This window comes from Arachis ipaensis, chromosome B8, assembly GCF_059453495.1.
Source record: "Arachis ipaensis isolate K30076 ecotype BB chromosome B8, ASM5945349v1, whole genome shotgun sequence".
Taxonomy (NCBI): Eukaryota; Viridiplantae; Streptophyta; class Magnoliopsida; order Fabales; family Fabaceae; genus Arachis; species Arachis ipaensis.
The window spans coordinates 43,016,718-43,160,896 of NC_142443.1; the positions used below are offsets into that span (position 1 = coordinate 43,016,718).

At 36.7% G+C, this 144,179-nt stretch overlaps 3 protein-coding genes, 2 non-coding genes and 1 pseudogene across 6 annotated transcripts; 1 reads left to right on the forward strand and 5 right to left on the reverse strand.

Annotated features, from left to right (window-relative positions):
* The first annotated feature begins 9,433 nt into the window (after positions 1-9,433).
* On the forward strand, positions 9,434-12,212 carry LOC148547838 (uncharacterized). The gene is made up of 3 exons (XM_088495553.1): positions 9,434-10,022; positions 10,310-11,302; positions 11,389-12,212. The coding sequence occupies exons 1-3, from the start codon at positions 9,434-9,436 to the stop codon at positions 12,210-12,212; spliced, it is 2,406 nt and encodes an 801-aa protein (XP_088351679.1).
* Positions 12,213-12,599: 387 nt separating this feature from the next.
* Positions 12,600-13,674, reverse strand: LOC148547839 (uncharacterized). Its single transcript, XM_088496180.1, has 2 exons — positions 12,885-13,674; positions 12,600-12,751 (listed from the first exon to the last, which is right to left on the reverse strand). Exons 1-2 carry the CDS (start codon positions 13,672-13,674, stop codon positions 12,600-12,602), a joined length of 942 nt encoding a protein of 313 aa, XP_088352306.1.
* Positions 13,675-24,190: 10,516 nt separating this feature from the next.
* On the reverse strand, positions 24,191-27,829 carry LOC107614231 (F-box/FBD/LRR-repeat protein At3g14710). Of its 2 annotated transcripts, none has more exons than XM_016316458.3 (4): positions 27,639-27,829; positions 25,589-26,558; positions 24,818-24,961; positions 24,191-24,553 (listed from the first exon to the last, which is right to left on the reverse strand). In XM_016316458.3, exons 2-4 carry the CDS (start codon positions 26,537-26,539, stop codon positions 24,224-24,226), a joined length of 1,425 nt encoding a protein of 474 aa, XP_016171944.1. In that variant the 5' UTR covers positions 26,540-26,558; positions 27,639-27,829; the 3' UTR covers positions 24,191-24,223. The 2 variants fall into 2 exon arrangements, with proteins under 2 accessions (XP_016171944.1, XP_016171945.1); XM_016316459.3 differs by having other exon boundaries at positions 25,589-26,561; positions 27,639-27,742.
* Positions 27,830-38,613: 10,784 nt separating this feature from the next.
* On the reverse strand, positions 38,614-98,147 carry LOC110265882 (protein SIEVE ELEMENT OCCLUSION B-like; annotated as a pseudogene).
* LOC148547840 (small nucleolar RNA R71) lies at positions 50,580-50,683 on the reverse strand. Its single transcript, XR_015898324.1, has one exon. It is a non-coding gene; the product is annotated as a small nucleolar RNA R71 (small nucleolar RNA).
* On the reverse strand, positions 67,293-67,400 carry LOC148547841 (small nucleolar RNA R71). Its single transcript, XR_015897111.1, has one exon. It is a non-coding gene; the product is annotated as a small nucleolar RNA R71 (small nucleolar RNA).
* Positions 98,148-144,179: the final 46,032 nt, after the last annotated feature.

Here is a 144,179-nt window from a genome sequence, read left to right on the forward strand (position 1 = left end):
ATTACTTTTAATTTAAAATTAGATGAGAATAAAATTGGATATTATCTTTTGTTCCTTAGATAATTATCTTTTGGATTTTAAATATATATCTTTTGGATTTTAGATACTATTTTATTTGGACTTTAGGGTTTGATGGGTGCCAATGCTCAAATATAAATAGTGCTTTTAGGATTTCGATCCCCAATATACCAAAGCCACCTTTGTTGCTCTTTTCCCATCAGAAGAGTCACAATTCAGCTGCCTAGGAATACAGAAAGCTTTGGTTGAGGAAGATCGAAAGAACCATAAGATTGAGACAATTCTTCCATCTAATTTCTAATTTCTACTAGTAAAGGTACGCTTTTGCATGATAATATATTTTTTGGTAATTCAATATAAATGATCTGGACTATTAAAATTAATTTATTCTAACAAATAATATCAGAATCATCCATAATTTAATCATCAAAATATTCGGTTTATTATTCCTTTTGAATTAATATATCTATGTATATACGTACGTCGTATATATTTGGAATTGTTGCACAGTAAAACTATATACATATACGATTCGATTTATTGCCACTGTACACCTGTGTAATTTTGCTATGTGCGTGCATCATATTTCATGTATGTATGCCATCGTGGTTTCTTATATGTATGCATATACACGTATTGTTATGCTTAGGAAATTCGTAAACACCATCATATTACTTTGGCTATACACATGGTTGTACTGTTTGTGCACTTATGATGGAAATATAGTGTTTCAGACTTTCAGTTATTCCTTTTTCTTTTTCTCTTTTGAGATGATGTTCATACAATTATTTTAAAAAAATAAATATTGATGACTTATTTTGAAACATTGATCGAATATTATTGAATTATAATTGTCTCAGATTTAATTGCGTGTGTCATTAATTTGGTATAAAATTAATTGATTATTTTTTTAAGATATAAGGATTAATATGTATATATCACTTATGTAGATATTAATTGATCCAAAAGGAGATTTATATTTGTCCAAGTTATGTGTACATATTAATAATAATAAAAAAAATTGAGTAATAGAAAATATTATTTAATTGTTACATAAAGAAACTAGTAACAATTTGGATTATTATACCCACCCACTTTATAAAGTTTTCGTTTTGAAATAAATTGATTGAACATTATGCTGCCAAAGTAGCCTCTTTTGTAAAAATTGATTTATTTAAAACATTAGGGATATGGTGATATGTAATTCATGCGAATATTAGTCAACCCAAAGGAAGGTCTATATTTGGCCGAATTACATACACATATTGAAGGTAAATATGTATGTGGGTAATTAATTAAGAATAAAGTAATGCTTATTATTTATGCGGACAATAATCAACCCAAAGAAAATTTATTATTTGGCCAAATAATAAGCATTGCACACTTTTGTTTATTTTCTATCAATTATGCGCTCAATAATCGGCCCAAAGGAATGTTATTGTTTGGCCAATTAATAGAAAATATGCATTAATAAATAGGTTGCGAAGTTTAAGTTTCCATGTGCGCATTAAGTCGGTCCAAAGAAAGGCTTAATGTGTGATAGTAATTTTGACAATATTTGATTACTACAATGAGAGTATCAGTTATAGTTAATTTTCTATCCAAAGATTGAAAATTAATGTTGTTCTAGATATCTCAATATAGATTTTTTTTCCATTATTTAACTAATGTTTACTGCATATTTTTTTTTTTGTTCTAATCCAGAAACTATGGCTTTAATTAGCTACCAATTTTTCTGCACAAATTAGCAGTATTCCTATGCTAAATGGTTCAAACTTTAAAGTTTGGAAAGATACTGTGGAGATTGTCCTCAGTTGTATGGATCTAGATATAGCTCTTCGAGAGGAGAAACCCACTTCCACTCCGGAAAACCTCAATGAGGTTAAAATAGAGAAGTGGGAGAGATCCAATCACATGAGCATTATGATCATGAAATGCTCAATTCCTGAGGCGTTTCGGGGCTCAATTACTGAGGATAAAGAGGACAAACAGTTCCTAAAGGATGTTGAAAAATTCTTTACTAAGAATGAAAAGGCGGAGGCAAGTAGTCTTTTGAGCAAACTTGTCTCCATGAGGTATAAAGGCAAAGGGAACATAAGGGAATACATTATGGAAATGTCTCATCTTACTTCAAAATTGAAAGCACTAAAGTTAGAGTTGTCTGAAAATTTACTCGTGCATTTCATTTTGATTTCCCTTCCTACACACTTTAGGCAATTCAAAGTGAGTTATAACACTCTGAAGGACACTTGGTCCTTAAATGAGCTTATATCTCACTGTGTGCAAGAAGAAGAGAGGCTACAGCAAGATAAGACTGAAGGTGCTCACATGGCTTCATCTTCTCAGTCTAAAAGAAAGCGTAATACCACTACGGATGTGCCTTCTCAGCAGAAAAAGGCTAAGAAACAGGATCAAGTTTCAACCTGTTTCTTCTGTAAGAAGGTGGGACATATGAAGAAGGATTGTACCAAATATTCCACCTAGCGTGTAAAGAAGAGTATAATTTTTACTTTCGTTTGTTCTGAGACTAGTTTAAGTTATGCACCTGTTGATACTTTGTGCGTAGATTCTGCTGCTACTACTAATGTAAGTGTTACTATGCAGGGTTGCCTGTGGAGCCGACCGCCAAGTGATGCTGAAAGATACATCTATGTGGCAGACGGCAATATAGTTGCAGTCGAAGTTATAGGAACCTTTAGATTATGTTCCACGAGTGGATTTTACTTGGATTTATTAGAGACATTTTATGTACCGTCATTTAGACGGAATTTGGTTTCTGTTTCTTGTTTGGACAAATTAGGTTATTTTTGTTCGTTCGGAGACAATAAAGTCAGTCTCTTCTATAATTTGAATAATATTTGCTCTGGTAATTTGGTGGATAATCTATATAGGCTTGAATTAAATTCCTATAATAATGAAATACTGCAAACAGGTACAAAACGAAAACTAAATGAGAATTTGGCATCATTATGGCACAAACGCTTAGGTCACATCTCTAAACAGAGAATTCAGAGGCTCGTGTCAGATAGAATTCTTAGACCCCTAAATTTGGCAGACTTTGAAGTCTGTATTGAGTGCATAAAGGAGAAAAGGACAAACGAAAGAAAATTAGGTGCCGATAGAGCTAAAGATGTCTTAGAACTGATACATACCGATATATGTGGGCCATTCCCTACTGTCTCTTGGAATGGACAACGGTACTTTATTACGTTCATAGATTATTACTCTCGTTACGGGTATCTATATTTAATTCATGAAAAGTCCCAAGCCTTGGATGTTTTCAAGTCTTTCAAAGCTGAAGTTGAACTTCAACTTGGAAAGAAAATTAAAGCTGTCAAATCTGATCGTGGTGGTGAATACTACGGAAGATATGACGGGTTAGGTGAGCAATGTCCCAGACTTTTTGCACTTTTCCTAGATGAGTGTGGTATTGTTTCGTAATACACCATGCCAGGCAAACCTAGCATGAATGGTGTTGCAGAGCGAAGGAACCGAACTCTTAAGGACATGATGAGAAGTTTGATTAGTCATTCTTTCTTACCTGAATCACTCTGGAGAGAAGCCTTAAAGACCGCAGTGTACAACCTTAATAAATAATAAGGTGCCAAGCAAAGCAGTTAACAAAACTCATATGAAATTTGGATTGGAAAAAGGCCTAATATAAAGAATTTGCATATTTGGGGATGTCCAGCTGAGGCGCGACCTTATAGGCCGCATGAAAGAAAATTGGACACAAGGACAATTAGTTGCTACTTTGTTGGTTACACTGAGCATTCACGGGGGTACAAGTTTTACAATCCTACATCAAGGTCTATTTTTTGAAACGGGAAATGCGAGATTTCTTGAGGGTGTTGAGTTTGGGGGGAAGAAAATATTAGAAATGTTACTTTTGATAAAGATTCTGTAACTGACAATGATCAGATCCTTGTGCCTATTATTGTTCAAGATACAGTTATAGTACAAGAGCACAATGAAAATCCTGCTGTAGATCCAGTTACAGTACAAAAGAACAATGAGAATATTGTTGTTGCTCAAGATACCGCTACAATACCAAAAAAAATGAGAATCCTCCTCAACTCCAACCCATACAGCAAGCTCAACAACCTCAAGAAGTGTCATTAAGGAGATCCAACAGAAAAAAAAAGGAAAAAATTCATATATGATCTCAAAAAAGCTTTCCGTCAATGGTATCACAAGTTTAAGGCATTACCTCATATGGTTTTGAGGTCAATATCATAGATGAGTGTGTATACCGCAAATTTGGTGGGAGTAAATACATCTTTTTAGTCTTATATGTTGATGACATTCTACTTGCCAATAACGATATAGGCTTGTTGCATGAGACTAAGAAATTTCTATCAAACAAATTCGAAATGAAAGATCTTGGTGATGCCTCTTTTGTATTAGGAATCGAGATACTAAGAGATCGTTCTCAAGGTATTCTTGGATGATCACAAAAGAACTATATCGAAAAGATTTTAAGTAGATATGGCATGAGAAGATGTAGACCAATAGACACACTCGTAACTAAAGAAGACAAGTTCAGTCTCAAGCAATGCCCTAAAAATGATCTTGAGAGGACAGCAATGCATGATAAACCTTATGCATCAGTACTAGGGAGCTTAATGTATGCTCAAGTCTGCACACGTCCCGATATATCATTTATAGTGGGAGTGTTGGATAGATACTTGAGCAATCCGGGCATGGATCATTCGATAGTTGTTAAACTTGTAATGCGTTATCTAAAGAGAACAAAGGATTACATGCTTACTTATCAGAGATCAGAAAAGTTGGATATCATTGGGTACTCTGATTCTAATTTCATGGCATATGGTTACGAAATTTTGTCATTGAGCTTCGTATAGTAGATGACATTGAAAGGCCATTAAAGATATTTTGTGACAATAAGTCAACAGTACTATACTCCAATAACAATAAGAGCTTGACAAAATCAAAGCATATAGACATCAAGCTCTTAGTTGTCAAGGAGAAAGGTTAAGAAAAACAGATTTCTATAGAACATATTGGAACAGAGTATATGCTAGTAGACTCATTAACTAAGGAATTGATCCCTAAAGTCTTTCATGAGCACACTGCTCGGATGGGTGTCAATATTTGTGATGCCTTGGTTTAGTGGGAGTTTATTTTATGCTATATGTCCTATGACAGATATTGAATTATTTTTCTACAGAATTAAGTTGATGGTTTATTTCATGTTATGTGAAATGTTCATTTTGCAATATTTGTATTGTGTTTGATCTCAATAAAGTTTGGACCAGCTGGAAATAGACATGCATGAGATCACTTGACATGTAATTTCCATATTACTCATCCAAATTTGATCTATGTCGTTAAGTATATTAGGATGGTGATTGTCGTGGTTTAGTCACGACATTAATGTGATAAAAGCTGCGGTAGTTGCATATCTAATGTATGAGACAGACCAGATTGTTAAAGTAATGAGAGAAATAGCATTCAGATGCGCGCATAAAGTTTATAAGATGTGATTATATCACGAAAGAATATATGTATAGCCCAAGTGGGAGATTGTTAGGAAATTATTTTAATTTCCTAATTTGTTTGTGGGCAATACATATATTAATTATAATCACAAATTATGCTATTTCAAATTAAATGACTTATATAATGGTGATGTCATTTATTGTTATAAATGCTAAATTGAATAAGTCATTATTACTTTTGATTTGGAATTAAATGAGAATAAAACCGGATATTATCTTTTGTTCCTTAGATAATTATCTTTTGGATTTTAGATATATATTATCTTTTGGACTTTAGATACTATTTTATTTGGGCTCTAGGGTTTAATGGGTGTCAATGCTCAAATATAAATAGTGCTTTCAGGGTTTCGGTCCCTAATATACCAAAGCTGTCTTTGTTGCTCTTTCTCCATCAGAAGAGTCACAATTCAGCCGCCTAGAATACAGAAGACTTTGGTTGAGGAAGATCGAAAGAACCACAAGATTGAGATAATTCTTCTGCCTAATTTCTAATTTCTACTAGTAAAAGTATACTTTTATATGATGATATATTTTTTGGTGATTCAATATGGATAATCTGAGTTATTGAAATTAATTTATTCCAACATTAGTTTTATGACATGGTATCAAGACCTAATTCTTGAAACTTTTAACATTTTTTTTATCCTTCTTTCATTTACTTTCTTTTTTTTCTATCTCGTTCATGCCTTGATTATCTTTCTGCCAAAGCACGCATACATTCTGAAACACCTTTTGCTACTAAGCATGTTTTTGTTCCAATAGCAAAAAAATTAGATAGAGATAATTTCAATACATGAATGATTATCATTCAAACTCTGGAAATGAAATATTATTTGAATGGATTTAGGCTATCAATTAAATTTGAATCAGCTCCCAATTTCACTTCTAATGCAGCAGCCAAAGCAAATGCTACACAATTAACAAAAGAAGATCTTGTCGAAAGTGACATATTAGAGATATAATAATTTTTGTGCTTCGTGTTATTAAGTTAATTTTTTGAGAGAAATAATTTTATAATATTATAATAAAAGCTAATTTTTAAAACCTTTGAAAGTTTTTTGATTCTTTCTTTTCTTTTTCTTTTCCTGTCCTATTCACTTCTTCCTTTTACATATGCTTATTTCGGAGTTTACTGTGTGAGTAATAAGCAATAAATAAATAAAAATATATTTGTTTGTTTTGTATATAAAATAAAAATTATCTGATTAAGTGTAGTGTGAAAATGATAAACACATGTAACAGTTGCATATAATAAAGCGTAGGTTATTTTTGAGAGAAACATAAAAAAAATTATTGATATTGTGTCAAAGTTTTGTAATTTTCTAATAGTAATACATGTGCACTACCATTTGGCATGATGTATCATTCTTTCTTTGTTTTAAACTCTCTTTTATTTTATTTTTTCTTCTTATCCAATTTATAAAAAAATCAATTAAATAATATTTACTGTTTGTTTAGTTTTATTATAATAAAAAAAAATAAATAATGAATCTCGCATCTAATATATGTAAGCATCGTGCATAAACGCTACATTGCTCCATTATTATTCTTATTATATTATTTTTTTTTAATAAAAAATCAGAGTCGAAACACAATTAAAATGATCTATTCTTTACAACTTTTGGTTACTTTTTTTTTTCTTTTTTGGCAAAACTTATTGTTTTGTGTTTAAATCTTTCACTGTTCTGGGATACTAGCTTAATGTGCATTTTTTATTCTTTCTTAATTTATTCTAAAACAAAAATAAAAAATTAAGTTTCATAGATTTTTTTTTCACTTATTATCATGTAAATTATATTATTTCATTATGATTAATTTTTTAAAAATAAAAATACAAATATTATTTAAATTATAATAATTTGTACAATAGACTAAAATTAAATATTTTAAACGGATGTGTTAAATTTCTAATACTTCAAGTTAAAATTAATTCAAAGCGTGGATTCGCTGTAACTTTTATAATAAATAAAACAAAATATCATCATAATTAAACTATATAATTATATGTTATCAGTCAATAATGAAAATTAGAAGAAGATCAAAGCATGAATTAAACTATTTTTTTTAATTTTTTAAGATTTTATTTCAAATTTAATCATGATCGTTGGTTGAACTTAATTTTTATAAAAAATATATATATAATGCCTAACAAATAATTTTTTTTAAATCTTGAAAATGTGATATTAATTTTCGTCAATTGCGATGCCCAGATCTATGTCAAAATAATAGGGATAAATAAATATATTTTTTAAAAGGGCCGATAAAATTAAATCGACAAATAATAATAGAATAAAAAGTAACCATTTTTCCTTTTGACATCCATTGAGCCACTCTAGAATTAAAGAAAAAAAATTATTTGATGGCAACTCTGAATTTCATAGTACAATACTCTTAAAAACAATAAATATTCTCTTTATCTCTCAGTCGCCTTTAAGTCACAGCACCCAAGTTCGATATTGCGATAATATTTTAAAGATATAATCATTTATATACCTTTTTTTATTAACTTAAATTTTTGAGATATATTAAATTTTTAAGATACATAATTTCATGACATGTTATTAAGAACTAATTCTTGAAACCTTTAACATATTTCGTTATCCTTTTTTTTTTTTTCGTTTTTTCTTTTCTTTTCTTTTCTTATGTGTCCTGGTCACACCTTAGTTTAAGGGCAAAGCTTCATAGGATGGATGGGAGGCAGTGGGCAGTGGCCCCTCCCAAAAAGGAAATTTAGGGCCTCCCCCTTAATAGGCTTGCCAACTTGGGCCATGGATAGTTATTCTACGTTAAAAAAAAGGTTATAAGTCATGTAATCCCTTATTTTTGTTTTCAAAATTGAATCAAAGAATTATTCTTCTCTTTCTTTCAAAATTCATAGAGAGTGAAAACAAAATGCTTTCTTCTCTTCTCGTACTATTCTCGCGTTTCTTTTCAGTTTGCATAGAATAGCAAATAATCTTCTATTATCATCTCTCATTCTTTTTTTTTCTTTTGTGAGTTATTTTTTTATTAATTTTTTTATTACTTTATGTACTTATTTACCTACTTTATAATCTTATAATGGTAATTTAAATTTTTGACAGAAATTGAAAATGATAATTATAATGTTAATCTAGCATATATTATTTTCAATTTTTTTATTATTAATTGTTTGTGATATTAATATTATTGATTTGTAAAAAATAAAATTAATTGAGTTTAGTTAAGTTACATAATATTTATTTATGTAAATTTCTAATTGTATGAATTTAATTGAATCATAGATAAGATAAAAATAATAGACATATTTTATAAAAAGACGGACCAAAAGAGTAAAGATGTTTCTAATATTGTTACATTAACATCAACCTCTTCAATACTCGATGTATCAAACATCGGCTGATTTTTTTGGATATGATTTGGGGGTGTGAGTTATGCTGGGATATGATCATTATGGGTGATTTACACTGTTATGACGGCGTTATTTTTTGGAATTTTGGGGGAAGAAATCGGACCCACCGATTTCAAGCAGAGAGGAAGTAACACAAATCAGTCCCACCGATTTGTGTGAGGGAGAGGTTGAGGGGCATGAAATCGGTGCCACCGATTTCTGGGTGGAAAAAGACGTTAGGTGAAGAGTGCAGTAATCGGTGGGACCGATTACTGGAGGCAGAAAATTTTATAATCCGGGGTGCACCAATCGGACCCACCGATTTGAGGGTGCAGCGGTCGGTCCGTCCGATTTGCGCGTTAGTGCATACAAAAAGCGGATGGTGAGTTCACAGAAGCCCCATTTCTTCCTCACCGGTCTCAGCTAATGTTCATCCTCTTCTCTTCTCTTCTCTGATTCTTCTCCTTCATTTTTGTAAAAGAAATTTCTGTGAGGTTGAGAATAGTCAAGTACGTGTAGTGTTATGGATGATAGAGTTGTATTGAAGATTTATTATTACGAACAGATCTTATTGCAAACATATGAGGGAGTTCAATTTTTGTGTGAAAATCCATTAGATGTTGTTATTCCGTTCACATTGTCATTTGAGGAGTTGAAAGGTGTGATTTGTGAGAATATAGATTCTCAAAGATGTAGGAGAGTATCGTGTATTTTGTACAGGTATCATTTACCTGTGTTTGGTGGGTTTGTTCAATTTCAGACCAAGTACGTGACGGACGAAGCGAGTATGCATGAAATGTTTTCAATGTACATGGAAAATCGCCACCGAATGTCGTGCATCGAGTTATATATTGAGTTTGAGCAATCTGAAGCGGACCGTAACATTGAATTGGAAGATTATAATAGTGAAAGCGAAGATGAATTTGAAAGTAACTATGAGATCGTCGGTCTAGGTGAAGATGAAGATGAAGCTGGCGGCGCCATGAACGCAGATGTGGCGGAAGTTGCAAATGCACTAGCAAATCCGCATCCGATTCAGGAGCCTTCTTTCATGCGGTCGTTGGATTTGGAGGCTATGCACGCACCGGAGTTTCCGCAATATATGAATGCAGGTGCGTAAAACCTAGGTAGCTATGTGAAACTCTGAAGTAGCAGATCAATAAGTCGGATGAGTAATGTATGTGATATGTGACTAGGCATTTGTGACTAGCATTTGATTTTTTTATTAATTAATAGTTCTTTCTTGTGAATGATATTTAGTTGTTCTTTACGTAGATGGAATAGCAAAAAATAAGACTATAATGATCTTACATAGTAAAGTGTGTTTATTAATTGAGTTGTAATAAAAGAATTCTTACTGAGTACATAATGAAGCATTTATTACTTTTGATGTATGCAGCGCCTCCTGTTGTGGCGGATGGTGAGTTCACAGTGGGGATGGAATTCAGTTCAAGGGAGGCAGTAATCAAGGCAATGAAAGATTATACCATCCTGAGAGGTGTGGACTATCGGGTATATGAGTCGGAACCGACGACATTCTATGCCAAATGTACAGAATATGAGAATGGTTGTGACTGGTTGATCAGGGTAACCAAAATGCAGAAGAAGTACTGTTGGGAGATAAAGAGGTACAATGGAAGTCACACTTGTACCAGGTCTACTATTTCTCAAGACCATTCGAAGCTGGATTCCAAGACAGTTGCAGAAGCAATAAAGCCGTTGGTAGAGTTTGACCCGTCTATAAAGGTGAAATCAGTAATTGCTGATGTCCAGTCAAAGTTTAACTACACCATCAGTTATCGCAAGGCTTGGTTAGCAAAGCAGCAGGCTGTCGAATCAATTTTCGGAAGTTGGGAAGCATCGTATGAAGCTTTGCTCATATGGTTTGAGGCCATGTGCCACAAAGAGCCATCAGCAGTGGTTCACTTTGAAACAATGCCTGCTTACCAGGGGGATGATTTGGTTCCTGATGTACGTGTTCTACATAGAGTCTTCTGGAGTTATTACCCCTGTATAAGGGCCTTCAGACACTGCAAGCCAGTGGTGCAAGTGGACGGGACTCATTTGTATGGAAAATACAAGGGTTGTTTATTGGTTGCAGTCTCACAAGATGGTAATAATAACATCGTGCCTATTGCATTTGCCATAGTGGAGGGAGAGACTTCTGATGCATGGTACTTTTTTTTGAGCAACCTGCGTCAACATGTGGTGACACGTGATGGTGTGGAACTTATCTCTGATCGACACGATTCAATTAGGTCAGCTATTGAACGAAGTAATGGGGCGTGGCCTCCTCCTAGAGCTTTCCATATGTTTTGTATTCGACATATTGAGTCTAACTTCTTAAGGAAGTTCAAGGCACCTTACTTGCAGAAGCTTATCGTCAACATTGGTAAGTTTGAATAGAATGAACTTTGAATTTATTGTAAGTACGATCAAATATAATGGTATTCATAGTTGACTGAATGTTTTTCATAGGATACTCGAGGACGACCAGGGAGTACCAGATGCGCTATGAACGATTAAAGGAACGGGGTGAGGCTTACACCAACTGGCTTGATCGGATCCCTCATGAGCAGTATGCTTTGGCATTTGATGGTGGTTACCGATGGGGTCATATGACCACCAATCTTGTGGAATGTATCAACTCCGTCTTAAAGGGTGCACGCAATCTCCCAGTCACTCCACTTGTTAAGGCTACATTTTACAGACTGAATGAGTTGTTCACTAGGAAAAGAGATGAGGCTGAAGCCCGAATCAATGCTGGACTTGTGTTCTCTGAGATGGTGACAACCAAGCTGCATGCAAATCAACGAGCATCACGTAACATACAGGTTAGCTGTTTTGATAGAGAAAATGAAGTCTTCGAAGTACGCGAGATGCCTAGTGGGGTTGAGTATGCAGTTGACCTACGCCACCATCGGTGCGACTGTGGTGAATTCCAGGTTGACCGAATTCCGTGTCGACACGTTTTTGCGTGTTGTGCAAATCAGAGGTTGGATTGGCAAGTGTACGTTAATGATGTTTACAAGATGGACCAAGTTCGAAGAGTATACAGGGCTAGGTTTAGACCACTGGGAAATCCGGCAACGTGGCCTGCTTATCATGGACCTAGATTCGTTGGAAACCCGTTCCTCAGACGGGTAGCCAAAGGTCGGCCGAAGATGATCCGCTTCTTGAATGAGATGGACACTCGTATGTTGCGTCGCCCGAGGCGATGCAAGCAATGCGGTACCGAGGGCCATAGTCGCAGTAGATGTCGTCAAAGTGGTGGGCCGAGTGCAGGTCCAGCCGAAGAGTAGTAGTTACCTTTTTTTACATTTCGTTTGAATTTATATTTATGTACGACGTTGACATTTGAATTGACCAACTGGTGCTTGTATTCATTTGAAACCTGATTAACATACTCGATAGAAAAATAGTCATAACAACGTAATTAACATATTCGATAGGCAAAAAGTAATAACAACCTAGTTAACATACTCAATAAGTAAATACTAATAACCAAATGAACATAGTCAACAATAACAACCTAGTTAACATTCTCAATAAGTAAATACTAATAACCAAATTAACATAGTCAACAATAACTACCTAGTTAAGATACTCAATAAGTAAATAGTACAAATTATTTCTTCAATAGTAGTAAGAACCTAATTAACATTCTCAATAATTAAATAGTTACAACTTCACTTCCTCGGTGCCCACTTCATATCTTTGTATAGCTTTCTGCACTTCTTTGCAATCCTGTTAAAAGCAGATGGTGTATACCGATTTGCACTCCGACGTGGAGGATCAGCTCTAAAGTTGTAACCTTTACCTTTTTCACTTGTGGCCGTACCTATGAAAACACAACAAATAGAAATACAAGTTCATTGTGTAATACAAATACAAATACAAATACAAGTTCACCATGAAGATACTAATAGAAATTCATAATCAAGCCCTAAATCATTACTAGCAGTTTATTTTACCTGCACTAGGCGCTGGATCCTCGTCAGCAGCATCGTCATCCTCATCATCACCCTCATTCTCATGCTCATCCTCATCCTCATCCTCATCCTCATCCTCATCCTCATCCGCATCCTCTGGATGGTCTACTAGGTAGTTATCAGTCTCATCATGAACTGCTCTATTACTCTCATCAATCAGAGTCATCAGAATACGTCTAGGGTTTCCACTTTGTATGATCCCTCCCGCCGCTTCAGCACTTCTGCTCGAGTCAACAGACATTTTGGCACCAGAATTATCAGATGAAGTGCGAACTCGAGATCTCAAATCCAATGACCTTCTAGCTGGAGTAATACCACCCAAATGTGCTTGATGGTCGGTGGGAATATCAACATAATTACCTGAATGTGAGTGGTGCGACCCCGATGCCATGAAACCAAGCAGCTGACTGAATGAAGGTTTCTCTCCATACTCAAACTGTGGACCACCCCAATACTGTTGATGTGCTAGGACTGACGCTGAGTAATAATCAGACGGATGCGTGTCAGGAACATATGGTGCAAAATACTCAACCCCCTGTTGGGGCGGTTCTGGTGGCGGTGGTGGTGGAGGTACTGGTGCCGGTTCCGGCTCCGGTGCCGGTGGTGGTGGTGGTGGTGGAGGACCTTTTGGATTCTCTTCAAATACAAGGTTCGACAATTGCAAGTGGTCACCAAATGCTTCTCGGTACCAATGCATGTAAATTTTCAATGGATAATGTAAATGCTCCAAGTCATCAGAGAGAGTGTGACTATACCGATTGGTCCACTGCATCACCCAAAGAGAGTGGGTATCGGCCCAATCTTGATTCTTAGGCCCAGTTAGAACTTCGCCGTGTGATGCACCTAGATCCCGCTCTTGATTAGGAACACCCTGTGTCAATCCAAATTGCCTCCTGACTCTATCAGTTGCATGCCACTCGATGCATTCAAAAGATATAAGTGGCACTGTGGCACTCCAGATAATCGAATTATGACGGATGGCTAAAGGAATTACGTCTGGGTCGATGTATCCAATGCCATAAGCCTGCCAAATAAACTGGACACATCTAACCAGTCAGATGATTACACAACAATTAATTCACTTAACAAGTTACATAAGGTACTTGTATTTTACAAAATACATGTCCTTCTTGTAGATCATCCAACAACCTCCTGTAGTGCGCAAGCGTTTTATATCGGTAGGCATAGTTTTGACGGTCCCAGTTATGCCATCTGCCGACGGACAATCCATTAGTTAACTTATCTTACCCTAAACAAAATACAATTTCTATCAATTCTTTCAATGCATACTTTAATCAAAATTACCTGTTTGCAATTGGAAACACTCGGGGATTGCCAGGAATCGGCGCTAGAAATGGTAGTCGGATCCAAGCCCAAGTGACCAACAGTGTCAGTGGACCGTCCATCTCCTTGCAGTCGACACGAGTTGCCCTACACAATGATCTATACAAGTGTGTCAGGCATGCCGAACCCCAACTAAACTGTATGATCCCACCGAAGTTCCAGAGCAAAGGTAAAAATTTCCAGTGCACCGCTGCACCCGACTTATCTGCAAACAGAATTGTCCCAAATAACAACATTATGTGACACTTTACATACATCTGCATGTGCACATCATCATTCAACACTATACGATCTTTCAAACCCCTAAACCACTTTAATTTTATAAATCTCCCTCTACAGTCCGTCTTCCTCGGTGCAATTCCAAATTGGTGCAAGCACTCGGCTTCCAATGCCTCAAAGCTACTCATGGTCGGACCTGTAACCGGAAGACCATTTGTCGGCAGACCGAGAATTACCGCCACATCCTCCAAGGTCACGGCACACTCACCAACCGAAAAATAAAAAGTGAGTCTCGGGCCGCCATCTCTCAATCAGAGCATTAATCATTGCTGACTGACCTTTAATAACTCCAATTTGGGATACATAATAAAATCTAGTCTCGCGTAACTGTGACTCAACAATTTGGTTGTATGGATCCGGCGGGTGTAAATGATCGCACATCAACATCCTTGAAGCCTACAATATCACATTTCCGTTATAAGAACAAGTATAATATAACTATATTATTCAAAAACACAATTATCCTTAACATGTCCATTATAACTAATTCCCAACATAATTGCATTTCAAACATACACATTAAATCTGTTATACAAAAATCCTTCAATCATATTCATTACCTTATAACAGAAATTAATTAACCTTACAAAGTAAATCAGCCTCTATTATTATTATTATTATTATTATTATTATTATTATTATTATTATTATTATTATTATTATTATTATTATTATTATTCAAACAGCATACATACTAATTTTATTATTATTATTATTATTATTATTATTATTATTATTATTATTATTATTATTATTATTCAAACAGCATACATACTAATTTTATTATTATTATTATTATTGTTATTATTATTATTATTATTATTATTCATATAAAACAGCATACTAATTTATTATTATTATTATTATTATTATTATTATTATTATTATTATTATTATTCAAACAGCATACATATTATTATTATTTGTTATAATCATTATTATTCATATAAAACAGACAGCATACTAATTATTATTATTATTATTATTATTATTATTATTATTATTATTATTATTATTATTCAACTTATTATTATTATTATTATTATTATTATTATTATTATTATTATTATTATTTAACACAGCATAAAATCTAAGTTTAGTTATTACTAATTTATTGTGTAAATTTTACTGAATTAAAATTCAATTGTTAATGATCATAAATAAAATAATTAATTAAATTTTTATTATTAATCATACTAATTAATTAAACTCAATTTACTAACTAACCATATCATTCATACATACATACATATAAGGTTTATTCCTATTTTAATTTCTATTTCTAACCACCTAATAATAAAATCATACATACATACATGCTTAATCTCTACTTAGTACCATTATAATATATATTGCTAATAAAATCTAAAATTATCACTATTATTATCATTAAATCAGATTATTAAAAAATAAAAACTTACATAATTTGGATCTCCAAGATAATTAACAATATGAAACTCTGGTTGATTTACTTCCTTAATTTTTTGTCTTCTTGGTATTTTTATTCAAATTTTTCACCATGATTGTTGTGGTCCAACAATGGTGAAATGGTGGGGTTGAGAGTAAGCAGAAAGGGATAGTTTGTGTGAGAGTGAAAGAGATAGTGTTGGGAGGGTGAAAGAGATAGTGAAAGAGGGGTTTTGAGTGGTGAAACACGGATAGAGTCACGGGCCACCTAGAAGCCAGGTGCATGCGTGACGCGTGGCAAGGGGTCACCAATCGGTGCCACCGATTTGTGCACCATCCGCTCCCTGAAATCGGTCCCACCAATTTCCGCCCCCCATCGGTGCCACCGATTTCTTCGACAACGCCGTCACATCTCGGTGAAATACCCTAAAGCCCCATAACGCTACGAAACTCCTTCAACGGCTCCATATCAAAATTAAAAAACTCTCAAACATCAATACTTTAACTTCTCAACCAGATAGTTCAAAGTCAAAGCACCCATGACTTAATCCTGAACAAATGGAAGTATATCATTTGATAAGAGATCCGAAAATTTGACCAATGATTTAGAAGTTTCATCGTAAAAGAGATGAAATTCGTCGAACTTATCTTAAAACTGGATCGAATCAATCAATACTTCATAATTATCTGTTCTCAAGTGATAAAGTCATCGTCGTTTTCAAGTTTCTTGGTTTAAATTATACCCTTCATAGTTAGAGTATTCTATTAAAGATGATGTTATATATTGTTTACTTACCTATTTGCTAAGAAATCTTCAACTAACATAGGTTCAAATGCCTTCAATAAAAATGACTTCAGAAATCGGAAGAAGGTAAATAGTGGGAAGAATTGTCTTCTTTTAAATCACATTGGTAAAGGTCCCAATTGGTTCCATCACAAGACAACAAAATCGTGTGATGATTTGATGAAACAATCACAACATATTAATACACTTATGAAATGACAAGCATAAGAGAAAATTGAGAATAATTAACGTGTAGACTTTGAGCATCTATTAATTGTATTAGATGGTTGAGTTTTTAAGGTTGTGCTTATAGCGGCCATAATGAAAGCTCGAGTTCACATAATCGAGATAACTTTATTGAATTGTTTAAAGTCTTTGGGATCTTACAATAGTAGTGTTCAAAAACTTGTTTTAAAAAATGCTCCTAGATTTGCTAAATATACTTAAGCAATGTTCAGAAGAAATTTCTACATGTTCTTGCTACAATAGTGAAAAACTCAAATAGAAAAGATATGAGAGATGCCAAATTTTGTATCATTATTGATGAAGCTCGTGATGAATCTAAAAATGAACAAATGGCTATTGTTTTGTTGATATAAAATATTTAATTTATTCGTGAAGGCTTCTTTGATCTTGTACATGTTAGTGATACTAGTACCTTGACTTTGAAAAAAGAATTGGTGTTTGTGCTTTCTATTTATAATCTCCAAATTGAAAATATTTGAGGTCAAGAGTATGATGGTGCTAGCAATATGAGAAGAGAATGGAATAGTTTACAAGCTTTATTTCTCAATGATTGCCGACAAGCATATTATGTCCATTATTTTTCTCATAGATTATACTTAGCACTAGTAGCTGCTTCAAGAAAAGTACTTCAAATTTATGAATTTTTTACACAATTGATTGGTATTGTTAATTTTATTGGTGCATCTTATAAATGATGTAATCAACTACAAGAAACTCAAAAAATTCAAAATGCAAAATTGATTACCAATTATGAGCTAAAAACAAGTTAAGGTGCAAATTAAACAAAGTGGGCATTTTACAAAGAGCTCGAGATATAAGATGGAGTTTTCACTTTCATTCAATTTGTAGTTTAATCAGAATGTTTATACCTATTCATATCGTTCTTAATAATATTATTGATTATAGTACAACTTCTTCTCAAAGAAGTGAGGCTTATGGTGTCAATAAAATATTTGAATTTATTTTTGCATTACATTTGATGAAGGAAATTATAAGGATTACTAATATTTTGTACCAAGTATTATAACAAAAATCCTAAAATATTTTGAATGCAATGCATGTTGTTTTCATATTAAAACTACTTTAAAATTTGAGGGCTAATAATCGGTGCAATTTACTTGAGACTGTTAATAAATTTTGTGATAAGTATGAAATTGACATCCTTAATAGGAGTATACAGTATATAGCTGGAAGAGGTTGATCTCATCAATAAAGATAATAATTAAGCATCATTATCGAGTAGATGTGTTTTTGGCAGCAAGTGATTCTCAAATACAAGAGTTAAATAATAGATTTAAAAAAAAAATTATGGAGCTTTTGACTTTAAGTACTGCTGTGAATTCTAAAGACAATTTTAAGTTGTTTAATATTCAGAATATATGCAAGTTAGCTTAAAAGTTTTATCCTTATGATTTTTCTACTCATGAAAGGATTCTTTTGAATGCTCAATTATTGCAACATTATGAATTTGATATACCAAATTATTTAAAAAATGTTTAACACTTTCTGAGTTATGTCAAAGATTGAAAGAAACAGTAGAAAAATCAAGAACTAATCATTTGGTTGATAGATTGATTCACAATGTCTTGACTCTTCTGGTATCCACAACAACAACAGAAAAAACTTTCTCAACAATGAAAATTATTAAAACAAGACTTTGGAGTAAAATGGCAGATGAATTTTTTACAGATAATTTAGTTATTTACATTAAGAAAAAAATTGTAGCTACTTTATTTTAATAAAGATTTAATAATAGATGACTTTAAATTAAGGACAAAACGTCGAGCCCAATTATTTATGTAAGTTATAAATTTTAATTCATTTCAACTCTAATAATATTGTTATTAATTTTTTCATTGCATAAATTATAGTTGTGATTTAAATTATTTACATGAAGCATAAATACATTTTGTTAATAATTTTTTTTATAATTTTACAGGAAACGTCTAACAAAGAATTGAATGGTATTTATAGACTGTAAATACAATAACCTATCCTTATAATATTTAAGTTTAATTTTGAGATATTTGTATTTAATTATTTTGATATATGATATATTCAATTATTTTGTAAGAAATAAGTTTTAAGTTTTAATTATTATTTTCAATTAAAATATTATATATATAACTATTTTTAATTTTTTTGTTAAAATAGAAAACTAAAAAAATACACTCCCTCTCTCCGCTCTAAATAGGATTTTTTATTTAATAAATAAATAAATTATAATAATTACTAAAATAATAATTTAAAAAATATTTATCAAAATATTTCTCTCTTATCTCGTTTACATTATAAACGAGATAATTTTGCATGTATCTCGTTTACAGTATAAACGAAACAAGATAGGTGGATGCAACACGTGTATATCTCGTTTACACTAAACAAGATACATGTATTTTAAAAAAAAATTGAAAATAATAAAAAATATTAATATTATCAATAATCTAAATTTTTAGCATGCAATTCATATATAAAAAGGTTGGTAAAAGAGATTAAAATGGATATGTTTGATCAACTAGTACTCAAAAAGAGTACATAAAAAGTTATAATTTAAATTATAATCTAATTGGATTGATTTAAATTCGAAAAATAAAAATAACAGTAGGGGTAGTGGAAAGAGAATTGAAACGGTTATTTCTTAATTTTTTGAATACTAATTAATCAAATATATACATTTTAATCTCTTATACCAATCTTTTTATGTACTAATTGCATTCTAAAAGTTTGGATTATTAATAATATTAATATTTTTTATTATTCTCAAATTTTTTTTAAACGAGATATATGCAAAAGAGGAATGCTAGGGGGCCAGCAATTTTTATGATTTGTAGCCATCAAATAGTCATCAAGATGGTTTTAATGGTGTGGGATTGATGTAAGATTTCATCCAATGGCTCACTTTTTTTTGCTGGTTACATGCTGGTCAAAATTTAACAAAATTGCTGATCCCCTAGACTTTTTCTTTGTGAAATTATCTCATTTACCGTATAAACGAGATAAGAGAGAAGTATTTATTTTTATAAATATTTTTTAAATTATTTATTTTAATAATTATTATAATTAATTTATTTATTAAAATAAAAAATCCGCCCTAAATATTGCCTAGCTGTTTCGCGGTTGCCTTAGTTCATTTATTTCAACCCTGACACTCATATTCTCTGAGACACCTTTAAGAGCATAATTTTAATGGATAAAAACACCTTGTTTAACTTACCATTCAAACTCTGAAAATAGAACATCATTTAGATGCAGGGATAAACTTATCCACAAACATGTGGGGGCATTTTTTCCATTGAATTTTTGGAGAAAAAAAAATACTTAAAAGTCTTAGAAAAAAATAACATTAAATATATATATATATATATATATATATATATATATATAACGACCTATTAAATAATGTATTTATTCTCACATTTAAAGAAATTTTATTTTGTGTAAAATAAAATTATATTAGTAAATATTAACAATGATAAAAGATTATGTACTATATAAACTTAATCTACTAAGATTGAAAAAAATTGTATATACTCAAGTAAAAACACAAACAAATAATAATAATAATAATAATAATAATAATAATAATAATAATAATAATAATAATAATAATAATAATAATAATAATAACGATGATAATGATGATAATGATAATAATGATGCGACATTAGTCCATTAAGTAATTATCCAAAAATGAAACTATTAGTATTTAGTAATTTTTTTTTAAAGTTGATATATATATATATATATATTGTAAAAAAAATAAAGTCCAACCCAAAAAATATAAGGAAAGAATATTATGTACGAAAAAAAGTTGAAGCTAACAGGGCCTATCACTAATTAATGGACTCTGTAGCTTATGAAAGATTGAAAGGATATTTGTCTGCCGGGTCAGTTATTTGGCCCAAGACTTTATCCAAAAAAAAAAGATTGAAAGTATGACCCTAAAGTTAAAACAATTTAAATTGAAATTACAAATTTAAAAGTAGTCAAAACGGTCAACATCTTTCTTCTCTTTCAACTTCCAAACCCTCTTTCTCTCTTATGTGAAGTAATATACGCAAGAAGACAAAAGATGAACTATTTTAGAAGAAGAAAAGAGAAAAAAGATAATAAAGTTTCTTTTTTATCAATTTTATTTTTGCCACCTATGTTATGTTTAAAAAATTGAAACTAACTGAAGAACCAAAGATGGGTGGCATCGCAACACATATATTCGTTAAAACTATTCAAACTAGCAAGTAAGAAGAAATCAAGAGAAAAAACAAAATTAGAGAGATATATTGTTTAGTTTTATATTTTATTTAACATTAATTTTATTAAATTTATTTTTAAGAACAGAGTATTTAACAAGTAAAAAAAGAAATTAAGAAAACAAGAAAAGAAAAAATATTCACAAAAACAAAAAGTCTGTTGTTAGAACCAATGTTGTTCGCTATCAGGATCTTTTCTCCAAGCTGAAAAATTTGATCTTCGTGAGACCAACCTTTGATACCAATTGATGATTATCAGCGGCTAAGAGAAGGGGGGTTGAATTTTAACCTCCTTTTAAATTTGCTTGTAACTATGCTTTTTGTAGAGAGAACACATGAGATACTTTGATTTTGTCTCCTTACATGATAAGAGCCAGAACAGAGTTGCTTATAAGATTTGTTATAGTGAAACGTTGCTTAGTGGATAACTCAGGAGATACTTTATTTTTGTTTTCTATGTTGCAGAACCAGTAACAGAGAAGAGAGTAGAGAATGACACACAGATGTATCCTAGTTCGGCTATCTAGTGCAATGTAGCCTACATCCAGTCTCCATCATAACAATGATGGAATTTTACTATCTTTTCAACAGATTACAATTACCAATTCTCCCTAAGATCTACCCAATCCTATCTGGGACAAGCCCAGATTCTAACCCAACTTGAACTTGACTAGGACTCAACCTTGCTTTCAATTGCAAAGTGTTAACCCAACTTGTAAGGGAATCCCCTTAGGATCATGATCCTAAAACAAAATACATTCAAAGGATTTCTAAAATAACTTAGACTTTTTCTCCAAGCTTAGCTCTCTGCCTTTTTTCACTCATTGACTTTTTCTTACAAATCTCACCATGTTTGTCTTTTACCAATGAAACTGAGACAGACTAAACTGAGAAAAAGAATTACAAAATAAAAACCATGAAGGAGAAGAACAAGAACAGCTCAGGGAGCTATGAGGACCGAAACTAGTGCTCTTTCTCTCTTGCTTCAATCATTGGCCGTTCACCCTTATTATAGAAGAGTAAAGCTTCCTAGGCTTGAAACCTTGCTTCAACACATGTTGGTTTTTCTTCTCCCAAGATCAGAATCAGCAGTGGCGTTCACAGAGGCAAGAGAGAGCAGAAGCAGTGACATGCAACCATACTTTTCTCTCTCAACCTTTTTCTTCAAGCTTCTTGAATCTGAGCCGTTCATCTTTACTTTGGTCCCAAGTTTGTTTCTTGACCGTTGATTCATTGCAGAGCACCATTGACTTTAACTTCTTCATTTTTCTTAAATAGTGCTTGTGACAGAGTTGATTTTTTCACGGTTCCTTGTTGTAGCACAAATGGGAAAATCACCTTTTGTGATCCTCTGTTTGGATGAGATTTGTAGCCGCTTTCTTTCTCTTCTTGCTTGAGAATGGAACTTAACTTTTTGTTCTTCTTTTTGTCCAATCTCCAAAACTTTTCTTTTTCTTTCTTCATGTTTCAGAGGTTGATGTGATATGAAAGAAAAGGAAGAGAGAGAAGAGAGAATTTGCTTTTCGGTAGATGTGAAGAATGAATGAATTGAGGCTCAAGCTTGGAAGTGTGAGTTTTAGTTATGAATCACCGAATTGGGCTTGGTTTAGGCTATTATGTTTTCTTTCCTTATGATTTCTTTTCTGATGGAAAACATTGGTGAAAGCTTTTGTTTATAGTGAACCAATGTTTGGGCTTTATGAGTGTGTTTGTATGTGGGCCAGGCTCAGTTTGGGCTTAACTTCTTGCCTCTTGGGTCAGTTTCAACTTGATTTAATTTCTGCATATTAAACTAAATATATCACACAAACAATTTAACATTAATCCAATAATATTTAGTCATTATCTTAATCATAGTTTAGTTCATTAAACTCAACATGTTTGAATTAGTTTCCAAATCCACTTCTAACACAATAGCCAAAGCAATTGTTACACAATCAACAAAAGAGGCTCTTGCATGAGAAGACATGGTAGAGAAATAACCATTCATGTGACTCTTCTTAAATTTATGTTTTTAGGAGAATTGATTTCATAACATATATTAATGCAAAAAAAAAATGGCTTTAGAAGGGAGGTGGTGGTAGTGGTCTAGTAAAAATTGGACAACACCTACCATTCGATCGATGGACAAACTAGCTATTGCCAACTGACTGATTAATAGATTAATTTTCCTCCAACTAGCCAACTGACCAACCCTAACCAACTGCTAATCGAATGACCCCAAACGACACTGGTCGACATACGCCATGCTACCGCCAACCGACAGAACCCAGCAATCATCGACCAATCCTTGCCGAACTTCGACTAACCACTGATCATCCATTTGACTGTTTGTCCTTGGTTCTCGCTAGCATACACCAAACTCAACCGCTACCGACCAATAGAGCAACCAAGCAGCGACTGATAGACCACAACAAATGCCAGTGAAACAATTTCAACCAACTTTCAAAAGACGACGTTGGCAAACAGATCATTGACTAAAAGATATCTAACTAACCTCGACAGGCCCAAACTTTCGCTAGCCGATCTTGGAGTCTTGGATGATCCCTTTAGCCGTGGCCCAAGTCAAAGTGGTGCAAAGCCACAAATAATATTTTATTTTAAAAATAAACAATAAAAAATAAATTATTTTGTAATATTATTACATTTTTTTATGATTATATAATAATATCAACGACATAGATAGTAGTTTTATCTAAATTTCTTTCAGATCAAATAGTTCCATTTTATTTTTTTCCTGACAATTTATAATTCGACATTATTCCTACTTAACATCCAAATAAAAGGATAAATGTTAGTAAAACTCAACTTTTGATGTTATTTATGTACCACTAAAATCAGCCATCATATATTTATGTACAAATAAATGTGTAATCTAATTCATTTTTAATGTGTATTTTATATTCCAGTATGTATTCTATTCTGGTGGTTAATTTTGATGACTGATTTTAATGCACACCTATCATAGTTGATATATATATTACCAAATCAACCACTCATAACATATATACCTATACTACTTTTACATGGGGTCCTGAACATGTTGAGGAACCATTAACATCAGAAAATTCTATTATGGCACGGATGCAACACTTTGGAAATGAAAAAATGTTATCCTTGACTTTCTCCATATCAATATCTGAATAGCGTAGCCAAAATGCTGCTGATATAATCATCCTCTCCAACACTGCTGCATTACCCATCACAAACTTAACAAGAGAAATTTCGTGTTCATGCACATTAAATCCATTAAACTGAAAAACTCTGAGGCTTGAAAGAAAGCAATGAGGCACTGATGATGCATAAGACATTGCATCTTTGTTTGAGTCATGAGATACTCCCTGTAAATGTGTAGGTACAATTTAGCCACAAATTCATCATTTACATTATATGCAACAAAAGCATAAAAAAGAAACAATAGAATTTGAATTTTTTGTGTTGATTTTCTTTTGACCAGCATCACCCTTAAGATTCAACGAGCTTAACATCCTTGTTAGCACTTATAATGAATGAAGCCACTTATATTAATTGTGGTTCAAGAGAATAAAGTAATCACTTAATCCAACACTTTTCAATATTAAGCTAGCAAGAGTATATAGACTTACATTGAGTAAAACAAGAGTGTTAAGAATTGGGGAGTTGTGGAGTAATTTCGACAGGGCTTCATCGGTAACCTCGTTTAGTTGAAGATAAGTCAGCCTTCCAAAGGTAGGAAGATGGGTAAATATGTCATTGGAATGCATAAGAACCTGTATGGCAAGGCGAAATTTGATCAAACACACAGCTAAAACAAATTCCGAAGGGCAAAGCTGTTATTCATAGACACAGTAGTAGACAAAAAGCTTCACTTGCAATACATAATTACATATAGCTTTGTTGCCAGAAAACATTTTTCATGTCATTACCAAAAGTAGATCCTCTAAATTAGAAAAATCTATTTAGTGTGAATTTTCACCATCAATTGTTATGGTGAAAATCTACACTTCATATGTTAAAGTAGATTTTCCAACTAAGAGAATTCTCGGCAATTGCAAACAAATATCTATAAAAATGTTTGCTTTCAATTTAAAAATCTACTTGATCATTGTGGGATCTGTAGTAAGACCCACATTGTCAATTAACGGTAGAATTTACACTTGACAGTTGGCATAATCAAGTGAATTTTTCAACTGAGATAATCAGCTTCTATTATATTCACATAAAAAATGTTATGTATATACAAAAAATTAATCACTATGTATTTGTATATAAATATATGTATATAAATTTTATCATGTATTCTATATGAGTGGCTAATTTAGTGCTAATTTAGTAACTGATTTTTAGTATACATGCAGGCATGATTGATATTTATATATCTTTAAAACCAAGTATACCTTATAAAACAATAACTTCAGTTGTTCCACTTGATGGATTTGACTGAGAAGCTTATGTGCTTGAAACTGTAAACTTTCCATCATGACCTTTTTGTCTTCATCAACAACAATCACGATAGAAGCATCACAAACCGAGGATGAATCCAATAGAATGATATCTAGTTCGAGATCACCCTCATAAGAGAACTCTTTTAGACAAGGAGCAAAGATCTTGATGGAGGATTTACATGATTCATTAGAAATAGAAGAATAACAAAGTTCTAAGGAAAACTTTTCAAGCAGAGGTGCTTGAATACTAATACCCTGCATAGTTAACCACTCACATGCTCTAGCTTCAAACACTTTCAGAACTGGGAAATTAAGTACTATATCTTCTGAGAAAATGGATGATTCGCTCTCTAATCTGACCCCGGAGATGTTAAGGTTTCGAAGATTTGGAAAACAAGCATAGATTGGAACATTTAGAGTGCATCTAACTTTAAGGACTAATTGTACTAGAGTGTCACATTTAAAGAAGGAATGTGACGAAAATTGAACTTTACCAGCATACTGAATATGAAGCTTCTGGATTCTTCTATCTAAGACAGTGGAGATCCATTCACTAACTTGTTTTGAATCATATCTATATCTTGTTAAACAAAGAGAGAAGTTTGTGATGCTTGAATTTGCTAGATGGTGAAGAAGTACTTTGTTCACAAAATTCACAAATTGTTCTTTCTTCAGAATCTTTCCATAACAAGGCAAACTGTCACTGAAACATAGAGAGGTGATGGATTTCCAAACATGAATCCACCTTTGAGATAACACACAAGTTTGAATTGCTTCTATGGTTGGAAGGAAAGAGAGGATTTGACCAAGTGTGCTTTCATGTAATGTGCTGATTATGTCTTTGGAATCAGTTTCTTCTGTTTCTTTTATAACAATGTTCTGAGTTTGATTGCTTGAATCCATGATTATGAAGTACTACTACCTGCTACATGATATGTCAAGTTTCAACAATGGTCTAAAAAAAGTGAAAAAAAACAGTAATCAAGCTGCATTTGTTTACGGAATATAGGAACACGGAAATACAAAATCATATTTGACAGAAAAAACATGGACATAGATATTCTGTCTTGAAACAATAAATTAATGTATTTTGTATCCTTCTAAACTGAAAAGACACATAAACTCCAATAAGAAATATAACTTTTTTCCTTTTATTATTCTTATCAATTTATTTTAATTATATTTTTCTTCTTGAATTTTTTGTGTAAAAGAAAATGAGAGTAAATTAGATTTTTATAATTTTTTTATATAGTTTTTTTTTAATCGAAGATAGGGAAATTCAAATCCGCGACTTCTTGGTAGAGTATGGAGAGACTATAACATTTGAGCTATAGCTCATTGGCTTTTTATATATATAGTTTATTATCAAATAAAATATAATTTTTATATTTCTGTTTTTTATTTTCAGTATCTTATTTTATTTTGTTTCCCAACCAAATACAGTCTAAAAAGAACTTTACATTGTCTATAACCCATTATCATAAACTCCCAATATGATTCCAAGTCTTTCAAATTGAATGGTATTCTTGGTTTTAGTTTTTTAATTTTTTAAATCTTTTTTATTTTCTACAATGAGCCTGGAACAGAATGGGTGTAGTAAGAATGTAAGATATAATCAAGAGATTGCTGAATATAAAAAAAATTTAAAACCGCAACTTGCATTCATAATAAAACAGAGGCTTAGCAAATAGAACTTTCTTTTTGGTGACTGAAAAAACAAAGGAACAGAAAAAACAAGAAAAACAGAACACAGGGAAAGTCCCTATCTGACTAGCAGCATGAGAATCCTTGTGACTAAGCAATTAGAACTTTAGAAGTATGAAATCCCACTCTATTTTTTAAATAAAAGGAAAAATACATTTTAGTTTCGAACGTTTGGACAAAAATAAAATATTTTAAATCTTAAGAATAAAAAGCAGTACTTTAAAGGTGGTATAGAAAGAAAAAACTACCATATGTATAGAAATTGAAGCAGATGAATAAGATGGTAATGATGACTAACCGAATTGCACGGAAGGTTAGAGCATTGATAACCACCGGCCGGAGGAGTTCTTTTACGCTTGTTGAACTTCTGATAAAGAAACAAAATAAAAAGTTTAATTTAGGTCATCAATTTATCATTTTCAGCTTAAATAACTAGCAAGTTGCAAATAAAAAAAAAGGTAGCAAGTTGGAATGGAGGTTATTGGTGTTAGCTGTTACCTACTTAATTAGTTAATTGTACAATAAGGTGCAAATGGAGCCACGTCCATGACGGCGTGACATTAATGAAGATGACAATCACTGGTAGCTATGGAGTTAGTTGACACGTGAATAGACGACCGTTACGTATACATACTCAGATAAGCCTCTAAGGTAAGTTTGGATCGGATACGAACATAGCAGGTTATACACTTAACACTATTCAGAGAAAAAAAAGACTATCGAAACCGTCTCTAATTTTTAAAGATGCTCACAAAAATAACTTTAAATTTTGTATTTAGTAAGGCACTTATATATATATATATATATATATATATATATATATTTCAAAATTTTGTAAAAATATTTAAATAACCATTTAAAAAGTACAAAAAAATCAGGTCAAATTAAAATTCAATTTTTATAATCTTTTCATTCTTTTAAAGTATTTTTGGCTATTGACTAAAACTTACAAAAAAAAATTATTTTGCATAAAATTATCAAATTTTAAAAATTAAAATATCTCATTTTTATACCCAACTTGCAAAAAATTAAATAAAAATTTAATCATTAAAATACTTTTTAAAAATATATATTTAACGTCATAAAAAATGAGATGTATTTTTCTTAATATTTTGAAAAAAAGGGGATAATTTTGATAATTTATCCAAAAAAATAATGATGAAACAAAAAAGGTACAAATTCATATTTCACATTTGAAAGTTGTTTATTTAATTACCTTTTGGTACTGACTTGATTTATGTTTTTATTTTTATTTTTTATCATTTTCGTTTACAAAAGAATGGCATTTACTTAGTTAATTTATATTATTTTTAGTATTTTCTATGATTTGAAAAAACAAAAGAAATTGTTACGAAATGTAAATTTTGAAAGAAAAAATTATAATATAAAAAAAATCTGAAATTGAGTACTAGGTTAGTAATTTATTTCTTTTTTTTTCTTCCCTGAATCTCTTTATTAGTAGTTTAATTTAAAAGTTTAAAATCAGGCCACACATATATTCGTGCATATGAAAAATATACTTATGAATCACTTACCAACAAGACTACAAGAGAAATTTTTAGTTTGTGCTTTTTTATTTTTATTATTTTTTATTTTCACGAATTTATCAAAAAATAAAAAATAAAGTCCCAACAACCATTAATAAATAACGAACAAATTCAACAAACTAAAACCATATTACGGTATTAGAGAACGAACCACCAAGGGATCAGCTTAAGAGCTTAAGCTATACACACATGGACCACAAATTAAATGCCACCCACCATTGACTTTAAGTTATGCCTTCAATAATTCAACTTAGCTACCTCGAAAAGATTGGATGAAATGTAATTTCTCTTAATTGATATGATAAAATGTAATTTCTCTTCATCATATATTTTTTAATCAAAATTGAAAGAATCCAATTTAGAAATGGCAATACCACTCGAATTTGCGGTATTCATTCTGCCCTACTCGCTCGGGGTGAGTAATTATTTGTCTCGCATTGGAATGGGTTTTTAGCGGAACGAATTTTTTGAAGGAGCGGAGCGGGGTCGGATTTAAATAATACTCGCTTTGCATATATATAATATATAATTTTAATATATAATATGTATAATATATATAAAATAATTAGTAAATGATTAACAATATTATATCATATTTAAATTTTTACTTTAATTTATGTTATGTATTTGATGATAGTTATATAAATTTTGAAATTTAATTTTATTTATTGAATTTTAATAATTATAGGGACAAGTATGAGTGGAACGGATACCCACAAGAATGGATTAGGATTAGATAAAGACGCCTAAAACATCTTTTTTTAAAGATGTTTTCATGTTGTGTTTTAATCGGTTTCTGTATAATTTATTCGGTGTTCCTCATCACATATTATTAAATCCCTCAAAAGATTTTCTTTTCAAAAACAATAAAAAATATTTAATTTGGACTAAAACAAAAAAAATAATAGATTAACTATTAGATTTTTTTAAAAAAATTATTTACATAAAAAAATATATCACATTCATCAAAATATATATATATATATATATATATATATATATATATATATATATATATATATATAACAAGCTCAAGCCTCTTAAAATTTTGGGAAAATTATTGTAAAGGACCGTTAAGAAGATTTAATTATTAAAAAGGACCTTTAATATTAAAATTATTAAGAAGGACTAAATTTTTTTATAATATTTAAGAAGAAGAACCAAATCTTTCTATAAAGGGACAAATATATCTTTAATTATTTTTTATTTATTTTTTATAATTTTTATATTAACAATTTTTTTCTAAAATTTTAATAATTTTTATTATTTATTTATTTTTTTTACTTTTCTGATCTTTTAGCTTTATTTTTCTCGTTGGATAAAGATTACAAAAATAAAAAAATTAATAAAAATAATTAATAAAAATTATTAAAATTTTAAGAGAAATAAAATTTATCAACATAAAGATTATAATGTTTAAAGATCCTATATTTTATATTTTCTTTGGGGTATAGCATTCATGTTAATTTAGCCATTGAATTATAATAATAAAACATGATATAAATTCAAAAGTAATTTACGTTAATAAATAGAGATTAAAATTATACAGATGTCCTACATAAAATTATTTGATTACACATCTGTTTTAAATATATCTATATAAATTAAATTAGATAAATTTAATTTATTAATAAGATAAAATATCTAAATAAATCGAATTAGGCCATTCTAATTTATTAAAATAAGTGAAAAATTATATCTGCACTAAATTCTTTAATAAATCTAATCAATCTAATTCAATTTATTATTATTATAGAAAATACATGATAAATTGAATCAGTTCATAAACTCAATTTACTATAATACATATATAACACGAAACAAGTATTATTGTATAAGTATCTGAAGAATAATTATTAATTTAAAATTTTAGATGACCAATTTTAGAAAATAATATTTAGTAAAACTGTTATTAAAATTTTATTTTTATTATTATTTTAGTAATTTTTATTATTTAAGGAAAATTATAAAAAATAAATAAAAAATAATTAAAGATATATTTATCTCTTTATAGAAAGATTTGGTTCTTCTTCTTAAATATTATAAAAAGATTTGGTCCTTCTTAATAATTTTAATATTAAAGGTCCTTTTTAATAATTAAATCTTCTTAACGGTCCTTTACAATAATTTTCCCTAAAATTTTTATAAATAAAAAATAATTAATTTATATTTGTACAATATATAAAATAATTACTATATTATTATTATATTATAGATTAAGATTCACTAATTAAATTTTTTTTTATTTTTAATATAAGCATTAGAAATAAATAAAATTTTTATAACTAAATGTAGTGTAACAAAATATATATAATATTAATTAGTTCTTAAAAAATTCTAAAAAAATAGTTTCATTCATTTTAGTAAAATAATTATTTATTAAAGTAGACAAATTAATTATTTTCTTCTCATATACAATTTTTTTAAGACATAAAAGTAATTAATTAGGACATTAGTTAAGATAATTAAAGTCACTATTCATTAAATTTTTAATTTAAAGAAAAATCCTAGTTAATTCTGGTATGAAAATTTTAAATTTGAAAACATTGATAAAAATTATGTTGAATTTTAATTTATTTGATTCTCATATAAATTAATCACTACATAAGTTAAAGTTCTGTTTTGAAGTTATATTCGAGCTTTAATCTGATTTTTAAAGTTTCAATTTACTTAGTTTGATTTTTTAACTTAAGTATCCGTGACTCATATTAGGGTTTTAAGTGTTTAGTTGAAAAAAAAACAAGGTAAAAAAAATTTCAATTGTCACGTCAAATAGTCGCTAGAATGTATAATGTAGCCGTCATTAGTCCATCTCAGCATGCCGTTAGCGATTTTGTGAGACAGTGACAAAAATAAGATTAGGAACCAATGTGAGTCATAACTATTAAGTTGGGAGACTAAATTGAGTAAATCAAAATTTTTGAAATTAGATTGAAACATAGTTATTAGAATCGAACCAGTGATTGAACCGGTCAAGCTACTGGTTCACTAGTTTATTGGTTCAACCGATAAATCACTGGTTGAACCGATAAAATCGGTCTCACGTAAATATAAAATATAAAATAGTTAAAAACTTAAAATTAAAATTTGAAATACATATCTTCACTAACATTTTATGAAGAATCAAGTCTCAACTTCTAAAAATAACTAATATAAAAAAGCATAAAATTTTAATACTACAATAGTATCTTATTTTGACACAATAAAAAAAATAATTAATTCACAAAACCTATCATCTAACTATAATATCAGTAGATTTTAACACTAACATCAAAACAAATAACCTTAATCACAATACTAGCAATAAAATAGATAAAGTAAATTAATAAATTTTTAGTGAAATTTATATTTATATTAATAATGGTATATAATTAAAATATAATTAATTTTAAAAATAGAAAAAATAAAAATTAAATTAAATTAAATATTTATGTATACTATATAATTAGTATTTGTCAAATATAGTACTTAGAAGTGTAATGGCTAAGTGACAAGTAGAGGTTGCTTTTGCTCCAAGGTTTTCGGTTCGAGACTTTGTGGAGACATTTTAAAAAATTTTGCAAGCAGACCAGTTTGGTTAGACCGATTTGCACCGGTTCTTACCAGTTCACACCGATTTTATTCTTTAAACGGTCCAAGGAGTAAACCGAACCGGACTAGTGTCATGTTCTAGTCTAGTTCACTAGTTTTTTGGTCGAACCAGCCGATCCAGTTCGGTTTTTACAACTATGGATTGAAATACGAACATAATTTCAGAGACCAATAAGTATTATCTCTTTGTTGACAATTAAGTTGTTTTAATGGTAATTAAGATCTAATAATGGTTTATAATAAAAGAAGCATTCTTTTGCAACAATGAACCTATAACAGTAGTTAAGGGTGTTCATAGATTAGATCATATCCATATAAATCCACAGTATTTATTCGTATCTGATCTGTAATTTGAGGATATGATCTGATCTGTAAGATGATCGGATTGGATCGAATGGATCCACACTCTAATCAGATAGAAGTAAATATGTTTAAAAAAGTAAACAAAAAAAATTATTGACTTTTTTTATAAAAATAAAATTTTTAATATTTTTTATTTTATGGATATATTTGATATCTGATCCAAACATAAAAAGTGCGAATATCGAATTTGATCTAATGAGTTTAGTGCGGATTGGATCGAAATTTCAGCCATTTCCCATCTGTAAACACCCCTAGCAATAATAACTAAAAAATTATAATGATTATATTTTAAACTAAGAGGAAGTGCCAAAAAAAAGGTACTAAATACAAGAACATTTAATCAAATATTAAAAGAAAATTTTATTTTAAAACAGTTGGACTTTTTTTGCTCATATATATATATATATATATATATATATATATATATATATAATGTAATAATAATAATAATATGATAATTGTTTTATATATCACACAAATATAAAAGTTTTTTTTCTATGATCTTAAGAAAGGTTTTGTAAGTCCCTAACCTTGTTATCGATTTTTTTAGTGTTAGCCCTCATATTATCAATTTGATTCATATATAATTCGGATGATAAATTATTTGGTGACGTGCTTCCTTTTTTACTGTGTTATACTTGTTTATTATTATTATTATTATTATTATTATTATTATTATTATTATTATTATTATTATTATTATTATTATTATTATTATGTACATTAAAAAATAACAGGCCAAATTATTGCCATAACATAATAGAAGTATAGAAGTTTATCATTCTTCTCTAATGGAGGAAACAAAATTCTTTTCAATAGTTTATTTAACGTTTAGTAGAATAAAAATAAATTTTATTAGAATAAATTTTAGTACGAGTTTAATATTTTTATTCATCATAAAATATTTATAGAATTACTCGTAGATAAATTTTGAAAAAAAGAAAAAAAACCATAATTTTTAATTTTATTTTTAAATAAATTTATTTTTAATTTTAAAATAAATTTTAATTTTATTTTTTAATAATATTAATTTTTTAGCGTATATAATTATTCAATTATTTTTTAATCATATATAAATAAATTACTCTTAATAAGACTTTTTTGTGTTATTCAATTATCTTTTTTAAAAAATAATTAATTATTAAAATAATTAAATTTTTCACAACAAAAATAATAAAAAAATTATGAACGAAAAAAATTAACCATTCTGATAATTTTTTGTATTTTTATTCATATTTTAATTATAAACATAAATATAATTTAATTATATTATTTATGAAATGTGACTACAGATGTAGATAAAATTTAGTTATATTACTTATATATAGTTTCATTGTATTGTATTGCTTATAAAGTTAGATTATAATTATGACAATAGAATTGTTCTTGTATTTTTATATGTGTGACTAATTGGTGGTGTTAAAACATTACTCTTAATTATAAATAAGGTTTATAATTTAAAAAATCAAAGACTCAATTAAAAAGATATGAAAAAAATGATGTTAAAATATTCTAACTCTTTAAAATAAAAATATTCGAAATTCAATTAAAAATTATTTAAAATTTAAACTCAATAAAAATTTATATTCAATGTGTTTTGTATTAAATATATTTAATAACCTATTATATCATATTGGTTGAAATTAGTTTTTATAATGTTAATTTTTTAATAATACTTTATTAAAAAAAATCATCTTTTCAAAATTTTTTAAAAACTAATTAATATTATATATATTTTGTTATATTACCTTTTGTTATAAAAAATTTATTTATTTCTAATGCTTACATTAAAAATAAAAACAAAATTTAAATTAATAAATTTTGATCTATAATATAATAATAATATAGTAATTGTTTTATATATTATACGAATAAAAATTAATTATTCTTTTATTTATAAAAATTTTAAGAGCTTGTTATATATATATATATATATATATATATATATATATATATATATATATATATATTTTTTTTTATGTAAATAATCTTTTAAAAAAAATCTAATAATTAATCTATTACCTTTTTTGTTTTAGTCTAAATTAAATGTTTTTTATTGCTTTTGAAAATTTTTTTTTTTGAGAAATTTAATAATATGTGATGAAAAACACCGAATAAATTATACAGAAACCAATTAAAATACAACATGAAAACATCTTTAAAAAAAGACGTTTTAGGCGTCTTTATCTGAGTGACTTCTTTAACATTTTACTACACACACGAATAAAAGTAAGATGAATTTTATATAAATTATTGTACGATGGAACGAGTTCAGGTAGAACATAAACCCCTCTAACCATCCGTTACCACCCCTAGAATCCATAAGACATGTAAGTTGGATATTAAGAATGTTAAATAGAAAGTGAATAGCAAATAAAAAATGCTATTCAGATTTGTTACCGTTTTTCCCATTTCCTCAACCCACACCTTCTTTATATGATACATATTTTTTGAATACTTTTTAATAAAAATCTTTTAAACATTTCTCTTACTCACACTTTTTTTATTATTTTCATCCAACTTTTCAATTAAAATATCTAATTTCGCTACTCTCTCTGCATAACATTTTCACTTTTCCTCTTTTTGATTTTTTTTGGCGAAAATTATTATTTGTACACTGTTATTTCTTCCAACAAAAATAAAATTTTATTCAATAAAAATAAATATAGAGAACTAGCTTTAATTAGCTAACATAAGTAATTTTTTATTTATTATAAAGTTTATTTTTTAATTCTCTTAATAGTTTAAGGTTTAAAATTAAGATTTATAATTTAAATTTAATTTCATGCAATAATTTTATACCATCGTTCAATTAGATTCATGCATTTAGATAACTTTTTAAATAGTTAGTTTTAAAATTCGTTATTTTTATTAATATGTGACAAAATTTTTTTACATTGAATCAGCATATGAAAAATAAATTTTAGAATTTAGAGTTTAAAATTTAGAATTTAAAATTTATGATTTAGAATTTAAGATAAAAAATAATTTTAAAAAAATTTGAATGATATTTTTTGAGTTTAGAAAACAATAATCGTATTTTTGGTAAAGACAAACACATTATATAAGGCTTAGTTTAGTAGAGCTTTTACTTTTTAAAAGTAGCTTATAAAAGTTAGCTTTTAAAAAATAGCTTTTTAAAAGTGTAGCATTTATCTTTGGTAAATCAAATTAAAAATGACTTTTAATAAACATAAGTAACAATTATATTTGGTAAAATAGTTTTTAAAATTTAAAAATACTATAAAAGACATAAATTTAAGCGTTAAATTTGAAAATTAGTTGATATATGGGGTTATATTAAACTTTTAAATTTTAAAAAGTACAAGCTAACTTTGAAAAGCTCCACCTTAGTTGCTTTCAAAAGTACCCAAATCTTTTAAGAGCTATAAGCACAAGTACATGGTCTTTTTGATTTATCAAACACAAAATGAGGAGCTTGTGCTTTTAAAAAGTACAAGCACCTCTTTGAAAAGTTTTACCAAACCAAGCCTTTTTAAAAAGACCATAATATGTTAAAAATTCAAAGTTGTTTGAAGTGAGTTGTATTATATAAGCCCATAATAAAGATTAATATGTTAAACATTGGGCTGAACTTGGCCTAAAAAAGACTTTTAAGAAAGGCCCAATGCTGTTGGTTTTTGGGCTGAACTTCACAAGCAAATAAGTAAGTTCAATTCAAGTTAAAATGAAGAAGTGCTTAATTTTTTGATGAAAAATCAAAGAGGAAAAAGAGAGAAAAGCAAAAGATTAGAGGCTAAGTCAAATCAACAAAGCCAAAATCAAATCCTTAAGTCAAGGATGTTCAAAAGAAAAAAGTAATATCTAACCAACCCTCATTGTTTTGCAAAAATTTTTTGGGATAACCAATCTAAACGGTCCAAATTTATCATTTGAGTTTTTTTTTTAGTTTTTTTTTTTTTTTTTTCGAAATCCTCTAGATAGAGTATGTTAAGGATTAATATGTGGCAGATCAAATTTTTATTTAAAATTTTGTTGCTGGCTAATGAATTATTACATATCAAAGATTGGATTCAAAATTTTCAATACTTATTTAAGAGTTTAAGATTTAGAGCTTATAATTATAATAGAATGACATTTTTGCAAATAATTTTATTGGTTAGTTAACATAACCGATTTTTCTATACGAAAAAACTAACCAAACTTCACTCATATTTGTGATGATCTAAAGTGAGAACACAAAGAAATATTGCTAATTGTAGAGAAAAATGCACATAGCATGGGTGCGCGGAATTTAACTTCGCACAACTGAACCAGCAAGTACATTGGGTTGTCCAAGTAATACCTGAGGTGAGTCAGAGTCGATCCCACGAGGATTATCAGCTTGGATCAAACAATGGTTATCTTGTAAATCTTAGTCAGGCAGATAGAAAAGTTATTTAGTTGTTTCAGTGCATAAAAGTAAAATAAAGATAACGTTACTCAGTAATTGTGAATTTAGTGATAAGAAGATGATTAAGGCTTCGGAGATGCTTTGTTTTTCTGGATCAATATTTTCTTACTGTCTACTCCAACTATGAATGATTTCTCCTATATCAGGCTATATGTGATCAACGCCGGTTGAGAGGCCGCCAATCTTCCTCTAGGCTAAACACCAGGTTTAGTGCACATCCAGTCTGAATTAGGGTGAAGCTCCTGCAGTCCATTTCCTTGGTGATCCTACACAAAATACCACAGACAAGGTCAAATCTTCTGGATTAGAAAATGCTGCACTTTGATTCTAGCCTTTACCACAAAGACCCTAATCTCCCCATACCTCGGCTAAACTAATGTCTCGAGAAGTCCCCAACGAAGTCGTGGATTAGCTGTCTAAGAGATGTATCCTCAAGCTAGTGGTTCATTGATATCCGATGAAAGATGCTCACTGAACCCATGTAGAATAGAGATAACTTGTGATGGTTCAACTCATTCATAAGGTTAAAGAACGAAGATACATCTTAGGAAAGAATCAAACACGAATTGAAATAGAACAGTAGTGCTTTTATTAATCCATAAAACTCAGCAGAGCTCCTAATCTTAACCTAGGAGGTTTAGTGGCTCATACTGTACAATGAAACTAAAAAATATGAAATAATAATCTATGGTGGTCGAAGATCCTAAAACAAGGGTGATCTTCTCCTATATATACTAATCTAATAACTAAGGATTACAGATATATGATAGGCTTAGGCTTGTAGTGCAAAAATCTACTTCTGGGGCCCACTTGGTGAGTGTTTGGGCCAAGCTAGGGTGTCTCCACGTGCTAGTAAGGCTCTTGGGCATTGAATGCCCCCTTTGGACTCCTCTTTGGGCGTTGGACACCAGCTTCTCCCTTTTGGGCGTTCAACGCCAGTTTTGGGCCTTCATCTCCAAACACATGTATAAACTATTATATATTGCTGGAAATCCCTGGATGTTAGCTTTCCATAGCCGTTGAGAACGCTCCATTTGGATATCTGTAGCTCCAAAAATTATTGCTTGAATGCACGAAGGTCAGATTCTGACAACATCTGCTACGCTTTCCTTGCCTCTGAATCAGACTTTGTCAAAACTCTCAGATTTCAACCAGAAAATACCTAAAATCACCATAAAACACAACAACTCATAGTAGAATCCAAAAATGTAAATTTTACACTAAAACCTATGAAAACATAATAAAACTTAAACAAAACATGCTAAAAACTATATGAAAATGATGTCAAAAAGTGTATAAAATATTGGCTCATCAAGCATCGTTAAAGTAATGAGGATGATGATAGATGCATGTTAATTTTAAATGGTAGGAGGGGCTAAGGCATTGAGAAGAAACGGCTCATTCATAATTTCCTAATGGTAGCATCTGGAACGTGGTCAGTGTGTGCATGTTGCGACGGCACCCAGGGCACTCTAGCTTCTCCGAGATCCTCCACATTGCATGCGAGAACTCAAATATACTACAAGGGTAATCCACTACATGGAGCTTCCCATAGTGGTCGCGAAAACCTTACTCGAGCCCCTCCCTCAGAGCATGCATCCTCCAACTGTCCTTATATTCCATAAGAGTCTGCAACCCTGTTGCGGCATGTCCATCGATGTGAGATCTTCTTGACAGAATATGCAACCCTCCAATTATTACTGGTGAATTTATCATCGGAAACATAAATCCGCCAGTAATAATTTAATCTGAGGAATTCGACGCCTTTAGTGCCGATGACAAGTCATCTTATGCTAGTTCTATAAGCATTTTTGCATTAGTTTCATTAGGTTTTATGCACTTTCTTGCACAATAAGTAAGTAATTGGAGTGGATTTTCATGATTATGTTTAACCAATCAACCATCATTTATTTTACACAAAAATAATAGGTTTTATGCTAGAATTAATTGACTTCATGAAAAATGCAAAGACCTTGTGAATTTGGTGATACTTTGATTAGTTATTTGGTTGCTTGTAGGTGAAGAAATGAGAAACAAAAGGCAGCGTTCAATGAATGAACGTAGCGTTCAAAGAGTGAACGCCCATGAAGGAAACCAGCACACCAAGGCTCAACAAGAGCCAGCGTTCAAACAAGTGAACGCCACGTTCACTTTAGTGAATGTTTTTGGGCGCTCAACCAAGGGAAGCTGGGTGCGCATCAAAGCAACAAGGGTAGCGCTCAAAAATTCAAACACAGCGTTCACTTTAGTGAACTTTCTCGTGACTCAAGGCTTGGAAACAAGGGAGCAAAGCCCAGCACTCAAGGAAGGCAACGTAGCACTCGAAGAGGGAGCACCAAAGGAAAGGAAGCACGCACCAAGGAAGGGTAGCGTTCAAAATTTATAGCGTAGCGTTCTCTCTTGGCAACGTTTTCATGCTTCTCTTGGGGAGGAAGACTCAGGAAGGGTGAGCGTAGGAGAAGTGAACATGCCGTTCACAAAGGAAACGCTATAGGCAAGAAGCAATTTGCACACGTGAGGAGCCACAAGAGTGAACGCCAAGTTCACTAACCCAACGGAGCACTCCACTGGAGCATGCCTCCAACCCAATTTCAATCAATTGCCATCTTGGATCCATTTCTTCACAAATAAAAAGGCCCACTCCAAGCTTTGAAGACCAAAATAGAAAGTGTATAAATAGGAGTAGATTTGATTTAGAGAGGACCTTTAGCTCATTTTTAGTTTTTCACTTTAGTTTTCATTTTGAATTTGGGGAATTGGGATTAGATCTAATTTTCTTTCTATTTTGTTCTTGCTTCTGCAACTTCTACTTTCTGTTTTGGGTTTTTGAATTGAGATTGAAGAATTCCATTGAATTTCATAATCTTAGAATCATCTTTTACTTTTCCTTTTTGCATTTCTAAGAATTGAGAGTTAGATATGGATTTCCTTTGCTATTTTCATTTTCATTTCTTCTGCAATTTCTTTTCTGTTTGATCAAGGGAGTAATTGAGATCTAGATCTACTTTCTGAGCTCGTTGCTCTTCTTCGATCTTCAATTTCTCTTTTAGAATTTCATAATTGAGTCTTGCTGTTTGTATCTTCAAGCAATTTTTCATTTCTATTTTGCTATCGAGCTGAATGTCTTCATCTCACAGCTCTTTGATTTACTTTAATTTATATTTTCTAGTTTAATTCTAAATCCCAGTACCCAAATCCCTTTTATTCGTCAAGCAATTTACATTTCCCAGCAATTTAGATTCAGCTATTTAAGTTTCTTGCACTTTAAGTTTCAGTCATTTACTTTTCTTGCAATTTAAGTTTAAGCTCTTTTACTTTCTTGCACTTTAAGTTTCTGCAATTTACTTCTTCTGCACTTTAAGATTCAGTCAATTTACCCTCTCCTTTTTATTTACTTGCAATTTAGCTTCTGTTAATCAAGTTTCACTCAAATTATCAACTATTCGCTTAACTAAATTCATCACCTAACTAAAATTGCTCAATCCATCAATCCCTGTGGGATCGACCTCACTCTTGTGAGTTATTACTACTTGATGTGACCCGGTACACTTGCCGGTGAGTTTGTGTGAAAATCTAATTTTCACCCATCCAGTTTTTGGCGCCGTTGCCAGGGATTGATTTAGATTGACAATGATTAAGTAAGGTGATAATCTAGATTAAGCATTTTCTTTTTATTTCTACTAAGCACACTAACTGTTTGAATTTTTATTTAAGCTAACCTTAAATAACTCTAGAAATAGAGTGGATTGTTTGTGGTTTTTGGTTTTGTGTGTATGACAGAAGCAAAGAGAGAGTCTCCACCTCTTGTAACCTTGATGAGAGAACCCTCCGAAGACTAAGAAGAGAAGCAAGAGGAAAGGGGATTATTGGTGAAGAGGAATCAGAATGAGAGGATCAAGTGATGGAGGATAACATCCCAAATCACACTGATGGCGTGGCTGATGAGCTGATAATTTATACGCTTTTTGGCATTATTTTTAGTATATTTTTAGTATATTTTAGTTAGTTTTTATTATATTTTTATTAGTTTTTATTTAAAATTCACTTTTCTGGACTTTACTATGAGTTTGGGTGTTTTTCTGTGATTTCAGATATTTTCTGGCTGAAATTGAGGGATCTGAGCAAAAATCTGATTCAGAGGCTGAAAAAGGACTGCAGATGCTGTTGGATTCTGACCTCTCTGCACTCGAAGTGGATTTTCTGGAGCTACAGAATCCCAATTGGTGGGCTCTGAATTGCGTTGAAAAGTAGACATACTGGGCTTTCCAGCAATATATAATAGTTCATACTTTGCCCGATATTTGATGGCCCAAATAGGCGTTCCAAGTCAGCTCAAGAATTCTAGCGTTTAACTCCAGAACTGGCACAAAAGCTGGAGTTAAACGCCCAAACTGGTACAAAAGCTGGCGTTTAACTCCAAGAAAAGTCTCTACACATGAAAGCTTCAATGCTCAGCCCAAGCACACACCAAGTGGGCTCCGGAAGTAGATTTTTACACTAAACACCCTAGCTTACTCATTTTCTGTAACCCTAGGTCACCAGTTTACTATAAAAACTACTTTTAGTGATTCATCTTGTACCTCATGACACTTTACATGTTTCATATTGTATCTTCTACGGCATGAGTCTCTAAACTCCATTGTTGGGGGTGAGGAGCTCTGCTGTTCTTCATGAATTAATGCAATTACTACTATTTTCTATTCTATCACGCTTGCTTCTATTCTAAGATATTCATTCGTACTTCAACCTGATGAATGTGATGATCCGTGACAATCATCATCATTCTCACCTATGAACGCGTGCCTGACAACCACCTACGTTCTACATGCAATCAAGCTTGAATGTGTATCTCTTGGGTTTCTAATCTAAGATTGGAACCTTCGTGGTATAGGCTAGAATTATTGGCGGCCATTCCTAAGATCCGGAACGTCTAAACCTTATCTGTGGTATTCCGAGTAGGATCTGGGAAGGGATGACTGTGACGAGCTTCAAACTCGCGAGTGTTGGGCGTAGTGACAGACGCAAAAGGATCAATGGATCCTATTCCGACATGATCGAGAACCGACAGATGATTAGCCGTGCGGTGACAGCGCATTTGGAACATTTTCACTGAGAGGACGGGAAGTAGCCATTGACAACGGTGATGCCCAACATAAAGCTTGCCATGGAAGGAGCCTTGCGTGCATGAAGAAGAAGATAGTAGGAAAGCAGAGATTCAGAAGATAAAGCATCTCCAAAGCCTCAACCTGTTCTTCATTACTGCATAACAAGTATTTATTTCATGTTCTTTTACTTTTTGCAATTAAAACTGAGAATTATTGATATCCTGACTAAGAGTTACAAGATAACCATAGCTTGCTTCAAGCCGACAATCTCCGTGGGATCGACCCTTACTCACGTAAGGTATTACTTGGATGACCCAGTGCACTTGCTGGTTAGTTGTGCGGAGTTACAAAAGTGTGATTGTAATTTCGTGCACCAGGTTTTTGGCGCCGTTGCCGGGGATTGTTCGAGTTTGGACAACTGACGATTTATCTTGTTGCTTAGATTAGGAATAATTTTTTTTGTTGGTTTAGAGTCTTTTATTTGAGTTTAGTTTCATATTTTAAGTTTGGTATCAATTGCATGCTTTTATTTTCTTTCAATTTTTCGAATTTGCATGTTCTTAGTTCTTCCTTGATTTTTAAAAATTCTAAGTTTGGTGTCTTCTTTGTGTTTTCCTTTAAATTTTTGAAAATTTGTGTTTGATTTTCTAAAAATTTTAAGTTTGGTGTTTTTGTGCTTTTAATTACTTAAAAAATTTTTCAAAAATTTGTTCTTGGTGTTCGTCTTGATCTTCAAAGTGTTCTTGGTGTTCATCTTGACATTCAAAGTTTTCTTGTTTGTTCTCTTTGTTTTGATCTAAAATTTCTAAGTTTAGTGTCATTTTGTTATTTTTCTCTTTCCTCATTAAAATTCAAAAATAAAAAAAATATCTTTTCCTTATTTTACTCATAAATTTTGAAATTTTGCATTAAATTAGTCGAAGATATTCAAAATCATATCTTTTTTTAGTCAAGTCAAAATTCTAATTTCAAAAATTGATCTTTTCAAATCTTTTTCAAAAATCAAATCTTTTTAACTTCTTCAATCATATCTTTTCAATCATATTTTTTTTAATTTGCAATCATATCTTCTCAATCATATCTTTTTCAAAATAATTTTCAATCATATCTTTTTTTTTATAAATTGCAATCATATCTTCTTAATCATATCTTTTTCAAAATAATTTTCAATCATATATTTTTGATTGCTAAATTCAAAATCTTTTTAATTAATTAATTAATTAATTAATTTAGTCTTCAATTTGCTTTTATTTTCTTTTTTTCGAAATTTTATTTTATTTTATTTTCCATTTATTTTATTTTATTCTATTTTAATTTTGGTCACTTTTAATTAAATAAATAAAAAAATAAAAATATAATTTATTCGCAATCCATATCAATTCCCTTTTCTCCATGATGGACATAAGTGAAAATGAACAGTCCAGAAGGACTCTGGGGTCATATGCTAACCCCATTACAGCTGCATATGGGAGTAGCATCTGTATACCTCCCATCAAAGCAAGCAGTTTTGAGCTAAATCCTCAGCTCATTATCATGGTGCAGCAAAATTACCAGTATTCCGGTCTTCCACAGGAAGAACCTACTGAGTGTCTGGCACAGTTCTTACAAATTGCTGACACAGTACGTGATAAAGAAGTGGATCAGGATGTCTACAGATTACTACTATTTCCATTTGCTATAAAAGATCAAGCTAAGAGGTGGTTAAATAACCAACCCACAGCAAGCATAAAAACATGGAGACAGTTAACAGACAAATTCCTGAATCAATTCTACCCTCCAAAAAGGATGACATAGCTAAGGCTAGACATCCAAGGCTTTAAACAAGGGGATCAAGAATCCCTTTATAATGCCTGGGAGAGGTACAGAGGGATGCTAAGGAAATATCCCTCTGAAATGTTTTCAGAGTGGGTACAGTTAGACATCTTCTACTATGGGCTTACAGAAAAAGCTCAGATGTCTCTAGACCACTCAGCTGGTGGATCTATACACATGAGGAAGACGATTGAAGAGGCTCAAGAACTCATAGATACGGTTGCCAGAAATTAACATCTATACTCAAGCAGTGAGTCCTCTATAAAAGAAGAAGCTATGGCAGTAACTACTGATCCTAATCCTCAAGAACAGATTATTGAACTTAATCAGCAATTACTTCGGATGACAAAACAATTAGAAGAATTTAAAGAGATGCTCCAAGACACTAAAATTGTTAACAACAATATAGAATCACAATTGAATCAAACAAGACAGCAGCTATCTAAATAGATAACAGACGAATGCCAAGCTGTTCAACTAAGGAGTGGGAAGACATTGAATAATTCCGCTCAAGGTAGCAGAAAACAAAAAAGGGAACAACTGACAGAGGATGACCAGACCACTGCCCAAAATCTCTCTGAGGACAGTAAAAGCCCAGAGAGAAATAATTCTGGCGTTCAAACGCCAGAAAAGGGTGAAAAACTGGCGTTAAACGCCCAATGAATGCCCAAATCTGGCATTCAAACACCAGAAAAGGGTGGGAATCTGGCGTTAAACGCCCATTCAGCCCCCATTCCTAGCGTTTAAACACCAATGAGGGATCAGACACCTGCAAGTGCTGATAGTAACCCCTCTAAGAAGGCTTCTCCAACCACCTCTGTAAGGAATTAACCTGTAGCAACTAAGGTTGAAGAATATAAAGCCAATATGCCTTATCCTCAGAAAATCCGCCAAGCGGAACAGGATAAACAATTTTCCTGCTGTGCAGACTATCTCAGGACTCTTGAGATAAAGATCCCATTTGCAGAGGCACTTGAGCAAATACCCTCTTATGCTAAGTTCATGAAAGAGATCTTAAGTCATAAGAAGGATTGGAGAGAAGCTGAAAAAGTGTTTCTCACTGAAGAATGCAGTGCAGTCATTCTGAAAAGCTTACCAGAGTAGCTTCAAGATCCAGGGAGCTTTATGATACCATGCACAATAGAGGGTGCTTGTACTAAGACAGCTCTATGTGACCTTGGAGCAAGTATCAATCTAATACCTGCATCTACCATCAGAAAGCTTGGCTTGACCGAAGAGGTCAAACCAACCCGGATATGTCTTCAACTTGCTGATGGCTCCATTAAATACCCGTCAGGCATAATTGAGGACATGATTGTCAAGGTTGGGCCATTTACCTTTCCCACTGACTTTGTAGTGCTGGAAATGGAGGAGCACAAGAGTGCAACTCTGATTCTAGGAAGACCTTTCCTAGCAACTGGATGAACTCTCATTGATGTCCAAAAAGAGGAAGTGACCCTGAGAGTCAATGAGGATGAGTTTAAGTTAAATGTTGTCAAAGCTATGCAGCATCCAGACATGTCAAATGACTGCATGAGCGTTGATATTATTGACTCCCTGGTGAAAGAGGTCAATATGACTGAAAGTCTTGAATTAGAGCTAGAGGACATCTTTAAAGATGTTCAGCCTGATCTGGAGGAATCAGAGAAAATAAAAGAACCTCTAAAAATCCCTCAGGAAGAGGAGAAACCTCTTAAACCTGAGCTCAAACCACTACCACCATCCCTGAAATATGCATTTTTGGGAGAGGGTGACACTTTTCCAGTGATCATAAGCTCTGCTTTAAATCCACAGGAAGAGAAAGCACTAATTCAAGTGCTAAGGACACACAAGACAGCTCTTGGGTGGTCCATAAGTGACCTTAAGGGCATTAGCCCAGCAAGATGCATGCACAAGATCCTATTGGAGGATGATGCTAAGCCAGTGGTTCAACCACAGAGGCGGCTAAATCCAGCCTTGAAGGAAGTGGTGTAGAAAGAGGTCACTAAGTTACTAGAGATTGGAATTATTTATCCTATTTCTGATAGTCCCTGGGTGAGCCCTGTCCATGTTGTCCCTAAGAAGGGAGGAATGACAGTGGTTCATAATGAAAAGAATGAACTGGTTCCTACAAGAACAGTTACAGGGTGGCGTATGTGTATTGACTATAGAAGGCTCAATACAGCCACCAGAAAGGATCATTTTCCTTTACCATTCATAGACCAGATGCTAGAGAGACTAGCAGGTCATGAATACTACTGCTTTTTGGATGGCTATTCAGGTTACAACTGATGAGCGGATAATTTATACGCTTTTTGGCATTGTTTTTAGTATGTTTTTAGTAGAATCTAGTTATTTTTGGGATGTTTTCATTAGTTTTTATGTTAAATTTACATTTCTGGACTTTACTATGAGTTTGTATGTTTTTCTGTGATTTCAGGTATTTTCTGGCTGAAATTGAGGGACTTGAGCAAAAATCAGATTCAGAGGTTGAAGAAGGACTGCTGATGCTGTTGGATTCTGACCTCCCTGCACTCAAAATGGATTTTCTGGAGCTACAGAACTCAAAATGGTACACTTCTAATTGCGTTGGAAAGTAGACATCCAGGGCTTTCCAGAAATATATAATAGTCCATACTTTGCGCAAGTTTAGATGATACAAACTGGCGTTCAACACTAGCTCTCTGCCCAATTCTGGCGTCCAGCGCCAGAAACAAGTTGCAAAGTGGAGTTCAACGCCCAAACTGGCACAAAAGCTGGCGTTCAACTCCAAGAATGACCTCTCCACGTGTAGACTTCAAGCTCAGCCCAAGCACACATCAAGTGGGCCCCGGAAGTGGATTTATGCATCAATTACTTACTTCTGTAAACCCTAGTAGCTAGTTTATTATAAATAGGACCTTTTACTATTGTATTAGATATCTTTGGATTATCTTTTGATCTATTGATCACGTTTGGGGGCTGGCCATTCGGCCATGCTTGGACCTTCATTACTTATGTATTTTCAACGGTAGAGTTTCTGCACTCCATAGATTAAGGTGTGGAGCTCTGCTGTTCCTCAAAGATTAATGCAAAGTACTACTGTTTTCTATTCAATTCATCTTATTTCGCTTCTAAGATATTCATTCGCACTTCAACCTGAATGTGATGAACGTGACAATCATCATCATTCCCTATGAACGCGTGCCTAACAACCACTTCCGTTCTACATTAGATTGAATGAGTATCTCTTAGATCTCTTAATCAGAATCTTCGTGGTATAAGCTAGATTGATGGTGGCATTCATGAGAGTCCGGAAAGTCTAAACCTTGTCCGTGGTATTCCGAGTAGGACTCTGGGATTGAATGACTGTGACGAACTCCAAACTCGCGAGTGCTGGGCGTAGTGACAGATGCAAAATGATAGTAAATTCTATTCCAGTATGATCGAGAACCTCCAAGATGATTAGCCATGCAGTGACAGCGCATCGGACCATTTTCACAGAGAGGAATAGGATGCAACCAACGACAAGGGTGATGCCTCCAGACGATTAGCCGTGCTGTGACAGAGCATTTGGACCATTTTCCCGAGAGGATTGAAAGTAGCCATTGGCACCGGTGACATCCTTACACAAAGCCAGCCATAGAAAGGAGTAAGACGGATTGGATGAAGACAGCAAGAAAGCAGAGGTTCAGAGGAATGAATGCATCTCCATACGCTTATCTGAAATTCTCACCAATGATTTACATAAGTATTTCTATCCTTATTTTAGTATTAATTTCGAAAACTCCATAACTATTTTATATCCGCCTGATTGAGATTTACAAGGTGACCATAGCTTGCTTCATACCAACAATCTCCGTGGGATCGACCCTTACTCACGTAAGGTTTATTACTTGGACGACCCAGTGCACTTGCTGGTTAGTTATGCGAAGTTGTGAAGATATGTTTAGACCATGGTTCTGTGCATCCGTTTTTGGTGCCATCGCCAGGGAATCAATTTCGAACAATAATTCACAACCTGAGTAACAATTTCGCATACCAAGTTTTTGGCGCCGTTGCCGGGGATTGTTCGAGTTTGGACAACTGACGGTTCATCTTGTTGCTCAGATTAGGTAATTTTCTTTTTGTTTTCTTTTCAAAAATTTTCAAAAATCCTTCAAAAATTTCTCCTTTGTTTTCGAAAAACTTTTTAAAATAAAAATGTTTTCAAAAATATATTTTTCTTCAGAATTTTTAAGAATGAATTCTAGAGTTTCATGAAGCATGTTGAAGCATGCTGGCTATAAAACCATGTCTAAATTCTTTTGGACAGAGGTTTTGGCTTAAAATTGAATGAATTACACTCATATTTTTACTAAAGCTTGGCTGGCTACTAAGCCATGCCTGACCCTTTGATTGGAGCTTTAGACTAAAGAGCATAAGATTCCTGGAATTCATATTAAAAATTTTGGAATCCTTATTTTTCTTTTTCAAAATAATTTTCGAAAAAAATTAAAAGAAAATACAAAAAAATCATAAAATCATAAAAATAAAAAAAAATATTTTGTGTTTCTTGTTTGAGTCTTGAGTCATGTTATAAGTTTGGTGTCAATTGCATGTTCATCTTGCATTTTTCAAAAAAATTCATGCATTCATAGTGTTCTTCATGATATTCAAGTTGTTCTTGGTAAGTCTTCTTGTTTGATCTTTGCATTTGCATGTTTTGTGTCTTTTCTTGTTTTTCATATGCATTCCTGAATTCTTTATGTCTAAGCATTAAAGAATTCTAAGTTTGGTGTCTTGCATGTTTTCTTTGCATTAAAAATTTTTCAAAAATGTGTTCTTGATGTTCATCATGATCTTCATAGTGTTCTTGGTGTTCATCTTGACATTCATAACATTCTTGCATGCATTCATTGTTTTGATCCATAACTTTCATGCATTGCATCATTTTTCTTGCTTTTCTCTCTCATCATAAAAATTCAAAAATAAAAAAAATATCTTTCCCTTTTTCTCTCTTAAAATTTCGAAAATTAGATTTGACTTTTTCAAAAAATTTTAAAATCTAGTTGTTTTTATGAGTCAAATCATATTTTCAATTTAAAAAAAATCTTATCTTTTTCAAAATCTTTTTCAAAAATCAAATCTTTTTTCAATTTTTTTTAGTTATTTTCAAAAATTTCAAAAATATTTTTCAAAAATTTTTTTCTTAATTTTACATCATATTTTCGAAAATAACATCATCAATTAATGTTTTGATTCAAAAATTTCAAGTTTGTTACTTACTTGTTAAGAAAGATTCAAACTTTAAGTTCTAGAATCATATCTTGTGATTTCTTGTGAATCAAGTCATTAATTGAGATTTTAAAAAATCAAATCTTTTTCAAAAACTAATTTCTATCATATCTTTTCAAAAATATCTTCTTATCTTACCTTTTTCAAAAAAATGATTGCAAAATATCTTTTCTAACTTCCTAACTTCTTATCTTTTCAAAATTTGTTTCAACTAACTAACTAACTTTTTGTTTATTTCTTACCTTTTTCAAAACTACCTAACTAACTCTCTCTCTCTAATTTTCGAAAAAATCTTCCCTCTTTTTCAAAATTTCTTTTTAATTAGACTAATTATTTTATTTTTTATTTGAATTTTCGAAAAACTACTAACCTTTTTCAAAAACTATTTTCGAAAATCACTAACTCTTTTTCAAAAATTATTTTCGAAAATTCTCTCCTCCTCTCATCCTCTTCTATTTATTTATTCATCTACTAACACTTCTCTTCATCTCACATCTCTGCTCCTATCATCACCTTTGTGTTTGGATTCTTCATTCTTCTTCACCCCTATTCCTTTTCTTCTTCTACTAACAATAAGGAACCTCTTTACTGTGACATAGAGGATTCCTCTTCTTTTCTTTTTCTCTTCTCTTTCTTAAGAGCAGGGACAAAGAAAAAGGCATTCTTGTTGAAGCTGATCCAGAACCTGAAAGGACTCTGAAGAGAAAACTAAGAGAAGCTAAATTACAACAATCCAGAGACAACCTTATTGAAAATTTCGAAAAGTAAAGGAAATGGTAGCCGAACCCAACAACAATAATGCAAGGAGAATGCTTGGTGACTTTACTGCACCTAATTCCAATTTACATGGAAGAAGCATCTCCATTCCTACCATTGGAGCAAACAATTTTGAGATGAAACCTCAGCTAGTTTCTCTGATGCAGCAGAACTGCAAGTTTCATGGACTTCCATCTGAAGATCCTTTTCAGTTCTTAACTGAATTCTTGCAGATATGTGATACTGTTAAGACTAATGGAGTAGATCCTGAAGTCTACAGGCTCATGCTTTTCCCTTTTGCTGTAAGAGACAAAGCTAGAGTGTGGTTGGATTCTCAACCCAGAGATAGCCTGAACTCTTGGGACAAGCTAGTCACGGCTTTCTTAGCCAAGTTCTTTCCTCCTCAAAAGCTGAGCAAGCTTAGAGCTGATGTTCAAACCTTCAGACAGAAAAAAGGTGAATCCCTCTATGAAGCTTGGGAAAGATACAAGCAGCTGACCAAAAAGTGTCCTTCTGACATACTTTCAGAATGGACCATCCTGGATATATTCCATGATGGTTTATCTGAGCTATCAAAGATGTCATTGGATACTTCTGCAGGTGGATCCATTCACCTAAAGAAAATGCCTGCAGAAGCTCAAGAACTCATTGGAGCAAACACTTCTGAGAGGAATCCTGTGAGTAATGGGATGCCTATAAAGAAGGGAGTTATTGAAATTGATACTCTGAATGCCATATTGGCTCAGAATAAAATATTGACTCAGCAAGTCAATATGATTTCTCAGAGTCTGAATGGAATGCAAGCTGCATCCAACAGTACTCAAGAAGCATCTTCTGAGGAAGAAGCTTATAATCCTGAGAACCCTGCAATAGCAGAGTTAAAATACATGGGTGAACCATATGGAAACACCTACAATCCATCATGGAGAAATCACCCAAATCTCTCATGGAAGGATCAAAAGCCTCAACAAGGCTTTAATAATGGTGGAAGAAACAGGTTTAGCAATAGCAAGCCTTTTCCATCATCCACTCAGCAACAGACAGAGAATTCTGAGCAGAATCTATCTAGCTTAGCAAATTTAGTCTCTGATCTATCTAAGGCCACTGTGAGTTTCATGAATGAAACAAGGTCTTCCATTAGAAATTTGGAAGCACAAGTGGGCCAGCTGAGTAAAAGGATCACTGAAATCCCTCCTAGTACTCTCCCAAGCAATACAGAAGAGAATCCAAAAGGAGAGTGCAAGGCCATTGAATTAATTACCATGGCCGAACCCACAAGAGAGGAGAAGGACGTGAATCCCAAAAAGGAAGACCTCCTGGGACGTCCAGTGATCAATAAGGAGCTTCCCTCTGAGGAACCTAAGGAATCTGAGATTCATCTAGAGACCATAGAGATTCCATTGAACCTCCTTATGCCATTCATGAGCTCTGATGAGTATTCCTCTTCTAAAGAGAATGAGAATGTTACTGAAGAGCAAGCTGCCAAGTTCCTTGGTGCAATCATGAAGCTAAATGCCAAATTATTTGGTATTAAAACTTGGGAAGATGAACCTCCGTTGTTCACCAATGAACTAAGTGATCTGGATCAACTGACATTGCCTCAGAAGAGATAGGATCCTGGAAAGTTCATAATACCTTGTACCATAGGCACCATGATCTTTAAGGCTCTGTGTGACCTTGGTTCAGGAATAAACCTCATGCCCCTCTCTGTAATAGAGAAACTGGGAATTTATGGGGTGCAAGCTGCTAAAATCTCATTAGAGATGGCAAACAATTCAAGAAAACAGGCTTATGGACAAGTAGAGGACGTGTTAGTAAAGGTTGAAGGCCTTTACATCCCTGCTGATTTCATAGTCCTGGATACTGGAAAGGAAGAGGATGAATCCATCATCCTAGGAAGACCTTTCCTAGCCACAGCAAGAGCTGTAATTGATGTGGACAGAGGAGAATTGATCCTTCAATTAAATAAGGACAACCTTGTGTTTACAACTCAAGGATCTTTCTCTGCATCCATGGAGAGGAAGCAGAAAAAGCTTCTCTCAAAGCAGAGTCAACCAAAGCCCCCACAGTCAAACTCTAAGTTTGGTGTTGGGAGGCCACAACCAAACTCTAAGTTTGGTGTCAAACCCCCATATCCAAACTCTAAGTTTGGTGTTGGGAGGTCTTAACAAAGCTCTGCACATCTGTGAGGCTCCATGAGAGCCAACTGTCAAGCTATTGACATTAAAGAAGCGCTTGTTGGGAGGCAACCCAATGTTTATTTATCTAATTTTATTTTTGTTTTTCATGTTTTCTTAGGTTCATGATCATGTGGAGTCACAAAATAAATGAAAAATTTAGAAACAGAATCAAAAACAGCGGAAGAAAAATCACATCCTGGAGGAAGCACCTGCCTGGCGTTCAACGCCAGAACAGAGCATGGTTCTGGCGCTGAACGCCCAAAATGGGAAGTATCTGGGCACTGAACGCCCAAAATGGGCAGTATCTGGGCGCTGAACGCCCAAAATGGGCATCATCTGGGCGCTGAACGCCAGAATTGCACCCTGGAGAGGAGCTGGCGCTGAACGCCCAGAACAAGCATGGTTCTGGCGTTCAACGCCAGAAATGGGCAACAAATGGGCGTTGAACGCCCAAAATGGGCACCAACATGGCGCTGAACGCCCAGAGTTGTGTGCAAGGGCATTTTACATGCCTAATTTGGTGTAAGGTTGTAAATCCTTGAACACCTCAGGATCTGTGGACCCCACAGGATCCCCACCTACCTCCACTCACTCTCTTCTCTCTTCTCAATCATCCTCTATTCCCAACAAACACTCTTCCTCAAAACCCTTCACCTATCACCTCCATCTCTCTTCCCTATTAACCCTTCACCACTCACTTCCACCCACTCTTCCCCATAAACCTACCCAATAAACTCCACCTACCTTCAAAATTCAAATCAATTTCCCACCCAAACCCACCCATATGGCCGAACCTTAACCCCCTCCCTTCCCTATATAAAGCCTTCCATTCTTCCTCATTTTCACACAACACAACCCTCTCTTCTCTTCTTGGCTGAAACACACCTCCCCCCTCTTCTCCATCTTTTCTTCTTCTTCTTCATCTAATTCTTTATTTTCTTGCTCGAGGGCGAGCAATATTCTAAGTTTGGTGTGGTAAAAGCATAAGCTTTTTGTTTTTCCATTACCATTGATGGCACCTAAGACCGGAGAATCCTCTAGAAAAGGAAAAGGGAAGACAAAAACTTCCACCTCTGAGTCATGGGAGATGGAAAGATTCATCTCCAAAGCTCATCAAGACCACTTCTATGATGTTGTGGCCAAGAAGAAGGTGATCCCCGAGGTCCCTTTCAAACTCAAAAGAAATGAGTATCCGGAGATCCGACATGAAATTCAAAGAAGAGGTTGGGAAGTTCTAACAAATCCCATCCAACAAGTCGGCATCCTAATGGTTCAAGAGTTCTATGCCAATGCATGGATCACCAAGAACCATGATCAAAGTAAGAACCCGGATCCAAAGAACTATGTTACAATGGTTCGGGGGAAATACTTGGATTTTAGTCCGGAAAATGTGAGGTTGGCGTTTAACTTGCCTATGATGCAAGGAGATGAACGCCCCTACACTAGAAGGGTCAACTTTAATCAAAGGTTGGACCAAGTCCTCATGGACATATGTGTGGAAGGAGCTCAATGGAAGATTGACTCCAAAGGCAAGCCGGTTCAACTAAGAAGATTGGACCTCAAGCCTGTGGCTAGAGGATGGTTGGAGTTCATCCAACGCTCCATCATCCCCACTAGCAACCGATCTGAAGTTACTATGGATCGGGCCATCATGATCCATAGCATCATGATTGGAGAAGAAGTAGAGGTTCATGAAGTCATCTCCCTTGAACTCTACAAAATAGCCGAAAAGCCCTCTCCTGGGGCAAGGCTAGCTTTTCCTCATCTTATCTGCCATCTATGTTACTCAGCTGGAGCTTCCATAGAAGGAGACATTCACATTGAGGAAGAGAAGCCCATCACTAAGAAAAAGATGGAGCAAGTAAGAGAGCCCATTCATGGAGCTCAAGAGGCGCAGGAAGTTCATCACCATGAGATCCCGGAGATGCCTCATATGCATTTTCCTCCACAAAACTATTGGGAGCAAATTAACACCTCCCTAGGAGAATTAAGTTCCAACATGGGACAACTAAGGGTGGAACATCAAGAGCACTTCATCATCCTTCATGAAATAAGAGAAGATCAAAAAGCAATGAGGGAGGAGCAACAAAGACAAGGAAGAGACATAGAAGAGCTCAAGGACATCATTGGTTCCTCAAGAAGGAAACGCCACCATCACTAAGGTGGACTCATTCCTTGTTCTTACTTTCTCTGTTTTTTGTTTTCTCTATGTTAAGTGCTTATCTATGTTTGTGTCTTCATTACATGATCATTAGTAGTTAGTAACTTTGTCTTAAAGTTATGAATGTCCTATGAATCCGTCACCTCTCTTAAATGAAAAATGTTTTAATTCAAAAGAACAAGAAGTACATGAGTTTTGAATTTATCCTTGAACTTAGTTTAATTATATTGATGTGGTGACAATGCTTCTTGTTTTCTAAATGTATGCTTGAACAGTGCATATGTCTTTTGAAGTTGTTGTTTAAGAATGTTAAATATGTTGGCTCTTGAAAGAAAGATGACTAGGAGAAATGTTATTTGATAATCTGAAAAATCATAAAAATGATTCTTGAAGCAAGAAAAAGCAGCAAAGAACAAAGCTTGCAGAAAAAAAATTTAAAATAGGCGAAAAAAATAAAAAAAAAAGCAAGCAGAAAAAGCCAAAAGCTCTTAAAACCAAAAGGCAAGGGCAAATAAAAAGGATCCCAAGGCTTTGAGCATCAGTGGATAGGAGGGCCTAAAGGAAAAAAATCCTGGTCTAAGCAGCTAAACCGAGCTGTCCCTAACCATGTGCTTGTGGCGTGTAGGTGTCAAGTGAAAACTTGAGACTGAGCGGTTAAAGTCAAGGTCCAAAGTAAAAAAAGAGTGTGCTTAAGAATCCTGGACACCTCTAATTGGGGACTTTAGCAAAGCTGAGTCACAATCTGAAAAGGTTCACCCAATTATATGTCTGTGGCATTTATGTATCCGGTGGTAATACTGGAAAACAAAGTGCTTAGGGCCACGGCTAAGACTCATAAAATAGCTGTGTTCAAGAATCATCATACTGAACTAGGAGAGTCAATAACACTATCTAAACTCTGAGTTCCTATAGAAGCCAATCATTCTGAACTTTAATGGATAAAGTGAGATGCCAAAACTATTCAAGAGGCAAAAAGCTACAAGTCCCGCTCATCTGATTGGAGCTATGTTTCATTGATAGTTTGGAATTTATAGTATATTCTCTTCTTTTTATCCTATTTGATTTTCAGTTGCTTGGGGACAAGCAATAATTTAAGTTTGGTGTTGTGATGAGCGGATAATTTATACGCTTTTTGGCATTGTTTTTAGTATATTTTTAGTAGAATCTAGTTACTTTTAGGGATGTTTTCATTAGTTTTTATGTTAAATTCACATTTCTGGACTTTACTATGAGTTTGTGTGTTTTTCTGTGATTTCAGGTATTTTCTGGCTGAAATTGAGGGACTTGAGCAAAAATCAGATTCAGAGGTTGAAGAAGGATTGCTGATGCTGTTGGATTCTGACCTCCCTACACTCAAAATGGATTTTCTGGAGTTACAGAACTCAAAATGGCCCGCTTCCAATTGCGTTGGAAAGTAGACATCCAGGGCTTTCCAGAAATATATAATAGTCTATACTTTTCCCAAGTTTAGATGACGCAAACTGGCGTTCAACGCCAGCTCTCTGCCCAATTCTGGCGTCCAGCGCCAGAAACAAGTTGCAAAGTGGAGTTCAACACCCAAACTGGCACAAAAGCTGGCGTTCAACTCCAAGAATGACCTCTCCACGTGTAGACTTCAAGCTCAGCCCAAGCACACACCAAGTGGGCCTCGAAAGTGGATTTATGCATCAATTACTTACTTCTGTAAACCCTAGTAGCTAGTTTATTATAAATAGGACCTTTTACTATTGTATTAGACATCTTTGGATTATCTTTTGATCTATTGATCATGTTTGGGGGCTGGCCATTCGGCCATGTCTGGACCTTCATTACTTATGTATTTTCAACGGTAGAGTTTCTGCACTCCATAGATTAAGGTGTGGAGCTCTGCTGTTCCTCAAAGATTAATGCAAAGTACTACTGTTTTCTATTCAATTCATCTTATTTCGCTTCTAAGATATTCATTTGCACTTCAACCTGAATGTGATGAACGTGACAATCATCATCATTCCCTATGAACGCGTGCTTGACAACCACTTCCGTTCTACATTAGATTGAATGAGTATCTCTTAGATCTCTTAATCAGAATCTTCGTGGTATAAGCTAGATTGATGGCGGCATTCATGAGAGTTCGGAAAGTCTAAACCTTGTCCGTGGTATTCCGAGTAGGACTCTGGGATTGAATGACTGTGACGAACTCCAAACTCGCGAGTGCTGGGCGTAGTGACAGACGCAAAAGGATAGTAAATTCTATTCCAGTATGATCGAGAACCTCCAAGATGATTAGCCATGCAGTGACAGCGCATCGGACCATTTTCATAGAGAGGAATAGGATGCAACCAACGACAAGGGTGATGCCTCTAGACGATTAGCCGTGCTGTGACAGAGCATTTGGACCATTTTCTCGAGAGGATTGAAAGTAGCCATTGGCACCGGTGACATCCTTACACAAAGCCAGCCATAGAAAGGAGTAAGACGGATTGGATGAAGACAGCAGGAAAGCAGAGGTTCAGAGGAATGAATGCATCTCCATACGTGACAAATAGATTTTTTGCCGGTATAGAAATTATCAATTGATCAGTCGTAGTATAGTCTAAACCGACGCAAATCCTTCATCAAACAAATCTACAATCTATATCCGAGAGTACTAGTCTCCCGAGTCGTTCTCCCTTGGAATTGCCAAAGTGTGCTTCTTATTGATTTAGTAAACTTTGTTGGAATTCTTTGAAGGTTTTAGCAAAGCAATGAGAAACAAACAATCAATTATCAAAAGACTTGGCTTAGGGTTGGCGTTGGAAATCCTATCCTTATAGTCCATTCAATGTTGACAACAATTAGGCCTTGCTCCATTTAGTTATCCCCTAGGTATAGAGGAAGGTCAAATGAAAGTAATTAACTTGAGTCACAAGTCCTAGCTTCACCTTATGGGAATCTAGCTTTAGTGCACTCCAAGCCAACTAGCAATCCCTAATTCCAAATCAACTATTGATACACTATTCAACTTCTTCCAAAGACCAAACCATATGCCAAGTGTGAGAATTCTACTCCATAGCTAGTGTTGTCATTTTATCAAACATGTGATGAGCAAGAAGGAAAGGCATAGTAAAATGAGAAGAAAAGTCAAATTGAAAGTATTGCAACACAAAGATCTAACAACAAGTCTCAAAGAGTAGCAATGAAAATCCAAAATAGAGATGAAATCCAAAATTACAAAGTTGAATTCTAGATCTATGAGAATTGATCAATTGTATCTACTACTTGAAATTGGAGAAGAAAATCTATGACATGAACAAAGTGGAATGAGAATTGTAGTGGATCTCACCAAAAAGTCATTGAAAATTCAGAAATTAGAAGAGGATGAACCCTAGTGAAGCTTGGAATCTCCCTCTTCTTCTCCCAAAAAATGTAACTAACTCTCTCCTCTCTCCAAAAAAAAGGGAAAATATCTAGATCTAGAAGAAATGAACTAAAAGTGTCCTTAACCCTTGTTCCTTTGGTCTTCTTAAGCTTTTCCCGCCAAGGTGCTTCTCTAAGAGTGGAATCCTTAACTGCCTCCACGCCTAAGTCACGTGACTTCTTAAAAAATCATATTCGTAAATCGGCGCGCACGCGCAAGGCACGCGCACGCGCCGTTGAGACGTCTTGCAATGTGCGCGGAGGCGTGATGTACGCGTGCGCGCCCATGAAGATCCTGGCTTAGCCGCTTCTCAAGCCGGCTCTTGGCTTCGGCTCCACGTAGCCGTATCCGCGCGGGCGCGCCAGGTGCGCGCACGCGCCTATGCGGAAATTCCCAAGGCTTAATCCTCATGCTTCCTTTCTTCGTACCCATCTTCCTTCTCTCTTTCGGTCCATTCCTATTCTATATCCTGAAACCACTTAACACACAAGTCACGACATCGAATGGCATCAAGAGAAGATTAGAGATGTATCTATTTTAGTGCAAAACAGGCATGTTTTCATTCATGAGGCAAAACTAGGGAAGGAATGCAAAATCTTGTATTTTCATATGGAAAGTGTGTGGAATCATTGATAAAACCCCTGAAATCATCACAAGATAAATCCTCAAATTGGGGTTTGTCAACCTCCCCACACTTAGATTCTAGCATGTCCTCATGCTTAGAGAAATACAAAGAAACACAGAAGACTGAGGGATCGCAAAAGTATAAGACTCATGAAGTGTAACCTACTTATATGCATGCAACTATGACTAGTGCTACTATCCTCTTGGTTGGGAACAAATTAGCCTTCTTAGGACATGTGCGAGCACATGGGACATGATGGTGGTCAAAGCATAGGACTTGCCACTTTCTAAGCATCAAATGCAATATGTGCAACCTTGCATGAGGAATGCTCGCGAGAGCCGGGAATCAAAGGATTGAGCATCGAACCCTCGGCGGAAGTGTTTGCACTCTAATCACTCGGTGTTTGGGGTTTATTCTCTCAATTCTCCCCTAATCATGCTTTCCAAGAACTGTTTTTCATCTAACAATCAACAATTATTCAATGCACGCATACAATTATCATGAGGTCTTTTCCTTAGGTTGTAATGGGGTTAGGGTCAAGGTAGGGTCATATATGGCCAGTGGACTTTAGGATTTGAATCTTTGATTAACTTAAACTTTCCCACCTAACCCTACAATTAAATACTAGCCTAACTACCCATTCCTCACTTTTCTACATACTCATGCATTTTCTTTCCGTTTCACAATACTTATGCATTGATTCCTCTTGAGCTTCACTTTGGGGCATTTTGTCCCTTATGCATTATATATATATTTTTTCTCTTTGTTTTTTTTTCTTTTTCTATTTCCATTTTTTTTCTTTTTCTTTTCCATATTGTTCTTTTTTTTTTCTTTTGTTCTTTTGTTTTTCTCAATTTTTTTTTTTATATATACAAGAGCGTCAATGCACAAGGTTTTACATTTGATCACTTCATGAGTATGTACCCAATTCCCAATATTCCAATAATAATACAAAATACCCTTCTATTCACCCAACGTCCCAAGGTTCCCACACTTGAATGATATTCACACACACTAGCCTAAGCTAATCAAAGATCCAAATAAGGACTTTTATTGTTTTCCGCTTTTAAGGCTTGTAATGTGCTAAATTAAGAACAAAGTGGGTTAATCGTAGGCTCAAGTTTGGCTAACAAAGGAAGATAGAAGGTACGGCCGTTTGGGTGAGTGAGCTAATGAAATGATGGCCTCAATCATATAAATGCATGAATGCACCAAATAATGGACATAAAGAATCAAACAAATCAAAGATCACAATCATAGAGAGAGAATACTGCACACAAGAAGGAAAAATAAGTGGTTATAAGATGTAACCACACCATTAGGCTCAAATCTCACAAGCTTGTGTTCTTAACTCAAAACCATGTTCCAAAATATAATTCTTCATGCAACTTTTGCATCAAAGCATTTAAAATTTGCAATGCCATGGTTGCCCCAAAATATTGGTTTCCTAAGAGAGAATTTCATTGTTCCAACCAAGCAGACTTATGCCTACTAAAACCTAATCATGCAACCTATTCTAATTTATTCAGATTTATTCAGATGTTACCTATGGAGATCGGTCGGCCGACCTCCCCACACTTAAAACTTAGCACGGTCCTCCGTGCTAGAGATTAGGCGCACTCGGCCGAGTGTGCCACATCTCCAATGCCATTGCTATCTTCGCTTGAAGTTGCGGTGGAGGTGGAGATATTGGGTTCTTCCATAGGTGGGGTGATTACGCTTAGAAGCCTCTTCACATGAGCATAGCGGCGTTGGTTACGCCTCTCATAGCGGTCTAATTTGTTGTGAAGGTCTTCAAGGCGTTGGGCAGCTGGTGTTTGTGATGTAGATGAAGTGGTGGCGTGGCCAGTTGGTGTGGGCAGTGCAATGTCCATGGTGACTTCCGGGGGCTTGAGGCATCTCTTGGTCGGAATGATATCACCCTCGACCGGTATTAAGGTTCGCCTATCTTTAGTCTCCCGGTTGACACCAGCTTTCGCAACTAATGCCGTCACTAAAGCGGGGAATGGTATATTTCCCTTGGCATGAATGCGCCCCATGGATTGGCGGATGGCATGCGGAACGTCGATCGGTTTCTCGGTCAAGATGCACCATATCAATAAGGCAAGCTCGGCGGTGATGGATGACCCATGTGTGCTTGGGAGCACGTAGTGAGCTAGAATTTGGGCCCATGCCGTAGCTTCTTGAGTGAGGTGGCGGACATCTAGACCCTTGGGTCTTCGCTTTATGGTTCCCCGAATCCAAAATGCGTCGGGTAAAGCAATGACGCGGAGGATCGCGCTCCAATCGAATGTGCGGTCAACGCATGCAGCCAAGACTTCTTGGTAGGCGTCATACGCATCCGTTGACGGTGCAATCCCAAGGACTTCTCGGATGGTTTCCACGGTGACCGACACTTGTTTCCGGCGCACAAATATTGATGTGAGATGGGGTGAGTGGAAGTTGGAGTAGAATTCCACCACCCATGAGAGATTGGCCTCCGTTGGTTGCCTCAAGAGGAACCTCCATTGCCTCCGGTCAATATGTGGCATCACAATCGGACTGAGGTGAGCCGGTAAGACTAGGAGGGGTTCCGGATGGTAATTCCTTTCAATCATTCTGGAGTAAACAAGTTCGCAGTAACGGTTGGGAAACTTGTTTGAATCCTTAGGAGGGTTGTCCTTCTCTAGAACGTCAACGGAGCCCTTAGTCTTCTTTAGGAGGGGCTTGGCCGTTAGTTCTTGACGCGCTCTAATGGAGGCCGGCTTCTTGGGGCCTTTCCCGTTGTCCTTTTTGATGACCATCCTGTAAAAGCAAGAAAGGAAAATATCAAACCCAAAGAAGTGGAGATACATGAGTTCGATGTAATGAAAAGTTATGCCATAGAATATGGGTATCTTAGTTACATGACAGCTGCAACATGTACTAGGATAATGTGTGAAGCGCAAGGCAAATAATTCCATGTGGTGCAAGGGTAGTTTAAGCATGCAAGGAAGAGGCATGAGAAGCATACACCCTTAGGGACCATAAATGGGAGGCAAGCCAAGAGAATGGAAAGAATGGTTTGTGGAAAGTGGGGATGCACTCCAAAGTGATTGGTGAGCGGCAAGGTAGTCACAATGAGTCCAAAATTCAAGTATGCCTTTCATCGAACACTTGGTGTGCATCCTTCAAGTAGTATGTGATTGTGTGAAAATGAGAGCAATGTAGCTTTCCACAATCCATTATTAAGGATTAAGGTGCATATTGATTGCAAGAAAATTAAGCAACACCATTCATCTATTCATGTAAGTGAGGTTGAGACCTAAGTGCTTATGAAGAACAAAGAAGAAAGAAGGGAGTAACTAGAGAGGGGAGGAAGAGAGAAATAAAAGAAGAAGGAAGCCTACCTAAATGATGGTGCAACTAAAATGAGTAAGAGCTACAAGAGATTAATGGACTAAGAGGGAGCTTAGTATAATACCTTGTGAGATGGAGAAGGTTGTGGAAGAAAAAGAGAAGTGGAATGGGAATGAAGGGGTGAGTGTGTCCCTTTTATTATTATTATTTTTTTTTAAGGCGTCGATCACCGGCGCGTGCGCGCGCGGTGCGCGCTCGCGCAGGGGACGAGGTGGGCTAGGGGCGTGCGCGCGCGCAGGTCGCGTGCGCGCCCATGCGCTTGGGCTGGGGGCACAGGAGAGGCATAGGGGTGGCCTAACTCTCTGGAAGAAGTACCAGAGATGGCTGCAGCGCGTTTTGGCGCGCGCGCGCACAGTGCGCGCGCGCGTCCTCGTGGTTGTGCCCCAGGTATGAGAGGGGCCTGGAGGGGGCTCAACTCTCTGTGAAATGGCCCAGAGAGGAGTGCAGAGTGAAAGGGCGCGTGCGCGGCGGTGGCGCGCACGCGGCAATGGTGTTGGGCTGGTGGCTTAGTGTAAGCATGAGAGAGGCTTAACTCTCTGTAGAATGTACTAGGGGGGCAGCAAAGCAATCGGCGCGGACGCGCGCCATGCGCTTGCGCGTCGATTGGTGGATTTTGCTCATGTGCGCGGACGCGCCATGTGCGCGCACGCGCAGAGTGGCGGGATTTTTCTAAATTTGCAAGTGGTTACACCATTTTCAACATTTCAAACCCCCCTTTTCCATACAGCCACTTAAGCACTATAGCAAATGAAGTCAATCAAAATGAAGGGGAGTTGTCATTAAAATCTAACTAACAAACATGAAGTCAAGTGTCTATGTACAAGTCTCAAAGGAAGATCTTACCATGGTGGGGTGTCTCCCACCTAGCACTTTTGTTTAATGTCCTTAAGTTGGACTTTCAGCAGCTTATAGTGTTTATTCAAGAGTTGCATCCCTCAAGAGGAATGATGAGCGGATAATTTATACGCTTTTTGACATTGTTTTTAGTATGTTTTTAGTAGGATCTAGTTACTTTTAGGGATGTTTTTAATAGATTTTGTGTTAAATTCACATTTCTAGACTTTACTATGAGTTTGTGTGTTTTTCTGTGATATCAGGTATTTTCTGGCTGAAATTGAGGGACTTGAGCATAAATCAGATTCAGAGGTTGAAAAAGGACTACTGATGCTGTTGGATTCTGACCTCCCTGCACTCAAAGTGGATTTTCTGGAGCTACAGAACTCGAAATGGCGCACTTCCAATTGCGTTGGAAAGTAGACATCCAGGGCTTTCCAGAAATATATAATAGTCCATACTTTGGCCAAGAATTGACGATGTAAACTGGCGTTCAACGCCAGCTTTCTACCCAAATCTGGCGTCCAGCGCCAGAAAAGGATCCAAAACCAGAGTTGAACGCCCAAACTGGCACAAAAACTGGCGTTCAACTCCACAATTGGCCTCTGCACGTGCAACACTTAAGCTCAGCCCAAACACACACCAAGTGGGCCCCGGAAGTGGATTTATACATCAAATACTTACTCATGTAAACCCTAGTAGCTAGTTTATTATAAATAGGACCTCTTACTATTGTATTAGGCATCCTGGATTGTATTTTGATCCTGTGATCACGTTTTGGGGGCTGGCCATCTCGGCCATGCCTGAACCTTCACTTATGTATTCTCATACGGTAGAGTTTCTACACTCCATAGATTAAGGTGTGGAGCTCTGCTGTTCCTCAAAGATTAATGCAAAGTACTACTGTTTTCTATTCAATTCTTCTTATTTCTCTTCTAAGATATCCATTCGCACCCAAGAACGTGATGAAGGTGATGATTATGTGTGACGCTCATCACCATCTCCCCTATGAACGCGTGCCTGACAAACACTTCTGTTCTACATGAATTGAGCTAGAATGAGTATCTCTTAGATCTCCTAACCAGAATCTTCGTGGTGTAAGCTAGAATGATGGCGGCATTCAAGAGAATCCGGAAAGTCTAAACCTTGTCTGTGGTATTCCGAGTAGGATTCAATGATTGAATGACTGTGACGAGCTTCAAACTCGCGAGTGCTGGGCGTTAGTGACAGACGCAAAAGGAGGGTGAATCCTATTCCAGCATGATCGAGAACCGACAGATGAATAGCCGTGCCGTGACAGGGTGCGTGAGCATATTATTCACTGAGAGGAGGGGATGTAGCCACTGACAACGGTGATGCCCTTGCATACAGCCAGCCATGGAAAGGAGTAAGACAGATTGGATGAAGATAGCAGGAAAGCAGAGGTTCAGAGGAACGACAAGCATCTCCATTCGCTTATCTGAAATTCCTACCAATGATTTACATAAGTATCTCTATCCCTATTTTATTATACAATATTCGAAAACACCATTATCACTTTATATCTGCCTGACTGAGATTTACAAGGTGACCATAGCTTGCTTCATACCAACAATCTCCGTGGGATTCGACCCTTACTCACGTAAGGTATTACTTGGACGACCCAGTGCACTTGCTGGTTAGTTGTATCGAAGTTGTGACAATCATGTATTGAGATCAGAGCACCAAGCTTTGGAGCCATTACCAGGATTTGTTCGAGCCTGGAGATCACAATTTCGTGCACCAAGTTTTTGGCGCCATTGCCGGGGATTGTTCGTGTTTGGACAACTGACGGTTCATCTTGTTGCTCAGATTGGGTAACTTTCTTTTCGTTTTCTTTTCAAAAAGTTTTCAAAAATTTTTCAAAAACTCTTCTTTTGTTTTCGAAAAAAAAAAAAAATTTGTTTTCAAAAATATATTTTTCTTCAAAATTTTTAAGAATGAATTCTGGTGTTTCATATAACATGTTTTAGCTTGGCTGGCTATTAAGCCATGTCTAACTCCCAGGATTTTGATTGAGGACTATGAATTCATTGCTTTCTTTTTCAAAATGATTTTCGAAAAAAAAAAAATAAAAATGTTTTCAAAAAAATTTTTATTCCAAATTTTTAAGAATGAATTCTAGTGTTTCATGAAGCATGTTGAAGCCTGGCTGGCTGTAAAGCCATGTCTAAATTTATTTGGACTGAGGCTTGCAATTTGTTATAAAGAGCAATATACTCTCGTGTTAAAGACTAAAGCTTGGCTGGCCATTGGCCATGTCTAGTGTTTTGGACTGGAGCTTTCATTGAAAGCTTGGCTGGCTAGTGAGCCATGTCTAATTCCTGGACTGAAGCTTTAGACTAACATGGCAAGATTCCTGGAATTCATATTAAAAATTTTGGAATCCTTATTTTTTTCTTTTAAATTTTCGAAAAATATAAATAAAAATCCAAAAAAATTAGAAAATCATAAAAATCAAAAATATTTTCTGTTTCTTGTTTGAGTCTTGAGTCATATCATAAGTTTGGTGTCACTTGCATATGCATCTTGCATTTTTTCGAAAATTTCATGCATTCATAGTGTTCTTCATGATCTTCAAGTTGTTCTTGGTAAGTCTTCTTATTTGATCTTGATGATTTTTTGCTTTGTGTCTTTTCATGTTTATCATATGCATTCTTGAATTCTTAGTGCGTAAGCATTAAAGAATTCTAAGTTTGGTGTCTTGCATGTTTTCTTTGCATTAAAAATTTTTCAAAAATATGTTCTTGATGTTCATCATGACATTCAAAGTGTTCTTGGTGTTCATCTTGACATTCATAGCATTCTTGCATGCATTCATTGTTTTGATCTAAAAATTTCATGCATTGCATAATTTTCATGTTTTCATAAAAATTTCAAAAATAAAAAAATATCTTTCCCTTTTTCTCTCATCAAATTCGAAAATTTGGATTGACTTTTTCAAAAATTTTTAAAATCAAATTGTTTTTCATGAGTCAAATCAAATTTTCAAATTGAAAATCTTATCTTTTTCAAAATCTTTTTTAAAAATCAAATCTTTTTCAAAATTCATGGTTATTTTCGAAAATTCCAAAAAAAATAATTTTCAAAAACCTTTTTCTTATTTTATATCATAATTTTCGAAAATAACATAATCAATTAATGTTTTGATTCAAAAATTTGAAGTTTGTTACTTGCTTGTTAAGAAAGATTCAAACTTTAAGTTCTAGAATCATATCTTGTGATTTCTTATGAATCAAGTCATTAATTGTGACTTTTAAAATCAAATCTTTTTCTTATTTTTATATCAAATTTTCGAAAATAACATAATCAATTAATGTTTTGATTCAAAAATTTGAAGTTTGTTACTTGCTTGTTAAGAAAGATTCAAACTTTAAGTTCTAGAATCATATCTTGTGATTTCTTATGAATCAAGTCATTAATTGAGATTTTAAAAAATCAAATCTTTTTCAAAACTAATTTCTATCATATCTTTTCAAAAATATCTTCTTATCTTATCTTTTTCAAAAATATCTTTTCAAAATATCTTTCCTAACCTCCTAACTACTTATCTTTTCAAAATTGGTTTTCAAAATTTGTTTCAACTAACTAACAAACTTTTTGTTTGTTTCTTAACTTTTTCAAAACCACCTAACTAATTCTCCCTCTCAATTTTCGAAAATATCTTCCCCCTTTTTCAAAAATTTCTTTTTTATTAACTAATTAATCTTATTTTTATTTTTAATTTCAAAAAAAAAAAAATTCGAAAAAATACTAAACTTTTTCAAAAAATTATTTTCAAAAATCACTAACTCCTTTTCAAAAATAAATTTCGAAAATTCCCTCCTTCTCTCCCATCTCATTCTATTTATTCATTCATATCCTAACATCTCATCTCACATTCCAATCCTCACAGTTGTGTTTCTTCCTTTACATCACATCCTTTATCTCCCCCTCTTCTTCTACTTACAAAGGGATCCCTATACTGTGGTATAAAGGATCTCTATTATTATTATCATTTTTCTGGCCATTCTTCCTTGTCATATGAGCAGGAGCAAGGATAAGAACATTCTTGTGGAAGCAGATCCAGAACCTGAAAGGACTCTGAAGAGAAAATTAAGAGAAGCTAAAATACAACAATCCAGAGATAACCTTTCAGAAATTTTCGAACAGGAAAAGGAGATGGCAGCCGAAAATAATAATAATATAAGGAAGATGCTTGGTGACTTTACTGCACCTAATTCCAATTTACATGGAAGAAGCATCTCCATTCCTGCCATTGGAGCAAACAATTTTGAGCTGAAACCTCAATTAGTTTCTCTGATGCAACAGAACTGCAAGTTTCATGGACTTCCATCTGAAGATCCTTTTCAGTTCTTAACTGAATTCTTGCAGATATGTGATACTGTTAAGACTAATGGAGTAGATCCTGAAGTCTACAGGCTCATGCTTTTCCCTTTTGCTGTAAGAGACAGAGCTAGATTATGGTTGGATTCTCAACCCAAAGACAGCCTGAACTCTTGGGATAAGCTGGTCACGGCTTTCTTAGCCAAGTACTTTCCTCCTCAAAAGCTGAGCAAGCTTAGAGCTGATGTTCAAAACTTCAGACAGAAAGAAGGTGAATCCCTCTATGAAGCTTGGGAAAGATACAAACAGTTGACCAAAAAGTGTCCTTCTGACATGCTTTCAGAATGGACCATCCTGGATATATTCTATGATGGTTTATCTGAGCTATCAAAGATGTCACTGGACACTTCTGCAGGTGGATCCATTCACCTAAAGAAAACGCCTGCAGAAGCTCAAGAACTCATTGACATGGTTGCTAATAACCAGTTCATGTACACTTCTGAAAGGAATCCTGTGAGTAATGGGATGCCTATGAAGAAGGGAGTTCTTGAGGTTGATACTCTGAATGCCATATTGGCTCAGAACAAAATATTGACTCAGCAAGTCAATATGATTTCTCAGAGTCTGCATGGAATGCAAGCTGCATCCAACAGTACTCAAGAGGCATCTTCTGAAGAAGAAGCCTATGATCCTGAGAACCCTGCAATAGCAGAGGTAAATTACTTAGGTGAACCTTATGGAAACACCTATAACTCAACATGGAGAAATCATCCAAATTTCTCATGGAAGGATCAGAAGCCTCAACAAGGCTTTAACAATGGTGGAAGAAACAGGTTTAGCAATAGCAAACCTTTTCCATCATCAACTCAGCAACAGACAGAGAACTCTGAACAAAATGCTTCTAATTTAGTAAATCTAGTCTCTGATCTATCTAAGGCCACTGTAAGTTTCATGAATGAAACAAGGTCTTCCATTAGAAATTTGGAAGCACAAGTGGGCCAGCTGAGTAAAAGGATCACTGAAATCCCTCCTAGTACTCTCCCAAGCAATACAGAAGAGAACCCAAAAGGAGAGTGCAAGGCCATTGACATAAGCGCCATGGCCGAACCTGTGAGGAGAGGAGAGGACGTGAATCCCAAGGAGGAAGACCTCCTGGGACTTCCAGTGGTCAATAAGGAGCTTCCCTCTGAGGAACCAAAGGACTCTGAGGCTCATCTAGAGACTATAGAGCTTCCATTGAACCTCCTTATGCCCTTCATGAGCTCTGATGAGTATTCCTCTTCTGAAGAGAATGAGGATGTCACTGAAGAGCAAACTGCCAAGTTTCTTGGTGCAATCATGAAGCTGAATGCCAAATTGTTTGGCATTGATGCTTGGGAAGTTGAACCTCCCTTGTTCATCAATGAACTAAGTGATCTGGATCAACTGACATTGCCTCAGAAGAGACAGGATCCTGGAAAGTTCATAATACCCTGTACCATAGGCACCATGATCTTTAAGGCTCTGGGTGACCTTGGTTCAGGAATAAACCTCATGCCCCTCTCTGTAATAGAGAAACTGGGAATCTATGGGGTGCAAGCTGCTAAAATCTCACTAGAGATGGCAGACAGCTCAAGAAGACAGGCTTATGGACACGTAGAAGATGTATTGGTAAAAGTTGAGGGCCTTTACATCCCTGCTGATTTCATAGTCCTGGATACTGGAAAGGAAGAGGATGAATCCATCATCCTAGGAAGACCTTTCCTGGCCACAGCAAGAGCTGTGATTGATGTTGACAGAGGTGAAATAGTCCTTCAATGGAATGAGAACTCCCTTGTATTCAAAACTCAAGGATCTCCCTCTGCAACTATGGAGAGGAAGCTTGAAAAGCTTCTCTCAAAGCAGAGTCAACCAGAGCCCCCACAGTCAAACTCTAAGTTTGGTGTTGGGAGGCCACAATCAAACTCTAAGTTTGGTGTTGAACTCCCATATCCAAACTCTAAGTTTGGTGTTGGAGAGTTTCAACAAAGCTCTGCACATCTGTGAGGCTCCATGAGAGCCCACTGTCAAGCTATTGACATTAAAGAAGCGCTTGTTGGGAGGCAACCCAATGTTTATCTAATTCTTATTTTTATTGTCTTTCATGTTTTCTTAGGTTCATGATCATGTGGAGTCACAAAATAAACAAAAAAATCAAAAACGGAATCAAAAACAGCAGAAGAGAAAATCACACCCTGGAGGAGCATCTGTCTGGCGTTCAAACGCCAGAACAGAGCATAGTTCTGGCGCTGAACGCCCAGAATGGGAGCATCCTGGTGCTGAACGCCCAGAATAAGCATGGTTCTGGCGTTCAACGCCAGAAATGGCAGCAAAGGGGCGTTGAACGCCCAAAATGGGCACCAACCTGGCGCTGAACGCCCAGAGTTGTGTGCAAGGGCATTTTGCATGCCTAAATTGGTGCAGGGATGTAAATGCCTTGACACCTCAGGATCTGTGGACACCACAGGATCATCTCAGGATCTGTGGACCTCACAGGATCCCCTACCTCCACTCACTCTCTTCTCTCTTCTCAATCATCCTCTATTCCCAATAAACACTCACCCCTTCTACTTTCCATTTACCACTCATATCCATACACCCACTACCTTCAAAATTCAACATCTCTCTCCCACCCACTCCCACCCATATGGCCGAATACACATTCCCATCCATCTCCTCCATATCTTCTTCTTATTCTTCTATTCTTTCTTCTTTTGCTCGAGGGCGAGCAACATTCTAAGTTTGGTGTGGTAAAAGCATAGCTTTTTTGTTTTTTCCATAACCATTAATGGCACCTAAGGCCAGAGAAACCTCTAGAAAAAGGAAAGAGAAGACAAAAGCTTCCATCAAAGGGTCTATAGCTCAGTGGTAGAACATTTGACTGCAAATCAAGAGATCCCTGAGATACCTCAGGGGATACATTTTCTTCCACAAAATTATTGGAAGCAACTAAGGGTGGAACATCAAGAGCACTCCATCATGCTGCATGAAATAAGAGAAGATCAAAAGGCAATGAGGGAGGAGCAACAAAGACAAGGAAGAGACATAGAAGAGCTCAAGGACATCACTAAGGTGGACTCATTCCTTGCTCTTACTCTCTCTGTTTTTCGTTTTCTATGTTATGTGCCTATCTATGTTTGTGTCTTCACTACATGATCATTAGTAGTTAGTAACTCTGTCTTAAATATATGAATGTCCTATGAATCCATCACCTCTCTTAAAAGAAAAATGTTTTAATTCAAAAGAACAAGAAGTACATGAGTTTCGAATTTATCCTTGAACTTAGTTTAATTATATTGATGTGGTGACAATGCTTCTTGTTTTCTGAATGTATGCTTGAACAGTGCATATGTCTTTTGAAGTTGTTGTTTAAGAATGTTAAATATGTTGGCTCTTGAAAGAATGATGACTAGGAGACATGTTATTTGATAATCTGAAAAATCATAAAAATGATTCTTGAAGCAAGAAAAAGCAGCAAAGAACAAAGCTTGCAGAAAAAAAAAGGGGGCGGAAAAAAAAATAATAGAAAAAAAATATATAGAAAGAAAAAGAAAAAGCAAGCAGAAAAAGCCAATAACCCTTAAAACCAAAAGGCAAGGGCAAATAAAAAGGATCCCAAGGCTTTGAGCATCAGTGGATAGGAGGGCCTAAAGGAATAAAATCCTGGTCTAAGCGGCTAAACCAAGCTGTCCCTAACCATGTGCTTGTGGCGTGTAGGTGTCAAGTGAAAACTTGAGACTGAGCGGTTAAAGTCAAGGTCCAAAGCAAAATAAGAGTGTGCTTAAGAACCCTGGACACCTCTAATTGGGGACTTTAGCAAAGCTGAGTCACAATCTGAAAAGGTTCACCCAATTATGTGTCTGTGGCATTTATGTATCCGGTGGTAATACTGGAAAACAAAGTGCTTAGGGCCACGGCCAAGACTCATAAAGAAGCTGTGTTCAAGAATCATCATACTGAACTAGGAGAATCAATAACACTATCTGAACTCTGAGTTCCTATAGATGCCAATCATTCTGAACCTCAATGGATAAAGTGAGATGCCAAAACTATTCAAGAGGCAAAAAGCTATAAGTCCCGCTCATTTGATTGGAGCTATGTTTCATTGATAGTTTGGAATTTATAGTATATTCTCTTCTTTTTATCCTATTTGATTTTCAGTTGCTTGGGGACAAGCAATAATTTAAGTTTGGTGTTGTGATGAGCGGATAATTTATACGCTTTTTGACATTGTTTTTAGTATGTTTTTAGTAGGATCTAGTTACTTTTAGGGATGTTTTTAATAGATTTTGTGTTAAATTCACATTTCTGGACTTTACTATGAGTTTGTGCGTTTTTCTGTGATTTCAGGTATTTTCTGGCTGAAATTGAGGGACTTGAGCAGAAATCAGATTCAGAGGTTGAAAAAGGACTACTGATGCTGTTGGATTCTGACCTCCCTGCACTCAAAGTGGATTTTCTGGAGCTACAGAACTCGAAATGGCGCGCTTCCAATTGCGTTGGAAAGTAGACATCCAGGGCTTTCCAGCAATATATAATAGTCCATACTTTGGCCAAGAATTGACGACGTAAACTGGCGTTCAACGCCAGCTTTCTACCCAAATCTGGCGTCCAGCGCCAGAAAAGGATCCAAAACCAGAGTTGAACGCCCAAACTGGCACAAAAACTGGCGTTCAACTCCACAATTGGCCTCTGCACGTGCAACACTTAAGCTCAGCCCAAACACACACCAAGTGGGCCCCGGAAGTGGATTTATACATCAAATACTTACTCATGTAAACCCTAGTAGCTAGTTTATTATAAATAGGACCTCTTACTATTGTATTAGGCATCCTGGATTGTATTTTGATCCTGTGATCACGTTTTGGGGGCTGGCCATCTCGGCCATGCCTGAACCTTCACTTATGTATTCTCATACGGTAGAGTTTCTACACTCCATAGATTAAGGTGTGGAGCTCTGCTGTTCCTCAAAGATTAATGCAAAGTACTACTGTTTTCTATTCAATTCTTCTTATTTCTCTTCTAAGATATCCATTCGCACCCAAGAACGTGATGAAGGTGATGATTATGTGTGACGCTCATCACCATCTCCCCTATGAACGCGTGCCTGACAAACACTTCTGTTCTACATGAATTGAGCTAGAATGAGTATCTCTTAGATCTCCTAACCAGAATCTTCGTGGCGTAAGCTAGAATGATGGCGGCATTCAAGAGAATCCGGAAAGTCTAAACCTTGTCTGTGGTATTCCGAGTAGGATTCAATGATTGAATGACTGTGACGAGCTTCAAACTCGCGAGTGCTGGGTGTTAGTGACAGACGCAAAAGGAGGGTGAATCCTATTCCAGCATGATCGAGAACCGACAGATGAATAGCCGTGCCGTGACAGGGTGCGTGAGCATATTATTCACTGAGAGGAGGGGATGTAGCCACTGACAACGGTGATGCCCTTGCATACAGCCAGCCATGGAAAGGAGTAAGACAGATTGGATGAAGATAGCAGGAAAGCAGAGGTTCAGAGGAACGAAAAGCATCTCCATTCGCTTATCTGAAATTCCTACCAATGATTTACATAAGTATCTCTATCCCTATTTTATTATACAATATTCGAAAACACCATTATCACTTTATATCTGCCTGACTGAGATTTACAAGGTGACCATAGCTTGCTTCATACCAACAATCTCCGTGGGATTCGACCCTTACTCACGTAAGGTATTACTTGGACGACCCAGTGCACTTGCTGGTTAGTTGTATCGAAGTTGTGACAATCATGTATTGAGATCAGAGCACCAAGCTTTGGAGCCATTACCAGGATTTGTTCGAGCCTGGAGATCACAATTTCGTGCACCAAGGAACACTTCAAATTCCTTGGCGTTCTTTCTTTGCTCGCCATGATACAATTTGAGACGGTGCCCGTTTACCTTGAAGATGTCCGGGCTTGATGGGTGGCGCAAGTGATAGACTCCATAAGGTTCTACTTTCTCCACTTGGTAGGGTCCATCCCACCTTGATCTAAGCTTTCCGGGTAGTAATCTCAACCTTGAATTGTAGAGAAGGACTAGGTCACCGGGTTGGAATTCTCTTCTCCTAATGTTCTTGTCATGGATGGCTTTCAACTTTTCCTTATAGAGTCGAGAGTTGTCATAAGCTTCCAATCTCATACATTCTAATTCCGCCAATTGAAGCTTTCTCTCTACTCCGGCCCCACCCAAGCTCATATTACACTTCTTTACGGCCCAATAAGCTTTATGTTCGATCTCTACCGGTAGGTGACATGCTTTGCCATATACAAGCCGGAAGGGGCTCATGCCAATGGGTGTCTTGTAAGCCGTTCGATAGGCCCATAGTGCATCGGGGAGTTTGATGCTCCAATCTTTCCTATTCGGCTTTACAATCCTTTCCAACACATGCTTGATTTCCCGGTTAGAGACTTCGGCTTGGCCGTTTGTCTGAGGGTGGTAAGCCGTGGCGACTTTGTGGATGATGCCATATTTTCTCATGAGGCCATCTATTCTTTTGTTGCAAAAGTGGGATCCTTGGTCACTTATGATTGCTCTTGGGGCGCCAAAGCGACAAATGATGTTGTTCCTCACAAAAGAATACACAACATTAGCGTCATCCGTTCGGGTGGGGATTGCCTCAACCCATTTTGACACATAATCGATGGCTAACAAGATGTAGAGAAAGCCATTGGAACTTGGAAATGGTCCCATGAAGTCGATTCCCCATACGTCAAAGATTTCGCAAAAAAGCATATTTTGTTGGGGAATTTCGTCCTTCTTGGAAATATCTCCAAACCTAATACATTGGGGACAAGATTTGCAATAGAGAGAAGCATCTTTGAGAAGAGTTGGCCACCAAAATCCGCAATCAAGGATTTTTCTTGCCGTTCTTTGGGGTCCGTAGTGACCACCTCCTTCGGAAGCATGGCAAGCGTCCAAGATTGCTTGGAATTCGGTTTGAGGTATGCACCGGCGCACTATTTGGTCCGCTCCACACCTCCACAAATAGGGATCATCCCAAATATAGTATTTGGATTCGCTTTTCAGCTTATCCTTTTGGTGTTTGTTGAGATTGGGAGGGAAAGTGCGTGAAACCAAATAGTTTGCTATTAGGGCATACCAAGGAACCACTTCCGAGATTGCATGCAAGGCATCTAAAGGAAAGGAATCATTGATAGGAGTGGTGTCGCCGTTTGTGTGTTCGAGGCGACTTAAATGGTCCGCCACTAGGTTTTGGGAACCGCTCCTATCTTTGATTTCCAAGTCAAATTCTTGTAATAAGAGCACCCAACGAATTAATCTCGGTTTTGATTCCTTTTTTGCCAACAAGTATTTTAGTGCCGCGTGATCCGAGTACACTACTACCTTGGAACCAAGAAGATAGGCTCGGAACTTGTCCAAAGCAAAAACAATAGCTAGGAGTTCCTTTTCGGTAGTAGTGTAGTTGGATTGGGCTCCGTCTAATGTTTTGGAAGCATAAGCTATGACATAGGGAGTCTTACCCTCGCGTTGTGCTAACGCGGCTCCTATCGCATAATTCGAAGCATCACACATGATTTCAAAGGGTTGAGTCCAATTGGGTCCTCGTACAATAGGGGCTTGTGTCAATGCTACCTTGAGTTTGTCATATGCTTCCATACATTCCTTGCTCATCTCAAATTCGGTGTCTTTTTGTAGTAATCGAGAAAGAGGTAGGGCCACCTTGCTAAAGTCCTTGATGAATCTCCAGTAGAATCCTGCATGTCCAAGAAAAGAACGGACTTCCCTCTCGGAGGAGGGGTAAGGTAAACTAGATATGACATTTATTTTTGCCGGATCTACGGAGATGCCTTCCTTTGATACTATGTGTCCCAAAACAATGCCTTGTTTGACCATGAAATGACATTTTTCAAAATTTAGAACAAGGTTTGTTTTGGTGCATCTTTCTAAGACTTTTTCAAGGTTACCTAAGCAATGCTCAAATGACTCACCATACACGCTAAAATCATCCATGAAAACTTCCATCGATTGCTCTAGAAAGTCCGCAAATAGGCTCATCATGCATCTTTGAAACGTTGCCGGTGCATTGCATAGGCCAAATGGCATACGCTTGTAAGCATACGTTCCAAAGGGGCAAGTAAATGTGGTTTTTTCTTGGTCTTCTAGAGCAATATGAATTTGGAAGTATCCGGAGTAGCCATCAAGAAAACAATAGTATGATTTACCGGCTAACCGATCAAGCATTTGATCGATAAATGGTAGTGGAAAGTGGTCTTTTCTTGTGGCCGCATTCAATCTTCGGTAGTCTATGCATACTCTCCAAGAATTCTGCACTCTTGTTGCTATAAGTTCACCACTTTCGTTTTTGATTGTTGTCACTCCGGACTTCTTTGGCACTACTTGGACCGGGCTTACCCATTCACTATCCGAGATAGGATAGATGATGTCTGCCTCAAGTAGCTTAGTGACTTCTTTCTTTACCACCTCAAGAATAGTTGGGTTGAGTCTCCTTTGAGGTTGTCGGACCGGTCTTGCTCCTTCTTCAAGAAATATGCGGTGCTCGCATACTTGGGGGCTTATTCCCACTAGATCCGCCAAACTCCACCCAATTGCCCTTTTGTTTTTCCTCAATACTTTCAGCAATTTTTCTTCTTGTTGAGGAGTTAACTCTTGTGCAATTATCACGGGTAGCTTTTGGGCTTCATCAAGGTATGAATACCTTAAGTGAGGTGGTAGTGGCTTCAATTCCATCTTCTTGTCATTCCTTGAAGTTTGAGTTTCCGGATGGCTTGTATGATGTGTGGTATTTAGTTCGCTTGACTCTTCATTTGCCTCTTTGACCATGTATTTCTCATCTAATCTTGCAAGATGCACTTCGGCTACTATGTTATCGATTGGGTCACACCGAAATAGAGAATGATTCTCCGGTGGATGCTTCATTGCTTCCTCTAGGCTAAAGCTTACAATTCTTCCATCAATTTCAAATGAGTAGTTCCCCGAGTAAGCATCAAGTTTAAATCTAGAAGTTCTCAAGAAGGGCCTTCCAAGTAGGATAGAGGATGCTCTCTCGGTTTCGCTTGACGGCATTTCAAGGACATAGAAGTCAATCGGAAATACCAACCCCTTTATATTCACCAATACATCTTCCGCAACACCCGCTACGGTTATTATGCTTTTATCCGCTAGGACAAATCTTGCCGTCGACCTTTTTAGTGGGGGCAAGTTCAATATCCGATAAACGGAGAGCGGCATGATGCTAACACATGCTCCGAGGTCACACATGCAATCTCTAAATTGAACTCCATTGACGGTGCAAGTGACCATACAAGGGCCCGGGTCATCACACTTCTCCGGTAATGTTCCCATCAAAGCGGAAATAGAACTCCCCAATGGGATGGTTTCCAATTCAAGAATTCTATCCTTGTTTATGCATAAATCTTTGAGGAATTTAGCATATCTAGGAATTTGATGGATGGCATCAAAGAGGGGAATGGTTACCTTAACTTTCTTAAACATTTCTACCATTTTGGGGTCGAGTTCTATGCGCTTTTTAGCTTTCTTTGCAAGTGTTGGAAATGGAAGTGGTTGAGCAATTCCTTCTTCCAAGGTTCTTTTGGTCTTGGGTGTCTCCCTTGTTGGTTGGGCTTCATCCTCAATTATGGCTTGTGGTGTCTCCTCTTCCACTACCTCCTCTTCCACTACCTCCTCTCCCACTACCTTTTCTATATCTATTCTCTCTTCCTCTTGGGCGGTTGTGATAGGACTTGGGTCCTTTGCTTCCTTTTCTTTTAGTTGTGTACCGGATCTAAGGGTAATGACATTGATGCCCCCTTTTGGATTTGGTTGAGGTTGAGAGGGAATGACACTTTGGATTGGGGGTTGAGGAGTAGAGGTCGATGGTGTGTCCATACGTGCAAGAAGAGCTTGTAGTGTAGAGGTGAGGCCGGTGAGGCCGGAAGCAAGTGTGTTTTGTAATTCCTTTTGGCCTTGGATGATGGTCCGGAGTGTTTCATCTTGGTTGGAGGGGGTGGTTGCATATGTGAGTTGAGGAGTTTGTGATTGGTTGGGTGGTGGTCTTTGATGTGGTGGTTGGTATGTTTGGTAGTTTCTTTGTGAGTTTTGTTGGTTGTATGGTTGATTTTGGAAGTTGTATGGTCGGTTTTGTGAGAAATTTTGCGAGTTGTTGTTCCATCTTTGACCTCCTCCATTGTTGTTGTTATCCCTATTCCCTTGTTGATGATTGTCTTTCCAATTTTGATTATTGTGTCCACTACCTTGGTTGTAGCCTCCTCCTTGATAAGGGTGTCCTTGGTTAGGATTACCTCCTTGGTAGTACCCTTGATTGGGGCGGTCATAGAAATTATGGGTGGCCGCCAAAGTGTTGTCTTCTTGAAGGTTTGGGCACTCATCCGTGTAGTGAGAGTAGCAAGAGCAAATGCCACATACTCTTTGAGGGACCAATTGTTGTTGGTTGTGTTGTTGAGATGGTGGAGGTTGTTGTTGATATGTTTGAGGTTGTTGTGGTTGTTGTTGATTCAATTGGAGTTGCCTCAAAACGGATGTCATCTCATTCAAGGATTGAGTTAGAGCAGTGGCTTCACTACTAGTTGATACCTCGTTCACGGTCCTTGGACGGTTGACTCTTCGCCTCATATGTTGATTGGATTCGGCTAAGTCAATAATGAGTTGCCATGCCTCCTCCGCAGTTTTATATTTGGACAAGGAACCATTGCTAGAAGTGTCCAAGAGGGTTCTATCTTGCTCTCGCATCCCTTGACATATGTATCCGAGCAATACTTGAGTGTCGAGCATGTGATTAGGGCACGCATCTAGTAGTTTGCGAAACCGTTCCCAATACTCATATAGTGGTTCCGTCTCACCTTGCACAATACAAGACATTTCTTTCCTTAGCCTATCCATCTTTTCCGGGGGTAAGAATTTATCTAAGAATCCCCTTCTAAGTAGGTCCCAATCGGAGGTAACTTCGCTAGAGAGAGTGTAGAACCATTCTTTAGCCTTGTCCTCAAGAGAGAAAGGGAAAGCAAACAACCATATAGCAACTTCATCGGAACCTTCCCGTCTAGTAGTTGAGCATATGCGATGAAAGTCTTTGAGATGTCGAATAGGGTCTTGTGCGGGAAGCCCGTGAAACTTGGGTAGGAGGTTGATCAAAGCGGTCTTCAATTCAAAATTCGCATTCAAATTGGGGTGAGTTACATGAAGGGGTTGAAGGACATAATCCGGTGCACCCGCTTCCTTGATGGTAACTCTCCTTGGAGCATCCATAGTATTAGTACCTAAAACAAAAGAAGAATTGTTAGTGAGGTTGATGGGAGTATGATTAATGCCTTCTTTGAGTGACGGTTCAATGTTCACTTGTAGTAAGGTGGTTGAGGTGGTGAAAACCTCTTCACCCTTTCCAAATCTTAGCCGCCTCCGAGCTTGCCTAATGTGAAACAAAGTTCGTTCTATTTCCGGATCAAAAGGGGCTAAGCTCGGATTCGGTTGTGAACGCGTCATGCAATGAAGGGGAAATGGAATTCATTGTAACGATGAGAAGTTAATCAATTGAGCAATTTACAATGAAGTGCAACTATGTACATATATACACACTTAATCCAAAACAATAACATGGCACACTAAGCAAGTTCCCCGGCAACGGCGCCATTTTGACAAATAGATTTTTTGCCGGTATAGAAATTATCAATTGATCAGTCGTAGTATAGTCTAAACCGACACAAATCCTTCATCAAACAAATCTACAATCTATATCCGAGAGTACTAGTCTCCCGAGTCGTTCTCCCTTGGAATTGCCAAAGTGTGCATCTTATTGATTTAGTAAACTTTGTTGGAATTCTTTGAAGGTTTTAGCAAAGCAATGAGAAACAAACAATCAATTATCAAAAGACTTGGCTTAGGGTTGGCGTTGGAAATCCTATCCTTATAGTCCATTCAATGTTGACAACAATTAGGCCTTGCTCCATTTAGTTATCCCCTAGGTATAGAGGAAGGTCAAATGAAAGTAATTAACTTGAGTCACAAGTCCTAGCTTCACCTTATGGGAATCTAGCTTTAGTGCACTCCAAGCCAACTAGCAATCCCTAATTCCAAATCAACTATTGATACACTATTCAACTTCTTCCAAAGACCAAACCCTATGCCAAGTGTGAGAATTCTACTCCATAGCTAGTGTTGTCATTTTATCAAACATGTGATGAGCAAGAAGGAAAGGCATAGTAAAATGAGAAGAAAAGTCAAATTGAAAGTATTGCAACACAAAGATCTAACAACAAGTCTCAAAGAGTAGCAATGAAAATCCAAAATAGAGATGAAATCCAAAATTACAAAGTTAAATTCTAGATCTATGAGAATTGATCAATTGTATCTACTACTTGAAATTGAAGAAGAAAATCTATGACATGAACAAAGTGGAATGAGAATTGTAGTGGATCTCACCAAAAAGTCATTGAAAATTCAGAAATTAGAAGAGGATGAACCCTAGTGAAGCTTGGAATCTCCCTCTTCTTCTCCCAAAAAATGTAACTAACTCTCTCCTCTCTCCAAAAAAAAGGGAAAATATCTAGATCTAGAAGAAATGAACTAAAAGTGTCCTTAACCCTTGTTCCTTTGGTCTTCTTAAGCTTTTCCCGCCAAGGTGCTTCTCTAAGAGTGGAATCCTTAACTGCCTCCACGCCTAAGTCACGTGACTTCTTAAAAAATCATATTCGCAAATCGGCGCGCACGCGCCGTTGAGACGTCTTGCAATGTGCGCGGAGGCGTGATGTACGCGTGCGCGCCCATGAAGATCCTGGCTTAGCCGCTTCTCAAGCCGGCTCTTGGCTTCGGCTCCACGTAGCCGTATCCGCGTGGGCGCGCCAGGTGCGCGCACGCGCCTATGCGGAAATTCCCAAGGCTTAATCCTCATGCTTCCTTTCTTCGTACCCATCTTCCTTCTCTCTTTCGGTCCATTCCTATTCTATATCCTGAAACCACTTAACACAAGTCACGGCATCGAATGACATCAAGAGAAGATTAGAGATGTATCTATTTTAGTGCAAAACAGGCATGTTTTCATTCATGAGGCAAAACTAGGGAAGGAATGCAAAATCTTGTATTTTCATATGGAAAGTGTGTGGAATCATTGATAAAACCCCTGAAATCATCACAAGATAAATCCTCAAATTGGGGTTTGTCAATACGCTTATCTGAAATTCTCACCAATGATTTACATAAGTATTTCTATCCTTATTTTAGTATTAATTTCGAAAAATCCATAACTATTTTATATCCGCCTGACTGAGATTTACAAGGTGACCATAGCTTGCTTCATACCAACAATCTCCGTGGGATCGACCCTTACTCACGTAAGGTTTATTACTTGGACGACCCAGTGCACTTGCTGGTTAGTTATGCGAAGTTGTGAAGATATGTTTAGACCATGGTTCTGTGCATCCGTTTTTGGTGCCATCGCCAGGGAATCAATTTCGAACAATAATTCACAACCTGAGTAACAATTTTGCATACCAACAACCAAATTGCAGTGGATCCTTAGGACCAAGAGAAAACAGCATTCACATGTCCTTCTGGAGTATTTGCCTACAGAAGGATGCCTTTTGGTCTGTGCAATGCACCTGCAACCTTTCAGAGATGCATCTCTCTATTTTCTCTGATGTGGTGGAAAAATTTCTGGAAGTCTTCATGGATGACTTTTCAGTATTTGGAGACTTATTCAGCTCCTGTCTTGACCATTTAACACTTGTTTTGAAAAGATGCCAAGAGACCAACCTAGTTTTAAACTGGGAAAAATGTCACTTCATGGTGACTGAAGGAATTGTCCTTGGGCATAAAATTTCAAACAAGGGAATAGAGGTGGATCAAGCTAAAGTGGAAGTAATTAAAAAATTACCACCACCTGCCAATGTAAAGGCAATCAGAAGCTTTCTGGGACATGCAGGATTCTATAGGAGGTTTATAAAGGATTTTTCAAAAATTGCAAAACCTCTGAGCAATCTGCTAGCTGCTGACACGCCATTTGTATTTGACACAGAGTGTCTGCAAGCGTTTGAAACCCTGAAAGCTAAGCTGATCACAGCACCAGTCATCTCTGCACCAGACTGGACATTACCATTCGAACTAATGTGTGATGCCAGTGACCATGCCATTGGTGCAGTGTTGGGACAGAGGCATAACAAGCTTCTGCACGTCACTTACTATACTAGCTGTGTTTTAAATGATGCACAGAATAATTACACAACCACAGAAAAAGAGTTACTTGCAGTGGTTTATGCCATTGACAAGTTTAGATCCTATTTAGTAGGTTCAAAAGTGATTGTGTATACTGACCATGCTGCTCTTAAATACCTACTCACAAAGCAAGATTCAAAACCTAGGCTCATAAGATGGGTGTTGCTTCTGCAAGAGTTTGATATAGAAATAAGAGACAGAAAAGGGACAGAGAACCAGGTAGCTGATCACCTATCCCGGATAGAACCAGTAGTAGGGGCGTCCCACCCTCCTACTGAGATCTCTGAAACCTTTCCAGATGAGCAACTCTTTGCCATTCAGGAAGCACCATGGTTTGCAGACAGGAAAGGGAAGAAGCATGAAAGGTTTCTCTCAATATAGAGTCAAATAAAACCCCCACATTTAAACCCTAAGTATGGTGTTGGGAGGCCACAACCAAACTCTAAGTTTGGTATTAAGAGGCCATCATCATGCTCTGAGTATCTGTGAGGCTCCATGAGAGTCCACTATCAAGCTACTGACATTAAAGAAGCGCTTGTTGGGAGGCAACCCAATTTTACTTATCTATGTTAAATTTTTATTTTCCATTGTTATTTTATGTTTTCTATAGGTTGATGATCATGTGAAGTCAAAAAACAACTGAAAGAACAAAAACAGAATGAAAAACAGTATTAAAAACAGCACACCCTGGAGGAGAAGCTTACTGGCGTTTAATCGCTAGTAAGGGCAGCAGAATGGGCATTAAACGCCCAGTCTGGCACCATTCTGGGCGTTTAACGCCAGAAAAGGGCAAGACGCTGGTGTTAAATGCCAGAAATGGGCAGCAACCTGGCGTTTAACGCCAGGATTGGCAGTAGAGGGCGTTTTGCACGCCTAATTGGTGCAGGGATGAGAAATCCTTGACACCTCAGGATCTGTGGACCCCACAGGATCTCCACCAACCTCAACTCACTCTCTTTCACTTCTTCACACCTTTTCATAATACTCTTCCCAAAATAACCTCTACCAATCACCTCCATTACTCCTCCAAGACCATCATACAAACCACCTGCACCCACCCACTCAAATTCAAACCATCACTCCTTCCTTTTCCACATCATAACCACCTAAAACCCCCCTTGACCGAACAATTCACACACCTCTATCTCCCCCATCTCTTCTTCTTTTCCTCCTTTCTTTATTCTTTTGCTCGAGGACGAGCAATCCTTTTAAGTTTGGTGTGGAAAAGCTCAGCTTTTTGTTTTTCCATAACCATTTATGGCACCTAAGGCCAGAGAAACCTCTAGAAAGAGAAAAGGAAAGGTAATTGCTTCCACCTTCGAGTCATGGGAGATGGAGATATTCATCTCAAAGGTCCATCAAGACCACTTCTATGAAGTTGTGGCCAAGACTCCTTATTGAAGAGAACAAGCCCATCACTAAGAAAAGGATGGAGCAAACAAGAGAGCCCACTCATGGACCTCAACAAGAGCATGAGGAAATTCCTCATCATGAAATCCCTGGGATGCCTCAAGGGATGTATTTTCCTCCACAAAATTATTGGGAGCGAATCAACACCTCCCTAGGAGAATTAAGTTCCAATATGGGACAACTAAGGGTGGAGCACCAAGAGCATTCTATCCTCCTCTATGAAATTAGAGAAGACCAAAGAGTTATGAGAGAGGAGCAACAAAGGCAAGGAAGAGACATTGAGGAGCTCAAGCACTCCATAAGATCTTCAAAAGGAAGAACTAGCCGCCATCACTAAGGTGGACCCGTTTTTTAATTTCCTTATTCTTTATTTTATGTTTTTCAAATTTTTATGCTTTATGTTTATTTATGTTTGTGTCTTATTACATGATTATTAGTGTCTAAGTGTCTATGCCTTAAAGCTATGAGAATGAATCCATCACCTTTCTTAAATAAAAAATATTTTTAATTGAAAAAGAAAAAGAAGTACATGAATTTCAAATTTTAAAACAGTTTAATTATTTTGATGTGGTGGCAATACTTTATGTTTTTCTGAATGAATGCTTGAATAGTGCATATTTTTGAAATTGTTGTTTATGAATGTTAAAATTGTTGGCTCTTGAAAGAATGAGGGAAAAGGAGAAATGTTATTGATGATCTGAAAAATCATAAAAATGATTCTTGAAGCAAGAAAAAGTAGTGAATGTAAAAAAAAAAAAGAGAAAAAAAAGAAGAAAAAGTGAGGAAAAAAAAAAGGGAGAAAAAGCAAGCAGAAAAAGTCAATAGTCCTTTAAACCAAAAGGCAAGGGTAGAATAAAAAGGATCCAAGGCTTTGAGCATCAGTGGATAGGAGGGCCCACAGGAATAAAATCCTGGCCTAAGCGGCTAAACCAAGCTGTCCCTAACCATGTGCTTGTGGCGTGAAGGTGTCAAGTAAAAACTTGAGACTGAGCGGTTAAAGTCGTGGTCCAAAGGAAAAAGAGTGTGCTTAAGAGCTCTGGACACCTCTAATTGGGGACTTTAGCAAAGCTGAGTCACAATCTGAAAAGGTTCACCCAGTTATGTGTCTGTGGCATTTATGTATCCGGTGGTAATACTGAAAAACAAAATGCTTAGGGTCACGGCCAAGACTCATAAAGTAGCTGTGTTCAAGAATCAACATACTTAACTAGGAGAATCAATAACATTATCTGGATTCTGAGTTCCTATAGAAGCCAATCATTCTGAACTTCAAAGCATAAAGTGAGATGCCAAAACTGTTCAGAGGCAAAAAGCTAAAAGCCCCGCTCATCTAATTAATACTGATCTTTATAGATGTTTTTGGAATTCATTGTATATTCTCTTCTTTTTATCCTATTTGATTTTCAGTTGCTTGGGGACAAGCAACAATTTAAGTTTGGTGTTGTGATGAGCGGATAATTTATACGCTTTTTGGCATTGTTTTTAGTATATTTTTAGTATATTTTAGTTAGTTTTTATTATATTTTTATTAGTTTTTATTTAAAATTTACTTTTCTGGACTTTACTATGAGTTTTTATGTTTTTCTATGATTTCAGGTATTTTCTGGCTGAAATTGAGGGACCTGAGCAAAAATCTAATTCAGAGGCTGAAAAAGGACTGCAGATGCTGTTGGATTCTGACTTCTCTGCACTTGAAGTAAATTTTCTGGAGCTACAGAAGCCCAATTGGCGCGCTCTCAATTGCGTTGGAAAGTAGACATCCTGGAATTTCTAGCAATATATAATAGTCCATACTTTGCCCGAGATTTGATGGCCCAAATAGGCGTTCCAAGTCAGCTCAAGAATTCTGGCGTTTAACTCCAGAACTGGTACAAAAGCTGGAGTTAAACGCCCAAACTGGCACAAAAGCTGGCGTTTAACTCCAAGAAAAGTCTCTACACATGAAAGCTTCAATGCTCAGCCCAAGCACACACCAAGTGGGCCCCGGAAGTGGATTTTTACAGTAAACACCCTAGCTTACTCATTTTCTGTAACCCTAGGTCACCAGTTTACTATAAAAACTACTTTTAGTGATTCATCTTGTACCTCATGACACTTTACATGTTTCATATTGTATCTTCTACGGGATGAGTCTCTAAACTCCATTGTTGGGGGTGAGGAGCTCTGCTGTTCTTCATAAATTAATGCAATTACTACTTTTTTCTATTCTATCACGCTTGCTTCTATTCTAAGATATTCATTCGCACTTCAACCTGATGAATGTGATGATCCGTGACAATCATCATCATTCTCACCTATGAATGCGTGCCTAACAACCACCTCCGTTCTACATGCAATCAAGCTTGAATGTGTATCTCTTGGGTTTCTAATCTAAGATTGGAACCTTCGTGGTATAGGCTAGAATTATTGGCGGCCATTCCTGAGATCCGAAACGTCTAAAGCTTGTCTGTGGTATTCTGAGTAGGATCTAGGAAGGGATGACTGTGACGAGCTTCAAACTCGCGAGTGTTGGGCATAGTGACAGACGCAAAAGGATCAATGGATCCTATTCCGACATGATCGAGAACCGACAGATGATTAGCCGTGCGGTGACAGCACATTTGGAACATTTTCACTGAGAGGACGGGAAGTAGCCATTGACAACGGTGATGCCCAACATAAAGCTTGCCATGGAAGGAGCCTTGCGTGCATGAAGAAGAAGATAGTAGGAAAGCAGAGATTCAGAAGATAAAGCATCTCCAAAGCCTCAACCTGTTCTTCATTACTGCATAACAAGTATTTATTTCATGTTCTTTTACTTTTTACAATTAAAACTGAGAATTATTGATATCCTGATTAAGAGTTACAAGATAACCATAGCTTACTTCAAGCCGACAATCTCTGTGAGATCGACCCTTACTCACGTAAGGTATTACTTGGACGACCCAGTGCACTTGCTGGTTAGTTGTGCGGAGTTGCAAAAGTGTGATTGTAATTTCGTGCACCAGTGGCCAACAACAATGGCTAGTCTCAGAGAAGAGTTTTAGCTTCATACACTATCCCCAACCCAAGAAATTATGGGAGTAGCATCCTAACTCCCAATGTCAATGTCAATAACTTTGAACTCAAGTCTCATTTGATTACCCTGGTTCAAAACAATTGTCAATATGGAGGAAGTGCTGCTGAAGATCCAAACCACCACCTCTCTGTATTTTTGAGAATTTGTGACACTGTCAAAACCAATGGAGTCAATCTTGATATATACAAGCTTCTTTTATTCCCATTTTGACAGAGAGACAAAGCCACACATTGGTTAGAAACCTTCCCTAAAGAGAGCATTACCACCTGGGATGATTTGGTTAGCAAATTTTTAGCCAAATTCTATCCACCCCAGAGAGTTATCAAGCTAAAAACTGATGTGTAAACCTTTAGACAGCAGGAAGGAGAATCATTGTATGAAGCTTGGAAGAGGTATAAAGCTCTAATTAGAAGGTGCCCAGAAGGAATGTTCAGTGAATGGGTGGAGTTGCAGAATTTCTATGAAGGCTTATCCTTACCTTCATGGAAAGCTTTGGACTATTCATCAGGAGGATCCTTGCAAATGATGAAAACTGCTCAAGAGGCACATGATCTCATAGACATGGTGGTCAATGAGTATTTCTATTCCTCTGAAAGGCAAGCAGCCCCAAAGAAAGGAGTATTTGAGCTTGAAGAAGTTGATACCATACTAGCTCAGAACAAACTCATGCACCAGCAGCTCCAACAGCAGATTGAAACAATGTCAAAGAGGATGGATGGATTGCAACTTGCAGCAGTGAGTACAACTAACTAACCACCAGTGGTATGGGGACAACAGGAGGAAAATTATGAGGAGCAGCAGCAAGAGCAAGTGCAGTACATGCACAATCAAGTTCTGGATCAAATGACTTCCATGGAGACACTTACAACTCATCCTGGAGAAACCACCCAAATCTGAAATGGGGAGAAAACCAAAACCAACAATCTTGGCAAAGAAACTCAAACCAAAACAACTTCAGAAACACAAACCATCAAAACCATCAAAACATTAACCAAAATTCATACAGAAAACCAAAAAACAATCAACCCCAACCCAACTACTATCCACCCAACAGCTCATCCACTAACCAAAATAACTATCATTCACCCTCAACATCCATAATCAACCACAACCATCCCAAGAATCTCAGAGGATCTCCAACTTGGAGATGATGATGGAGCAGATGATCAAGCATCAAGAACTAGCCAACAAAAACCATGAAGCTTCACTGAGGAACTTGGAGAGGCAAATTGGTCAATTATCAAAGCAAACAGTGGCTGAAAGAGCACCCAATACATTACCAAGTGACACCATTTCCAATCCAAAAGAGGAATGCAAAGCCATCTAATTAAGGAGTGGAAGAACCTTGGCAAATGACAAAGAAACTACCAAGAGGCCAGCTGAGGATGACAAGGCCAACAGTAAAGAGCAAGTAACAATTGAGGAAAAGAACCAAGAGAAACTCAAGAAGAAAGAGGAATAGCCACAATCTTCAAAGAAGGATAAGCAAAGTATAGAGGAGCCTCCACAAGCTTCCAAGAAGGAGGAGAAGCCATACACCCCTTCCATTCCATATCCTCAAAAGTTCAATAGAGAGCTTAAAGACCAACAGTTCCCCAAGTTTCTAGAAGTTTTTAAGAAGCTGAAAATTAATATTCCACTTGCTGAAGCTCTAGAACAAATGCCTCTGTATGCAAAATTCCTCAAAGAGCTCATCAATAAGAAAAGGAGCTGGAATGAGAAGAAGACAGTGATTTTAACCCAAGAATATAGTGCAGTGACTCAAGAAGGCCTCCCACCAAAACTCAAAGACCCTGGGAGCTTCTACTTGCCTTGTACCATTGGTAACACAGTAATTGACAAGGCACTGTGTGATTTGGGCTCCAGTATCAACCTCATGCCTCTGTCTATGATGAGAAGGCTATCTATAGAAGAAGTGAAGCCTACACAGATGTCATTGGAGCTAGTGGATAGATCTTTGGTAATTTCCAAGGGGGTGATTGAAAATCTATTGGTCAGAGTAGGAAAATTCATATTCCCAGCAGACTTTATAATCATGGACTTAGATGAAGAGGGGAATGATTCTATTATATTGGGAAGACCTTTCCTGGCCACAACAAGGGCCATCATTGATGTGGAACAAGGAAAAATGACTCTGAGGATAAATGATGAGAAAATCACTCTAAATGTCTTCCAGAAAATACAGCACACTGTTAAAGAGAAAAGCTGCTTGAAGGTTGAAGAAGAAGATTTGCAATGGAAAGAAAAGTCCAATGAAGCACTCATCATCTCACTTGTAAAGCAAGAGATAAACAATAGAGAAGAAAAAGATGGTAAGGAATATGTGAAGGCTAAGAAGGGAAGGCAGGAAGAGATTGAAGATTTGATTATTGGGAAGGAAGTCCCTGACACAAAACCTACTACAAAGAAAGAAGGGCCATTGAAGAAAGGAAAGAAGAGTAAGAAAAAGATTCCAAAAGGGTGGAAGAACAAAAGGATACCAACTGAAGGATTCTCAAAAGGGGATAGAGTAAGATTGATATACTAGCAGTTGTAAACAGATCCACAAACTGATGACTACTACACCATTAATAGGATACTCTCACTGGAGCATGTGGAGATTGATCATCAATGCACAGGAAGAAGGCTCACAGTGAGAGGGAACAAACGGAGGCACCACAATCATCAGCCACCCTAACAAGGGACCAATGTCAAGCTAGTGACAATAAAAGAGCGCTTCATGGGAGGCAGCCCATGATTTAATATTCTTGCTTTGGTTTTAATTTCAATAATTAATGGTTTTTCTAGCATAAATTTGAGCTCTCATGAACAGATTTGATAACTGTACACATCATTTTGAAGCATATGTTTGATTCCTAAGTTTGGTGTGCCTAAAGGCACTTTAAAAGAGCTTTTCAAGCATAATGATCATAAACCCAATTTAGGATATATACTCATTTATTTTGTTTAAGTATATAGCCAAACAATAAGTTTGGTGTCTATATATGCTATGAATTTCAAGAAAATCATTTTTTACTCAAGGGTTCAAATTCATGAATAGATAAACCATACATTGCATCATTTTATGAGTTTATGGTAGCATGGTAGCAAATAAAGTGTTCCTTATAATGAATATACTAATTATGATAGATGTTCATTAGATTTCATATAAAGCACGTAGCAAAGAGCAAGTTTAGTGTTCACCAAAATTTAGTTCAATTCTTAAGGAGCATAGTTGGTTTTTCATAAATAAGGAACATATAGAAAATTTTATTTTTCTTTATTACTTTCCACTTAACAAACACCACCGTACCAAATTTAATTTTTGGCTTACCATTTCCTTGGTTTACGTGGTCAGGTATGAAGAAGGTTGAGAAAAGGACAAAATTCATGCATGCACGGTTGTCCCAAGGAGAAAAGCAAGTCACATGTGCATGCTTGGAAAGCTCAATACTGCAGAAATCAGCACCTAGGAGGCCGAGCCATACACCCAATAGAGGAACAATCCTTGTCTTCAACCATCTTCACATGCACACCGTCCATTTCATGGATCCTCAACAATAATTTGCTCAATTCTCACCCTTCATTGCCACATAACCTAACCAATACATCTCTCTAACAATACCTCCCCTTTTATAAATTGGCAGTAGCACTTCTCAAGCTCACATACCATTGCTTTCTTCATATATTCATCCCACACACGTTACATCATCCTTCTCTCACTCAAAGACATCACACAACACCTTACCTCCCATTCCTTCCATTATAACCGTGCTTTAACCAAGGCATTTCTTCTCCCTTCCTTCTTTCCTAATTCATGGCTTCATCAAATTCTAGAAGAAGGAAAGGAAAGGAACCAGCTGTAGCCAAACCACCAACCTATGATACCAAGAAATTTAAGTCTCAATTTCATGAATCAAGGTATTATAGGCTAATGGAGTCAAAGAAAGTCATTCTAGAGATGGGGTTCAGGCTGAAAGATGGAAAATATCCCATCATGAGAAGAATAACCGTAGAGAGGAGATGGGAACTTTTGTGTGAGCCTCTCATAGACATCAGTGCAGTCATGATAGGGGAGTTTTATGCAAATGCTGTGAGGTCAAGCAAGGACAACCCTCCCTATAAGAGCTATGTTAGGGGGGTTGAGGTAAATTTCAGCCCACCATCCATTATGAGAGTCTTACAGATAAGGGTGATATCATATGGAGAACCTAGCTTTGAGGAAAGACTGCAGGGTGAGAATGACCCTGATGAGATATTAAATGTGTTATGCTTTGAAGGCAAGGACTGGAAAAGGGACTCAGAGGGAGCTCCAAGCCACTTGAAGAGAATGGATCTCATACCTGAAGTCAAAGGTTGGTATGAGATAGTGAGAAGATCCATCCTCCCTACTGCAAATACATCTGAAGTCACAATAAAGAGAGCAATTCTGATATATTGCATCCTGAGGGGAGGAGAAATCAATATTCCATAGCTCATAGCAGATAGCATCCAAGAGATGGCTGAGGACACTGAAAAATCAAGTAGGCTTGGTCACCCAAGTACTATTCTGAGGCTGTGCAAAAGAGCAGGAGTACTCTTTGAAGATGAAGATACAGAGAAGGTAAAAGGAAGCAGAGGGGTCACCAAGCAAAGCATGGAAGGTGTTACTGACACTAACAATCAGCAAGAGAGAAGAGATCAAGGAAGAAGGAGAAGACCACAGGTGGAGGGGGAACAAGCTTCTGGTGCAATAGACTTGAGCCAAATGCAAAGAGCCATTGAAGAAATGTCTCAACAATACATGAGAGCACAGGAGCAACAATAGGAGCAATACTTAAGGCAATAGGAGCAGTATTTGAAGGATCGTGAGCAACAACAGCATTGGCAGCAGCAAATGATGGAGAAGCAAGAAAACTTCCAGCTCAAGATGTTGGATCAATAGAGAGAGTTTCAGGCAAGAATTCTTGAGGGGCAAAGGGAACAATCAGCAAACTTTTAAGAATAATTTAATAGATTGTCCCTACGACAAGCTAACTATGGGGAGTACACCCAAAATCTCTATCAATGAAAGAACATATATCATACAATTGGAGAGCATAGGAACTTGGACAGAATGGAGTATGATATAGCAACTCAAGCAAAGTTGGACTATGTAGTCCATAGCATACCAGCATTGAACCAACAGATCAAGCCATTTGAGCAATGTCAAGAATTGGTAGACCATCAGAGAGCACAAGCCAATAAAAATATAGCACACATGCAACAAGGATTGAAGGATGCTGGGCTCTGGGGTCAGATAGACCATATTTGGGATCGAAGATGCCCTGTTGAAGAACCCCAAGAAACAAGCAAGAAGAGGAAGAAGAAGAAAGGAGAATGCAGCAAAGGGAAAGAGCACGACAACTAGAGGTGGTGGAGTCCTTTTTATAGTTTTAATTAAATAAGGATGATGCATATCTGAAACATGATATGCCTCCAAATATTTTATACTCTGCACTTTCATATCTTGAGTAGTTTTCTTGTTAGGATCCGCATTATGCTTGTTATCACTCATCTGCTTTAAATTCTGTCTTGTTTTCCTTTTGCATCAATGAGAGAAAATGTTTGATATAGAGAGTAAGTGTCCAATGTGGTAGGAATTAGAATAAAATTCTGTGGTGGTAATTGCTTGATTGGATGATAAGCCTAATAATAAAAGCTGCATAATAGAATGCTCTTTGTAGTATGAACTTAGTTGCTGTCATAAAACCTTTTATTAATGAACATCCCTGGGAAATGAAGAAAAGTAAGAAAGAAAAAGAAAAGAAAATCCAAAGATTGGCAACAAAATAAAAGAAATAAACAATAAGGCTAGACACCAATAGCTTGGACCTTAGGACATATGTCTGTGATGTTTCTTGTACTAGGATATGCTTGGACAATTAGGTTCTGAGGAGTCTTTTAAAACTTGGTAACTTGGATTAACTAATCCAGGATTATCAACCGAAAGTCCATTATCAAGAGCAACCTAGTTACAAAGCATTTAGTAACCCAAAGAGGTGCTGGACATCAATGTTCCTAAGAAGAATTGTGAGCCAAGTGTCTGTAGTGAAGAAGTGTTGAGAAAAATTGAGTCAAAAGGCTGTTGCAACACATGACACTGAGCTACCATTGAGAAATAAGCTTTCTAAGCAAAATAATGAAGGAAAAATAAAAAAGGGATCAATCAAAGAGCAAGAAATTATAACAGCAACTCTAGTGAATCCTCAAAGAAGCATTTCTTATCTATCAGCAAATAATAAGTGAGCTGTATCTTGTCTGCATAAAATCCCATGATCTCAATTCAATTATCTGCTAAATAAGGATATATGCTTCCCTGTTTTATTTCATTTCTTCTCATGTTTAGTGCTTGCTTGGGGACCAATAAGATTTAAGTTTGGTGTTGTGATGACAAGTCATCTTATGCTAGTTCTACAAGTATTTTTTCATTAGTTTCATTAGGTTTTATGCACTTTCTTGCACAATAAGTAACTAATTGGAGTGGATTTTCATGATTATGTTTAACCAATCAACCATCATTTATTTTACACAAAAATCATAAATTTTATGCTAGAATTAATTGATTTCATGAAAGATGCAAAGACCTTGTGAATTTGGTGATACTTTGATTAGTTATTTGGTTGCTTGTGGGTGAAGAAATGAGAAACAAAAGGCAGCGTTCAATGAATGAACGTAGCATTCAATGAATGAACGTAGCGTTCAAAGAGTGAACAACCATGAAGGAAACCAGCGCACCAAGGCTTAACAAGAGCCAGTGTTCAAGCAAGTGAACGCCACGTTCACTTTAGTGAACGTTTTCGGGCGCTCAACCAAGGGAAGCTGGGTGCGCGTCAAAGCAACAAGGGTAGCGCTAAAAAATTCAAACGCAGCATTCACTTTAGTGAACTTTCTCGTGACTCAAGGCTTGGAAACAAGGGAGCAAAACCCAGCGCTCAAGGAAAGCAACGCAGTGCTCGAAGAGGGAGCACCAAGGGAAAGGAAGCATGCACTAAGGAAGGGTAGCGTTCAAAATTTATAACGCAGTGTTCTCTGTTGGCAACGTTTTCGTGCTTCTCTTGGGGAGGAAGACTCAACAAGGGCGAGCGTTGGAGAAGTGAACGTGCCGTTCACAAAGGAAACGCTATAGGCAAGAAGCAATTTGCACACGTGAGGAGCCACAAGAGTGAACACCAAGTTCACTAACCCAACGGAGCGCTCCACTGGAGCATGCCTCCAACCCAATTTCAATCAATTGCCATCTTGGATCCTTTTCTTCACAAATAAAAAGGCCCACTCCAAGCTTTGAAGACCAAAATAGAAAGTGTATAAATAGGAGTAGATTTGATTTAGAGAGGACCTTTAGCTCATTTTTAGTTTTTCACTTTAGTTTTCATTTTGAATTTGGGGAATTGGGATTAGATCTAGTTTTCTTTCTATTTTGTTCTTGCTTCTGCAACTTCTACTTTCTGTTTTGGGTTTTTGAATTGAGATTGAAAAATTCCATTGAATTTCTTGATCTTAGAATTATTTTTTACTTTTCCTTTTTGCATTTCTAAGAATTGAGAGTTAGATATGGATTTCCTTTGCTATTTTTATTTTCATTTCTTCTGCAATTTCTTTTCTGTTTGATCAAGGGAGTAATTGAGATCTAGATCTGCTTTCTGAGCTTATTTCTCTTCTTCGATCTTCAATTTCTCTTTTAGAATTTCATAATTGAGTTAAGTTTTCTTGCTGTTTGTATCTTCAAGCAATTTTCCATTTCTGTTTTGCTACTGAGCTGAATCTCTTCATCTCATAGCTCTTTGATTTACTTTAATTTACATTTTCTAGTTCAATTCTAAATCCCAGTACCCAAATCCCTTTTATTCTTCAAGCAATTTACATTTCCCAGCAATTTAGCTTCATCTATTTAAGTTTCTTGCACTTTAAGTTTTAGTCATTTTTTTCTTGCAATTTAAGTTTCAGCTCTTTTACTTTCTTGCACTTTAAGTTTCTGCAATTTACTTCTTCTGCACTTTAAGATTCAGTCAATTTACCCTCTCACTTTTATTTACTTGCAATTTAGCTTCTATTAATCATGTTTCACTCAAATTATCAACTATTCGCTTAAATAAATTCATCACCTAACTAAAATTGCTCAATCCATCAATCCCTGTGGGATCGACCTCACTTCTGTGAGTTATTACTACTTGATGCGACCCGGTACACTTGCCGGTGAGTTTGTGTGAAAATCTAATTTTCCCTCATCAAGTTTTGGTAAATTCGCTGCTATTTTGTGATGCTAAATCCAACAGTACTCAATATTTTTCTTGTAGTGACAATCCACCCACTTAGCTTGTCGTAGCTAAGAAGCTTCTTCAGTTCCTGCATCACGAGGTCAGCATCATCATTGGCTTGTTTCAGCTGGATCTTGGAGAAGAGCATGCTCTCAAGGCGAGTCCAGAAGAACAATCTAATGTTGTGCTCTTGCCAGCTATGAATTTGGAGTTTCTCCTGAGTTATGACGGCAAGGACTTCTTGGACTTGATGATCCCTTTCGTTTATCTTCCCAACACACACCATCTCTAAGTTAATTCGTGAGGCCAGTACAACCTTGCGGGTAGAAGATTTTTTCTCTTGTTAAAGGGTCTATTCTTTTTTTCATCATTTTTAGAAAAGTCGACAAATTGGGTGGATAGGCAAAAGATATTATTTCTTTTGAATCACTTTTTCTAAGTAATGGGAAAGAGGACCGAAACATGCCACTGAAAGACTCTACTGAGACAAAGATGGGTTGTCAAGAACGTAGAGGAGGTAGGATGGGTAGTTGGTCAAATCTAGTTGGGGTCATACATGGATGGTAGTTGGAGTCGGTGACTCTCCTAGAGTTTCCTCATTTGGTATCTTTGGGAAGAGGATTTTTCTTACAAATTTTTTAACCCAGTCAGCGTCATTCCTTCTATATAAGAAGATAAATTTATCATTGATAAACCCCAATTTTGTGGTTTATATTGTGTAGAATTTGAGGGATTTTATCAATAATTTCCGCACTTATTCACAAAAATTGCATGATTTTGTGTTCCCTTCCTAATATTGCTACATGACGGAAAATATGCTTCTTTTGCCTTAAAATTGCCATATTTTGATCCTCTTTTATTATCATTCGATGTCGTGACGTGTTTGTTGAGTGATTTCAGAGTTTATAGGGCAAGAATGGCCTAGAAGAGAGAAAGAAAGCATGCACAAATGGAAGGAATATGAAGATTTGGATTTTGGGAAATTCAGCATGAGCGCACATGCGCACCTCGCGCGCACACGTGGATGCAGGAAGCTAGAAATGGTACGCGAAGATTGGCGCGTCCGCGTGGATTAGCAAAATCTCCATCGACGCGCACACGTATTGGACACGCATTCGTGGATCGCGAATTTCAATCAGCGCGCACGCGTGCATGGCACATACGCGCATCAAGCTGCACGTGACCTCATTAAAGGAAATCGTGCCTGGCAATTTCTGAGGCTCAAGAGGCCCAAATTCCAGCTGGTTCTGCATGGAAAAGACCAAAGGATGCTAGGGGAAAGGGGGGGGGGATCATTCATTCACACTTAGACACAATTTTTTAGCTAATTTTTTGTTTTTGTTCTTCTAGAGAGAGAAACTCTTGTTCCTTTCTAGATCTAGTTTGATTTGATCTTCCCTTGTTGAACTCTGAATTGGATCCTGTTGATTTCTAGTTTTGATTACTTAATTTGAATTCCTTAATATAATTTTGTTTAGATCTTGTGTTAGATTTATGTTTTCTTGTCAATTGTCATTTTCTACCCATTTCATGAATCTTGTGGATCTTGAATTGTTAATGTTACATTGATGATTTCCATGGTTAATTGTGTTGTTTGAGTAGTTTTACATTGATAATTGTTAGTGAGTATTTGTTAATTTCAACTTAATTGCATTTTGAATATATCTTTTAGTAATGCTTACCATGTGTTTGATGATATGTTTCCTTTGATTATGGAGTAGTTTTCCTTACTCTTGGCCTAGGCTAAGGGAATTGAGTGACCTTGAGTCATTGGGTCTCCTTGAATTGGTGATTTGAGAATCCTTGGTGATAAATTTGATACCCATTAACACTAACCCACTACTAATCTAATTAGTAGATAGGTTGGGACTTATGAGTTGATGTGATCAAACCTATTTGACGTACTTCAAGTTTAGGAGTAGGCATTACGTACTTAAGGCTTTTGGGAAGTAGACTTAATGGGTTGGTATCTCATAATTATCAATATTTGGTATGTAGATAAGGATGGTGATATCAATTACCCATGCCTAGCCAAGAGTTGCTTTTATTATTCATATTTAAAAACCCAAATTTCAATTGCTTAATTCTAGTTATAGTTACTTGTTAGTTTTAGAGTAGAATTATATTACTTGTTCTCTTATTAGTTTGAAATTGCTCATACCTTGGTTTATCTACTGGAATTAGTTTCTTGCATACTGAGATTTCTTGTTGATTAAGTCTTTTAGTTTAAATCCTTGCTCATGACTTGCAACCCCGGAATTCTAACCAATGTTGAAGTACATGTTTGTCCATTCCTTGTGAGACGACCCGAGGTTTGAATACTTCGGTTACTTTTCTTGGGGTTGAACTTGTGACAACCAATTCCTTAAAATTTGATTCGCAGATTATTTGTCGGTTGAGAGTTATACTTGCAACGCAAAAATCTTGTGAAATTCCTTACCGACGGTATTCCTCCCATCAATCATCCTTGATCTGGCCAAATATAAAATTAAAGTAGATTGGTCTGCAGAAATACAGGATATATAACATCTCAATCGTAGAAAAGATAATGTTAGTATGGAAGGAAGCTTTTCATAAGAAATAAATTAAGATGTTTAGACAAAATAAATATAATTAACTTTACTCGTGCAAGGATCAAAATCTATGATGGCTTCATGTGAATTTTGTGACACTTCTCATCACATTGCCTTTAAAACTCAAATGAGAGCCATGCACCGTAGTTTCTACCATTGTGACTTGTGAAATTAGTGTTCGTACGTCATATATTTATATTTAGGGGGTGAAAACAAGTCAAGTCTGTAATGTATTTAACAAGCTTCATCCTGGTCTGTAGCTTGTTATAGGCTTTATTTAAGTACTAAGTCTGGCCTATTATTGAATCTAGTCTAGCTTAGAGCTTGATAAAAGACATGATATATATAATTTTTTATTAAAATAAAAAATATTTAAAAAATTAATTTTTTTACAAAAATATTTAAATAAAATATAACAAATTTAAAATTTTTAATAATTATTTTAATTATAAACAATATTTTTGTATTTATTTATATTTTAACAAATTCAAACAGGTTTGACAGGTCTATTAGACTATTTTGTAAGCCTGGACCTAACCTATTAATATAATTAAACTTTTAAATTAGTATGGACTTAAACCTATTTTATAAAGGTAAGGTAAAGTCTAATACAAACTAGGTTACAGACTCCTGACATACTACTGACTTATTTTTAGCCCTACTTATATTTGAAGTATAATTATTAGGTCCTGGCTATGACATTTATTAAGCATTTCACTAAAGCATAATCAAAATGATTTCTAGAATTGGGAATAAAATTTATGGTTTATTTGAATGCCAAAGTTTATACTCACCTAATTCAATATTTCTGTGTGGATGTCATTCACGAACAGTTCAAGTCTCCAGGTCTCCTCCCTCCACAGAGCTTCTTCTTTGATGCTTGTGAAGGGGAAGGCAGTAGATCACCAAATCTACATCATGTGAATATCATTAGGGCAAAAGCAACCCTACCTTGAGGATCCAGAACCACAAGAATTGGCATGTTCTTGTACTTCCATTTCCTCTAGATGAATCGGGTGACCGACTTGCTTATCGCTAAAGGATGATACACAGAGAACCATGGCATGGTTAACATCAGGTCCTCAAACTACCTTTGCTTTTGTTGTGTCTATTCAGATTCATGGAGTTCCACAATTGGGAGCCAAACAATCTCATATTTCCTTTCAAGCCTTGATTGCACGACACTCGATTCATTATAGATTTGTTCAAGGATCAGAAGCTCATCAGGGGAGAACTCTAACCCTAAAATAACAAGTAACACATTCTTCCTTCTCAGGGGTTCCAGGCTAACCTGTTTATTGGTTTGCATTAAACCACACCAATATTAGCTTCCCCAACTTTTGAAAATAGTAGTGCATCATCATATATGCAATTACAATGTTAGAAAAAGTCTAACCTTTTTCTTGGAAGCACAATCATATAGAGGCGGGCTATCATCCTTTGTGGAAAAAGCCTTCAAAACCTTCATGTTGTCAATAAGGGTTACAACAACAATAAAGCCTTGTCCCACTAGGTAAAGTCGGCTACATGAATCAAACAACACCATTGAACTCTATCATGTATCATGTCTATAGAGAGACCATTTATATGTAGATCTCATTTGACCACCTCATAGATGATTTTCTTAGGTCTTCCTCTACCTTTAACCCCTTGTCCATCTTCCAGCTCATTTACCCTCTTGACTAGGTGTTCTGTCGGTCTTCTTCTCACATGTCTGATAAACCACTATTTTATGGTTTATCTTGTGCTCAATTGAGTGGTTTTTATCTACTCTTTACCCACTTATTCATACTATTTACATGGTTTTACATTTGCCTTCCTAATTATGTGCTTTAATTGAAAACATGTTTCTTTGGACTTATCTTTGCTAATATTAATCCTCTCTTATTACTATTAGATGCCTTGATATATGTGTTAAGTGTTTTCAGAGATTACAGGGTAGAAATGGCTCAGAGGATGGAAAGGAAGCATGCAAAAGTGGAAGGAATACAAGAAGTTGGAGAAACTGCTAAGCTGTCCAGCCTGACCTCTTCGCACTCAAACGGCTATAACTTTAGCTACAGAGATCCAAACGACGCGGTTCCAGTTGCATTGGAAAGCTAATGGCCGGGGCTTTGATTTGATATATAATTTTCCATAGCTGCCTCAACGCCAGGTGATGCGAACGCGTGGGTCACGTGGACGCGTGACCTGGCAGGAACGCAACCCGCGCGGACGCATGGACGACGCCTCCGCGTCACTTGCCCGCGACCTGAACGTACCAGAATACGCTGGGGGCGATTTTTGGGCTGTTTTTGACCCAGTTTGCAGCCCAGAAAATACAGATTAGAGGCTATAAAGTGGGGGAATGCATCCATTCATAAGAAAGCTTTCACATTCACAAATTTATGAGTAGATGTAGTTTTTAGAGAGAGAGGTTCTCTCCTCTCTCTTAGAATTTAGTTTTAGGATTTAGGATTATTTCTTCTTCATCACAGGTTCAATGTTCCTTTTATTTATTTTTCTAATTTAATTTATGAACTCTTTCATGTTACATTTGATATCTTTATTAGTGCTAATTGAGGTATTTCAGATTTATGATTGCTTTCTTTTATCTATATAAATAATTTAGATTTTTCTCTTTTGGCTTTGATTGAGTCATTGGAGACACTTGAGTTATCAAACTCATTGTTGATTAAAAATTGGAATTCTTCAAGAATTAATTCAGGTTCCAATAACTCTAACTTTTCCCAAGGAAAGACTAGGACTTGAGGAATCAGAATTAATTCATCCACTTAACTTACCTTCATAGTTAGAGGTTAAAAAAGTGGGAGAAAAATCTAATTCTCATTACAATTGATAAGGATAGCCAGGATAGGACTTCCAGTTTTCATACCTTGCCAAGAGTCTATTTTATAGTTATTTATTTTATTCTTCTTATCATTCAACATACTGCTTCCTTACTTTCAAAACCCCCAATTTACAAACTCATAACCAATAATAAGAACATATTTTCCTGCAATTCCTTGAGAAGACGACCCGAGGTTTAAATACTCGGTTATCAATTTTAAAGGGGTTTGTTACTTGTGACAATCAAAATGTTTGTATGAAAGGACTTTTGATGGTTTAGAAACTATACTTGCAACGAGGATTTATCTGCAAATTTCTAGACGACGCAAAAGTTCCTCTCATCAAAATGGCGCCGTTGCCGGGGAATTGCAGACGTGTGCCTTATTATTGGTTATTGTAAATATTTGCTTTTTACCTGTTTTATTGTTTTTATTTTTTTATTTTTGCTTTTTCGTAAATTAAGAGGTTATTGGTTTTTATTTAGTTATTAAAATTTTTTTTTCAAAAATTTGTTCTTGGTGTTCATCTTGATCTTCAAGTTGTTCTTAGTTGTTTTCTTCGTTTTGATCTAAAAATTTTAAGTTTGGTGTCATTTTATTGTTTTTCTCTTTCCTCATTAAATTCAAAAATCCAAAATTTTAATTCAAATTTCAAAATTTCAAATTTCAATTTTCAAAATTCAAATTAAAAAATTTAAAATTCAAATTTAAAATTTCAAAATTTAAAAATCAAATTTCAAATTTCAAATTTCAAATTTCAAAATTTCAAAATTTAAAATTCAAAATTTAATTTTCAATAACTTTTTAATTTAAAATTTGTTCTTATTTTTCGTTTTTAATTTTTATTTACTATTATGAGTTCTCACCCCTCTCGCTTTGAGTTTGGTTCCAATGTTGTTGCAAGGAATGGAAATTATAACAGGAACATGCATCAAGGTCAAAACAATCAGAGATGGAAGGAGCCACGAGGATCTGATCAACCCTTCCGGCAACAACACCTTCCACAGTTCCACAGACAAAGACCATTCCACGATGCATACCAAGATGATAGATATGATGGACCCCCATCATATGCCTATGAACCTCCTCAACACAACTTTGAACCACCACACTCACAAGCCAACTACAACCATTCACCTCCATATGAACCTAACCCGTATCCACCATACCAACCACCTTATGAGCCAAATGAACCATACACAGAACCACCACCTTTCCAACACAACTACTCTCATGAACCACCACCTCAATATTCACCATCTCCATATCATTATTAAGATGAACCACCTTCCTATTATGAATCCTCTCTCCCAACCAATGAATCCTCATATCCACCCCAACCTCCAATGGATGACAGACTTCGTGTTATTCTTCAAAGGCAAGAAAGGATGAATAAGAGTGTGCTAAATTTTGCGGCCGCCTTAGGCGAGTTAGTAAATATAATAGCTTCCCAATATCTGAGCACTCAAAGAACTCCTATGGCTACATGTGGAGAATCAAAAGAAGAGCAAAGCATGAAGGAGACACTAGAAACTTCGGTGGACAATGAGGAACATGGCTTTGTATTGGAACAAGTGGAGAAAGCCATAATAGTTGCAGAGAAAGAAGTGGTTGAAGACTTAGGAGATGTTGAACCTCTATGGGAAAGTCAAGACATAGAACCTCCTTTCAAGACGGTGCAATTGATGTTGAGGAGGGTGTACAACCTCCAAGGTATATCATGGCTAAAGACTTTGAAGAGGTTAACCAAGATATGGAGATTCAAGAAGAAGAAGCACAACCTCCTATGCCTTTGGTAAGTAGTGAAGAGGAGATTGAATTGGAAGAAAGCTACCAAGAGGAAAAGGTTGAAATTAAAGAAGCTTGCAAAGAGGTGGTAATTATCAGAAAAGAGCACAAGGGAGTGGAGCTTGCAATTTCATTAAAAATACCTCCCCCTAAGTTGCCATCATCCTTCACAACATTCAAGTGGGTAAAATTCATATCCCTTAGCTTTCTAATTCCACTTTAATATGGGCTACTGGAGACGGATGGTCAACTTAGAGCTCTTTGTAACATTAAGAGTAAGAGGAAGATGGCCAGGGGTAAGAATTGTCCTGCAAGGTTCATCATGGTTGGAAGCTTTAAGTTTAAACGCAAAGGTTGGTGTAAAGCTCAACTGAATGGGTCTAGGAAGCTGTTTGGTAGCTGCAGTGAGAATTCAAATTACTTATCACCCAGTTGGAAAAATACATATCCCGACAAAGATGGGTGTAAAAGCAAGATTTGGGATCCTGGAATCTGCTCTGACACTTGTTACCCCGGGAGCCTAAGAATCTGTTTGAAGCTTCTTAAGGGCTTTACATGCTTAGTTTGGGACCCCGGAGGCTACTGGAGATGCAAACATTGGTGGAGATTTCTGGATGAGTTCAAGCACAAGTCACCATAATAGGAAGCTCACCAAATGTCCAACTTAAGGACTTTAACTAAAAGTGCTAGGTGGGAGACAACCCACCATGGTATGATCGTTCCTTTTTCAATTTTAATTTTATTTAGTTTTGTTTGTTTTGAATTTTATTTTATTTTATTGAACCTGGAATCATGCATAGCATTCACATTAAGCATTACATTCTGCATTTTACAAAAAAAAAATACGCACGTGACGTGGCAGCGTCGCTGACGCGTCCGCGTCACTAGTGCGTTGGGGAGAAAAGAATTGAACAGAGAGTCACGCGAAAGCGTGGCTGGAGGCGCGCCTTTAGCATAATTTGACCCCACACGACCGTGTCACTCACGCGACCGCGTCATGTGGGAACTTTGGCCTCCCACGCGACCGCGTGCCCCACGCGGCCGTGTGCCATGAAAATCGACGTAACAAGGGTGTATGGCCGAAAGTTGAGCTGGAATTGGGCCGGACTCGTGCTGGAAGCCCAAGCCTTCTGACGCGAACGCGTGCCCCACGCGGCCGCGTCGTTTTCCAAAAATGGGCATCCACGCGATCGCGTCACCCAAAATTTGGCAAAATAATATTTTGAACGGAGAGTTGTGCGACCGCAAGGCTGCCCTCGCGCCAGTTGCATAAAACGTGTCACGCGACCGCGTGACCGACGCGACCGCGTCGATTAACTTAAAGCGCAAGTCACGCGACCGCGTGCCCCACGCGTCCGCGTCGCTTGTGCCGCACAGCTTATCCTAATTTTTCCTACCTCCTTTCTTACTTACTTCTTCTTCCCTTCTTTCCCTTCTCATTCTTATTATCTTTTATTTTATTTTATTTTAATTTATTTACATACTTTCATTCATTGCATTTTAATCTTGTGCATGTTTTTATTTTTCTCATTGGTGTTAAAAATTTTCTTATTCAACTGTTACATCTTCTCTTGAATTACTTTGGTGCTTAGTAACTTGTTTTACACTATGGGATGATATTAATTATCTGCCAATGCTAATCTTTTATGATACTTGCACTTCATTTGTATTGACATGAACTTATATTGATATTTTCATTACCCATACTCCTCCCCTTTGTTGCAAATTTTGTACCACTGGTATGCCATGGCTTCTATTGTTTTCTCACTGGCATGTTGTAGCTACCATGTAATTGAGACCCTCATTATTTGGCATTAACCAACCCATGTTTTATTTGTTTTTTATCTTTGTTTTGGGTTACTTTTCTTCCCTTTTTCTTTCAGGATGGCCACCAGGAAGAGAACCGGAAGACGTTTACATGGGAGAGACAAACAAGTTCCTACACACATTTCTTGATGAGAAAAGCATCAGTTGAAGCAACCCGTCCACTTGCACGTCTTAGCATGCACCGAGGACGGTGTAATCTTTAAGTGTGGGGAGGTCGATACTGACTTCCGTGGGTTAGTATTTCCTTCTCAAACACCAATGTTTTATTTTCCTTGTTAGTTGTTGCATTTGCATGTTTGATTGCATATTTGTTTGATTTTTTGCACATTTTACCACTTGGTTAAAGTAATATTTTCTTTTTCAAGAAACCTTTTAGAGCATTTCACTAATTTGAATAAAATTTAATGTTACACTTGTTTGAAGAGATATTATACTGGAACATGGTTTAGAGCTCGAACACACAAAACCTGTGAGATTTTGAGCCTATTTGAATCGGTTACATTTTATCAACCAATATTTTATTTTTTTTAGTGTGTATTTTTCTCTCTAAAATTGTGATCTTTGTCTTGCTTAATTCTATATTTCTATTATTTGATGTATGCATACACTTACATGATTGAGGCCTTTGTTTTACTAAGCTTACATACCCATATGGCCTTACCTTTCATTATCCTTTGCAAACCAATGTTGAGCCTATTATACCCCTTTGTTCCTTACTTTAGCACATCATTAACTCTAAGCAAAAAACAATAATGTCCTTAATGTGAATCCTTGGTTAGCTTAGACTAGTGAGAGTGCTCATAAATTAAGTGTGGGGAAATTGGGATTGAAAATATTTGGTTTGAGAATTGAGTATGTTAGAATTTTCTAAAAATGTGAAAGAAATAGGACATGTTCATGCATTCAATAATTTAATCATATGCATTGAAAAAAAATAAAAGAAAAAAAAATATATATATATAAAATAAAAAAAAAGGAGAAGAAGAAAAAGAGAAAAAGAAGAGAAAAAGAGCAAATAAGTAAAAGGGGACAAAATGTCCCAAAGTAAGTAGTGAAAGCAATGCATATGTACTGTACTTGAAATTAGAATACATGAATATGTGGAAAACATGGTTAATGGATAGTTAGGTTTTGTATTTTGATTACATGGATTGTCTAAAGTTAGGTGGAAAGTTTAAGTTAATTAAGGATTCAGATTTTAGTCTACTTGGCCAAATACAATCCTACCTTGACCCTAACCCTATTACAATCCTTAAAAGACCTCTTGATATGTGTATCTGTGCATTAAATTTTTGTTGATTGTTAGATGAAGAGCAAGCCTTAGAAAGCAAGGATAGTAGAAAATTGAGAGAATCGAACCTTAAACACTTGAGTAATTAGAGTGTATACACTACCAGTGAGGGTTCGATGCTCAATTCCTTGTTCCCTATTTTCATGAGCTATTTTCTTCTTGTAAGTCTATTTGTACTTCATTTTCATGATTTGAATTAGTGAAATCCAGTTCATATTTCTTCTTGAAAGATTTGTTTACTTTTAACTAAGTAGGTAGAAACATTTTGCATGTAGTTGCATTCATATAGATAGGTTGTATTTCATATTAATCTACCATTCCTCTTCATCTTTATAGTTTCTCTTGAGCTTAGCATGAGGACATGCTAATGTTTAAGTGTGGGGAGGTTGATAAACCACTATTTTATGGTTTATCTTGTGCTCAATTGAGTGGTTTTTATCTACTCTTTACCCACTTATTCATACTATTTGCATGGTTTTACATTTGCCTTCCTAATTATGTGCTTTAATTGAAAACATGTTTCTTTGGACTTCTCTTTGCTAATATTAATCCTCTCTTATTACCATTAGATTCCTTGATATATGTGTTAAGTTTTTTCAGAGATTACAGGGCAGGAATGGCTCAGAGGATGGAAAGGAAGCATGCAAAAGTGGAAGGAATACAAGAAGTTGGAGAAACTACTAAGCTGTCCAACCTGACCTCTTCGCACTCAAATGGCTATAACTTTAGCTACAGAGGTCCAAACGACGCAGTTTCAGTTGCGTTGGAAAGCTAACGTCCGGGGCTTCGATTGGATATATAATTTGCCATATCTGCCCCAACACCAGGTGACGCGAACGCGTGGGTCATGAGGACGCGTGACCTGGCAGGAATGCAACCCGTGCGGACGCATGGACGACGCCTCCGCGTCACTTGCCCGCAACCTTAACGTACCAGAATACACTGGGGGCGATTTTTGGGCTGTTTTCGACCCAGTTTGCGGCCCAGAAAACATAGATTAGAGGCTATAAAGTGGGGGAATGCATCCATTCATAAGAAAGCTTTCACATTCACAATTTTAGGAGTAGATGTAGTTTTTAGAGAGAGAGGTTCTCTCCTCTCCCTTAGGATTTAGTTTTAGGATTTAGGATTATTTCTTCTTCATCACAGGTTCAATGTTCCTTTTATTTATTTTTCTAATTTAATTTATGAACTCTTCTATGTTACATTTGATATCTTTATTAGTGCTAATTGAGGTATTTCAGATTTATGATTGCTTTCTTTTATCTATATAAATAATTTAGATTTTTCCCTTTTGGCTTTGGTTGAGTCATTGGAGACACTTGAGTTATCAAACTCATTGTTGATTGAAAATTGGAATTCTTCAAGAATTAATTCAGGTTCCAATAACTCTAACTTTTCCCAAGGAAAGACTAGGACTTGAGGAATCAGAATTAATTCATCCACTTAATTTACCTTCATAGTTAGAGGTTAACAAAGTGGGAAAAAAATCCAATTCTCATTACAATTGATAAGGATAGCCAGGATAGGACTTCCAGTTTTCATACCTTGCCAAGAGTCTATTTTATAGTTATTTATTTTATTCTTCTTATCATTCAACATACTGCTTCCTTACTTTCGTAACCCCCAATTTACAAACTCATAACCAATAATAAGAACATACTTTCCTGCAACTCCTTGAGAAAATGACCCGAGGTTTAAATACTCGGTTATCAATTTTAAAGGGGTTTGTTACTTGTGACAACCAAAATGTTTGTATGAAAGGACTTTTGATGGTTTAGAAACTATACTTGCAATGAGGATTTATCTGCAAATTTCTAGACCACGCAAAAGTTCCTCTCATCAATGTCCAAACCACTTGAGATGAAATTCTACCATCTTTTCCACAATAGATGCTACTCCAACCCTCTCTCTTATATCTTCATTTCTTATTCTATCCAATCGCGTATGACTACTCATCGATTTTAAAATCTTCATCTCTACCACACTTAGCTTATGTTCGTGCTCCCTTTTGGCTGTCCAACACTTTGTACCATAAAGCATAGCTGCTCTGATAGCAATACGATAGAATTTACCTTTAAGTTTTAAAGGCACTTTTTTTATCACATATAACACCAGACGTACTCTGCCATTTTGACCAAACTGCTTGGATCCTATGATTTACATCCTGTTTAGTCTCTCCATTATCCTGTATGATGCACCCTCTATATTAGGATGTTATCTCCAATCTTCACCTCTATATTAGGGTTTTTCCTTTGTAGGCCGAACTTACATTCCATATATTCCATATATTGGGCAGACTGATTATGGAGTTGGTAGTATTGGTAGTAGGTATGAGGGTTATGCTGCGAGAACTGTTATTTTTTGTGCTGAGGATAATGTCACAGATCTGATATTTAGAAAAAAACGAAGATTGATGTTTTTTGTTAAGCAGGGTGTGGCTGTAGTATTTGAAGGAGCTAGATAGGAAGGGACGGATGTTTGCCCTAAGTTGGGGGGATAAAATTTAAAAAAAAATTTAAGACAGTATATGTTTAAATACATTTATGATCCCGTTGAATATTTATATTTTCCGCCACGTTATGAAGTATATATTCATTTTTGTATGAAAATATTTAGTTTATATATTTTTTTTAGCTTTCAGAATTAAACAAAATATATAGTAGTTGCAGTTGTGAAAATGAGCATCGAAGATCTATTGACGTTATTAGACAATTGGAGAAAATATTTTATAGTTGGCATACATTAAAATTAAAGTCCTAGTTGTATGTTAATTTATAACATAAGAATGTATATTAAATCAAATTAGTAATGAACAAAAAATTATTCGAGTTGAAGGTTGTACCGTTGAATTAATAACCATATTATTACCTATTAATATATGAATTTCAATAATATAGTTTAAAATTTATTAAAAATTTAAGATTTTCATGTTATTTATTTTCAATATGCTTTGATATGTTATTTATTCTGGTTGTGTGAGTTAGAGTAAATCTTTGGTACATGAAAGACTTGCGATAACAAACCAGTCGATAATAATTTTTTTAGGAGACAATGTTTGATACGAAAGTTGAGGCAGATGCTGAGTTATCCAATTGGGAAGGGAGGGGACTTCTGTGTTGCCTAATTTTTTAGGTTTGGATGGGTTGCGGGCCGAAGATGTCCTTGAAATGGAGTTTTCTACACCTGAGGAAGCAAGCGGCTTCTATAACAACTACAGCCGATGAAAGGGCTTTGTATCAAGGCGAAGTAACACGGTTAGAAACACCTCCGGGGAGATTATGAGGTACACGTTCGTTTGTAACATGCTAGAGTTTCGAGAAAAGAAATGGTTGAAAAAATTTGATCGTAAAAAGGAGCATAAGGTAGTAAGCCGATGCGAATGTCTTGTGGTATGCGAAATTGTTACTCAGGTTGTGAATTATTGTTCGAAATTGATTCCCTGGCGATGGCACCAAAAATGGATGCACAGAACCATGGTCTAAACATATCTTCACAACTTCGCATAACTAACCAGCAAGTGCACTGGGTCGTCCAAGTAATAAACCTTACGTGAGTAAGGGTCGATCCCACGGAGATTGTTGGTATGAAGCAAGCTATGGTCACCTTGTAAATCTCAGTCAGGCGGATATAAAATAGTTATGGAGTTTTCGAAATTAATACTAAAATAAGGATAGAAATACTTATGTAAATCATTGGGGAGAATTTCAGATAAGCGTATGGAAATGCATTCATTCCTCTGAACCTCTGCTTTCCTGCTGTCTTCATCCAATCAGTCTTACTCCTTTCTATGGCTGGCTTTGGGTAAGGATGTCACCGGTGCCAATGGCTACTTTCAATCCTCTCGGGAAAATGGTCCAAATGCTCTGTCACAGCACGGCTAATCGTCTGGAGGCATCACCCTTGTTGTTGGTTGCATCCTATTCCTCTCTGTGAAAATGGTCTGATGTGCTGTCACTGCATGGCTAATCATCTTGGAGGTTCTCGATCATACTGGAATAGAATTTACTATCCTTTTGCGTCTGTCACTATGCCTATCACTCGCTAGTTTGGAGTTCGTCACAGTCATTCAATCCCAGAGTCCTACTCGGAATACCACGGACAAGGTTTAGACTTTCCGGACTCTCATGAATGCCGCCATCAATCTAGCTTATACCACGAAGATTCTGATTAAGAGATCTAAGAGATACTCATTCAATCTAATGTAGAACGGAAGTGGTTGTCAGGCACGCGTTCATAGGGAATGATGATGATTGTCACGTTCATCACATTCAGGTTGAAGTGCGAATGAATATCTTAGAAGCGAAATAAGATGAATTGAATAGAAAACAGTAGTACTTTGCATTAATCTTTGAGGAACAGCAAAGCTCCACACCTTAATCTATGGAGTGTAGAAACTCTACCGTTGAAAATACATAAGTAATGAAGGTCCAGGCATGGCCGAATGGCCAGCCCCCAAACGTGATCAATAGATCAAAAGATAATCCAAAGATGTCTAATACAATAGTAAAAGGTCCTATTTATAATAAACTAGCTACTAGGGTTTACAGAAGTAAGTAATTGATGCATAAATCCACTTCCGGGGCCCACTTGGCGTGTGCTTGGGCTGAACTTGAAGTCTACACATGGAGAGGTCATTCTTGGAGTTGAACGCCAGCGGGCGTTGAACTCCACTTTGCAACTTGTTTCTGGCGCTGGACGCCAGAATTGGGCAGAGAGCTGGCGTTGAACGCCAGTTTGCGTCATCTAAAATTGGGAAAAGTATGGACTATTATATATTGCTGGAAAGCTCTGGATGTCCACTTTCCAATGAAATTAGAAGCGCGCCATTTTGAGTTCTGTAGCTCCAGAAAATCTATTTTGAGTGCAGGGAGGTCAAAATCCAACAGCATCAGCAGTCCTTCTTCAACCTCTGAATCTGATTTTTGCTGAAGTCCCTCAATTTCAACCAGAAAATACCTGAAATCACAGAAAAACACACAAACTCATAGTAAAGTCCAGAAATGTGAATTTAACATAAAAACTAATGAAAACATCCCTAAAAGTAACTAGATTCTACTAAAAACATACTAAAAATAATGGCAAAAAGCGTATAAATTATCCGCTCATCACAACACCAAACTTAAATTGTTACTTGTCTCCAAGTAACTGAAAATCAAATAGGATAAAAAGAAGAGAATATACTATAAATTTCAAACTATCAATGAAATATAGCTCCAATCAGATGAGCGGGACTTGTAGCTTTTTGCCTCTTGAATAGTTTGGCATCTCACTTTATCCATTGAAGTTCAGAATGATTGGCTTCTATAGGAACTCAGAGTTTAGATAGTGTTATTGACTCTCCTAGTTCAGTATGATGATTCTTGAACACAGCTATTTTATGAGTCTTGGCCGTGGTCCTAAGCACTTTGTTTTCCAGTATTACCACCGGATACATAAATGCCACAGACATATAATTGGGTGAACCTTTTCAGATTGTGACCCAGCTTTGCTAAAGTCCCCAATTAGAGGTGTCCAGGGTTCTTAAGCACACTCTTTTTTTGCTTTGGACCTTGACTTTAACCGCTCAGTCTCAAGTTTTCACTTGATACCTACACGCCACAAGCACATGGTTAGGGACAGCTCGGTTTAGCCGCTTAGACCAGGATTTTATTCCTTTAGGCCCTCCTATCCACTGATGCTCAAAGCCTTGGGATCCTTTTTATTTGCCCTTGCCTTTTGGTTTTAAGAGCTTTTGGCTTTTTCTGCTTGCTTTTTTTTCTTTCTATTTTTTTCGCCTATTTTAAATTTTTTTTCTGCAAGCTTTGTTCTTTGCTGCTTTTTTTTGCTTCAAGAATCATTTTTATGATTTTTCAGATTATCAAATAACATGTCTCCTAGTCATCATTCTTTCAAGAGCCAACATATTTAACATTCTTAAACAACAACTTCAAAAGACATATGCACTGTTCAAGCATACATTCAGAAAACAAGAAGCATTGTCACCACATCAATATAATTAAACTAAGTTCAAGGATAAATTCAAAACTCATGTGCTTATCCATGTTGGAACTTAATTCTCCTAGGGAGGTGTTAATTTGCTCCCAATAGTTTTGTGGAGGAAAATGCATATGAGGCATCTCCGGGATCTCATGGTGATGAGCTTCCTGCGCCTCTTGAGCTCCATGAATGGGCTCTCTTGCTTGCTCCATCTTTTTCTTAGTGATGGGCTTCTCTTCCTCAATGTGAATGTCTCCTTCTATGGAAGCTCCAGCTGAGTAACATAGATGGCAGATAAGATGAGGAAAAGCTAGCCTCCAGGAGAGGGCTTTTCGGCTATTTTGTAGAGTTCAAGGGAGATGACTTCATGAACCTCTACTTCTTCTCCAATCATGATGCTATGGATCATGATGGCCTGATCCATAGTAACTTCAGATCGGTTGCTAGTGGGGATGATGGAGCGTTGGATGAACTCCAACCATCCTCTAGCCACAGGCTTGAGGTCCAATCTTCTTAGTTGATCTGGCTTGCCTTTGGAGTCAATCTTCCATTGAGCTCCTTCCACACATATGTCCATGAGGACTTGGTCCAACCTTTGATTAAAGTTGACCCTTCTAGTGTAGGGGCGTTCATCTCCTTGCATCATAGGCAAGTTAAACGCCAACCTCACATTTTCCGGATAAAAATCCAAGTATTTCCCCCAAACCATTGTAACATAGTTCTTTGGATCCGGGTTCTTACTTTGATCATGGTTCTTGGTGATCCATGCATTGGCATAGAAATCTTGAACCATTAGGATGCCGACTTGTTGGATGGGATTTGTTAGAACTTCCCAACCTCTTCTTTGAATTTCATGTCGGATCTCCGGATACTCATTTCTTTTGAGTTTGAAAGGGACCTCGGGGATCACCTTCTTCTTGGACACAACATCATAGAAGTGGTCTTGATGAGCTTTGGAGATGAATCTTTCCATCTCCCATGACTCGGAGGTGGAAGTTTTTGTCTTCCCTTTCCCTTTTCTAGAGGATTCTCCGGTCTTAGGTGCCATCAATGGTAATGGAAAAACAAAAAGCTTATGCTTTTACTACACCAAACTTAGAATATTGCTCGCCCTCGAGCAAGAAAATAAAGCATTAGATGAAGAAGAAGAAGAAAAGATGGAGAAGAGGAGGGAGGTGTGTTTCGGCCAAGAAGAGAAGAGAGGGTTGTGTTGTGTGAAAATGAGGAAGAATGGAAGGCTTTATATAGGGAAGGGAGGGGGGGTTAAGGTTCGGCCATATGGGTGGGTTTGGGTGGGAAATTGATTTGAATTTTAAAGGTAGGTGGAGTTTATTGGGTAGGTTTATGGGGAAGAGTGTTTGTTGGGAATAGAGGATGATTGAGAAGAGAGAAGAGAGTGAGTGGAGGTAGGTGGGGATCCTATGGGGTCCACAGATCCTGAGGTGTTCAAGGATTTACAACTTTGCACCAAATTGGGCATGTAAAATGCCCTTGCACACAACTCTGGGTGTTCAGCGCTAGGTTGGTGCCCATTTTGGGCGTTCAACGCCCATTTGTTGCCCATTTCTGGCGTTAAACGCCAGAACCATGCTTGTTCTGGGCGTTCAGCGCCAGCTCCTCTCCAGGGTGCAATTCTGGCGTTCAGCGCCCAGATGATGCCCATTTTGGGCGTTCAGCGCCCAGATACTGCCCATTTTGGGCGTTCAGTGCCAGAACCATGCTCTGTTCTGGCGTTGAACGCCAGGCAGGTGCTTCCTCTAGGGTGTGATTTTTCTTCCGCTATTTTTGATTCTGTTTCTAAATTTTTCGTTTATTTTGTGACTCCACATGATCATGAACCTAAGAAAACATGAAAAACAAAAATAAAATTAGATAAATAAACATTGGGTTGCCTCCCAACAAGCGCTTCTTTAATGTCAATAGCTTGACAGTGGGCTCTCATGGAGCCTTACAGATGTGCAGAGCTTTATTGAGACCTCCCAACACCAAACTTAGAGTTTGGATATGGGGGTTTGACACCAAACTTAGAGTTTGGTTGTGGCCTCCCAACACCAAACTTAGAGTTTGACTGTGGGGGCTTTGGTTGACTCTGCTTTGAGAGAAGCTTTTTCTGCTTCCTCTCCATGGATGCAGAGAGAGATCCTTGAGTTGTAAACACAAGGTTGTCCTTATTTAATTGAAGGATCAATTCTCCTCTGTCCACATCAATCACAGCTCTTGCTGTGGCTAGGAAAGGTCTTCCTAGGATGATGGATTCATCCTCTTCCTTTCCAGTATCCAGGACTATGAAATCAGCAGGGATGTAAAGGCCTTCAACCTTTATTAACACATCCTCTACTTGTCCATAAGCCTATTTTCTTGAATTGTCTGCCATCTCTAATGAGATTTTAGCAGCTTGCACCCCATAGATTCCCAGTTTCTCTATTACAGAGAGGGGCATGAGGTTTATTCCTGAACCAAGGTCACACAGAGCCTTAAAGATCATGGTGCCTATGGTACAAGGTATTATGAACTTTCCAGGATCCTGTGTCTTCTGAGGCAATGTCAGTTGATCCAGATCACTTAGTTCATTGGTGAACAAGGGAGGTTCATATTCCCAAGTTTCAATACCAAATAATTTAGCATTTAGCTTCATGATTGCACCAAGGAACTTGGCAGCTTGCTCTTCAGTAACATCCTCATTCTCTTCAGAAGAGGAATACTCATCAGAGCTCATGAATGGCATAAGGAGGTTCAATGGAATCTCTATGGTCTCTAGATGAGTCTCAGATTCCTTAGGTTCCTCAGAGGGAAGCTCTTTATTGATCATTGGACGTCCCAGGAGGTCTTCCTCCTTGGGATTCACGTCCTTCTCCTCTCTTGTGGGTTCGGCCATGGTAATTAATTCAATGGCCTTGCACTCTCCTTTTGGATTCTCTTCTGTATTGCTTGGGAGAGTACTAGGAGGGATTTCAGTGATCCTTTTACTCAGCTGGCCCACTTGTGCTTCCAAATTTCTAATGGAAGATCTTGTTTCATTCATGAAACTCACAGTGGCATTAGATAGATCAGAGACTAAATTTGCTAAACTAGATGGATTCTGCTCAGAATTCCCTGTCTGTTGCTGAGTGGATGATGGAAAAGGCTTGCTATTGCTAAACCTGTTTCTTCCACCATTATTAAAGCCTTGTTGAGGCTTTTGATCCTTCCATGAGAGATTTGGGTGATTTCTCCATGATGGATTGTAGGTGTTTCCATATGGTTCACCTATGTATTTTAGCTCTGCTATTGCAAGGTTCTCAGGATCATAAGCTTCTTCCTCAGAAGATGCCTTTTGAGTACTGTTGGATGCAGCTTGCATTCCATTCAGACTCTGAGAAATCATATTGACTTGCTGAGTCAATATTTTATTCTGAGCCAATATGGCATTCAGAGTATCAATTTCAAGAACTCCCTTCTTCATAGGCGTTCCATTACTCACATGATTCCTCTCAGAAGTGTACATAAACTGGTTATTAGCAACCATGTCAATGAGTTCTTGAGCTTCTGCAGGCATTTTCTTTAGGTGAATGGATCCACCTGCAGAAGTATCCAATGACATCTTTGATAGCTCAGATAAACCATCATAGAATATATCCATGATGGTCCATTCTGAAAGCATGTCAGAAGGATACTTTTTGGTCAGCTGCTTGTATCTTTCCCAAGCTTCATAGAGGGATTCACCTTCTTTCTGTCTGAAGGTTTGAACATCAGCTCTAAGCTTGCTCAGTTTTTGAGGAGGAAAGAACTTGGCTAAGAAAGCCGTGACCAGCTTATCCCAAGAGTTCAGGCTGTCTTTGGGTTGAGAGTCCAACTATATTCTAGCTCTGTCTCTTACAGCAAAAGGGAAAAGCATGAGCCTGTAGACTTCAGGATCTACTCCATTAGTCTTAATAGTATCACAGATCTGCAAGAATTCAGTTAAGAACTGAAAAGGATCTTCAGATGGAAGTCCATGAAACTTGCAGTTCTGCTGCATCAGAGAAACTAGCTGAGGTTTCAGCTCAAAATTGTTTACTCCAATGGTAGGAATGGAGATGCTTCTTCCATGTAAATTGGAATTAGGTGCAGTAAAGTCACCAAGCATTCTCCTTGCATTATTGTTGTTGGGTTCGGCTGCCATCTCCTTTACTTGTTCGAAATTTTCAATAAGGTTGTCTTTGGATTGTTGTAATTTAGCTTCTCTTAGTTTTCTCTTCAGAGTCCTTTCAGGTTCTGGATCAGCTTCAACAAGAATGCCTTTTTCTTTGTCCCTGCTCATAAGAAAGAGAAGAGAAAAAGAAAAGAAGAGGAATCCTCTATGTCACAGTAAAGAGGTTCCTTATTGTTAGTAGAAGAAGAAAAGGAATAGGGGTAAAGAAGAATGAAGAATCCAAATACAAAGGTGATGATAGGAGCAGAGATGTGAGATGAAGAGAAGTGTTAGTAGATGAATAAATAAATAGAAGGGGATGAGAGGAGGAGAGAATTTTCGAAAATAATTTTTGAAGAAGATTAGTAGTTTTTCGAAAATAAAAATAAAAAATAAAATAATTAGTCTAATTAAAAAAGAAATTTTGAGAAAGAGGGAAGATTTTTTCGAAAATTAGAGAGAGAGAGTTAGTTAGGTAGTTTTGAAAAAGGTAAGAAACAAACAAAAAGTTAGTTAGTTAGTTGAAACAAATTTTGAAAAGATAAGAAGTTAGGAAGTTAGAAAAGATATTTTGCAATCATTTTTTAGAAAAAGGTAAGATAAGAAGATATTTTTGAAAAGATATGATAGAAATTAGTTTTTGAAAAAGATTTGATTTTTAAAATCTCGATTAATGACTTGATTCACAAGAAATCACAAGATATGATTCTAGAACTTAAAGTTTGAATCTTTCTTAACAAGTAAGTAACAAACTTGAAATTTTTGAATCAAAACATTAATTGATGATGTTATTTTCGAAAATATGATGTAAAATTAAGAAAAAGATTTTTGAAAAATATTTTTGAAATTTTCGAAAATAACTAAAAAAAATTGAAAAAAGATTTGATTTTTGAAAAAGATTTTGAAAAAGATGAGATTTTTAAATTGAAAATTTGATTTGACTCATAAAAACAACTAGATTTTTAAAATTTTTGAAAAAGTCAAATCTAATTTTAGAATTTTTAAGAGAGAAAAAGGGAAAGATACTTTTTTGATTTTTGAATTTTTAATGATGAGAGAGGGAAACATGAAAAATGATGCAATGCATGAAGTTTTTAGATCAAAACAATGAATGCATGCAAGAATGCTATGAATGTCAAGATGAACACCAAGAATACTATGAAGATCATGATGAACATCAAGAACATATTTTTGAAAAATTTTTAATGCAAAGAAAACATGCAAGACACCAAACTTAGAATTCTTTAATGCTTAGACATAAAGAATTCAGGAATGCATATGAAAAACAAGAAAAGACACAAAACATGCAAATGCAAAGATCAAACAAGAAGACTTACCAAGAACAACTTGAAGATCATGAAGAACACTATGAATGCATGAATTTTTTCGAAAAATGCAAGATGAACATGCAATTGACACCAAACTTATAACATGACTCAAGACTCAAAAACAAGAAACACAAAAAATATTTTTGATTTTTTTTGATTTTCTAAATTTTTTTGGAATTTTTTCGAAAATTATTTTGAAAAAGGAAAATAAGGATTCCAAAATTTTTAATATGAATTCCAGGAATCTTATGCTCTTTAGCCTAAAGCTCCAATCAAAGGGTCAGACATGGCTTAATAGCCAGCCAAGCTTTAGTATGTAACTCAGACATGACACGCCTGACATGCCCTACACAGAAGAATTAGACATGACTTTACAGCCAGCCAGGTTTCCACATGCTTCATGAAACACTAGAATTCATTCTTAAAAATTCTGAAGAAAAATATATTTTTTTGAAAACATTTTTATTTTAAAATTTTTTTTTTCGAAAACAAAGGAGAAATTTTTGAAAGAATTTTGAAAAATTTTTGAAAATAAAACAAAAAAAAATTACCTAATCTGAGCAACAAGATGAACCGTCAGTTGTCCAAACTCGAACAATCCCCGGCAACGGCGCCAAAAACTTAGTATGCGAAATTGTTACTCAGGTTGTGAATTATTGTTCGAAATTGATTCCCTGGCGATGGCACCAAAAATGGATGCACAGAACCATGGTCTAAACATATCTTCACAACTTCGCATAACTAACCAGCAGGTACATTGGGTCGTCCAAGTAATAAACCTTACGTGAGTAAGGGTCGATCCCACGGAGATTGTTGGTATGAAGCAAGCTATGGTCACCTTGTAAATCTCAGTCAGGCGGATATAAAATAGTTATGGAGTTTTCGAAATTAATACTAAAATAAAGATAGAAATACTTATGTAAATCATTGGTGAGAATTTCAGATAAGCGTATGGAGATGCATTCATTCCTCTGAACCTCTGCTTTTCTGCTATCTTCATCCAATCAGTCTTACTCCTTTCTATGGCTGGCTTTGTGTAAGGATGTCACTGGTGCCAATGGCTACTTTCAATCCTCTCGGGAAAATGGTCCAAATGCTCTGTCACAGCACAACTAATCGTCTGGAGGCATCACTCTTGTCGTTGGCTGCATCCTATTCCTCTCTGTGAAAATGGTCCGATGCGCTGTCACTGCATGGCTAATCATCTTGGAGGTTCTCGATCATACTGGAATAGAATTTACTATCCTTTTGCGTCTGTCACTACGCCTAGCACTCGCGAGTTTGGAGTTCGTCACAGTCATTCAATCCCACGGACAAGGTTTAGACTTTCTGGACTCTCATGAATGTCGCCATCAATCTAGCTTATACCACAAAGATTCTGATTAAGAGATCTAAGAGATACTCATTCAATCTAATGTAGAACGGAAGTGGTTGTCAGGCACGCGTTCATAGGGAATGATGATGATTGTCACGTTTATCACATTCAGGTTGAAGTGCGAATGAATATCTTAGAAGCGAAATAAGATGAATTGAATAGAAAACAGTAGTACTTTGCATTAATCTTTGAGGAACAGCAGAGCTTTACACCTTAATCTATGGAGTGCAGAAACTCTACCGTTGAAAATACATAAGTAATGAATGTCCAGGCATGGCCGAATGGCCAGCCCCCAAACGTGATCAATAGATCAAAAGATAATCCAAAGATGTCTAATACAATAGTAAAAGGTCCTATTTATAATAAACTAGCTACTAGGGTTTACAGAAGTAAGTAATTGATGCATAAATCCACTTCCGGGGCCCACTTGGTGTGTGCTTGGGCTGAGCTTGAAGTCTACACGTGGAGAGGTCATTCTTGGAGTTGAACGCCAGCTTTTGTGTCAGTTTGGGCGTTGAACTCCACTTTGCAACTTGTTTCTGGCGCTGGACGCCAGAATTGGGCAGAGAGCTGGCGTTGAACGCCAGTTTGTGTCGTCTAAACTTGGGCAAAGTATGGACTATTATATATTTCTGGAAATCCCTGGATGTCTAGTTTCCAATGCAATTAGAAGCGCACCATTTTGAGTTCTGTAGCTCCAGAAAATCCATTTTGAGTGCAGGGAGGTCAGAATCCAACAGCATCAGCAGTCCTTCTTCAACCTCTGAATCTGATTTTTGCTCAAGTCCCTCAATTTCAGCCAGAAAATACCTGAAATCACAGAAAAACACACAAACTCATAGTAAAGTCCAGAAATGTGAATTTAACATAAAAACTAATGAAAATATCCCTAAAAGTAACTAGATTCTACTAAAAACATACTAAAAACAATGCTAAAAAGCGTATAAATTATCCGCTCATCATCTTGCCGAGATGAGGATGAAGAGGAAAGACGGTAGTGGGAAGTAGTATGTGTCATGTTTTGTCGAGGAGCATAAGCACGAATTGGCATTTAGGAAGCTTATGGATTATCTATGGTCACATAGGAAGATATCTAAGGTAGAAGTTTCTCAGCTAACAAGCATGAGGGAAATTGGGATTAGCATTTCGAAGATTTATCAGTCGTTTGCAGCACAACTTGGGAGTTTTAACCTAGTTACATTTACAAAGCAAGATATGTATAACGAGGTACGGAAGCAGCGAGGGCTCCAAGGTGGAGACGTAAATGCAGCTATAAGGTACCTGGAAGGTCTGGCACGCATGATAAACCATTATTTTATGATTTATATTGTTTTTAATTGTGTGGTTTTATCAAATCTTTACCCACTTATTCATTAAATAAGCATGCATTTATAATTCCTTCCTAAAAATACTTTATGGTTGAAAACTTACTTCCTAGAGACTTTTAATTTTGTATTTTAACTCTTCTTTATTCCATTCGATGCCGTGATTTGTGTGTTAAGTGTTTCAGGCTTTATAGGGCATGAATGACTTGGAGATTGGAAAGGAAGTTTGCAAAAATGGAAGGAACACAAGAAATCAAGGAGATGACCAGCGAGAAGTGACGCGGACGCATGGCTCACGCGATCGCGCGATATAGACAAAATTGCAGTGACGCAGACGCATGGCTCACGCGACCGCGCGGATTGGAAACTGTACCAGTGACGCGAAGGCGTGGACGACGCGCACGCGTGGCAAGGCAAAATGCTGGATGACGCAAACGCCTGGATGACGCGATCGCGTGACATGCGCGATCTGTAGAATTTGCAAAATTCGTTGGGGGCGATTTTGGGCCCTGTTTTGACCCAGTTTTTGGCCCAGAAAAGCAGATTAGAGCCAGGGAACATGCAGAGACAGGGGAGAACATTCATTCCACATAGTTTTAGTTTTTTTAGATCTGATTTTACCTCTCCTCTAGGTTTTTTCTCTACACATCTATAGTTCTTAGGATTTGATTTTATTGCATTTTGGATCGGAACATTGGGAAGAGTTATTACCTCCGTCAAGACTTCGTCATTCTAGTTTGTTTCCTTACTTGTCACTTACTCTTTCATGTTCTGTATTTACTCAGAGTTATTCTTGGATTATTTCTAGAATTTATTTATATAAGAACTATTTTTATTTTTAATTGATCTTTTAATTATTATTTATCATGTCTTCCTTTACTTTTCTTTCTTATGTTATGAAATTTACACTCACAATGAGCGAGTAGTTCCATAACTTGATTGGGAGATGATTGAAAGGAAACCTTGAGTTGGATTACTTAAAAGAAAAATTGTAATTGGGTTTATTGTTGGATCGCCCTCTAGTTATTGACACTAGTCCTTCCCAAGGGAGAGGATTAGGACTTGTGACTAGAAATAGTTTTCCAACTTGCTTGACTTTCCTCTACCTAGCAAAGGGTAACTAAGCAGAACAACCTCCAATTATCAATTAATCTTGAGAGTACTCCAACAAGAATAGGGCTTCCAACTAATCTACTCCCAGTCAAGGTTTTTATTTAAAATTACATAATTTCTCTAATTTAATTTCCTGCTTATCAACTCAACCTATTTTGGAAAACACCTGATTAATAAAATAGCACATCTTTCTGTAACTCGTTGGGAGACGACCTGGGATTCATACTCCCAGTATTTTAATTTTAATTTTGTGACAACCCTTTTAAATTGATAAGTGAATTTTTGGTTGGTTAAGAACTGTACTTGCAACGTATCTATTATAATAAATTCTTAACTCGCCAATTTCCAGAAGAGAAAATGAAAAGATATTACCATGGTGGCGTGTCTCCCACCTAGCACTTTTGTTTATTGTCCTTAAGTTGGACTTATGGGGAGCTCCTCTTAAGGTGGCTTGTGCTTGAAGCTATCCTTGAACATCCACCAATGCTTGAGTCTCCAATAAGCTCCATTCTTCAATTTTAATATCTTCAAGCTTTGATGGAATTCTTCACAAACCATGAGCTCCCAAATTTGATTCTCCTTGTGTGATCCGGGATCCCACACTTTGTTTTGACACCCGTCCTTAATTTGGTCATCATTATTCCATCCGGGTGGCATGACCTTAGAATTCTCAATTAAGCATCCAAACATTCTCCTAGACCCATGCAATTTGGTTCTACACGAACCATTGCTATTCAACTTTGAGCATGCAACCATCATGAACTTAGAGTGATGTTTCCAACCACTACACAACTCTCTCCTACTCTTAATTCCACAAAGAGCTCTAAGTTGACCATCATTTTCAATCAAACCATATTCAAGTGAGAAAGTGAAGCTTAGGGATAGAAATTTTACCCACTTGAATGTTGTGTTGGATGATGGTGACTTAGGAAGGGGTGGTCCCAATGATCTTGCAAGCTCCACTCCCTTGTACTCTTCCTTGATTACCTCCACCTCTTTACAACTTTCCTCAACTTCAACCTCTTCCTCTTGGTGGCTCTCTTCTAATTCAATCTCTTCTTTATTGCTCACCAAGCACATGTGAGGTTGTTCATCTTCTTCTTTGACCTCAATTTCAAGCCCAATAGGAGAGGATTCAATTGTAGATAGGAACTCCTCAATGATTGAATCCATCTCTTAATCAACCTATTCAAAGTTTTCAATCATAATGTGCTTTGGAGGTTGTACACCCTCCTCAACATCAACATTAAGCATCTTGGAAGAGGGCTCTCTAATTCTACATTCCCATGGACTTCCTACATTTCCTATGTTTTCAACCACTCCTTCCGGCTCAATTGTCTTAACTTCCTCTCCTTGTGACAATTCTTGCTTCAACCCTTCTTCTTCACCTTGAAGCTCCAAACTCACTCCCTCACTATGCTCCTTGATTACTTCTCCACATTCAACAATGGGAGTTCCATGATTGCATAGGCTTAGGCGGGAGGAGACCATGTTGCTAACGGCTTCCGCTATGGTAGCTATCTTGGCTTCTAGCTCCTTAAACTCCTTTTGGTTCTCTTCTTGTCTTTGAATGTAAGAACTAACACATTCTTGGAGAGGATCATCCATTGGAGGTGGTGTGGAAAAAGAAGGTTCATTGTTTGGGAAGGAGGTTTCATAATTGGAAGTTGGTTCATCTTAGTAAGGGTATGGAGGTGGTGTATATTGAGGTGGTTCTTGAGAGTAATTGTGTTGGAATGGTGGTGGTTCCATGTGTGGTTCATATGGTTCATAAGGTGGTTGGTATGGTGGATAAGGATTAGGGTCATAATGAGGTGTTTGGTGGTAGGGGGCTTGTGAGTAAGGTGGTTTAAAGTCATGTTGAGGGGGTGGTTCATAGGCATGTGGTGGTTGTTGTTGACAATCACAATAAGGGTCACCACATCCATTAGATTGATATGCATTAGGATGAGAGTTATACCCATAAGAATCTGGAGGTTGTTGTTGCCAATAAGGTTGATCAATCCCTTGAGACTCCTCCCATCTTTGATTGTTCCATCCTTGATGCACATCCTCATTGTAGCTTCCATTCCCTACAACATAATTTGAGCCAAACTCATAGCCGTAACAAGTATAACCTACCCGTTATTGTCTTCTCTGGAGTAAACCACCACAATCAGACATGCGTTTTTGGTATAACGATAGTTTCATGCGAGTCACATGAGTCTTACATATGGGTTCTTGAGCAATTTTTGGAATGCATGCAAGGAAAGGCACTGCAGTTTGTTATCACCGATGGTGACCCAACCATGCGGATAGCGATTCAGACCGTTTTCCTGATGCGCGTCATCGGTTATGTGCTTGGCATTTTCTGAGAAATGCAACGTCTAACATATGCAACCCGAGATTCACACAACTATTTAGACACTGTATGTTGGTTGATATGGAAATTAATGAGTTTGAAGCGCATTGGGAGTCCATGGTCAATGAGTATGGTGTTAGCGAGGTTGACTGGGTGAAGGACTTGTATACTAAAAAGTACGCATGGGCAACAACATACATCCGAGGTCGATTTTTTGCTGGGGTACGGACTACTTCTAGGTGCGAGTCACTACACGCCAAACTCAATAGGTTTGTTGAGGGCAGGTACGGTGTGTTGGAATTTGTTACAAATTTTCAGAGGTGTGTCAATTTTCTTCGGGACAACGAGGATGAGCTGAAATTTTGCTCTTGGTATAGTACACCTGTATTACAAACCGAGTTTGTTGATTTGGAAAAGTCAGGGTGGACAAAGTTCACTCGTTAAATGTTTGCTAGATTTCGGGAGAGCCTGAAACGGTGTGTACATGTTAGAATATGTGAAATCAATGACACAATGCAACCACATGTATATACTATCCAAAAGTATCTGAGGACTGAGATGACTTAGTAGGTTTATAGGAAGCCTACTTCTAACAACTTTAATTGCATGTGTATGCGAATGGAGTCATTTGGTATTCCATGTGTACACATTGTGGCCATGTGTGTAAGGCTAGACTTAGGGGAAATTCCTGAAAGCCTAGTTCTACGTAGGTTGTCCAGGACCACCAAAATGGAGATGGAAAACGAAAATGTTGACCACCCAACAACTGACCAAAGCGTGACCTATAGAACAAGGTTGGGTGCATTTTCACAGCTATGCAAGCGGTTAGGGAAGGTGGCTTGCATGAGTGACGAGGATGATTTACGAGAATTGTCGTGTCGGTATAGAATTTCAGACAAAATGAAATCTCGTTGCAAGTATAGTTCTACACCAACAAACAATCCTCCCAATAAAAAATTTGAGTTGTCACAAGTACAAACCCCAATAAGAATTAACCGAAGTATTTAGACTCCGGGTCATCTCACAAGAAATTACAATGAAGTGCTCAATTATTGGCTATGAAGATATTTTGGAGTTTTTGGGATAAGAGACATGAAATATAAATAGCAATAAAATTAAACTAACAACGAACAAAGCTCTTGGCTAAATATGAGAACTAGAAGTCACATCCTAGTTATCCTCCCCAATTGTGATCACAAATTGTCCATTGCTACCACTTAGTTAACCTCTACCATGGAGGAAAGTCAAGTGGATGAATCAACTTGATTCCACAAGTTCTAGCCAACTCCCAAGGGAAAGACTAGCATTAGTGATATCCAAATCAATTAGCAACTTCTAATTGTCGATCAATCAAAGGAATTAGATAACTCAAGCGTCACTAATTACTCCACCTAGGCCAAGAGGAACAAAATCTACACCAAAATCCAACCAAACATTTCATCAAACACTTGGAAGGCAAAAAGGAAAGCATGGTAAAAGTGCAAAAATAATAAATCTACCAACTATCAATTGCAAGGAAAGTAAATTCACAACTCAAATCAACAATTAAAAGAACATCAAACATAAATTTCATAAAATGTAAACAAGATCCAACATGAGCATTCATAAACATAAAAGAGACATAAAAGTGAAATTAACACTACAAATCTTGAGAATGAAAGAGTAGAAGCAAGAAATCATAAAAGAAACAAGATGAAAACATGTAATTGAACCTAAATCTAGAAGAAATTAACCTAACCTAATTCTAGAGAGAAGAGGGAGCTTCTCTCTCTAGAAACTAACCTACATGATGCTATTCTACCAAACAATTTCCCCCCCCTTTTCCCGAGCTTGAATTCTGCATGAAATAGCATTAGAAATGAGTTGGGTTGGGCCCAAAGTACTTCAGAAATCGCTGGGGGCGATTTCACTTTAGTGGGCCACGAGCAGCATCGGCGAGCACGCGGACATGGTGCGTGCGTCCCCCTGAACGTGAAGTAACATATAAAAAATTTTATATTATTTTGAAGCCACGGATGTTAGCTTTCCAACGCAACTAGAACCGCCTCATTTAGACCTCTGTAGCTCAAGTTATGGTCGATTGAGTACGAAGAGGTCGGACTTGACAGCTTTACGGTTGCTTCATTTCTTCATGAGTTCTCCCACTTTACATGCTTTTCTCCTTACTTCTTCCATCCAATACTTGCCCTATGAAACTGAAATCACTCAACAAATGCATCAAGGAATCGAATGGAATTAAAGTGAATTGAATTTAGCTATTTTAAGGGCTAAAATGCATGTTTTCATATTTAAGCACAAATCAAGGGAGAATTACAAAACTATGCTATTTCATTGAATAAATGTGAGAAAAGTTGATAAAATTACCCAAATTAAGTACAAGATAAACCACAAAATCGGGGTTTATCAGAGGACTTCAAGGTTTACTCGAAGAAGCTTTTAGCCGATGCGATTTTCCTTGAAATCAAGTATGGCCTTCGACTAGCAAACAATGTTCTTACCACGGCAGCAGATAATGGAGTCAAGGACCCAATTTGTGTTAGAACAAAAGGCACGGGTCGGTGTAGTCAAGGTGGTAGTTCTGCTGTGAAGACCAAAAGAAAGTGCAGTACATGTGGGAAGCTCGGGCACCAGAGGACTCAATGTCCTAACAGAGGCACGCAACATGCATCAACAAATTAAAAGGACAACGCAGGAGGACATAAACGCAAGCGATCAAAGGTTATTTTATAAGTTAAACCTTCAATCATTATATAAGGTGAAACATAGGACACTTAAAGTGAAGCTATGGTATGAAATATACTTGGAGATTTAATTCTATGTATCAAGTTTGATTTGAGGCACCACTTTTTATTTCACTATTTTGTTTTTCACCCTTTTTTTCTCACCTTCGGATTAGAAAGCTTTATTTTTTCCATCTATTTCGCAATGCATATTCTTCGTAATCAGACTTTTAAAAATTGAAGCTGGCCTTCTACTTGTGTGAAGAACTGAAGTTCAAGTTTTTATCTTTTATTTTGGTCCCAATATTATTTCTGTGCTGGAATTATAATTACGATTTCTAGTTTCGTTATTTATGAATCTAAGGTATTGTGTGTGAAAAATTCATGTCAAAGCTTACAAATACTATATTCTTTCTGTTCCCAAATGATAAAAAATGGACAAGGACATCAGAACTGAAAGGAGAGGGATGAGTTACTATAAAATGGAAATATCTGTGATAGGTTCATATAAAATCTACAAACCGTTATTATATTATTCGCATTTAAACCTTTCAGTCATTTAGGGATTAAGCATTTTAATTTTATATTGTATCCTTTATAGCTATCAGTGTATGACTCATTTTGTTATGGATACGATTATGCCTATGTGTGTTTAATTTTTTTGTACGCTAATGTGTTAAAGGTCTATGTAGTAATTTTTTTTATTTGTCATTCAACCTGATGTTAACATCTAGTTTGTTTTTCAACATATGTTATTGTTTTTACTCTGTTGAAGAACCCTTGGTTTTCACTTTTAAATAAATTTTCAAAGTTTACTTGGCCTTTGCTTAATGCAGACTCCTTAGTAATGGTTTGGCCAATGATGTATTGTACTGCATATATTAGCTAGTTAAATCTCTAGGTTGTTATACTTTCTCCATTTTCATTCCATTCCATCATTTGTACCCGGTTTTGCTAATTGCATGCTGTTGGTGATACAGGGACAAAACTGAAGCCGGGTGTTATTGATGGGTGAGAATTTGTCTCATCTGGCTTAGGAATGGCAACAGGTCCCCATGGGGGTGGAGACATGGCCCCCACCCCCCATCCCCGCTACCCATAATCTGTCCCCATCCTCGCGACGGGTAACGGGGACCCCGTATCCGCCGGGAATTGAAGTCTCCGCGGATATCCGTGAATTCTTTAAAAATTAAAAAAATCAGAAAAATAAAAAAACCTCAATTATCATTACAATCATAATCTTCATCACCAACAATATTTAGTCATAACTCATAAGTTCATAATCTATACCCAAACCAAGTCAATCAATCATCAAAAATTACTCAAATCTTAAAAATATTCATATTCATGCTTTCAATTTGAACACAACCATATACCAAATTAATCAACCGCCACATCAAACACCAATTTACATCCGGCCATCATTAATCCAAAAATAAAATTTAAACAAAATCCACAAACCAACCATTAACTATCAAAGATCTTCTGCAAACCCACCTCAACCTTCATAAAAAAACATAACCAAATCCTTCAAACATTCAAAAATTAATATTTCAAATATTCAACTATCCATAACCAAATATCCTCAAAACATAACAATTAACTTCAAACATTCAATTCCAATTTTGTTTTAGCCACTACATTACCAAAAAAATAGAAGCATATATATATATATATATATATATATATATATGAAGTAAAACCACAAGATAATTGTTTGAAATTCAAATAAAATAAAAGAAAATCATAGAAACCACAAGACAATTAATGACAAAAAAAAAACAAATGCTTCAAGTAAATAAAAATTACAAAAATCACTGAAGAAAAATAGCTTGTCTCTGCGAAGAAGATGAAGAAGGCGACGGTGAAGAACACTTCTGTCTCTACCGAAGATGAAAAGAGTGACGCTTCAACCTCCTCGCGACGAATCTGTGTCTCGCGATGACGGTCCTCCTAGGGTTGAGTGTCAGGCGCGCGAGTGAGTGCGAACGAGGGAGCCGGACGGCGGAGAGAGTGTCTGAGTGGAAGAGTGAGCATGGAGGAGGAACAGAGATGAAGAAGGAGAATCAGAGTTTTGAGAGGAGAGTGAGTAAGTTACAGGAGGTAGAGAGGAGAGAGTTAGGAATTAGGGTTTCAGGACTAACATGTATATATATATACTAGGGATATTTTGGTCATTTTGTATATGCGGGTATTATACGGGTCTCCACGGGGCGGGGACCTTATTCTCCGACCCCGCCCCGTTTATTTCACGAATCCCATCCATGCCCCCAAGAGTGAAAATATGTCCTTATCCCCGTCCCTCAGCGAGTAAATCCCCGCGGATACCCGCCCCACTGGGGGGAAATTGCCATCCCTAATTCGGCTAGCCAAATTCCTAAACAATCTTCCCTTGCAGACGCCTGACTATCCTTGTCATTTTGTTCTGTGCTGTCGGTTGGTTCCATCCAAATTTTAGTGCTTCATGCTGCCAAGAATATATGCTCCGGTAAACTGAAGTCATGTATTGAAGAATATTTAATTCAGTAGTATTGTCTTGACTTTAAGGATTAAGTTGTTAAGATCTTGTGTAATCAAATTTCTGTGCCTTGCCAAAGCCAACCATTTCATCGACTGCATCCCCTCCCTTGTTGGCTGAACCATTAACGCAACATTGTGGATGATAATTTTCATTACATATAAGGTATGACGTATGCTTCGTTGTATGTTTCTCCACCAGTACGGTTGCCTATTAGTTGTTCTTGCAACCTCCAACAACCTCATTTGTGCCATTGCATTTTACGAATGTAATGCATGGGGTGTTGTTGATTCAATATGAGTGCTAAATATTATGCGGAGTCCTATATTATTGGAAATAGGAATTAACAGCCTTTGTAATTGCCTTTTCTTTACAATTGACCACAACTTTTTTGTATTTTCTTTTACAATGGCTGGTTGTGCCTTATTAATTTGGTATTGTAAAGAGTGATTGTTATTTAGTTGGCCACATATTACAAAGTATTAATTTCGATGATACGGTTCCTTTATTCGCATCAGCTTGTAAATTATTTGTTTCGTTGATCTCAAATGTTATCGACCATGTTCCACAGTGTGACATACCCATCACTGAGTAGGATTCATTATCTTCGTTGCATAAAAATGATTCGTTTGATATGCTAATTATATTCTTCATTCTTAACTTTCAGATCACAATGGTTCCAAAAAATAAAAACCGTTGACAAGTTAACAAAATAATATCAACAACTTTGATAACCGTTTACTAATTAAGTGGAAAGGGTACACCTAGTTTTGCAAGAAAAAAATAGTTACTTCTATTAATAACCAATTCCATGATTGGGTAAACATATCTCATACAGTCCACACATAATGCAACAAAATAGACTTTATTTAGTATTGGCTATATCCCCATTTCAATTACAGTAGATGTAAGTGGGGTGTGGATATTGTGCTCTAGTCTGTCGGCAGGACCACTAGTTTTCACACACAAAAGTAGCCATCATACAGAAATTAAAGTAGATATACCCTAAAATGACTACATCAACAATAAACCAAAATACTGCTAAATGTTTTCAACAACATCAAGGGGTGTTGGAATCAAAATAAAACATAGCCTATATCAATATGCTCTACATTTGTGTCGCTAACCCACTTCTTGATGGAGATTCACTCCTTAGTGCACACAAGCCTCCTCCAAGCACCCTCTGCCTTGGAATCAACTGCAGCCTTCACCCCGTTGCAGCCCAAAAGAATAATTTTTGTAGCAGTCTTCATCCTTAACTTCAAACGGTCCATCTAGCATTCATAAAAGGACAATAGTGAAAAGACGATTCTTGCATCTGTGAGACACAAATAAATTATTTGCATGCCAAACCTGCCAAGGAAGATTGGCTAGTGTGAATTTGCCCTCTGTTTGGAGCCAGTGCAATATTCAGAGACATGAATCATTACTACATAACAATAATAGCACCAGGAATTCATTAAGGTGGAACTAGCCCACTTATTAAACCATTCTTTAAATTAACTACATAATTCATAGAAAATACTAAATTTACCAGTCTGGGTGGCATGGGACTCTTTCGGGATACTGAACTGATCCCCATGTGGTTGGATCAGCTAAAACATGGGCAAAACTTTTCAGGTTCATATCTAGCTTGAAAATCTAGGCTAGCATAAGGAACTGCATGCGATAGAAGGACAAGCATGAGATGGAACCGCTTCATGAATACAATTACAACGGTCTCTTGAAAAATAAATCATAATTTTTAAAAATTGTAAAGCAAATTTCAGGATACTCACAATAGTTCGCATGTTGCATTTCCTCCATTCCGTATGCTCAGGTGCTCTTGTTACATCTAGGCAGTACACCTTGCCATGCTTCACGTCCACAACCATCAGGTACCATGTGTATTTTGGTTCACATACTAGCATAGAAATCTATTAAGACAGCCAGGTCATCAGACGTTTAAAATGGGTACTCAAGACACAGTAGAAGAAGAAATAGCTAAGTTTCTAACATGTTCAGGCCTATTTGTCGCTGGCATCCATCTGTTTAGGTATTTTTTCATTATAACTTCAAATGGCCTAAGAGCAAGAACGTCATCCGCAAATAGCTAAGGTGTGTACTGTGTACCACACACGAGGAGGCACAACGCAGCATGCTCTCATAGAAGCACTCATGAAGATGATGTTCATAATCTGTACAAAAAAAACCAGATTAGAGTGATGTGGGGGCAGACATTATCCTATTTTGAAGGGCTTCGATTTAACTCACATCGACATTCGACATGTAAACCGGAGAGAGAGAGTGGAACCCTGCTCTGGGTACCTCCAATGTCGAGAATTTGAACATCATTTCCCTAGCAGTTAATAAATGCAAAAAGTGTTTGACCAAATTTTTCATGGAGAAATAAAGGAAATAGTCTTACGATAGCAATAAGTACATCGGAGTGCTTACAAATATTGATCATTTTTTCCAAAAATATAAGTAGCCATTTTACATTCATCAAAAGTCAGATCCATGTGCACAATTGGCCTAAAAACCATTTGGAACCCCTAATCAAACAACAAAAATTAAGCTTTCACATTAGTCACTATATAGTTCTAAAAGATGTACGTTATCATGGGGTATATATTAGGCATAGAGTGTTTTTCGAAGACTTGCTAGTGGAATCAACAAAATAGGAGACTCTATTATGTTTAGCATCCCATGTGATTTGAATCCACTCCCAACCTGCATAGAAGGAGTACGTATGTTGGCCTAGGAAGTGTTTGCAGCAGTTGTGTGCAGGCTACTGAAGGGCTATTCTGCTACGTGCATAGGCGTTGAGTCAACGGGTTCCAATTTGGGGATCTTGAGTGGACTGTTGCACTTCTCTGGTAACGAGAATAGCTCACACACTTTAGTTGTGCAGTCAAACTGGGACAGGTTGGGGAGGTTATTAAAACCTGCACAAATTAGTGTTATGGGTGACTCATATGTTTTCATTGCAAAAAACAACCATTGAATATATTCCAGGGGGAAAGGGTATACCTTTTCACAAGCTACGGTAGCGGAATCATGTATAATGGCACCAGTTATGGTGGTCCTTTTTGGAACTCGAGAGCATCAATATTGCGAAAGCGACCCCTTTGGGAATCCTGACAGTGCCTTGCAATGTATCGGACGAGAAGTTGACAGTGCCTCATCGAAGATGACGTCGTTGTCATAACCGGGAGAGTTCGCCACAATGATGTCTAGTGTTGAGTTGGTATTCGTCAACATGACCACCTAGATTGCAATAATCATTACTTCTAGTATGGCATTGCAACTGTTATTTGCTTGTAATCGCTGTAGTTGTATGTTTTCGTTGTTTTTATCCCTTTTATTGGCACTCGTTTAACAATGGCAGACTGCTATTTGAATGAAACCATCTTGCTAAAAAAGTCATGTTTACTTTTCCTTGGACTTATCATAGAATACTAAAATTCTAATAAAATTGCTTTGGTTGGGTGATAAACCCCAATTTTGTGGTTTATATTATGTAGAATTTGGGGGGTTTTGTCAATATTTTCCACACTTATTCATAAAAATTGCATAGTTTTGTGTTCTCTTCCTAATTTTGCTTTATGATGGAAAACGTGCTTCTTTTGCCTTAAAAATGCCATATTTTGATCATCTTCTATTACCATTCGATGCCGTGATATGTTTGTTGAGTGATTTCAGAGTTTGTAGGGCAAGAATGACCTAGAAGAGAGAAAGGAAGCATGCACAAGTGGAAGGAACATGAAGAATTCGGCTTTGGAAAATCGGCTACGTCGCGCACGCGTAGCCCACGCGCACGCGTGGGTGCTAGGAGCTAGGCATGGCGTACGAAGAGTGACGCATCCGCATGGATTAGCGAATTTCCCATCGACGCATACGCACGCTGATGAGAGAACTTTTGCGTGGTCAAGAAATTTGCAGGTAAATCCTCGTTGCAAGTATAGTTTCTAAACCAACAAAAGTCCTTTCATACAAACGTTTTGGTTGTCACAAGTAACAAACCCCTTTAAAATTGATAACCGAGTATTTAAACCTCGGGTCGTCTTCTCAAGGAACTGCAGGAAAGTATGTTCTTATTATTGGTTATGAAGATTGTAAATTGGGGTTTTGAAGATGAGGAACAAGTGATTTAAATTGCAATTAAAGTAAGTAAAAGACTGTAAATTAAATAAATAACTGTAAAACACACTTTTGGCAAGGTATGAGAAATTAGAAGTCCTATCCTAGTTATCCTTATCAATGATGATAAAAATTGAATCTTAATTCCACTTAGTTAACCTTTGCTAGAGCAAAGGAAAGTCAATTGACTAATTAGTTAGATCCTCAAATCCTAGTTAATCCCTAAGGAAAGATTGGGATTATTGAAGTTCAATTCAATTAGTAAAGATAACGATTATCAATCATGTTGAGTTTGATAACTCCTGAGTTACTGATTTCTTAACCAAGACCAAAAGGGGAAAAGTAAATCTACTGGAATAAAAATGTCTTCAGATTGGGGATAAAAGTAACATAAATAAAAGAAAGCAATTGTAAACTAAAATACTTCAAATAACATTAATTCAAAGAGTAATCTGTAACATAGAAGAATTCATAAATAAAATTGAGAAAATAATAAAAAGGATGATTGAACCTGGTAAAGAGATAATCCGGAAAGCGAATAAAATCCTAAATCTAAATCCTAATCCTAAAGAGAGAGGAGAGAATCTCCCTCTCAAAACTAAATCTAAATCATGAAAAACTAACTAATTAGAGACTCTCCTTGAATGGATGCATTCCCCCACTTCATAACCTCTGGTCTATGCCTTCTGTACTTGGATTTGGGCCAAAAAGGGCTTCAGAAATCGCTATGAGCATTTTCTGCAATTTCTGATGCGTGGCCTCTGTCATGCGTCCACGTGGGTCATGCGGTCGCGCCATTGGGAGTTTTTCCTTGTCACGCGGTCGCTTCAGTCATGCGTCCGCGTCATATGTGTTTCGCTCAAGGCGCGCGGTCGCGTCGCCCATGCGATCGCGTGGCTGCCAGTTTCTTCAAAAACTTCGTTTTGTACTTTCCTTCTATTTTTGTATGTTTCCTTTCCATCCTTTAAGTCATTCCTGCCGTAGAAGAACTGAAACTACTCAACACATGAATCACGGCATCGAATGGAAATAAAGGGTAATTAGAATAATTAATTTTAGAGCATAGGAAACATGTTTTTCACATACATCACATAATAAGGGAGGGAAAGTAAAACCATGCAATTAATATGAATAAGTGGGTGAAGGATTGAATAAATCACTCAGATTAAGCACAAAATATATCGTAAAATATGGGTTTATCAACCTCCCCACACTTAAACAATAGCATGTCCTCATGCCAAGTCCAAGATAAAGAGTAAGTTAAGGTTAAAGTGGTGGAATCTCATGCAATGCAATCTACTCTAAATGCAACTACCTACATGCATCATGCAATTCTTAATTGTTATTCACTTGTATATAAAGAATACATGTAGTTGAATTAATTCACATTCTCAAGGAGTCATATATATACATACATAGCCAAACCTTAGATAATGATAAAGCACTTTTACAGTTGAGATGGGAGAGAAAAATATTTTATAAACTTGCAAGACAATTAATAATTCAAGTAGAGATATATGTTAATGAGCTATTGAACCCTCACTGGACTTTGTGTTTACTCTCTAGTCACTCAGTGTTTATTGGGTTAATCACTCTATTCTTCTTTTTATTCTTACTTTCTATAACTTTGTTCTTCATCTAACCAATCAACAATTATAGAATATATAGGCATACAAAAGTTATGAGGTCTTTAATTAAGGTTGTAATGGGGCCAAGGTAAAGGTAAAGGTATATGTGTAAGGCTAAGTGAGCTAATTAAGTGAATCCTTGATTAGTCTAAGATCTCACCTAACATACATACTTTGTAAAGCAAAACTTCTTTACCTATTTTCCCACTTTTTCCCACTTTTGATGTTACATGCTCATACTTTAACTTTTGTCCCATGTACATTTATTTTGCATTTGGGGAATTCTTTTGTATCCCCTTTATTCAAATACTGAAAAATAACATTTTTTTTATTGCACATGGTAATTCAATTATTTGATTTTACATGAGCATGCTTCCCAAAATTTTTATTTGAATAATTTTATTCTTTTCAACTTTTCTACCTTTTGTTTTTATCATCCATGTTCCTAATAGGTTTTCCATACTTAAACAATTACACACTTTCTATCTTAAGCTAACCAAGGATTCAACTTGGGATTTTTATTTTGTTTTTCTGCTTAAGGCTAGTATTGTGGTTTATAGAATAAGAGGGGGTTTAAAGGTTCAAGGGGGCTGACAAGGGTGATGTAAAAGGTAGGCTAATTTGGAATAAGTGAGCTAAAATCAAACAATGGCCTCAATCACTCTCTTGGTATGTATTTCTATTCTATAATTGGACATATAGATTAAAACAAAGTAAAGAACATCAGAATAAATAAGAAGGGCGGAACACACAGGAATAAAAATTATGGTTTGAATGTAACCATACAATTAAGCTCAAAACTCACAGGCTATGTATTCTCTAGCTCAAAAATCATTTATCAATTATGTATGTCATGCAAGTAAAATTAAAAGTTCCCATTATTTTCAATGTAAAATTTATTTTGAATGGCTTTAAAGTTCTAATGTTTCTCCTTGATGAAATGTTGTTAACTAACTAACATATAATGCTATATATACAAGGTGTGTGGACTGTTTCTATTATGTTCAAGTTCCTAGCTTACTTTCTTTTTATATTTTCAATATAAACTAAGCTATCTTATGCTAAAAAGGGTAAACTATACTAATTAATCCACAATTTTTATAACTAATAAGTTAGAATTGCAACTAAACTAAATGGTTAAAATATGAACTAAAAATGCAAAATGTAGAAATAGGGTAGAAATACATGAAAATAGCAATGTATAAGTACTGAAAAAAATAAAAATAAAAATAAAGAGAAAAAAATACAGAAAAATATCAAAATAAAATGAAAGAGTCTGTAGTGGTTCACCAAAAAATACGCCAGAGATGGCGACCTCCCCACACTTAAAATGAAGCATCGTCCCTGATGCTCACTCAAGCAGGGGTGAAGGGGTGTCATCACTGGAAGGGTGGGTAGCTGGAGTCTCTGTGGTGGTGGTCTGAGGATCTGCCTGTTGCAGAGGAGGTGCTGACTGGATAGGGATCTCGGGGTCTACAGCCTGAATCTGAGGTGGAGCCTCCTGATGTGACGCGGCCTGCTCTGTGCCTGCCTGCGCAGCCTCGCTCCGTGGATGGGTCTTTGCCTCGTGATCATCCGCCTCCTCCTCAGATGCCTCGGATGGTGTGTCAGGCTCGGAGGGGATGTCGCCAGATCGTATCATCAGCTTCAGGTGCTCATAGCGTCGCTTGTTCCGACGCTCCATCTGGTCAAGCCGTCGAAACAGGCGGTGCACTAGGTGATAGATGGGCTCTGAGGCATGTGGAGGTGTAGTGGTGGTAGCAGGGGTAGCTGGGGTAGCTGTGGAAGAAGAGGGGCCGGCAGATGGTGTGGCTGTCTCAGTAGTAGCAGTGAGGAATGGAGGTCTGTAGCCCAAAGCCAGAAAGTTCCTGCTGTGAGGGATAATCTTCTTGCATTCTGCAGCAGGTGGCTTCTCATCAGCATCCTCCCAAGGCACGTCAGCTCGACGGCCTAGCTATGTAATCAGATAAGGAAAGGGTAGAGTGCCTCAGACGTAGACCCTGGCCATATAGTATCGGATAAAGCGTGGCAGGTACAGGTCCTTACCCTCCATCACACACCATAGGAGGGTGATCATAGCGGCAGGTATCTCTGTATCATGGGTACTCGGCATGACAAAATTGCTCAGGATCTGGTGCCATAGCCGAGCCTCATCATTTAAGTAAATCCGCTTGATTCCCTTTGGCATGGTGGTGTTCTGACCCATGATCCACGGAACGGTCAAGTCAAGGGCTATCCTGGCCTTGACTGCATCCCAATCAAATTTCATGAAGTGCATATCCTCCTCAGCTCTTTGATAGCAATCCAGCTGATCAGATTTAGGCAGAAGCTTCAGAACATCCTCTATGGCCTCTTCAGTGACCAGAATCTGCTTCCCCCTAAGGTTCACTGCATCTAGGGAAGTTTTGAAGTAATTGCAGTAGAATTCCCTTACCCAAGATGCATTGACCTCAGTCAGGTTTCTCTCCAGGAAGAACCAGCCTCTTTGTTTGATTTGCTCAGAGGTGTATTGCTGGAGGTCTTCTGGGATTTTCAAAGTCCTCTCCAGGTACAGGTTCCTGGAGGTTGCAAACACCGGATATTTCAGCTCACAGTATCGGTTTGCAAATCTAAGGGGATCAGTGGCAGGGAGTAGCTGGTCAGCCTTCTCCTGCGGGGTAAAGTATTTCTCCCGCTAGGAGTCATCGTGCATGGTATCCAGGATGGACATGGAGGATTCTCCTCTTTTACGTTTGCCAGTAGTTGCCTTTGCTTTTCCTTTTCTTTGGCTGGCAGACATCCTGAAAAATAGAAAACCAGGATATAATAGAAACAGGAAAACAAATAGGCAAATAATCAAAAGAAACACAAAGTGGCAAAGGAGCAATAGAAGAGAAAATTGAGTTAAGTAAATTTGCATTAAGGATTGTATAGGAGTGAAAAGTCTGAAAAGAAGAATTCACAATCCAAAATGTAATGGAAGTCATGTTAATTAGAAAAATTAACATTATGCCTTGGTTAGAAGGTTAAAAGAAAGTGAAAAAACAGAAGAGATGTTTTGAAAGGTTAGGTTGGTTTGAATTGAAAAAGAGTTTAAGAAGTTAAAATTAGGGAGTTAGTAAAAAGTGGTTCAAAGAAAGTGGCATAATGATCATATTCCAAGTAATAAGCATTCACAATGAGAAGATATAGGTAACTCATATTCAAACAAGAAAATTAGGTTGATGATGATTCAGATAGATATAGAAATAGCAAAAATTGGAATCTAATCATCAAAAATGCAGATTAAGAATCAGGAAATCAAAAAGAATAAGAAAGCTTGCCCTGTCATTCAGCAATTGATTTGGTAAAAGCTGATTAAAGCAGAGTCCAAGTTTGCCAAAACCAAAACAGGAATAAAAATCAAAACAATGTACAAAAATTTGGGCAGCATTCCGGCTAAAATTGGATGTTCCCGGAAAATAAATAGCAATCAGAATAGTTCATATGAATTAAAACATATTGCAATTAAAGAGTATGAACAAGAAAGAGCAATTGCAATAGTAGCATGAACTTGAATAACAGCAAATGAACATTACTAACACACAGCAACAGCAGAATTGCGAAAATTATAAAACAAGAAACACGAACAGCGCAATTAAACAAGCCTAAATCCACTAACCACATCCTAGGCTACCTAACAATCTAAAATCCACTACAACATGCATATCTAACTAGCCTAAATATGAACATAAATAGAAAAATATGAATTAACTACGAATGGATAGAAGGGTGATGTTCGTCGGAACCTGGTAGGCGAATTAAGGAGAGTGGGGTAGAGAGGTGGCTGGGGGATGGTGGCGGTGGCGGCTGGCGCGGCAGTTGGCGGTGGCGCGGCGGGTGCTGTTCGGAGCCAGGGGCTTCGGGAAGGGTAATGGGGGTAGAGGGGAGAGAAAGGGGAGGAAGGGAAGGGGGCGTGGGTGGCGGATTAGGGGGGCGCGGTTGGGAGGGGGCAGTGGCGGTGGGTGGTGGTCGCGGAGGGGGGCAGTGACGGTGGAAGTAGGGGGAAGAAGGAAGAAGAAGAAAGAAGGGGAAGGAGGAAGGGGGGTGGCGTGGCGGCGGGGTCTGGGTGGTCGGCGGGATGGCGGCGGTTGGTGATGTGGCTGGGTGGTGGTCGGGTGGTTGGAGAAGAAGAGAGGAAGGAGAAGGGGTTGGAGGGCGAATGGTAGGGTTCGCGTGACTGGGGGGTTATAAATTTGAATCCATGCGATCGCGTGGGGGACGCGGTCGCGTGGTTGGGCTGAAATGGTGGTTGACGCGATCGCGTGAGTGGCGCGATCGCATGGAATAGCTAAAAGAGTGAATGACGCGATCGCCTGGGGCATGCGATCGCGTCGTTGGAAATTGTGCTAAATGCACGATTCCAGCGTCGTTTCAGCACAACTCTCTGTCTCCTTTTGGGATGTTGTGCAGTCCATGCGACGCGATCGCGTCGCTCACGCTGTCACGTGGGATTGATGTTGTGCAAGTGACGCGATCGCGTCCCAAAATGCACAATGGCCGCACGATTCCAGCCTAACTTTCTGGACGTTGGATGTTTACGCCGATCTCCAGATCACGCGGCCGCGTGAATGATGCGGATGCGTGGGGAGTGTTTTCGCAACTTGACGCGATCACATGAATGATACGGTCGCGTCGCGCACCCTTTGTTTTTTAAAATGGTATGCAATTATGCAGTATGCAATACGAATGAAGAATATTCAGGTTCAATTGAAAAGGAAATAAAAATAAATAACACGAAATAAAACTGAAAAAGAAACGACCATACCATAGTGGGTTGTCTCCCACCTAGCACTTTTAGTTAAAGTCCTTAAGTTGGACATTGGATGAGCTTCCTGCTATGGCGGTTTATGCTTAAACTCGTCCATAAATCTCCACCAATGCTTGGAATGCCAATAGCCTCCGGGGTCTCAAACTAGGCATGTAAAGCTTCTGAGCAGCTTCAAATAAATTCTCAGGCTCCCGGGGTGACGAATGTCAGAATAGATTCCAGGATCCCATACTTGGCTTTTAAATCCACCTTCATCTTGATCTATATTTTTTCCATACGGGCGGTTTAGAAATTAGATTCTCACTAGAATAACCAAACATTTTCCGAGATCCATTTGATAGATCATGATGCCAATCCGCACACTTCGAGTTGAAGCGTGGAACTTTATTGAACTTTGTGCACCAGCTCTGAGCACGAGCCATTTCCCTCTTACTCTTAAAGCCACAGAGAGCTCTAAGCTGGCCATCTGTTTCAAGCAAACCATATTCAAGTGGAAAAATAAAGCTAAAGGTTAAGGATTGTACCCACTTGAAGCTTGTATTGGGTGGTAATGGCCTTGGGATAGGTGGTTCCAGTGGTTCTGTGAGTTCTACTCCCTTGTGCTCTTCTGTAAAATTCTTCACTTCTTTGCAAGATTCTTCAAATGTATCCATGTCCTGATCAAAGCCTTCTATGTCTTCCTTGTCACTTAAGTTATAAACTGGAGGTTGAGAGAAATCTACCTCCGTATCATCTTCGTACTCGCTTGGGGAAGATTCTTCGATCTCAGGGAATTCACTCGCAGATGCAAGTTCATTACTAGAAGAACTTGACTTGAGATTATCATCATCAAGAAAAATTGCTTCTTGGATTATTCTGTCTAGTTTTTCATGAAATACCTGCCTTGGGGATTGTGCACTATCCTCCTTAGCATCAGTTGTAACGTCCTTGACAGAATTCTCCATAACTCTGGGTTCCCATGGAAGTTCAGTGTCTCCTAAGTCTTCAACCGACTCTTCTTCTTGTATAATGACAGCTTCCTCTACTTGTTCTAGTATGAAGCCATGCTCTGTCTTGTCCACTGGAGTTTCTAGTATCTTCTTCATGCTACGCTCTTCGTTAGATTGTCCACATAGGGCTCTGGGAGGCCCTTGAATGTTCGAATGTCTAGAAGATAATTGACTTATTGCTTGCTCCAGTTGATGAAGGGTTGTTTGAAGTTGATCTACTGTTCCCTTGAGGCAAACTTCTGATTCTCGGGGCGATGGATTTGGACGTGGTACATTGGGAAGTGGTGGTGTTTGGGAGTAATTGGATTGGAATCGGGGTAAATGAGGATCATATGGTGGCGAATGATGAAAAGGAGCTTGTGAGTGTGGTGGTTCAAGGTTTTGTTGAGAGGATGGCCTATAAGCATAGGGTGGGACTTGTTGGTAACTACAAGGTTGTCCACCATGTCTATTGCCTTGGTATGCATTGTAGAATGGTCTTTGTCCATGATATCTTGGAGGGTGTTGCTGCCTAAAGGGTTGATCAGATCCTCTTGGCTCCATCCATCTTTGATTGCTCTGACCTTGATGCATGTTCCTGTTATAACTTTTATTCCTTTCAACAATATTAGAACCAAACTCAAAGAGAGAGGGGTAAGAATTCATAGTGACTAATAAAAATAAAAGGAAAAAATAAAAACAAATAGACAAGTAAAAGAAAAATATTTACAATAACCAATAATAAGGCACACAGTTGCAGCTCCCCGGCAACGGCGCCATTTTGATGAGAGGACTTTTGCGTGGTCTAGAAATTTGCAGGTAAATCATCGTTGCAAGTATAGTTTCTAAACCAACAAAAGTCCTTTCATACAAACGTTTTGGTTGTCACAAGTAACAAACCCCTTTAAAATTGATAACCGAGTATTTAAACATTGGGTCGTCTTCTCAAGGAACTGCAGGGAAGTATGTTCTTATTATTGGTTATGAAGATTGTAAATTGGGTTTTGAAGATGAGGAACAAGTGATTTAAATTGCAATTAAAGTAAGTAAAAGACTGTAAATTAAATAAATAACTGTAAAACACACTTTTGGCAAGGTATGAGAAATTAGAAGTCCTATCCTAGTTATCCTTATCAATGATGATGAAAATTGAATCTTAATTCCACTTAGTTAACCTTTGCTAGAGAAAAGGAAAGTCAAGTGACTAATTAGTTAGATCCTCAAATCCTAGTTAATCCCTAAGGAAAGATTGGGATTATTGAAGTTCAATTCAATTAGTAAAGATAACGATTATCAATCATGTTGAGTTTGATAACTCCTGAGTTACTGATTTCTTAACCAAGACCAAAAGGGGAAAAGTAAATCTACTGAAATAAAAATGTCTTCAGATTGGGGATAAAAGTAACATAAATAAAAGAAAGCAATTGTAAACTGAAATACCTCAAATAACATTAATTCAAAGAGTAATCTGTAACATAGAAGAATTCATAAATAAAATTGAGAAAATAATAAAAAGAAATATTGAACCTGGTAAAGAGATAATCCAGAAAGCGAAAAAAAATCCTAAATCTAAATCCTAATCCTAAAGAGAGAGGAGAGAATCTCCCTCTCAAAACTAAATCTAAATCATGGAAAACTAACTAATTGGAGACTCTTCTTGAATGGATGCATTCCCCCACTTCATAACCTCTGGTCTATGCCTTCTGGACTTGGATTTGGGCCAAAAAGGGCTTCAGAAATCGCTATGAGCATTTTCTGCAATTTCTGATGCGTGGCCTCTGTCACGCGTCCGCGTGGGTCACGCGGTCGCGCCATTGGGAGTTTTTCCTTGTCACGCGGTCGCTTCAGTCATACGTCCGCGTCATATGTGTTTCACTCAAGGCGCGCAGTCGTGTCAGTCATGCGGCCGCGTCAATGTCTTTTCGCGCTGGCATGCGGTCGCGTCGCCCATGCGATCGCGTGGCTGCCAGTTTCTTCAAAAACTCCGTTTTGTACTTTCCTTTCATTTTTGTATGTTTCCTTTCCATCCTTTAAGTCATTCCTGCCTTAGAAGATCTGAAACTACTCAACACACGAATCACGGCATCGAATGGAAATAAAGGGTAATTAAAATAATTAATTTTAGAGCATAGGAAACATGTTTTTCACATACATCACATAATAAGGGAGGGAAAGTAAAACCATGCAATTAATATGAATAAGTGGGTGAAGGATTGAATAAATCACTCAGATTAAGCACAAAATATATCATAAAATATGGGTTTATCACACGCTTCACGCATACGCGTGATTCGCGAAATTCAAGCGACGCGTACACATGACCCACGCGTACGCGTGACGAGCTGCACGTGACCTCATTAATGAAATCGTGGCTGGCGATTTCTGAGGCTCAACAGGCCCAATTTCAGCTGGATTCTGCATGGAAAAGACCCAGGAACTCTAGGAGAAAGGGAGGGGGGATCATTCATTACATACTTAGACATAATTTTGGCTTTTTTTTTTTGTTCTTGTTCTTCTAGAGAGAAAAACCCTTGTTCCTCTCTAGATCTAGTTTGATTTGATCATTCCTTGTTGGATTCTGAATTGGGTTTTGTTAATTTCTATTTTTGATTACTTAATTTGAATTCTCTAGTATAATTTTGTTGAGGTCTTATGTTAGATTTAAGTTTTCTTGTTATTTCCCATTTTCTATTCATCTTATGAACTTTATGGATGTTGAATTTCTAATGACACATTGATGTTATCCATGATTAATAGTGTTGGTTGAGTGGTTTTCCATTGATAATTGTTAGTGGGTACTTTTAATTTCCAATTTATTTGCAATTTGATTATGTCTTTTATTAATGCATGCCATGTGCTTGATGAAATATTTCCTTTGATTATGGAGTAGTTTTCTTTACTCTTGGCCTAGGCTAAGGAAATTGGGTAAACTTGAGTCATTGAGTCTAATTGATTTGGTGATTTGAGAACCCTTAATGGTCAAGTTGATACCCATTGACACTAATCCACTACTAAGTCAATTGGTAGTTAGTTTGGGACTTATGAGTTGAGATTGATCAAGCCACTTGATGTACCTCAAGCTTAGGAGTAGACATTACATACTTAAAGCTCTTGGAGGTATACTTAGTGAGTTTGGTTCCTCATAATTGTCAAGATATGGTTATTCGACGAGGATGGTGACCCCAATTCCTATGCCTAGCCAAGAGTTCCTTTTATTATCCATATTTGGAAACCAACAATTTTAATTACATTAATTCTAGTTATAGTTACTTGCTTAGTTTTAGAGTAGAATTATATTGGATGTTCTCTTGTTAGTTTAAAATTGCTCATACTTTGCTTTAGTTACTTGATTTAGTTTCTTGCACTTTAAGATTTCTTGCTTGTTAAGTCTAGTAGTTTAATTTCTTGATCATGACTCCCAACCCCGGAATTCTAACCAATGTTGATGCACATGTTTGCCCATTCCTTGGGAGACGACTCGATGTTTGAATACTTCGGTTTACTTTTATTGGGATTTGTACTTGTGGCAACCAAATTTTTGATTGAGAGGATTGTTTGTTGGTGTAGAACTATACTTGCAATGAGATTTCATTGAGAAATTCTAGACCGACACGATAAATTCCTTCTATCAAAATGGCGCCGTTGCTGGGGAATGGTTGCAACGTATGCCTTATTATTGGTTATGTGAATATGTGAATAGTGTAGATAGTTTAGTTGCTTTTAATATTTTGTTTTAGTTTAGATTTCTCTTTTATGCATGAGCTATGACTCTCAAGTTTGATGACTCGGTCTCAATCAAACTCTAGCTTAGCTGAGCTTGATCCCGAGATTGAAAGAACATTGTTACACACTCGGCAAGCTAGGCGGCGGTTGGACTATACGCCTAGTGCTTTGGCCTCCCTTGAGGAATCCACCGAGCCACTAGACGGAGCCGAGAGTGACTTAGAGTCTACTATTTCTTACTCTTCCGTTGACACTACTGATACATCTTCGCATTCTACAGGTGAACACACTGGCGGAGCCACGCTGAATCACTTTGCATGAACAAGGGGCTCCAGACCTTATTCTTTAACCATTGCAAACGAGGTATCCAAATCTTGATCCAAACTTTGAGTTGAAGAATAGCCTAATTAATTTGCTTCCCAAGTATTATGGGCTTCCGGGTCAAGACCCCATCCGACATCTAAGAGATTTTCAAGTTGCTTGTTCTACGGCTCGAAGGCATGGGGCCGATGACATTGCCATTATGGCCTTTGCTTTCCCCTTCTCTCTTGAGGGGCAAGCAAATGAATGGTTCTATTCCCAGCCAGATGAGGTGGTAACCGAATGGGATTTGTTGAGGAGAGAGTTTCTAGACAAGTTCTTCCCACCGGAAAAGACCGACTACATCCGGAAAAAAATCTCTGGTATAATGCAAAGGGACCAAGAGACCCTATATGAGTATTGGACTCGCTTTAAGAAGCTCTTGGAATCTTGCCCACACCATGGATTGAACACTCACTTGCTTATTAGTTACTTTACCGGAGGTTTTTACGCGGAAGACAAGAGATCGCTCACCGCTTCTAGTGGTGGTTCTGTTTCCAAAAAGAAGACGGCGGCGGAAGCTTGGAGCTTGATAAATGATGTCGCCGATGCTACACAACATGTAAGGGCAAGGAGCAACCCCCTCAAGGGTGTGGTAGAGGCACCTCCTTCCGAACCAAGTTTGACAAGGGTGCTTGGGGACATGACTACTATCCTCACGAAGATGCACAAGGAACAAAAGGCATTCTATTCCATCCAAGCCATCCAAGCCCCACCCCATGTTCCTCAACTTGAAGGTCCTCCCAGAATTTGTGGCTTATGCTCTAGCACCACATATTACACTGATCAATGTCACCAAATTCAAGAGGAGTACACCCTTGTCGTAGCCAATGTGAATTATAACAATCGTCCACCCTATCCCTCTCAAGGCCAAAACAACTACTCTCATGGCAATAACTCCAACAAAGGGTGGCAGGACAATGCACAAGGGAACAATCAAAATCGAAGATAGATGGAACAACTCTTCTTCTTACTACAACAACAACCACCAATGTTCATCCCAATACCACCATAACAACACCAACCATCAAGCCAACCAAAATCATCACAACCAAGCACCTCATCAAAACCAAAACAACTATCCCAAATACCAAGCACCACATCATAGGCAACAATCCAACCAATCCTCTTCTTCCTCTACTACTCAAGGTGATGACCCCAACCGTGCACTCTCCTAAGAACAAGAGAGACTTAAAACTGTGGTAGAGAAATATGAGGCTCAATTTGGTACCATAACTGCTCAATTATCCAATATCACTGAGATACTTTCAAGGTTGTCTCTACTCCCTCCAAAAACACCAACCAACCCTCAAGCTCTTCTAATCTTCTATCCCAACCCCTTCCAAATCCAAAGGGCGGCCTTAACGCCATTACTCTACGGTCGGGAATTACATTGGAGGAGATA

What these genes read in the sequence shown, in the direction of transcription:
- LOC148547838 (XM_088495553.1), top strand. Translation starts at nt 9,434, where the DNA reads ATGGATGATAGAGTTGTATTGAAGATTTATTATTACGAACAGATCTTA. An exon ending in TCCGCAATATATGAATGCAG is followed by an intron (nt 10,023 to 10,309) that starts GTGCGTAAAACC and finishes TGATGTATGCAG; the next exon opens with CGCCTCCTGTTGTGGCGGAT. An exon ending in GAAGCTTATCGTCAACATTG is followed by an intron (nt 11,303 to 11,388) that starts GTAAGTTTGAAT and finishes TGTTTTTCATAG; the next exon opens with GATACTCGAGGACGACCAGG.
- LOC148547839 (XM_088496180.1), bottom strand. Translation starts at nt 13,674, where the DNA reads ATGCAGTGGACCAATCGGTATAGTCACACTCTCTCTGATGACTTGGAG. An exon ending in GGATCCAGCGCCTAGTGCAG is followed by an intron (nt 12,752 to 12,884) that starts GTAAAATAAACT and finishes GTGTTTTCATAG; the next exon opens with GTACGGCCACAAGTGAAAAA.
- LOC107614231 (XM_016316458.3), bottom strand. Translation starts at nt 26,539, where the DNA reads ATGGATTCAAGCAATCAAACTCAGAACATTGTTATAAAAGAAACAGAA. An exon ending in TGAAGTTATTGTTTTATAAG is followed by an intron (nt 24,962 to 25,588) that starts GTATACTTGGTT and finishes CTTGCCATACAG; the next exon opens with GTTCTTATGCATTCCAATGA. An exon ending in ACACTCTTGTTTTACTCAAT is followed by an intron (nt 24,554 to 24,817) that starts GTAAGTCTATAT and finishes ACACATTTACAG; the next exon opens with GGAGTATCTCATGACTCAAA.